Source organism: Scleropages formosus, chromosome 9 (genome assembly GCF_900964775.1).
Source record: "Scleropages formosus chromosome 9, fSclFor1.1, whole genome shotgun sequence".
Classification (NCBI taxonomy): domain Eukaryota; kingdom Metazoa; phylum Chordata; class Actinopteri; order Osteoglossiformes; family Osteoglossidae; genus Scleropages; species Scleropages formosus.
In genome coordinates, this window is record NC_041814.1 from 2,422,153 (window position 1) to 2,564,485 (window position 142,333).

The following is a 142,333-nucleotide window of genomic DNA, read 5'->3' on the forward strand; positions in this document are numbered from 1 at the left end:
CTTATACGTATGAGTTGCCTGTGAAGGGAGTGACCCATGGAAGAGGGCTTACTCTAGATGCTTGATCATTGTGAATGACTCAGCTGTACATAGGGCAGGGGGGGAAGTTCATCTGTGGTTATGTAACAGTGACTTATCTAATCAAACACATTCCATTGCAAGCCCTTCAGTTGGGCTGCACACTGCAGAGACAGTACAGTGCAGTCAACGTGAACACGTTTGAGATGTTTGGCTTCTCTATAAATTATCTACCTTCCCTTTCATATCTGACACAGCTCAATGGCGATGTCGACACCGTTCTCTGGGATAATAGTAACAGGTAGCATTAGGGAAGTCGTCGTCCTGTCCACCTCCATCTCCATCCTGGGAAAGCACAAAGGTGGCTTCTAGCCAAGTGAATGGCGGCAGCTGTGAAGGTTTCAGCTGCCATGACACCACATCGCAGGGACAGACACAAGGTGACTCTCATAAAGGGCTAGCGAACTGTACTGGTTCTCACCCATCTCCCAAGATCCTCAAACAGCTCTTCAGAGTAGAGAGAGAAAAAAAAAAAAAAAAAAATGCTCAAAAGTAATGGACCTGCTTGAGTGGACAGTACCTGCCTTTTACTCTACAGCTGAGGGAGATGCCATTATCTGTGACTTTAGGATTTTAGCTCAGTTTGTCTCACGAAAGCCACACAAAGAAAACTGAAGAGGATTCCAGCCCGAGTGCAACACCAAGAACAGGGATTGTGCTCTAGTCCCTTGCTTCCCTTCAGTGTTGAAGGTAGTCCCTAGAGGGTGCAGAGTATATAAAGTAAGTTGAATTAATAAGGCTTATATAAAGACGTCTCCCATTCCCACTCATTCAATTGCAACCCCTCGGGGCAAACAACTAGTCAAGTGGGCATGTCTCTCAGATGGACTCTGCTTCAGTAGCACTTCTTGGTGCCCTTTGTAACCTCTTCTGTCTCTCACATTGATAGGAAACTGCCCGTGACAAGTACAGCAGTCATCCGCAGAAAGCTCTGCACGATGATGCACTTCACTTCTCTTTGCCTCTATGCATTTATTCTCTAGGAAACTTCACTGAAGAGACCTGTTCGGTTTGGTCACTCCTGAAATGTTTACAATGTAAATTCCAAATATCAGCACAAATGTTTTAACTTGGCGTGCGAGAATTGTGAAATTTCTCAGCTGCAGCGGCTATAGTAAGGCAGAAGGCAGTGGTGTAACCAGAGGGGCAGCTAGAAAGCAGCACACAGGACTCTTGGAATATTGAAAATAATGTCTTCATTGTGGCCATGCAGTGCTTAGACCTCCCAAGCATTAGGAGGCACCAGAGTCCAACTCGCAACCCAGCGCTTTAGGATCACAGGGATGTTCGTACAACTGCATGTTGGACTCTACATTCTTCTGCAATGTGAAAGCCGGGAGGTATGTAGGGTAAAATAGTTACCCTGTGCCAGGTGGAGCAGTGGTAGATTGTACAGGCCAAGGGTCATCTGGTCTAGTTTCCTGGAACCCTAATGGTTTATAGGCCATTATTTCAACAGGAATTGACCGAGTCATTTGGCCCCTAAATAACTTGCTTCTTGAGAGTGAACTAAAACGAGGACTTGGTCCCTCTAGGACTAAAAATTGTCCATCTGTGTGTCTATCAATCATCGTCTAGCTGTGGCACACCAGCCTATAGCGGTCAGTCCTGCAGCAGCCATGACACAGCGTGATGACAAAGACATAATCTGTCAGTTCCCAAAATAGTCTGCAGACACCATGGGCGATTTAAATGTAGACGAACACACACCAACCGACCTGCATGCTAGAGTGTGTAAACGCACAGAAGCACAAGTCTCCGAAGGACCGACAAGCATGCATGCACACAGACACCACCACGCAGACACACACAGTGATGCCGTCCCTGTAAATAGGAAGTGCATGATGGGAAACATCTTTCTTGTGCCAGCACGTGTCTTTTTTTTTTTTTTTTTTTTTTTTTAAAATGTTACTTGCCAACTATTGTCGTTTTCATTTTTTTTTTTATTTTAGATTTGACTTAATTTTTTCTATTTTTCAAAGGCTTGTGAATATATAAATATGTATTACTGATGTGTAGTGGTACAAAGTACTCGCATGAGAGAATTTTTTTATACTGGAGATGTTTATAATTTTTTTTATTATGATTGTTCTTATGGGGGATGGAGGTGAGGGGAGTGCAGCATCGCTGTGTTTCTGCTTCCAATAAAACGTTATAAAAAAGAAAAAATTCCTATTCCTGCAAACTCATGATGCAAGTTTACTGACAGAACAGGGCTAGATGCACCACAACCTTTTCTCCAAAACATGCAGTACATACAAACATGTATTCCACACCTGTGGAAAAATAACCAAAATTGTATTATATAGCATTAAGGAAAACATTGAGACAGTGTTTTGTACTCAAATTCTTTATTTTATCCTTGCAAATATGAACATCCATACCAAGAGAAACTACCGTGCTCTAACATGCTGTCCAAAACGTGCAAGTTGTGGTGCAATTGTGGCCCTGTTCCCCCCCCGCAGACCCCACACAGGCTAAGGGCTGCTCATTGAGCAACAACTCCTTCAAAAGGCATTTTCCCCACAAAGCCCAGTTGTGCCCCCCAGCTCAGACCCTGCGGAGGAAGGAGACCTTCAGAGAGTCCGGGATGGTCAGTTGATCTGCCCGCAGCAGAGGAGGGGGCTGGTAAGAGAAGGTGACGGGGAAGAAGCGATGCACGTCCAGCAGCAGTTGGCGAGGCTGTCCATCAGCACGCTCTTTCAGAAGGCGCTGTTGGACACGGACACAACCACACCCCCAGTGAGAAAGACTGAAAGAATAGCCTTGAATTCTAATTGTTGAATAATGCTAATACACGAAGGGAGTTATGTAATGCAAACGAAGGGAAACACTGAAAACTGGAACAAACAGCAGTGAGGACATCCATCATGTTCCACAACACGCAAACAATGAAATCCAACAGCACTGTGTAGTATAAAAATATGCTTCAGCTTGTTATTCCCCCATAACACTGGGTTTGGACTGGAAAGAACTACAGTCCTTTCCCTACCTGGACCGTACGGATGAAATTTAGTGTCACCCTCTCCTCGAAGTCACTGTGAGGGGTGTAGAGGGTTAAAACCTTGACAATCTGCAACAAAACACGAAAGGTACGTTGCGGACTTTTCTCTGGCTGAGCCTAAATCCCTTTTTTTTTTTTTTTTTTAAATTTTTAAAAACTGAAGAACTGGACAATGCCAGCATGGCAGCCCCACCTGCTGGTTGGAGAGTACGGTGCAGGTTTGAACAAGGGCCTCTGCGTCCGCATCCGATTTCTTGCTCACTTGCAGCAGCTGAGCAGCCTGGATCAGCGGCTCCAAGGAGGCCAGGGTGTCCGCTGTCTGCAGCCCTCTGCTCCGGAGCCACTCCTCCAGCACGCTCACGTTGTACCTGGACACAGGAGCTAAAGGTCAACCAGACTGCCACTGGTGTCACTTGCTGACCTTTTCTCATGAATCGCCATGGGGTGACATCTTCATGGCCGAGTGTTCCTCATCTGCTCCGTATCCTACCACACCCTGCAACACATCATTCACCCGTCATCTCATTTCAATCTACTCCTCCACTCTCTTGCATTTAAATGTGTTTGCTGGGTCATTCACTCCTTTTTCTTCATTTTACTTGCTCACCTATTTAGTCTCATCTTTCAGTTACTTTACTTGTGTGTGTACAGTATATGTTGTACATTGCATGCTGCTACAAGCAAAATGAATTTGTGGCATAATTAAACCTTGATCCATTTACTCATTTCAGCTGACACTTTTGACCAAAGTGAGACTTAGTGTTCAGCTACATACCATTATTTACCCATTTATACCATTTGAGCAATTTTACTAGAAAAGTACCTTGCTCAAGAGCACTACAGCCGGAGGCAGGATTTGAACCTGTGACCTTTAGGTCTAGAAGCAGCACTCGAACTGCTGCACATGCTACCAGCTGCCCCATTTGTTATTTTTCTCAGAAGTGTCATCCCCAAACGAGATGCGTCACAATAACTAAGACGGCGCCAACCACAGCCACTATTTTAGCAGAGAAAGGTACGAATTCGGTGCTAGATTGTGGCAGAATCAAGAAAACTGAGAAGTTTGCCAAATATCAAAAGGTATCAGAACTGTGCCCCAGCAGCGGGGTTAGTGTTGCAGCTGTGCTGTGTCTGTGCAGCCAATACCAACCGGAATGGCGTTATAACAGTCCAGAGCTGTGCTACATCTGTGGAGCTGAGACTGGACACTGAGAAGGCACCGCTTCTCTCGTACCTGATCTGCAGGCCACGGCTCCAGCAGCACATATCCTTGCGCAGCAGTAGGTTGTTGAGGGCGGTAGAAGCCAGCAGGTACGTGAGCTGATGGAAAGCCTGCTCCAGCAGGGTGGGCGGTAGCGCCTGGCGGGACATTGCCGTGTGCAAGGCCCCCAGCTCCCTCAGCACGGTTGCCATGGTGACAGGCTCAGTGGCACCACCGGGCTTGGTGTCAGACCCCGCCCTTTTGCGAGAGAGCTTACCTCCGAAGCCCGTCAGGCCAGGAATGGTCTCGCTCTCCAAGAGAGCAGGCACTAAGGGAGCAGAGCGAGAGAGTCTCAGGGCAAACGGGGCCACCGCGCGGCTCGGTGTGCACAGGTCTGCTTGCTGAACTCGGGAAGAAACGACGGTCGCAAGCAAAGTTCTGCCGTTCAGCTCTAATCCGCAGCTATGGCTTCACTCAGCTGTGCATTTTGTACAGGAAGATGTGTCAAATGAGGGTTAGTGACAAGAGGATTGTAGGTGAGGCAGGTACCAGGATCACAACAAAGTGGGGGGGACATTTTCTACAGCGAACAGGAGTATCTGCAGAGGGAGATGCAGAAGGCAGCTGCAGGATATCCGAGTTTGAAAGGCCAAGTTTATCATCACTGTGGTGCCATCCAACACGAGGCCAGAGAGACAATTAAACACATAATAAATGAAACATGAGAACTGAAACTAGGAAATGAGATGAGGATGCAGGCATCATTTGCGTGATGGTGATAAAAACACAAGAGGACATGTGTATCATGTATCTATGAAGGAAGTGTAAAGATAAAGAAAAGGGGTCCCCACACTGAGCCCTGAGGCACACCTATGGAGAGGACTTTGAGTAGCATGAAGATACCGCAACAACCAACCTGGATTTCGGTCGGTGCGACACGACACACACGGTACCATGTTCTTGGAGCCAAGAGAGGAAAAGGGACACTGTAGCCAAGGTGATTAATCAGGAAACACAAGAACAAATAAGCTCAAAATCGAGACACCCTTTGCTACTGAGAGCAGATCAGCTTCAGCAGAATGAGGAGCTAGATTGTAAAGCGTCCTGACAATTACCGTCAGAGAAAAGAACGGCTGCTGACCCACCCATCGTAGCATTTTGGATAGTTGTGGGAATAAGGTGACCGTTCATGGTTGCCAGGAGCAGGTGGAACTAGGGTTTAGGTAGGTAGAAAGGAAGAGGGAGAATTGTACCGATAACAGGCTGCAGGCGTCCCTCGGTGACAGACAGGAGCTGCTGGTAGGCCTGGATGGACAGGTCACTGAGGGAACGCTGCTGGTCACTCAGATCTGAGGACAATGGCATCACATCTGCTGGCACATTGCCAGTGTCCTACAAGGGTGTCACATACAGGTGTTCTGGAACGGGTCCGACATTGGACACGTCATGTTGTTAAATCACTTATGCTTACGTTAAACCAAAGACTGGGTTTTAATTAAGCACTTTCATAAACATCTGCTTTCACAGCTTGGCAAAATCCAAACTCCTGAAATATGTTCTCACTCAATACAGTGATGGATGTTGACCTAAAAATCACACACAGCTACTCTGGTATAATCACTTTTTGAAACAAATACACTGCTCAAAAAAAATTAAAGGAACACTTTGAAAACATCAGATCTCAATGGGTGGGGGGGGGAATCATGCTGGATATCTATACGGATATGGACTGGGTAATGTGTTAGGAACGAAAGGATGCCACATCGTTTGATGGAAATGAAAATTAACCTACAGAGGGCTGAATTCAAGGACACCCCAAAAATCAAAGTGAAAAAATGAGGCAGGCTAGTCCTTTTTGCTGAAATTTCATTGCAGCAACTCAAAATGGTACTCAGTAGTTTGTATGGCCCCCACATGCTTGTATGCATGCTTGACAACGTCGGGGCATGCTCCTAATGAGACGACGGATGGTGTCCTGGGGTATTCCCTCCCAGATCTGGACCAGGGCATCACTGAGCTCCTGGACAGTATGAGGTGCAACCCGGCGGTGTCGGATGGACCGAAACATAGTGTCCCAGAGGTGTTCTATTGGATTTAGATCAGGCGAGCGTGGGGGCCATTCAATGGTATCAATTCCTTCATCCTCCAGGAACCGCCTGCACACTCTCGCCACATGAGGCCGGGCATTATCGTGCACCAGGAGGAACCCAGGACCCACTGCACCAGCGTAGGGTCCGACAATAGGTCCAAGGATTTCATCCCAATACGTAATGGCAGTCAGGGTGCCATTGTCTAGCCTGTAGAGGTCTGTGCGTCCCTCCATGGATATGCCTCCCCAGACCATCACTGACCCATCACCAAACCGGTCATGCTGAACGATGTTACAGGCAGCATAACGTTCTCCACGGCTTCTCCGGACCCTTTCACCTCTGTCACATGTGCTCAGGGTGAACCTGCTCTCACCTGTGAAAAGCACAGGGCGCCAGTGGCGGACCTGCCAATTCTGGTGTTCTATGGCAAATGCCAAATCGAGCTCCACGGTGCCGGGCAGCGAGCACAGGGCCCACTAGAGGACGTCGGGCCCTCAGGCCACCCTCATGAAGGTGGTTTCTGATTGCTTGGACAGAGACATTCACACCAGTGGCCTGCTGGAGGTCATTTTGTAGGGCTCTGGCAGTGCTCATCCTGTTCCTTGCACAAAGGAGCAGATACCAGTCCTGCTGATGGGTTAAGGACCTTCTACGGCCCTGTCCAGCTCTCCTAGAATCTCCTCCATTCTCTTGAGACCGTGCTGGGAGACACAACAAACCTTCTGGCAACGGCACGTATTGACGTGCCATCCTCAGGAGTTGGACTGCCTGTGCAACCTCTGTAGGGTCCAGGTATCGCCTCATGCTACCAGTAGTGACAATGACCCTAGCCAAATGCAAAACTAGTGAAAAACAGTCAGAAAAGATGAGGGAAAAAATGTCAGTGGCCTCCACCTGTAAAACCATTCCTGTTTTGGGGGTCGTCTCATTGTTGCCCCTCTAGTGCACCGGTTATTAATTTCATTAACACCAAAGCAGCTGAAACTGATTAACCCCCCTGCTACTTAATTGACGAGATCAATATCCCAGGAGTTTGACTTGATGCCATACTCTGATTAAAAAGTGTTCCTTTCATTTTTTTGAGCAGTGTACATTAATGTTGCACATCATGATTAAATGTTCTGCATATAAGACAGCTAAAGCAGCTAAAACTTGTAATGCACACATTTAAATCAGTTTAATGCTGGGATAATGCATCTGTGTGTGTGTGTGTGTGTGTTACCAAGTAGACAAGCTGGAACATACATTTAGAGAGGTGGACATGTATCAGGACATATACATTCATAAAAACAGGTGCACACAAATATATCCAGAAACAGTCTCTCTCACACGCGCACACACACACAGGAGACAAGCATGTCTTACCTGCAACGTGGAGTGCTGGGTCAGCAGGTCCTTCAGCACACACGTATTCTTCAGCCAGAGGGCCGTCACGTCCACATCGTTAGAGTGTTTCTGAACGGGACGCAGAGACGGGGAGTGTACAGCGCAGCGCGCCTTCCTTTATCCTGGCAGGATACGCAGCGGCCAGCGTTGTGCAAGAGAGGATCACAATGGCCATTAGGTTGCGCCACACGTACCTTGAGCGCCCCCTTAATGCCGCCGACAGCAGCAATGCAGAGGGAGCGTGCCCGATCCCGGTCCCCGACGCAGTCCGCCTGGCGCACGCACAGGAAGAGCACGCAGGCCGGCAGACCCGGGGTGAGGGACAGGGCGCAGTCGACCCGCAGCTCTGAGGAACAGGAGACAGGGGTTGGAGAGCGGTCAGTCCCTATTGAGCAGCAGGGGGCGCAGCGATTGGAGGAGTTGTCCTCTTCCACTTGAAGATGGCTTTGGGTTCAAAATCCCACTCTTGAGCTCCTGACTGCTCTTCCCCAAAAGACCAGACAACTTCACCTCATTCAAAATGCTGCCGCCAGAATCGAAAATACCAAGAGGAGAGAGCACTTGACTCCGGTTCTTAGATGCCTGCACTGGCTCCCCGTCTCCTATAGAATTGACTTCAAAGTCTTACTTATTGTTTACAAATCACTAAATGGTTTAGCCACAAACTAGATCGCCAATGTGTTTGAATATAAGCCCGGTAGATCTTTTCGTTTGGTACGGACTGGTCAGCTGGTGGCGTCCAGAGCTGAACGAAACACCATCTAGTCGTTAAGCTGCAAGATGCCGGAACCTCCTTCAGCAAAAAAGGGGGGGGGGGGGGGGCATCTTAAGTCTTTACTGAAAAGACTTTTCTACTGCTTTTAGATAATTGTTTCTCTTTTATTATGTGACTGGTACTTTTAATGTCTGTTCTTAAATGTCTTAGTATTTTATGCCTTTTAATTTTGGTATTTATTCCTAATTTATCATTTTACTTAAATTTATTCATTTAGCAGATGCTTTTGTCCAACGCAACATACATCTCAGCAAAAGTACAATTTTTGCATTACTTAAGAGCAGACAAAGCTGCAGACATGAAAGTCTCAAGCAAACCTAGTTTGTTACCTACCACTTGTTGCACCGAGGTTCATCGTTCAGGTAGGTGCATAAAAAATACAGGATAGACAAATCCCGATACCCTCGCACCAATTTTTTTTTTAATATTAGAAGATACACAAATGAACAAGTACAATGCCAGAGTAGTGGCTGAATAAAGGTTGTATCTGGGGATGCTTATGGAGTTACGATGCATGAACAGTTACACCTAAATGATCTGAAGAGCTCTTGGGCAAAGTGGGTCTGGAAAAGGTGAGTTTTCAGAACCTTCTTGAAAACAGACAGAGGTTCCAAAGTTCTGAGTGTCAGGGGAAGGTCATTCCACCACAACAGACCCAGAACCGAGAACCTCCGACCTTTGTACTTATGTACTTTTATTATGCGCTTTATTTTCCGTAAAGCCCTTTGAATGAGCACCGTTTGAAAATGTGCTATGGAAGTAAACTTGACTCTTGCCGTTTCACCCGAATGGCTCCAGTGAAAAATACCCAGCTGTATGAGTGAGTAAAATCGGTGTAAATTGCTTAATACCGAGTTACTTTGGAAAGAAGCATCAGGAGGAGAAGAACAGTGTCAAGGTCAGTACCAGTTAAGAACACATGCAGGTCAGAATAAGGAGGCAGCCAACCTGTGAAGAGGTTTTTGATGAGTTTCACCTCGTCCTTCTTCCTGCACTCCAGCAACCCAGTGGCGTCCAGGCCCTTTAGTTGCGGAGGTTGCGCGTCGTGTCCAGATGTTACAGCGGCGCTGGACACTAAAAAGGGGAAAGAGGAGGGAAGAAGGGGGAAAAAAGATTAGATAAATGCAGACCTCAAAGTTTCGGTAAAATTACCTCTTTGGCAGGGACACCTTTCTTATGCGTATGACATGGCGCAATAGCTGTACTGAGCGATTGGGCCAAATTACTTGAATTGGGGAAATTGGTTCCATAACTGCTAAAGCAGAAAAGAAGCCTGTAGGGACTAGATGTATAGATTTGGGTAACATTAAATGTTGCAACAATAATGTGTGTGTGTGTGTGTGTGTTACTGGAGCCTACCTGCGCGCATGAGTGCCCTCCTCAGCGTGACCGTCTCTCTCAGGTGTCTCAGCTCGCTTCGGAGTCGGCGACACTCCCGCTCCCCAGCTTCCACCTGCTCCATCAGGTCCTGAGCGTGGACACACACGCCGCACTATTACACATCACACACTCGCTCCTACAGCACTCCACTCACCATGCATACTGTACAGACAGTACTGTAGACAGAGCACCTCACTGATGCATGGATGAGTGACCCAGTGTAAGTAGTGTATCTAGCAGTGTAAATCACTGCAGTGAATAAGGTGTGCTGATAACACTACACAGAGTTTGTTTGAAGTCGCTTTGGAGAAAAGCGTCTGCTAAATAAATAAATGTAAATATACTGCAGTACAGAAGAGCTGGAAACAACTGTTTCTAAGAGCTGTAACTGACTGCTGTTGGCCCCAGAGTAGTGATTTCACAGTAAGGTAATGGTAAAGTAAGGTGGTTCAATGGTAAAACTGTATAACTGGAAACCCCTCAGAGAACATGAGACTTTCCCACCCCAAACTAACAGGATCCTGCATAGAATGAGTTGCAAACTTAAGACCTCTTTCCCCTCAGAGACGCAGAGCTCGTCTCTCCAGCCTCCTCACCACGTTCTCACTCAGAAGGGAGCCGAGCGACTCCTGTGGCTCTGAGCCTAAGGCGGCTGCCGGGGTAACCAGGACCTCCCTTGGTCGTCGGACCTCCGACCGCAGCGCAGACATCTCCTCCTCCCACTGGGCGCGCTGGGACGTCAGCTGGGACTCCAGAAACCTTGCCAGCGGAGACTAGCGTTACTCCCGAGACACCGAGCCCACCAGCCTGAGATCTAATTTGCGCTTCATTCATGGCACACCGTCCCAGCAGGGATCGGCGTTACTCCTGGGACGAGGAGACTCCACCTTCCCATCAATGTCAGGGTGTGCATCCTTCATAACACAGCACCCCAGGGAGACTACCGACACCCCTCAGACTGAACTCCTCTGCCCTGCGAGAGCAGCGAGTGTGTTATTCGTAGCAGGTTGTGCCCTAGGGAGACGTGTCGCCGCTGCTTCAGAGCAGGAGCACAGGGGCACCGATTCAGCCCAGACAAGGAACGGTGGGACCTGCTCTCCAGTGCTACTCCGGAAAACATGGCGCGGTGCGGATGGCACGGCTCTCACGATGAGGGCGAGGAGGCCTAAACCTGAACTCTGATGGTTTCTCCTGCGAGTCGGCATCCCATCGCTAGAGTGCCTTTATGCAAGCGAGTTTTGGCCGCCACGTGCCACGCGACTCACTTGTTGGCCACGCGAACGGCATCGTAGGCGTGCCTCAGATCCTCTCCGCTCATTTTCTCCGCCGCATCCGTAGGCACATCCACAGCTCCCATCAGGGCGTCCTAGCGGTAGCGCAGACAGATGAGGGGCAGCGCGGCCGTGAAGCACGGAGAGGCGGCGGCGGCCGGGCAGAGGCTTACCAGGGCGGAGTCGGCGAGCCGGGGACCTGCTGCCATGCCGACTTGCTTGTCCGCCTCAGATACAGCGAACGGAGAAGAGGCAAAAGCAGCGGGTGACACTGGGGAGGGCAGCTCCAAGACCATGCTTTGATTCGAGCCCGTGCGCCGGTGCTCCCGAGAGCGCTGCGGCAAAAATACAAATCACCACCACGTTTCGATCGACTCGGGGGATGCAATTCCGTACATTAATGTGGGTGGACAATTTCTGAATGGTTCAGGTCACATTCTTGTACTTTCTCAAGAGTAACACTACATTACATTTTAGTGGTATGCTACATACAATGACAATGCAACAATTTTCTTCAAAGTTCTTCATTCTGTTGATTTTTGCCATGATTAGTCTTCCGATTTCAAAACTAATTGTTCTAGAGTGTCAGCCTGGTACTTTACAGCCATTGGAAGATTCTAGTATGTTCTGGTGTCTTCTTGAAAGTACCAGATCCTAAAAGGTACTGGAATAGTCCATGCTCAGACCTGGTGCCAAAATCTGGTAAAATCAAGAATGTGGAATATTTTGAGAAACTGACATAACTAAAGCAAAAAAAAGTGTGTTTGATCCAACTGAACGGAAAATGCAAACATAATAAAATTGTTACTTTGTTATGTATCCATTTAAGAAGGGTCATTTTTTACTAAAGCAATTCAGGATAAGCACCTTGATCAAGAGAGATCCTATCAAGTAATCTGGCGGGACTCCCATTCTCCTCTGCCTCTCAACCGGTGTCCCACAGGGCTCGGTACTGGGTCCTCTGCTCTTCTTGATCTACACCTCCTCCCTCGGTCTGGTCATAGCCTCCCATGGATTCAAATACCAATGCTATGCTGATGATACCCAGCTCTTCCTCTCCTTTCCACCTGGAGCATCAGACATTTCCGCACGCATTGCTGCCTGCCTGTCAGACATCTCATGGATGTCTGATCATCACTTCCAACTCAACCTCTCCAAAACAGATTCTTCACCTCCCAGCTGGCCTGTCCTCCTGTCAGGGTCTATCGATCAAACTGGGCAACTCACTCATTTTGCCTACTTCCTCGGCTAAGAGTCCGGGAGTGACGATTGACTCAAGTCCGTCTGTCTCTCAGCACATCGAAGCCACAACCTGGACCTGCAGGTACATCCTGCATAATATCCACAGGATCGGTCCTTACCTCACAACTGACTCTACCCAAATAGTTGTCCAGGCCATGGTGACCCGACTGGAGTACTGCAACTCTCTCCTATCTGGCCTTCCTGCTACTATCATCAAACCTCTACAGCTGGTACAGAATGCTGCTGCACGAGTTGTGCTTGACTTGCTAAAGCGCTCCCATGTATCTCCTCTACTCATTTCTCTGCACTGGCTTCCTATAGCTGCTCGGATCAAATTCAAGTCCCTGGTTATAGCCTAGAAATGCATCAACAGAACTGCTCCTACTGTAGCTATTTAGAAGTCTTGATCAACCGCTACAATTCTATTTCACCATGATCTCTTAAGCTCATGTATGGTGTAAATGAGCATGCACCATAACTTAATGACCATGCCTGGATAACACTTTACACAGCCACTACTCCCATGTTGTACATAAATGTTTGTATCTCCAAAAAAAAAAAAAAAAAAAAAAAAGTCGTAGGTGATCAGGAATCGTGTATCGAGTTTATGCAGCTACTTGTGGGATGAACATTGGTGCATAAAGTGGAAGGAAACATTATCTTGAGAATCACCCCTCTGCAGCTACATCTCCCTCAGTGTAAATGCACAAGTTGAATTTTTTTCCAAACTATACATCACTTTGCAGAAAAGCAGCTGCTAAATGAATAAATGTGTCAAAACTACATCTGTGTATCCCTGTAACAGCTGGCACTCGCAAACCTCCGTCAAGGCGTTCATCTCGCATAGGTTCTCGTATCTCTGCTCCAGACGGGAGAAGTCCCTCAGAAGACCTTGGTAGCGTCTCCTCTCCTCCTCCAGGTCCCCTTGGAGACCCTCGGCAGCCTTGGCAACACACACTGCCACTTGCTCTGACACACACACACACACACACACACACACACACACACACACAAGCAGCAATCAACTCACTCAAATTAATCGAGTTGAGCCATTGGTCAACACTGGCGGAGATGGAAGCAAGGCGGTCGCTCAGGTGCCCAAAATCTCCTGACTGGAGATTCTCCCATGTCACACCGCAGTCTGTGGTTGATGTTTTGCAATAACCTTCACTTGACACATTTACATGTCTTCATTTAGTGACGTACACATCAGAACAATAGAGTGGATTACATCAGGAGAAGGAGCAATTTGGACGCAGACATGCGATTCATCAGCACGGTCCGTTTGTCACAATCCACTATAAACCAGGAAGCTACATGAGTAGCTGCAAATGTACTTTACATTAAATACAGACATTTACGGAGCACTGATGAGGGGAGAAGCGAGTCTGAAAGATGTGAGTTTTGAGAGCCTTCTTGCACGTGGACAGAAATTCAGCAGTTCTGAGCGAGGGGGACGGTCATTCCACCATGTCGGAGCCAGAACCAAAAACCTTTGTGCTTTTGGACCTTGTGTGTGGGACCACCAAGCAGGCAGAGGTGAAGGAGTGTAGTGAATGATCAGTTCCTGTAGACATCAAGGAGCAAAGTCATTGATGGTTTGGTAAACTGTAACCAGAGTGTTGAATTTGATCCAGACCACTATAGGAAGCAAGTGCAGAGAAACAAGCGGAGGAGATGCACGCGAACGCTTCGGCACGTCAAACGACTTGAGCAGCAGCGTTCTATATCAGCTGTAGAGGATTGATGGTATTAGCTGGATGGCCAGACAGGAGAGAGAGTTGTAGTATCCAGACTGGGTGTCACCATGGCCTGGAAAAGCAGTTGTCGGTCTTGTGAAGGACGGATCCTGTGGATGCATCTGCGGGACAATGTTGTGGCTTCGATGCGTTGAGATTGTACGTTATGTTTTGTGTTGGAGGATCGTCGTTGCGGTTACAGCAAGTAACTATTGCTACCGCTATATCCCGACACGCATTCTCATCGTTGTTGTTCCAACTAGATAGAAGCGATCTGTTGCGTGTTGGTGCAGCTGGTTATACTCAAGTGAATTTGTGATTTGTTAGGGTGCATGAAGGTAAAAATACCGTGCCCCGTTTAGTGGAGCGGGCATGTCTCCGACTCGATTAAAACTGCGTTTTGGTTTCCGTTGGAGTAGTTTCGATTTAGGACTCAGCTGATCAAAATTAGCCTGGTTTAAATAGCAGCCGGTGACCCGTATTGGCAGCTTCTTGGTGCAAAGACGAGGGAGCCTACCTGTGAAAGGCCACTGAGGGAGGCCGCCGCTACGTGAAGTCCGCTATCACCACCGTGTTTCACGAGGTATCGTGTGTCAAACACGTCACAGTCGTCTACGGCAACCAAACCGTGCGATAACGCCAACGCCGAAGACTCCGACGCTCCCACTGCTACAGTAACCTGGTTTATCCTCACCTGTCAAACCCTCCATCTTGCTTTGCTTTCTTCATGGGACTCGAACTGCCAGTCTGCTGTGAGAAAGCACGAAGGTTCTCGGTTCTGGCTCCGCTTTGGTGGAACGACCTCCCCCTCTCACTCAGAACTGCTGAATCTCCCCCCACATTTACAAAGGGTCTGAAAACTCACCTCTTCCAGAGAGACTTCACCCATGATCTCTTAAGTTCACGTAAGCTATAAATGAACATGATCATGTTCGGATCAATCCTTTACACTGTTACTCCTGCAATGTAACATGTTCATATGTATTAAAAAAAGAGCTACTAGAAAGGTGATCAGGAGTCATGGATATTCTGGTAGAGTTCTATGCAGCTACTCGTGTAATGAACATTGATTCATACGGTGGAAAGAAAGAAAAACTACTTAAGAATCACACATCTGCATCCAAGTGTCTCTTCCTGCTAATGTAATGAACACATTTTCTATGAGATGTTTGTCACTTTTGAACAAAAGCAGCTGATAAATGAATACATGTAGAGAAAGACACACTTGAGTCAATCACTCCCAAACTCCTAGCCCAAGAGGTAGACAAAATGTGCAAGTTGTCCAGTTTGATAGCGACTTAGAAACAGGAAGCTGGGAGGTGAAGGATCTCCGTTTGAGACGTTGTGTTGTAGGCGATCAGACAGTGCAAACTGGAGGAGCACAAACCCACAGACACACTATGAAGCGAAGACACAAAGGTGACACCTACCTTCCTGAAGGCGCTCCTGCTGTTGTAAATGGCCGAGTAGAGCGGTTCTTTCCTCCTCCAGGACTCGATTCTGTCCCTGCAGGGCCTGCACCTCCTGTTGAGGCATTGAGAGAGACTGACATCAGTGGGCAGCACAGAGGCGCCTAGACTTGGCACTGGGATGTGGGTTCGAATCTGACTCAGTTTGAGTTTGCGTGTTCTTGTCTGTTTCCTCCCACAATCCTTATCTGGTGCCTCCAAACTAGCATTTTTTTTGGGGGGGGGGGGGTAACACCACCCAAGCGGGAAACGCTGCCACTAGAACAGACTGACCTGTGCAAGTCGAGACATCTCTTGGGCTGCTCTCTCCTCCGCCCTTCGTCTCTCCTCCCGGTCCCTCTCCAGCTCTACCGGGGCCACCGGGGGCTTCTCCCGTAGCTGTGCCTCCACTTTGGAAAGCGCCCCCTGCAGGCGGGCCACCTCCAAACCGTGGGCCTCGCGCTCGGTGAGGAGAGCCTCCCTCAGAGCAGCAGTCTCCCGAGCCTGAACGCAAGCGAGCGGCACACAGCTCCTTACGCATCCTCGCGGCAAGGCCACGCCGGCCTCCGGAGACACCCCCCCTTCTCCAAGGTTAGGGCAGCCACACACACATCAATGCTCCCAGGCCACACCCACAATCACCACATTAGCATGCAACCCAAGTGCTCGCACAAGCTCATAAACTGCTACCCCCAGCGTACGAGAGATCCCCCCCCAGGACTCCACTGACCTGCTGGTCGGCCCTCAGCTGTAGCTGCATCAGCTTCACTTCCATGCCCTTATTGAGCTCTCGATATCGCTCCACCGAACGCGCCTCCACCCGCAGCCTCTGCAACTCCCTCCGTGCCGCCCGCCGCCGCACGCAGCACTGGAGCAGCAACACCGCCGCCCGCAGCCTGCGGTACGTCCGCCGCGCCAGCCAGCCGCGCACGCCGGCCTGGAGCCTCACCGCCGCCCGTTCCGCCACAAGCTGAACGCAGCAGAGCAGGCATCAGGACCTCCGTCTAGTCACTGGGTCGCTTTGACAGTGAAGGATCAGCTTCAACTGTTTAATGCACTTTAATACATGGAGAAGCGTCAGTCAGCTGTTGCCATTTTTACCGTACAACATGTAACGCATGTACACCCGGAGCGTTCCGTAGAGCAGTTGCGCGTAAGGACCTTTCTCAGAGGTATCAGAGCAGGAGATGTCAGGAACTCTAATGCAGTCGAGGGCACCCCGACTAGTTGACGTCAACCCGTTCCCTTGCTCCCGAGTCCCTCACCTTCCTGTAGCGACGCCGTGCCAGCGTCCCTCGGGTGAAGGCCTGGATGGTGACGGCGGCTTCACGGATGAGCGCGTACAACCGTCTCACAACCACCATGCGGAACGTCTTCTGCAGGAGCACGGCGGCACGGTTGCGGCGCAGCACGTGAGCCAGTCTGACACGCAGAGACGAGACGGCAAGACAGCAGGCCTCAGTGCGACAGCATCCCTGACACGCAGTCACACACACCCCCGCTTAGCGTGTCCCCAACGCAGGATGTCACAGCTCTCACGAAGCAGCACTTTGCGCACAAAGGCAATAATGCTGCAGCACGGATACGCTTTAGTACATTTCAGCTGACAGTTCTCCAAGAATCAGAGGTACAGAGCTACACATCAGCATGGTGGAGCAACAAAATGAACCTTGACAGACAAACAGCTGCTCCACACATGCAAATATTGTGCATTGAAATCTGCTTTTGCACCCTCATATCAAAGAGCAAATCAGAAGTTCTCACAACCAAAAATCAGTTGCTAATAAGCCTCTACTTGCGATTGAATTGTGACAGCTGCTGTTCACCAGAATCTCTCACACAACCATGCTTGAAATGCAAACGACCGTTACTTAGCCGTCATTAATCAAGGACAGACACGTAAACAACGCCAAAATCCACCATGCGAGAGAAAACTCGCCTGACCTCCTGGCTAGTCCTCCTCTGGCGTATCGCTGCAGGGTGAGCGCAGCCCAGCAGGTCCTCCGATACCGTACGCGAGCCAGCCAGCCGCGGACCCGGCTCTGAATGACCACCGCTGCTCCTCGCAGCCTCTCGGCCCTCAGCCTCTCCAGCAGAGCCACCTGTCCAGCGCGGAAGAACACCTTGGTCTTTCCGAAGCGATATCGATCTGGCTCTGGTATGAGGTCTGCCAGGGCTCTCTGACAGGTGCTCTGCAGATCTTCCTCCTCCAACGACCGACGCAGCAGGAGCCAGTACCTCTCAAAAAACTCAGGATAGGTCCACCTGGTAGCCATAGTGCAAAGCCCAGCAGAGAGGGAAGCAGAAATGCCATTGGGTGCATTGATAGAGTAATGGTACATATAGATCGACAGTTTTGCATGTTATAACAAACATTTGATATTTCATTTAACTCAACTATGTACATGGAACACATTGCTGATATTAGGTAACACTTACAGTAATGCAGAAGTGTCATTTTAAATATAATTGGGACATTTGGAGGTCCATCTTCATTTTAATGCCATCAGTGGGTTAGGGTGATCATACAAGACATTTGTACTTGTTAATTTCTGCTGAATTTCCAGGTAAATATTCGACAAGTGCAAGTCATTTAGTAGCTAATAGAGAACTAACCACATTGATAAGAGGGACTACATGAAGCCAAGAGCTGCGAGATCTAAAAAAAAGCTGATGCCCGATAGGATACAGAATTATTTCAAAGGATTTGCAAGCCCATCATCCCAAAGTGTGAAAGAGAAGTTACAAGTAGAAAAGATTCCATAGCTCCAAATTCGGCCCACGTGCTGACCGAAAGACAGTCCAAGATGTTAATGTCAAAGGATGAAAGGTTTAGGACAGGTTGTAGCGTAGTGGTGTGGAAAGTTGCTGCCTTTGGCCACAAAGGTCACAGGTTTGAACCCAACGTCCAGCTGTAGTACCCTTGAGCAAGGTACTTACCCTAAACTGCTCCAGTAAAAGTATAAATGGGTAAAAAAGTCCAAGTCACTTTGGAGAAAAGTATCAGTTAAATGAATAAATATAAATCTACAGGCATCAGTCAATGTGTCTAAGTGAACAATCAGACTGGACAAACTTGGTCTTCATGGGTGCTCCTTGGCTCTCCAAAAAAAGACATAAAAACACATCTGAAGTCTACAAGGGTTTACCTGGGTTTTGAATATGACATTTGGAACAATGTGCTCTGGAGAGATGAATCAAAAGGTGGACTTTGACACAAACTAAACATTGCCTTGGAACACAAGAACCTCAAGCCAACCCAAAAGTGGTGGTGGGAGCATCATGTTTTGGGGGGATTCAGTGCTGCTTCGGGACCTGTGTGACTTGCTGTTAAGTCAGTTGTGATTTCTACAGCATGATGCAGAGGACTGGAGCAGAATGTGAGGTTGGGGGGAGAAGAAAAAACTGCAATCCCATAAACCTTCAAGCAAATGGTTCCAAAAAAAAAAAAAAAAGGGGGGGGGGGGGGGGGGGGATTGAGGCAAATTTTGATCAAACCGAAATGCGTGAGGAACTAAAGCGGGCTGCGCGTGCGGGACAGCCTTCCAATACGATGCATTTGAAGCGGTTCCATGTTGAAGTGTGCACCACAATTTATTCCGGTGGACCCCAAGGACCGATGCGCATACCTGCGCGTTCTTGTAATAGCACATGATCATCTTTGCCAAAGCGGCAGTATGAGATCCAGAGGTGCATGTATCTCTGGAAATTGCATTTGTTGAATAAATAATTGCAAAGTACACATTTCCGAGGTTGTTCAAAGTTGTCACCTTAATCCACTGACAGCATTTAGATGGGGTTCAGGGATCAGTCATTTAAATCTTTCCAGGGTTCTGCTCCCTCCCCCCGGAATCACTGCTTTTTTTTTTTTTTGGGAACTTGTTTAAAATTTGACAACTTTAAGGTTTATTCTTTAGACTAACGTCTCAAGAAATGCAAGTCGGCTACTAACACACGCGGTATAAATTGAGGGAAACCGAAATCCGTTCCACGATGCGACGCTGGAAAGGAAGAAACGAAAAGATCACCTCGAAGGGTATCCGGCTGCGCTGATGCGAATCGTTTCCAGAACTCCACAGGCTCGCAGTTGTTGTACTGCCCTTTTTGGATCAAACCTGACAGAGAAAGCCAAGAAGGTAAGACACACAAGCGCGCACAAGCGCGCACGCACACACTGTGAAAATAGCAGGCATGACAACTCACACAAAAGCCTGCTTGAGGTCATTGGGCTTGATGCAGCGAACGTAGTGTGGGTTTGTGGCGTTCAGAGTGTCCATGAGGAGCTGCAGAGACTGACGGAACTAGGGGCAAGAGCGGAGACGCACAGGTCCGAGAGCGCCTCTGGGAAACCGCGGTCATTTTGTCGCACATTTTAACGCACTTGGGTCTCGTCTCTGCTATGAAGCATCACTTTAGATCTTACCCTAACAGCCCGTTGCCCCAACCCTGTCGTCATTCCCACAACAGAACGATTCATGTCATTTTTGTCATCCGATTCAGTTTTTTGGCTTCCACCTTCCTTTTCATAGTGTGTCTATTCTTACCCGCTCCACCACTTTTCAGACACGCTGCCTAGCAATGCATTTGAACTTCAATTATTATTTAGGAAATTGTACCTGCAGCACGTCGGTATGATTGATCTCACCTGAAAACCCACCGTCAGCTTATGCTCTCGGTGAGCTCTCTTTCCGGAGCGCAGGCTCCCATTGGGAATGCTGGAATTCAGCCCTGAGAGCGACAGCGCGCCTCCTGCTGGATCCTGCTGAAACAGCTCCGCTACGAGCTCAGACTGCAGTAAAATCGACAGCCGGAGAGGGGAAGATGCAGAAGTTGAAATGAGTGTTCCTCAAGCAGACTTATAATTCAAGCACACTGTCCGTCCAGTAAGCCTAGACATGGCTTTTGCACCACGAGAGAAGTCAAAATATATCTTCTCCAACTTCTATGAGAAGAAGAGAGGGTTGGAAGGAAGAGAAGTGCACCTGACTGGCTCTCAGGATGTTGATGGGCTCCTCAAATACCGTGTCCCGATTTTTGTCCAGGAATCCGACGCATTCGTATTGGACCTTGATGCAGGCGAAAGCACGTGGATGTAAGCGGGCGTGCGTTATGTTAGGAGGTAAGGATCGTCGCACGGCGAGACGACAAAAAATCGGCCCCTGGAATAATCACGCGTGTCCTTACCGTGTCTGCAAAGTGAGAAACGATGAAGGCTGTGCTGGACATGCGTGGCTTGCTGAAGTGGGGACTGGGATGGTGGTTCAGGTGTTGATCGTACAACTTCCGGGCCCAGCTTTCATCGGAGCCCTTTGGCATCTGCCAAAAGAGAGGTTATGCCAAGGGTGTCAAAGCCACCCCAACCAGTGCTCATCTGATTTATTAGCTGATGGACGATAACCATTTGCTTGGTGCAGGGACGTGCTAGTCCAAAGCCTATCCTGAAAAGAGAGACTGAAGCAGGGTACACCCTGGATGGGACACCGGTCCATGACACAGCAATCCCCACACACACGTTCACACACTATGGGCAAGTTAGAGTAACCAGTTCACACAAAATACAGGTCTTCAGACTGTGTGAGGAAACAGGAGCACTTGGAGGAAACTCAAGGGGGAACCTGCCACCTCCACACAGACTGATCAGAAGTCGAACCCACATCTGAACATCACAGCCCACAAGTGCCATCATGCAGTCCCCGCATTACAGTTTGAGCCCTAGCATTCAAATGGTCCTCTGTTCACGTGAGCAAAAAGTCTTCAGATGCTCTCAAATAAGACGCCAGAAGAAGCGGAGCACCAAATCCCATGCGGAGAAGGGAGAAACGGTACACCAGTTCCTTTCTAAGCTCCCCAGGTGTGACTACAGTTTTTCCATTCCAGTACATCTACCCACGTTCACTACGCATGTTTCAGAAATGTTCCGGAACATTTCTGATCACTAGTCCAGATTCATTCTGGGTATTAATGCCTCCAGGTAAACCCTGATTCTGGCTCCACATTGCAGTTTCACTGCTCCTGGAGATCCCCAAGAACCTGCAACATCATACAGTCCTGATAACCCCTGGCTAGCATCGCTGTGTTGCCCCAGTCCACCGACCTCTCGGTGATGATCTACACACCCATTGTCATCATGGCTTCACTATTCAGTTTCACAGTTTCTATCCTTCCTTCTCCTGCTTTCTTGCCCATTCGTCATGGATTACGAAGCTCTTTCTCCATCGATTCTCTCCTCCTGTTGCTCTGAATAAGAACTTCTAAGTAAATAAAACCAATTTAGAAGACAAGTGATCTAGTCTACAAGCGAGTCTTACAAACATTTATATTTACTGAACAAATTCATGGTGCTCCACAGTATAAAACTGCAGTGCCTAGAACAGCGGGTCACTTTTTTTTTTTATATATATATTGTTGTAATACCTCCTGTGCAGGAGTAAGTCAAAGACACACACGTCCGCATCTGTGTAAAGGCTCCTCCAGCGAGAGGCACCCGAAAAGCGTACTTCTTCCTTCTGTTCTGCAAGAGCAACTTTTTCAGCTCTTCGGACGGAACGGCCAGTGTCTGAGAGATGGTGCCAAATCGATTGAATTAGAGAAATAATTAGTTCCATAAGCGCTCAAGCAGAAAAGCAGCCTGTAGGGACTAGATGTATAGATCTGGGTAACGTAAGTGTTGCAACAGTAACCTGAGAGCGAGCGAGCGAGCGAGACCATGTGCCAACATGAGGAGAACCTGCGCTCACCCTGCACTCTTCATCCAGCAGATCCAGCAGGCCTAGCGGCCCCTCGATGAGCGCGATGCAAGGCTGGTTGTCGCTGAACTCGATGCGGCTCCAGGGGAGCCCCTCCCTCACGTACTCCTCCTGCTCCAGCTGGAAGACGTGCTGGGGGGGGGGGGGGACAGAAGCAGAGCACAGTGGGAATTATGCAAGAAAGGGGAGCGGCGGGCAGCACCCGAAGCAGGAGCGAAGAGATCTCTTACATAAGAGATATCCCACCAGCCAGTGTGTCTGAACCCTGGTAAATATATCTTCGCCAGGTTCAGCTTCCAAGAGCGTGTGCACGCACACACACACAAAAATATAGACTCACCAGGTTGAACTGCTGCTGCAGTTTCTCATTTGCATAATTTATGCAGAACTGTTCAAAGCTGTTCCTGTCAAATGTTTCAAACCTGCCAGTTTGAATATGACCAAAGGAGACAAGAGGCTGGTTAGCAGCTGCCAAAGAACAAATATTTATATATATTTTTAAAACACTGGTGGCAAGTTTTTTGAACAAAAAACATACCATAAATTATGGACTTCAAACACTGGATTAGGATAAACATTAGGCAGAATGAGAACAAATAGATTTTATTAGACCCTGCATGAAAATAATTAGGATGAATAAGCAGTAACACACACACACACACACACAGCAAATCCAATGGCTGCCCACCCATAGATGTCAAGAACCCCAATAAAGGACACGGGCGCTCCTCTCTGTGCCCGCAGGGCTGCGTTGAGCTGTCCGACAGTCCACGAGAAGAGCTGCCCGTACACATGCTTGGCAAGAGCGTCACGGGCCTCCGAGGCCTGCTGGCCCGACATGGGCTTCACCAGCGTCTCCCCGGCAACAGCCAAGCGCCGGTGGCACAGCCAGTGGGCCATCTGAGCACGCTCCACGCCCAGCAGCTTGGAGAACAGCAGCAGAGAAAGGTCCTCGCCCTGCAAGGAGACGCACAACCCCGCACGTGAAAGATGCGAGACGGCGCCCCCATGGGGCCACTGGGGGTGGTGCGAGTGCGCGGCGTGTTAAAGCAGAAGAAACCGCAATTTCACGAGTACGGCTCGCAACTCCTGCATATATTATTAGAGTTTCCCATAAATATAACCCTGAAGTTAGATTTCCATACGTCGATGTAGCTCCGATCTCCACCCCTTCCGCTAGCTTGGATATTGACGTTCCCTAGGTGCAGAATGGCGGCCAAAATTTGGAACAGCTCCATCTGTTGGTCAGAGCGCACACCTGCAGGTACAGGGCAGACATACCGAAATGGTCCAGTGCTGAAATTCAGCAACGGTGTGACTGATGGAGCGGCTTGGAGGGGGGCGGACGGAACCTTTACCCAGGACGGTGAATGCGTTGCGGACTCGTTCCAACTCCAAAGCATCTTCTGTGCCTGGAATCCAAGTTCTCCCTCCCTGGTTAGTGTAACGAAACTGCTCAGCTGCATCTGTGGAGGAGGAGAGAGATGCGAGGGTCCCTCCCAGGCTCTGGAGCACCACTCGGGAAGTGTGAGGGTGTGCGATGAGCGTCAGAGGTTTAATAAAGCTCCACTCCTTACCCAGTTTAAGGCCCTTCATTTCTGGCAGGTCACAGGAAGCACACAGCTGGTAGAAAATGTGATAATTCCTCTCCTCTTGGGCCTACCAGGGGCAACATGTTACGGTTTACCATCATTTACCCGATTCCTTCGTGACAATATTACGCCGGCAGCTTTTTGCTGTAGCACTTCGGTACATTCCATGTTCAAGAGTACCACAGTAAAATGGGGATTTGAGCTATAAAGACCTACAGATTACAAGATACCACCCATAGCCACTATGCCAACTGCTGCCCTTCCGATTTACTGTGCTGGTAATCATCATCATCGATTAACATACGTACACTTCAACTTACAAACAATTGAGTCAATAAAAGCTTAAGGAAGCAGGTGTAACTTACTATTTGAAAGTAAGGTTCAGTTTAAAAAAAACTATGGTCTTGTACAAGGTTCTTTTAGACTTCATTTTAATATTTAGTACCTTCTAATTGTATTAAAACTGACAAAACTCATCTAGGGGGGGACCAAAAAAAAAAAAATCTCTGCTCAGCACCAGTTGTTGACTGATCCAGCCCACAAATGTACACGATGTTCCTCGTTATGTCACCAACACTCAAGAACACCAGACACGAGCAGAAGGATGTCCTACACTCTTGTTCGGTTTCTGTTACTCCGAGTTTGCATGTTCTCCCTGTGTCTGCGTGGGTTTCCTCTGGTTTCCTCCCACAGTCCAAAGATATGCTGTTCAGTTTCCCCCATAGTGTGTGTTTCACTGATGTATGGATGAGTGACCCAGTGTAAGTAGTGTATCTAGCAGTGTAAGTCACCGCGGTGAATAAGGTGTGTAGGCTGATACTACATAAAGTTCGTTGGAAGTCGCTTTCCAGAAAAACATCTGCTACATGCAAGTTACATCTGTGTTTTAGTGCCAACTACTGGGTGGATGAAAATGCAGATTTTCACTCTAAAGACTGAATTTTTTTGAATACGCAATTTGAAATTTTTGCATCTGAAAATTTGTAGCTCAGATGCTTTTAACTTGTACATGCAACATACAAGTAGTACAGCTCAATATTATATTGTTTAATTGCATTACATATTCAGAGAACAGTTGAACAAACATAGCCATTACGTTAATGGATCCGATAAATTCTCAAGCGTCAAGAATATTCACAAACCTGGAAGACAACGCGTGATTTCTCCAGAAGGTAGGTCCTCATGTTCGCTCCTATGATGTTCCCTTGGTGCCCGAATCCTATTTCGATGTACTTCCCAAAACGGCTGCTATTGTCATTGCGGGTTGTCTTGGCGTTACCTATGGCCTGAATTTAAAGGGAACAACATACTGATTTTTCACCTTTGTGGAAGGCTTGTCAGTAGTTTTACTTGATACTCAAAAAATCCAGAAGGTAAACATGTGACAAAAGTTGAGTACAGGTATACCCTGGTACATGGGCAAACTTTTGGTGTAGCAGTCCTAGAAAAGTTATACCCATGTTCGCTGTATGGACCGACTCATCCCAGCGTTATACCCTTTTCTCTTGTTTTAAAGCAGATTTTTCCCCGATGTGGAAGTCACGAGTCAATGAAGCGCAGACTTTAAGAACATACGATGACCTCTTTTTAAATTTTGCATTCAGGTGTTGTACAGTTTTGAGAAATGTTTGCCTTTTATTTTCTGAATTTTCTTCTTTATTCAGGGAGCTCTCTATATTTAAGGGTCTCAAAGCACACCTGTTTCAGACTCACCTAGTCTCATTAGCTCAAACATGCATGCATTTAGTAACTTGTCTAACAAAAAAAAAAACCCAGATGCTACTAATACAATGCACATTGGTGTTTACTGTGGTATGTGACTAATTTACTCTACTCTAGAATTACATGTCGGAATCCTGATCTCTAATTCTGCTGCAATAGATTTTTTTTCCCCATTGTTCTCCGAGATGCACATCAGTTGAGAAAATGTCTGCTAAAGGAATACATATAAATGTACTGTATGTTTATGGGTACTTGTAGTACAGTACACTTACCCAACACTTTTCACCAAAGCAACTTACAATGCGAGTTACAATTATTACAAGCTTAGTTATTTAGCCATTTATACAGCTGGGTAATTTTACTAGAACAATTTAGGGTAAGTACCTTGCTCAACAGTACTACAGCCAGCGATCGGGATCAAACCTGCAACCCCTGGGTCCAAAAGGCAGTAGCACTAACTACTAGGGTACCAGCTGTCTCGTTTCATATAGATTATCAACACCAGGCATATGGTATGTTCATATACCAGTAGTTCATTGAATGAATATCCTGATTTAGTCTTTGTCAATTTAATATCTTACCATCCTAATGTTTTGAATACCATTTCAAGGTGTTTGGAGGGTGCTTGTGGAAATATCTGATCAGGTGCATTAGGTCCAGGAAAGCATAATCCCTCCCTCATTTAAAATAATTGGGAAGGACATTCTGGTTTATAGACTCTTGGTATATGGACTGTTCTCCGGAATAAGTTAGGTCCGTATTACTGGGGATATCCATTTTTAGACATTTTATCAGCCACATACAAGCAGCTTTGTTCATTCACAGATCCAGCCGACCCAATGCCTCCACCTTGCACTGTACCTCCATAATTGGGTTGGTGGCCAGAACCCTCTCCTCGACACTGGTTTGCTGGGATGCTCCACCAACCACTGCGAAGTAGCGCATGGTGAACTTGGCTGAGACCGTCTTCCCCGATCCAGACTCCCCGCTGATTATAATGGATTGGTTCTTCTTCTCCCTGGGGAAACAGACAGGGGACCCACTTTCCCGTCTCACAGTCTCGGACCACCATCCGCGTGATAACTAAGAAGATTACTTCTTAGGTCAAGAGAGTTCCAATTACATCGCCATACAATCCCACATGGCGAGGTACCTCGGCTAACGATGTCCAGCTAACGAACCGGAGACTCCCAAAGACATTACAGGGGAACCTAAGTACAGTTGTGCTTCTGCACTTCCAAGAATCATTTATTTCATCAAACCTGCACCATCTCAGAGGCAACTTTGTTAGCTATAACGAATATTGGTTTAAACGTCAACTGTCAGAGGGTAACCAAGGTTTCCACACAATCACTGCACGGTGTTTTCCAGAAAAGTTCTTGCACCATCACCCCTTCAACGCATGTCGGTTTGCCGCAGTTAAAGTTTTCAGCCCTAAGAGTCTCGTCCTCCGAGCACTGACCTGATCATAGTACGGTACGCCTCCTCGGCCACCGAAAAGATATGAGGCTCCATATCAGCCATGTCCTGCCCGCTGTACGCGTCAACCACCTCCTCACCGTAGATGGGCAGCTGCTCATACGGATTGATAGCCACCAGCACAATTCCTACAACAAATCCAAACAACCGAATGACTTGAAGGACTCTTTCTGGGATGTTGCTACTTATGGCAAAGAGGTCAATGTGCAGCTAATTTCCATTCGCAGCTTAAGCTCTTAAAGAACTCCTGCTTTGGTGCAATGGCAAAAGCAAACCTTAGATATGTGGTGGAGGAAGACATTTGCCATTCAAGCAGGAAAATGAGCAGGACTGTACAGTATGGAATCATGTCAAAGGCTAGATGACCAGTGAAAGCCCAGAAAGGCACTAGGAAGCAATGAAGGACACCACACTCTTTATGCTGAAACAAACCACCTTGATCTTAGTGCCCCACAAAGAGCTTCCAGGTGAGCGAAAAGCTAATTCCAGGCACTCCTGGCAATGTCAGCTCTACTCCTGGATTAATCAGTATCTCAACTGTCATGGAAGAGCCATATGCCAATAATGTTGGAATCCCATGCCCTTCTTGAACTTTACACCTAATTAAAATCATGATCCTACGCAGTGGTGTAAAAGCAAGGTTCGAAAGAGGGTTGAATGTGGAAGTATTCAGTGGCCATTGACGTAATGGCCAATCGAACATAACCAAGGCCTGCCCCAATTTTTAGAAAGCACTCAAGGCCTCCCAAAAGTCCCTCACCGCAATAAGTGTAGATGCTGTTGTAGTCGAGGAAACGCACACGCAGGTTGTGCAGCACAGCTGGCTCGTGCAGGAAGCTGAGAGAGGTGAGGTCGTTCTCCCCCTCGAGGATGTCAGGGTTCCCTAGCGGGGGGAGATCAGAGGGCACAGAGACAGGATGTTGCACTTCCTGCGGAGAAACAGAAGGAACCCTTGAAATGCACAGATACGAGACCATTGGAAACAGAGCCGATCGTAAGTTGTGCGTGTGTGTTATACATATATATTAAAAGTCGCCCCCCCGATGGCTTTCAGAGAAGTTTTTATAATTTGTTTGTCTCCCCTCCTCAAAACACAAAGCCCTTTTTTTTTTTCCCCTCCCTCACCCTGCCATCACCAAGCTTAAGCAGGAGGAGTCCATCTCCTGGCTTGAAGTCCTGCAGGAGCTGGGCAGACACCCACACAGCCTCAGGGTCGGGCACCCAAACACACGCACCCTTTTGTAGGAAGAGAGGAGAGGAAGAAGGAGAAAAAAAAAAAAAAAAAGAAAAAAAAATCCATCATATGCACAGGGGTAACTTTGCAAACATTCTTACATACACACATCTACAAAGGCTTCACAAGCGGCTTACACAAACTCTCCCTCTCACACACAGTAGGTCTTAGAGGTGTGAAGGAGGACGATTCAGAAAGCACACAAAGATCAAGAATGACAAAAGCATGCACACAAACGCTGAAGTTATGAACTGCGCACAGGGCCGAACAAAAATAGGCAGATGCCACAAATGCGTTAAATATATATGTTAACATGATAAACTAGTGCAGTGGGTAGAGCTACTGCCTTTGGACCCAAAGGTTGCTGGTTCAAATCCCCCCTCCAGCTGTAATACCCTTAAGTAAAGTACTTACCGTACAGCTACTCCAGTGAAATTGCCCAGCTGTATAAAGGGGTAACTAAGTATATGTGGCCAGCACTGTAAATTGCTTGGGAGAAAAGTGTTGAGTAACTGCATAATGCAAAACATTACACATTGTGCAATGAACACACTATTTTATATGAGATGTACATCGCTTTGGAGAAAGTCATCTGCTAAATTATTATTAAATCTGATGAATGTATTAAAGTGGAATCATTGGGCTGCTTATGACCATAGCAAATAAGATTCCCTAGATTTTTGATTTCCAACAGATCCAAGCTGTAATGCATTTCGATGCTGATGAAATCGTACACGTTGACACAGCAAGTAGCGACGTTCGCCGACAGCACAAGCGGACATGACTGCGCCCCACTTAGGCCTTCGGCGTTTGCGTCTTTGCCCTGTGTTCACGTGGGTTTCCTTCAGGTGCTCTGGTTTCCTCCCACAGTCCACAAATATGTTTCAGGTGAATCGGCGATGACAAATTGCCCATAGCGTGCATATGGGTGCGAGTATTTCATTGCTCTGCTGTGTAGATACTGTACCTAGCACAGTAACACCTTGGATACAAAAGGCATCATCTGAATGATGCAGACTATTCAAAAGCATGCGCTAAATGAATAAATGTTCACATTCCAAAGCCTCTGCATTAGTAACAAGTCAACAGAAAAGACCAGAATATGCATCGTAACACAACGGGACCGAGAATTGCTCTTCTTGAGCTCACCCTGCCCGCAGATTTGTCTCATCAGCAGAAAACCCCTCTACGCTTGTTAAAAATTAACATCAATCTGTCCGTTTTCGCTCCGACAGCGGAGATTACTCATTATTTCCAGTATAACACGGGCTCCCACGCTCCACGACGAGCGACTCGCTTCAGCCATTAAGTCTGACTTTCTGATCTTTGCATTAAACCGCATGAAACTACTTTGCGCCACAGGCTGTCGCTGGGAGGAGGAGGAGGATGATGGTGCGACTGATCACAAGATGGGAAAGATCCATCAAAAAGCACGGAGATCAACGGGTGCAAGCTAGTCTTTTCACCCCCACGGACACACAAAGTATGACATTTCCCCACAGTGGGGAATTTTCCGGGTTATTAAAGTAACCCCATTCATAGCCATATTTTAGATCCGTTCAGTTCGGTCACCTGCCCTAGTTCCATTTAAGCCATTAAATGATAAGGGACAGCTGGTAGCATAATTGTTAGAGGTGCTTTCACACTGGGATGATGGGATTTGCAAGCTCACCATCCCAACGTGTGAAACAATTCGCAAGCGGAAAGGACTCCATATCGCCAAATCTGGCCCATGCGCTGACCAAAAGACACTCCAAGATGTTAATATTAAAGGACCAAAGGGTTTAGACAGATGGTAGGGAAGTGATTCGGAAAGCCGCTGCCTTTGAACCCAAAAGGTCACAGGTTCGAGCCTCACCTCCAGCCGTACTAGCCTTGAGCGAGGTACTTAGCCAAAATATTGCTCCGTAAAATTACCCAGCTGTACGAATGGGTAAATAATCGTAAAGAAGCTTAGAGAAAAGCATCAGCTGAATGAACAGATGTAAATTAAATATGCATGGAAAGGAACTAGAAAACATTTATACATGTGCTCATCTCACCTATGTTTGCGCCAAAGGAAATGTCCAAAAAACTGGTAACAATGGTGTAAAACCTGAAGTGTACATTTCCCAAGTGGACGTCAAAGGAGCTGCAGGGTGTGTTACAACGTGTCCGCTGGACACCGACAGCTCCTGTTCATGAGTCGCACACTTGAACAAAGTCAAGGCAGCAAGTAATTAGACATATGAGGACAGATAAAAATCACGGTAACGAAGGCTCCAGCCACATCCTCACCTTGGCGTACAACTCCGTGCTTTCCATCGCCTTCTGAGCTCGCCCGGCTCTCTCCGGGCACCTCTGGAAGAAAGGTTGGGATGGAGAACAAGGTGCTCCAAGCTGCCGGAAACCTTTGGATAAAAATGTACTTCCCGCTCGCTTTGCCCCCATCCTCCTTCTCTGCGGCAAGAAGAGCAACCTTCCGGCGCACTTTGCTCTATACGACAGACGTGGTGCAAGTTAACTGTTAATCTGCATTGGAAAGAAGGAGTCATAGGTGTTTTTTTTTTTTTTTCCCCTTTTTCTGTAAAGAGTAAGCCCTCTCTTTATATCATATAAAGCAAACTGGTGTCAGATGCTTTCGATCTTAATTTTTCTTAGAATCTTAAGTTTAGCGCTAAACTTAAGATTCTAAGAAAAATTTAAGATCGAAAGCATCCAACGCTGGAACGCATCTAAGCGACCGCAGGGCGGGTGGAGGCTGGCAAGAAAGTAAAACACAGCCACACATGGTTCCACTTGTCGTGCTGATGAACTGATTGCTCAAAGCCAAGGGAACAGACCCACCCGTCAGATAGAGCAGTGATTCAGTTGGTGACCTAGTCTTCGTTTAGCTTGGATGCCAACGGTCTCACCCTTTGCATCGGTAACTTTAGGATTGATTGACCGAGTCTTGCTGCTCAGGTCTTTCAGCTGTTCCAGGTTTGGAGATGGTGGCCAGCTAATGAAGTTCTGAGCAGACATGATCAGGTCAGTGTTGGAAAATTCTGTCAATTTCAGAATAATTGATGACATCATCACTACCAGCATTTAAAATATCAGTCAGCACTTTCTTTCTAGTCAAATTTTTTAAGGTTATCATATAATTGTGCAAAGAGCTCAGAGGCATCTTGGATATGAGCTCACAGAACAGCTTTGTTTGTTAAAGGACAGGGGTGTCACTTTTTAGCCTTGAAGGACCCATATGTTATGTGTGCCTCATTTTTACTATTGTGGCATGTTAAGCACTGTAGAATGTACCTTCTCTTGGTGTAGTACCCTTGATGAGGGTACCTACTCTGCATTGCTCCAGTAAAAATTCCCCAGCTGTACAAATGGGTAAATAATTGTAAGTAGCCCCATATTAGAGAGTAAACCAGTGAAATACACAATGCTATTTATATTTATCACATCATATCTCTTACACTTCCTTGCATTTCTATAGAACATACATATAATGTCTAGTGACTATTTTTGTATATTGGGTACTTTTATAATTTTTTTTTTTATCCTTCATTCACATATTCTATCTTCTCATCGGTCTTGTCACTGTCATTCTGTCTGTGCTGTGGAAGTTTCTGTCACCAAGACAAATTCCTTGTATGTGTGAACATACTTGGCAATAAAGCTCGTTCTGATCCTGATATTAGTTTCTTCGGAGGAAAGACTGAGCAAAATTAGCAAATTTAAAAATGTTTTTCCATATTGGCTCCTGCGTCCGAATCATCCCATCCCTGTGCGATTCTATGAGAGCAGGTTATGGAGGTCGGTGAGATTATGGCAAGATTAATGTAATTCTTCCATAACACCCGTTCGGTGAGTATAACAAATGTTCCAGATGATACGCAATCATTAATGCACTATGCTGAATTTCTAGTGTTCAAAATTAGATATAACATGATTGTCTGAAGCTTTATTTTCACTGCTTCTATTAATTTGGTCTGAAAGATCTGTGCTCAGACAGAAACAGTAACACACCACAGTAGTGCAGGGGTGTTTAACAGCACTTGATTGAATTCCTGGACAACTTCAGTAACGCTAAATACAGAATACCCAGCTATATAAATGGGCAAATAATTGTAAGTACCTTAACACTGTATGTCGCTTTAGAGAAAAGTATCCGCTAAATGAATAAATGTCATTGTAAATAACTACTGTTTCTATACGACAACTCTGTTTAATATTGTAATGCTTTCACCCTATTTGTTCGCAGAAGTTCAACATCATCTTGCTTAACTTTACATACAGAAACACCACTGCATTATAAAGTGCAGCTTCTTATTCCATAGAAAGTCTTTCTAAAGCTGTACTTTACCTTTCCTGTTGAATTTCCTCTGAGGCATACACAAAAAAGAACAAGGCACCAGATTTATCATTTTAGAGAAATTAAATTAAATAAAAACAAACCATTTATTAAAGAACCATAAAAAATAAAACTCTTGATACAATTTGTCATAACCATCAAGTCAGTTCAAATATATATGTACTATATATGAGTACTTCCCCTAAAGGTTAAAAGGTCCATAAACTTTAAAATAAAATATATTTCAATTTTAAAATTTCTTCAATAAAGTTGTCTTGTCTGTTATAAATTGCCTACATGTACAAAGGAAATAAAATTACAGTAAGTGTCACATAATCTGGAATATTTAAGCCGTATGCAAATTAACAAAAGACAAATACATTAGATCCTGCCTAGTGGATTCAAGGCATGCAGACTGAACTTGTAAATTATTTAAAAATAAACTCTCCACATTGGTACTTGTATGCACAAAACTTCCATTCTTAATACTTAGTTTGGAAGTACTGCCATAAAAAGCAAATAAATTTGAAAAACCAAAAAAAAAAAAAAAAAAACTGTACCAAAAGCAAGAGGAGAGAGGGCAGTCTAGGGGAAAGAAAGTTGACAAGGCTTTGTGTTACACACTGCACATTGGCTCACATTCCAGTCATCGGAATCGTACCTCTGAAACCGTTTAATACACATTTTGTAAAGCTACCCCCAACTGTCACTGTAAGGGCCTTCCGACGAGACAACAGCACGTTTGCACAAATTCTGCTTGCTAACTCATCAGAATGAGACAAAAAAATGCCTCCACAAGCACATGACCAACCTCCCCGACTGCCTGGACAGAGAAGTAAGAAACAAAGAACCTTCAGATGATGGCAAGTTTGTTATGAGTCTTTTCATGCGCCTTCAAACTGCACAGCAAAGCAAAGACTAAAGAAGAGATGGCAGATCGTACGGGCAAAACGCACATCCATCCAGCAGAAACAACGGAGTATGACGAAGCAACGCCGAAGCCCATCTTCTGGATTCCATACACTGGGAGAGCACGGTCTCTGGAAGCCCTGCATATTAACTAGCTGCCATTAGTTACTTGTATTATTATCATCATCATCAAGAGAGTAAATAACAGTGGAACATTTCGGTGATGGGGCTTTGGACACCCTGTTGAGCGCTTGTTACTTATGGCTTTTCTCAAATATCCTTTGTGTAAATAGTAACTGACAACAAGGGCTGCTCCAGAGATGTGATGTTTCAAACGGAGTGAAAGTTACACAAGTGGAAGACCAAAGATATCAGGAGTGGTAAGAAATCTATTTAAAAAAAAAAAAAAAAAAAAAAAAGTCATCACAAATACCACGTACTTGTGAATCCGGCCAGCGAAACACTTACTTGTCGCAATCTGGACGTCACATTAAGCGTGTTTAATGCAATAATGAAGTGAAGCCGATTGTGACGCTCAACAGCACCTCCTACAGACAATGTCTGGAAATTTCACCAGTGCCAAATCGGGCTGTACTGTCTATTGTAAAGCGCGTCCGTTTGTATTGCACCGGCTAATCGGTATCTCCTAACAACACAAGCTTGTCAACTCAAAACGGACAGATTTTCCGCAGCATTTCTCACGTTATTAGTGTGCAAGGTCACCTTCTGCAGCCAAATCCAGTCCTGCAAACGCTTCCACAGACCACCTGCCGCGTCTGAATTTTCAAACCCCGTGCCCTAGAACCTGGAAAGCTTTGCGATTCTGGCTTAGGAAGCCATTTGTGTCATATTACCAGCTGTCCACAATTTAACACATGCAAGGACCCATCAACATACTCAGTTTTGTCCATATTTATGAAACAATACTCATGACCAAATACTACCTAAACTGTGATACTGAGCTGAAACCATACAGGGATCTCTAGCATCTCATACGTATCTAGGTCTTTTCAACTAGCCTTCGCTACTCAAGTCAGACATCTCCTTTACACAAGATATCTGTTCCCAGCAACTGTGCATAAATTAATTGTTCTTAACGTGTTCTCTTCTATCCACAGCAACACAAAGAAAACTACAGTACTATAATGATAGGTATACGTTTTGGTCTAAATTTCTTTTCACTATCCTACTGTTTTTAACCATTCTCTCATACACACACAGAAAAAAAGGATTGCCTGTAAACTGATAAAGAACACAGAAATACAGCCTTCCCAGAGAACTGGAAGACAAATAAAACTCGTAACTGACCATGGGGAGAAATTCATAAATGCTTACATTCCCAGAACAACTTAATACCTTGAAGGTAGTTCTACATCTAAAAACATAGCCTGCCCAGTGATCCAGAATATAAAAAAAGGCATAAATTTAAAAACATCCAACTACAATACCTGACCCCTCTCATCTTGTTTATTATACTCTCTCCTTGCACCATACATTTAACAAAATACAAAAGTACAAAATGCATTTGAAAAGTGCACCAGGCCCTTGCTAAATAACTTAACAGAACTCAAAAATTCTGAGAATGATGTAGTACTGATTTGAACCATAAAAAGGTATAAAGACAAAAATGACAATAGGCTGAACTCCTGAAGATCAATAAGACACTGGTTTCTTTCCCAAACTCCAGAACAATAACTTCAGAGTTCTAAATCTGACACTGAATAAACTCTTACCTTCTGAAACAATCACCTCTACTTAACATTATTCTTATAACTACTAATAATAATATTATTATTAGTTTCATTTTAATTAAAAATCACAGTTAACATCATGGCTAATACGGTTGCTATTATTCCTTCGTCGAATACAATTTGCTGAAGTCCAGAGATGCGCGGCAACAGTCGTTCAGTGGGCAGACGACTGTGCGGCTCTCTCCTTGTACCACTGCTCCTTTCCACCCATATCTGCCACTAACTAGGAGAAGACACGGATACACTGCGTGGCAGGGGTATGGCAAACGGGGCACTTGGGTTCACCCGACTGGCAGATCTGACCAGCGCAGTCCATACAAAACAGTTTATGGCCACATGGTACCAGTGCAGCGGTCACCTCGCTCTCGTAGCACACAAAACAGTCCTTGGTGGACTCTGCGGTTGCCCCTGCCTTGAAGAGGCCCAGCATTCCGGCACCGCTGGCACTCCCCTCCGGCTCAGTAGGTGAACCCCCAGCGGAACTGGAGGAAGAGTAACCTGTGCTGCTCCCACCGCTACTGCTGCTGCTGCTTGCAGAGAAGGATGTGGTGTTAGCAGCCTGCAGCCACGAGAGGGTGCTCAGAGGGTCACTCTGAGCACGCCGGGTCAGCGGCGGCTCCAGGGCAGCTGGATCTGCTGACAGGGTGGGTGACAGGCGGGGGGTGATTGCACCTCCGCTCGGGCCGCTACTGTTGCGGCGCTGCTGCTGCTGCTTCTGGGTTCCGTTCAAGAAAGGTCTCCAAATGCGGGCAGCGGTGAACTCAAAGCCAAGCTCGTCTGCAGCGGGCAGGCCAGGCGCAGGGTCGCTGCCAAAGCTGAAGCCACCGCTACCTGTGCTGAATGGGCTGGTAGGGCTGCTGCTTTCTTGGGGCCCGCGTGACCCACCATACGGATCGGATCCAAGCCCACCAGAGGTGAAGGAGGCTGATGTCATCTTACGGCCGGACTGGTGTAGTGAGAGCGGAAGAGGTGGGGGTGGTGGCGGTGTCGGGGTGGGACGGCTGGGCCTAGACCACAGGGTGCTCCCCAAGCTCATGGTGCCCAGGCCTTCCAGGCTGACATCGGTGCCGTTGCTGTGGAAGTCGTCTCCTTGCAGGTCGACGAAGGTCCCGGTGCGCAAGGTGATGTGCGTCTCTATCTCCTCTCGTGCCCTGTCTACATTCTCTGGCATCCCTGTCACCTCAAACACGGGATCTTTGTCACGGCTTGGGGTTACGATATAGGTGTGGGTCTGCTGTTGGATACGCTTGATGGTAGCCCCTTTGGGGCCCACGACCAGACCCACCACACGGTATGGGACTCTGACCTGTATGGTAGTCTGCCCCGGCAGATGTGGGGGCCCTGGTAAAGCTCCAGGTGCAGACCCACTGCCGGCCTTGCAGCGAGATGCTCGAATCATGGAGAAGTGCTCCGCAGCAGACAAGATCTCTCGCTTGGCCATCTCAACATCCTCTCGGCGCCCAGTTACAATAAACACCGGCTGCTCTCCACGTACTGGGGTCTTGATATAGGTGTTGGTCTTTGTGCGCAGTGCCTTAATCTTACAACCTGGGTAAAAAGTAAGAAGAGACATTACATTGTAATTAAATTTTAACCTGCATGTATTCATGGTGGGCTGAAATAGGAATCGGTTTCATTAAGTATAAGCTCTTAGCACAGAAGTATTCTTAAGACAGAGCCCTGTGAAAGGGTTCAGAAAATATATAACGAAGGCAAAACTTATGACAAAACTGTCAATTACCAATATAAAAAGAGACTATTTTTTGAAAACAAACAGATAACAGGGTGCTCTCCTTGAGTTGATGCGGGTTCCCCCCCCCACATTCCAAGGACATGCTTTTCATGTGAACCGGGAAAGTGAACTGCCCTCAGTCTGAGTTTAAATGAGTGGCTGTCTGTGAGAAACTGTGTGACCGCCCTCTGATGGATCAGTATCCCATTCAACAAGCACCCCACCTTGAACCCCATGTTTTCAAGGCTAGGTCCTGTACCACCGTAGTTTTTAACTGGATAAGCAGTTAGTCTACCCATTCATTTGATTTCACTATCAGAAACATCTGTATATGTTTATATACAGGCCGGAGCCTAACCCAGCAACACAGGGCGCAAGGCTGGAGTGGAAGGGGATGCACCCAGGACAGGACGCTAGTGCATCGCAAGGCACCCCAAGTAGGACTTGAACCCCAGACCCACCAGAGAGCAGGCACAGGCCAAACCCACTGCACCACCGCACTCCCTATTCAACACTATAATTCACCTATTTCTTGTCAGATTACTTTGGGCAATAAAGAAATTGACAGTAAATGTTATTTCAACACATTACGTGTTTCTCAGCAAGTACAATCTTGACTCATGACAGCTTTTAAAAATATTTCCAGTATAACTCGATATGGGATAGTATTTCAATTCAGGAATGTACCAAACGTGTGCAGTATGCGGACATTAATGTGTCGTCTGTCTCTTTAAATATGGGTGGGGATTTACAGGTAGCCAATAAGATGGCGAGGCTGTGATGTCATTCCAGGAGGCAGAAAGCATGGCATTTTCAAACAAAGAGAACAATGAGTCGTCTCTCTTCTCTAATGCAGAATTTTCCCCAAACCGAAGGCAACTGTGCAGTTTATTTAACGTAAAGGTAATGTTTTACACCACTGACGACCGGTGAACGGACGTCCCCGCGCTTACTTCGCAGTGTGCCCACATAAGCCAGCCCAGCGCACTGCTGCATGCTGAGCTCTCAATTAAAGGCAGCAAGACAAATTTAAAACTAAGCACATGCATGGTGCTGCTCCATTAACCCCAAAATGAGCGGCCGCGGCCCTGCCGATTCCACAACTTAACAGCGTGTGCATGGATGTGCAGCCTTTGTTTAGCGAGGCTGGAGTTGTGCAGACACGTCCCGAGTCCCAGTCTGAGTCGCAGCGCTTTGTCTGCGTCTGCGCCCCTCCCCCCTCCAGCAGCGCTCCTGCCCTAATAAGACTAGTCACTATTACTACTAGTATTACTACCGCTAGTCACCTAACTGGTCGGAATGAGGGGGAAAAAACGAGAACGGCCCGAGTCAATTATTAAAAACCGAAGGGGCTGCATCGTATACGAGCCCTCAGTGTGAGGCCGCTGTGGAAAACGGTTCAAACTTTTGAACACCGCCCATTCGCCGCCGCAGCAACGGGGCTGGAGACAAAGGACTGCGGCTCCGCACCAACTTCGAACAGCGTTTACCTCGGAAAACTGACAGAAAGCGCCAACGTTCGCCTCAGCTAAAGCTCACAAATAAGCGGAAAGCCCGATTTCAGAGCTCACAACTACACAGTCGGCTCCACCGCTGTGTGTTGTGTGCACTGGTAATGCCATGGCATGGGCAGGAAGACTAGTCGTGGACGGCGGTACCCGCCCAGCAACCAAAAGCAAAGTAATTATTATGCAGAATATTCCCTGTAGCTCGTGTTAGCCGCTCGTTTCAGCAGCGGAACCCGCAGGCTGCAAAGCAACTAACTCCTCGCGCGCGACAATGGGTCACACGAGCGCGCGGGCGCACGCATGCAGCGACACGCGCTGGCTGGCTGGTGGCTAGCTGGCTGGCTCGCGCTGCCCTGTCCCCGCGCTCGAGCGGCTCACGCGGCGGCCCGGCGCAGAATAAAGGCGCCCGCGCTCCCACCTTGTCTGCCCACTATCTCGGCGACGTGCTCCGAGCTGGGCACGGCCACGCACTCCGTCATGTTGACGCTCCGCTTTCGGCCGCCCGGCTCGCCCAGCGCCGAGTAGTAGTAGTCCTCGGGTGGGGAGCAGGACGTCGGGGACCTGGGGGAGCCCGCAGGGCGCTCCAGCAACTGCAAGCCGCCGAAGCCCCCTCCCAAAGCAGCGCAGCTCTCGGGGTTCGTGTCGGTGCTGTCGAGGGGGTCCACCATCCCTCCGCCGTCGCCGCGGTCCTTCTCCCCGATGAGGGACAAGTGGTCGAGGGCGAAGCGGAGAGCCTCTTCGTCCCGGGACTCGGGCTCCGTCTCGCCGGGAAGCACTACTATGCCGGAGTGCTGGTTGCTCGCTACTATCTCAGCCTCCATTATTTTTGGGTCGAAAAGGGGGCTAGGCATGGCTCCGGAGTTCGGGCATCGGGGTCTACAGGCTGCGGGTGCCTAGAGAGCCCTGCACGAGCGCCATACACCTTTGTTATTACTCACTATAAGTGTTTCATTAAAAAAAAAAAAAAAACAACAAAATAATATTGAAGACGACCAATGATAGAGCGCTAAAGCATAGTTCTCAGAAAGGAGTTTCTCCTTCGCAGCTGCCCCTGCCTGTTCCACTTCCAGGTACACAGTCACTCTTCCTTTTGTTGGACCACCTTCTTCTCCCGCTCGGATCGATTGTTTTCCACTCAGTACATTTCGTAGGGGCATGAGAGCCACAATCATTACAAAAAAAAAAAAAAAAAAAAACACTCTACACCATCATCTTATTTCCTGGGTCCGTTTTAATATGCAAACTGAAAAGATCTCATTTAACCCTCGGCACAAAGAGGCTGCGAATTTTTACATTAAAAAAAAAAAACAAAAAAAAAAAAACTTTTCCCGCTGCTGCTGCTCTTTATTCTGTGCACGTTGCCGCGCTCTTCTTTGTCTGTAAACACAATAACAGAGCAACTGACTGAGGAAACGGCGGCTCACAACATGTTAGATCTTCAAGTTCTTTGTTTTGCGGTGCGGCCAAGTCTGACACACATACTTCCAGTGTCGTGCTCCTCGCTGATGCCCCTCCGCTCCGGCTCTTCCCTCGAAATATTATTTCAAGTACACGAATAAGGGTTGCTGCTGCCCATCCTCAAACAATCTCTGAGTAGGCAGAAGAAAATGCAAAAATAAAAACGTGTAAAGGAAACCGTCGAGCGCGTCTCCTCTGTGTGTGGTTTTTCCCGGTCTGTTTTTTTTTTTTTTTTTTTTCCCTTTGTTCAGTCTACCTACTAGAGCGACATGTTTCCTCCATGCCTCACTACGTCCACCGCGCACGTTCCGTCGTCCCGCACCTTCCCGTCCCTTTCTCTTGCGCACCGCCTTTGTCTCGCCAGGCGCATGCCGCTCTGCCCGTCCGCGCGCACCGTGCCGACGTCGCCGACGTCACCGGACACACAACAATGGGTTCAAAGGCCACGCTAACGCGCGCGCGCACGCACGCTCGGAGACGCGCTCAGCGTCATCTCGCGAGGCGGTGGCGGTTTCTTTCGAGCCACCTTTACAAAAAATTTGCGTCGCGGTACGAGAAATTTAAATTAAAAACTTTGTCTACACCTTTCACCCGTCAGACCCAGTGCTTATTTGTTCGTAATGCATTTAGGTAATTAGAATAGTGAAAGGAACCCTGACTCGTACGTACTACATAGACTATGGAAACGTGCTTTTTTGTTTCATAAAATAGAAACATATTCACAACCGTACGAGATCAAAGTGACAACACGCGGGAAGTTAACGCAAAAGAAGGGACCAATAAGCATTGCTTAAAACCTCATATTTAAAGTTAATTCAGTATAAACGGTTGTGTGTTGGTTTTGGTCAGAACTGAGCTTTTAATACATGTTTAAAGATAAACGATAATCAAACACCTCATCATGAGTTACATTTTTGCAGATTTCTGAATCCGTGTCTATAGAATTGTCGTATTTAAAAGTGATTATTTTGGAATCTTTAAAATGAGATTTTAAAATAGAGCCTTAATGTTTCAATTTTGATTTTATTGAACGTTGTAAACTCATGGTTATCCGAGGTTTTATTAGAAGGTAATCTTTACCAAAATTCATTCTTAAGTAGGGAACATTCCAGTGAGTTGCACGCATTGTCAGTTAGACAATTGGCCAATAGCAGCACTATATGCTAATGAGCACCAGTTTGCCCCATTGTCCTTCATCCTGCCTTCCACTCGTTTTGCTTCATACACAGCTATGTTACACAGGTGTCAGCGTGGGACAAACCACAGAAGCTGCTGATCTGCCCTCTGCATATCTACAAGACTGTCTCCCATGTGGGAAGAATATCATTTGTGGCTGTCAGTGCTTCAAAGCCCATTTGTCCCCAGGAGGGTAAGCTCATCTGAAGACATCAAAAATCAGAGTCTATACAGAAATCATAGTCAGAAAGCAAGCTAGAATGTCTTTCTACATCACATCGTACTGCCACCATGCAGGAAAGCAGGGATCCTGAGGTCTTTGACTTTAGCCCACTTTGTCATGCATGACTACAGCTGAAGGATGAACCCCTTGCAGGGGACATTGTCCAAGCCCTCCAGGACCTGCAAGGATACGTAGTCCAGTTTTAGTTGGTATGGTTAGCAAATGCTGTTACTGCGGAGAGACCCCTGTTGTCTCTGTAGCAGTATCAGTCGACTGCAGCAGTATCCCTTTCTTCAGTCCACATTGTCCTGAACCTCTCTGCAACACTTGACACTGTCACCCACCAGATCCCACTTTTCTCACTAGAATAGCTTGGAATCGAAGCTACACTGAAAAGATTTGATTTTTTTTTACCTGTTTCAGGTAGATGGTACCTGGTGTTTTGACAGGTTCCCTGTTTCCCTCAGTCTCTCAGCTGGTGTTCCCCAGGGCTCAGTGCTGAGCCTCTTCTCCATCTAAATCTCTTTCTTTGGCTCTTCACATTGCCTCTCACAGGTTCCCCAGTCACTGCTACATTGATGATATCCAACTCTTATTCTCCCCTTCTGGAGCTACAGACATGTCCTTCTCATAGCCCAGCTTGCATGCTGGACATCTGTGCTGGCCAACTGAGCATCATACAGAGCTCAGCTTCTCCAAGACCAAGATCCTTCACCTCTCAGCAGTTCAAGCCACTTGTCGAACGCTATCAAACTGGAGCAAATGTCAATTCACTCACTTTGTCAGTCAAGAGCCTCTGAATAACAATTGACTCAAGCCTTCTGCCTCTTCCAACATATCAAAGCCATAACCCAGTCCTGCATATACATCCTGTGTAACATCCAGAAGTGCTTTTTTATCTCTCAACATACTTTACACAGCTTCTGCTCCAGCCTATTGTGATATTACCCGCAACTACTGCAAATTCCTCCTGTTTTGTCTTCTGTCCTCCATCAAGCTTCTCCAACTGATACAGAACACAGCAGCACAAGTTGTGTTTAATGACCTTCTTCATCTCTCCCATTAGCTTCCTACAACAGCCCATATCAAGTTCAAGACTGGTTATGACCTACAAGATTGTTCAACGATCTGCTTCCTGATATCCATAGAGCCCGATTGCCCGGGTTGCTCTAGGCAAACTGCTATGCTCCTCCACCTCTTAGTGGTGCCATGCACAAGATGTCAAAATCAAAACCATGAAGCTTCTCAGTTTTAGTTCTCAAGTATGAGCTCTCTCTCTCCTTCAGAACTGCTGAATCGCTCATCATTCAAGAAGGGTCTCAACACACATTTTTTTTTCCCCCCATCCACTTCTCACCCAATCTATCTGCTCTATAAACTTGGAACTATATTATCAGCTGAAAAAAGTTGTATGGCTTATCAATTCTATAAATAGCTTCTCACATAAGGTATGCTAGCAAAAACAGTGTTTCACTAATTGACAGGGATCGGTTGTCTGCATCTGTAGGTGATGTACACATTGAATTTGTACGTTGCTTTGGAGAGAAGTATCTGCTAAAATGCAAATATAAATCACAGGAATACAAAATGCAGGACTTTGGCTGGAAAGATGAAACTAAACCTTTTAGTTTGATCTTTGCAGCCTAGAAGAGGCACTTGTTTAAAGGTGTTCTAGATGTGCTGTAATTGATTCTTCACAGCCTTTGTCTAGGTTGAAATAAACATTCATCTTTTTGTGCTGAGGAGATAAAAACTGAAGCAACCATCTATATATTCTTACCATTTTCACTATGCAGTCAAAACTTAAGATTTAGGGAAAAAAGGTGCTTTGACAACATCTTGTCCCATTTCTTTCCTACTTCATTGGTATTAAATTTTTTCATCTCCCCTACTTAAATTTGCATGTAGCTGAAATTTGCTTTTAAGGCATGTACTCGTATGTTTCTAGTTAGACTATCACAAAACACACCAATGTATCACAGCAGACACTGGATAACATCCACTAATTATGTAAAGTGGAAAGAATGTAAATGAAAAATACACAACTGCAATTAGATAAACACAAACATTTTAATCAAAGTTACACATAATTTTACAAAACATAAGTTCATTGACATGGTATTATCTTGTGTTTTAGGTTTGACCCAAGAAAATTTTTAACCAGGTATGTTTTAACTATTAAACAATTTTGTCTCTAAAATATATAGTGAAATTGGTGTTCCAGTCATCTCTCTTTCTCAAGTTCATAAAGAATACAGAATCACTGAGGAAAAAAAAAAGAAAAAAAAACCTAGAACATGATACTAAGATCTCAAACATTTACTAACTAAAGATCTTGTTGTGGAAGCAGCACTTGTGACAGTATTAGCTGAAAAATTTTAAATGAATGCCTCAAGGTAGGATGTGACACCTAACAAAATTTTGAAATTAAATCAACACTCTGGAGAAATGAGGAGCTCTATCATAATACTGGATAGCGTTTTGCCAACTGGGAACAAGGGTATCCATTACCATTCTCTGTTAATCAAGTCTACAAAAGATTTCATTCAATTAGCCACAAGGAAATGACCATTAAGGGACAATAACAATTAGATGATTCAAGACAATGCTGAGTTTTTTTTTTTTTTTTTTTTTAAACCCAAACTGGGAATCACTGAGTAATACTGCAGGATAAGTACTCCCAAGTTTGTTAGGCCCTTTCTTTGGTCAATACTAGATACTGAATAAGGGAAAACATTTTGGCAATTGTTAAAAAGATACCGTTTAGTAACATTAATTTGTCCTTCTTAAAAGCAGATCTTCCTCAGTCAAATGACAGTTAAAGATTTGTGGCACTTAACATTCCAATACTTTGTTTCCACATCCAAGTTCTTTCCTTGAACTGTATTATCGCTTGGAAAGAGGTTGTCTATTACATCTCCCCCAAACTGTACCCCTTCAGCTTTCTGAGATTGGAAGTAAAGGGTTATAACAAGCATGGAGGGGAATCCATTCACCAGACAGTCATTTACTGATAGAAATTGAAGATCTAAAATATAATAGTTTTAAAACTTTCTTGCGAGAAAGTTTGTGCGCATGAGTTTGAGAGTTTTGACAAGATTGTCACCATACCATTTCTAGCTATCAAAATCACTATCCTAGTCCAAAAAAAGCAAAATGTATAAAAAAGCAAACCAATGACTTTAGATACCTACTGTAAACTTTTCTCCCATTACTTTGCACCTTTTAAAAAAAGTTTTTTTTAAACCAAATATTAATAATTTGTTACTAATCAATTTGATTCAGGATTTTAACTAGAGGATTTCCTAGTTATGAAGTCAGAAGTTCCCGTGCCATGCTGGGGAAAGGCCTGGTGGCAAGGCAAAAAAGTCTCAAAGGGATGTTATGGTATGTGTGTGTATGGTGTTTGATAAAGGGTCTTGGTCAAGGTTCCATGAAGGACTAGGGGGAATCCTGTGCTCCAGGCAGCTCTCCAGTGCCCCCATATTCCTGCAAGATAGGAGAAATAAGGTTACATAGAGCTTCTGAGAATCACTACACATTTTAAGGCACTTTAGAGAAACTGCCAACTAAATGGGACATCTGGTAGAGTAGTGGTTAGAGCTACTACCTTTGCACTCAAAGGTCACAGGCTTGAGTCCCACCTCCAGCTGTAGTACCCTCAACCAAGGTACGTACCTTTAATTGCGCTAGTAAAATTACCCAGCTGGGTAAATATTTGTAAGGACCATAAAAATTGCAAGTCACTTTGGAGAAAAGCACCAGCTAAATTAATAAATGTAAATTAATATTAATTCGGTGCAAAAACATCATCCCCAGCAAAATATACATATTTATACTAATGAATTCCTTCTCATATGGGAAGTTGTTTTTATCTATCCAGTTGCTGAACAAACAAAATACTTCAGCCTTGGACTTCAACAATATGCACCATGTAAAGATTTAAATAAAAAAAAAAAAAAAAACTATACCTTCGCTATACTGTTTCCATGTCCTCATTTCCATTTCCCTCCTCCTTAAGTGTGTCGGCATCATTAGACGACTCCTCCACATGTGCCAGCATATCAGCCATCAAGGCCTCCTCCAGCTTCTTCCTCACACTGTACACCAACTCCTCCTGCTTCCTGAATCACAAGGCAAAAGAGGCAGAAAATTTAAACCAAAACCTAGAATTTCCACATACAAGTGTTAAATGCATTTTTACAGTACTCTAGTAAATTGTTACATTTAGGTTTTCCAATCATTGCTTTGGCAATAACATTAATTTAGTTAAGTAAAGGAGTAGAGACCAAAAAAGTATAACTGGCAAATGCCTCTACTTATAATAGTTTTTGTGTGTGTAGTCAATCCTTGCCACCGTAAGATTTATATTTCAATAAAGTAAAAATTCTGCTTGCTGTTCCCAGTGAGAGTAGTGGTTGTTTTCCAAAATATTAGTTTTTTTTTTTTTTTTTTTTAAAAAAAAGTATTCTTTCATCCTTAACAAATGGATCCATAAAATACATTTTTAAAATAGAATGGCATCCCTGGCATTAGATGCTGGTCTGCTAAAGCAATGAAATCCCTGGTCCCTGATACTGGCCTCTTGATCACCAGAAAAAAAACATGCTGAAGTGGTGAACCCCTAGCACTTTCATTTCAAGTTGTTTCAAGAGTTTACCTACAACTACTAGACAGAAGCATGCATTTAAGATAAAAAAAAAAAAAAGATTGTGCAGCAGTGCAAAGACAGAAAGTGCCTGTTTATGTGAAACTAGTTTTTAGTGTGTACCTGATGTCATCATCTGTCACTATGAAGGCTTTGCAGAGCGGTTGTGAAGTATTTAGCCACACGCCTGGGTTCTTCTCAACGGCAGCAGACAATTGGCCAGTGATGGGTGCAGCGCTTGTGTGCAGGGCGCTGGCGATTGCTGACAGGAGAGTCTTATCTGTGCATCCTGGTCCAACTCCTACAGTGACAGATAAATGCCTTAAATTTTCTCAAGTTCATTTCCACATACACTGGCTTTTCCACATATACTCATCTTTTTAGTCAGGTCAGGAATTTCAAGCATGTGACTATAAAACTGGGGGGGAAGGGGGGGGGGAGAGAAAAAAAAAAAACTAAACTAATTTCTCCCCTTAAACTATGTATCATGGCAAAAAGCCTGTGTATGACCACCTTATTTTAACTGGCATCCAAAGTATTTTCATGTCATTTTTAAGTGCTGGCAATTCTAATTTTGTCTGTTATAAAAAGCATATTGTTCCCATGGAGCTCAAAGTGGCGATAAAGTGGCAATGAATGTGCCAACGATCAGCTGAATAGGTTTTAGGAGGCTATTCTGTATTACAGGCAGTCTCTGGATTACAAACGAGTTCTGTTCCTCAGTCTGTCTTTAAGTCAGACTTTGATGCAAGTCAGAACAGTTAGGTATGGTGGGTATCTAATGTCAGTTTGTCAAATGTTTTTCTTAGTATATCGTGTATCTTTCTGTGCATAAAAACATTAAAGAACCTTCCAGATACACTAATACAATGTAATGATAAATGTCACTACAATATTTATAATAGAGACAGAGAGATAATAAAATGTTACTACTGTCGTGATAAACAGACTACATGGAGGAGACTGAGTAAATGATCCTGCATTTGGGTCCAATCAAAGGATTAGATGTGTTCTCCTGGTCGAGAACAGGCAAATGTTCGGTCAATCAGCGAACTAACAGAGGCGAGGATCCGAAATCGTGGTCAAGGGACAAGGCGGGTGGTTGTCATCAAAAGAGACAGGGAACTGGACTGGGGAGCGATGAGGGACAGGACTTGGAAGAGCAAAGCGAGGTAGGTTTGAGAACGTAGAGGGTATGGTTGTCTCGAGTGAGATTCCGCAACTGGGAAGAGGTTCAGAAGTGTTTTACAGCCGAGAGAGAGAGTGAGTGTGCGCAAAACATTAAAGAAACTAACGTTCGCTTTTCCCATGTTCACTGGCATTTCACCTTTCGCTTTATTTTCTCCACTTTAGTTTCAATTGTGATCGTTTTCCTTTTCTTTGATGCATCACCATCACTTGCATCACATTCATACTTTGGTGCCAGTTAGGAGGGTAAAAACAAAAAATTAAAGCCAAATACAGTAACACACAAGACACTTAACAAGAAAAGAAGGAAGTCTTTGTCCTACCTTGGGTTCACGCACCGACAAACCGCTATAGACGCGCTATGTTTTGATGCACGTCACAATGTAGCGCCTGTTTGTTATGTCGAATCACTGTATGTAACTTCAATTTTTAATACAACAGGCTTTACAGGAGGTGGTTCATAACTATGGGTTGTAGTAAATTGAACATTTGTAACCCAGGGACTGCCTGTATTAGGCATTTGTTGATTGTGACTTAGAAGTAACAGTGACCTAAGATATGAACAACACTTAGGAATCCAGTCCCAATACTGCTTGTAAGATGAGAAGCCAGTGTATTTAAAACAAAATATACCTTCAGTGTGCATTTTTTTTTTCTTTTCAAAAGAACATGAATTTGTACAAATTGTTCATCTGAATCCAAACCATGTTCATCTAATGAGAACACCCACTCTGACACACATTAAACAAATCAAATCACCTTGCAGGCCCTTGGGGAGCTCCATAGTTTTCACCAACTCCTCTGCAATGTCAAAAGCATTCAGACCACTAAGCTTCTTCTCCCAGAAAAGCTGTAAACAAGTAAAACATGGACATTGGCTCAGACAGTCCCAGCTGTCAGTTGAAATATGTGAAATGCATGCCATTTTCATTCTTATTCCATTTCCAACCATTCATAAAATTGAAGTGTGATTTGTCAAAGTCATTGCACAGAAAGTCACAAAAATGTAAATGTAAAAAATTCATAGCACATACCATACATTATTTTAAACCTTAGTTGCATCTACATTCATTGCAGGCCACATGTTTGGAGACTCCTTCAATATAACCTACCTTATGGCAAATATTGGGATACTACTGTAGCAGAGTAAGCAATAACAAACAATTCTCACACAAGTGCTTCATTTAGGCCAGTTGTGTAGAAGACCTAAACAAATAGTGAAAGAAAGAAAAACTGGCAAAATACATTACTTCTGAAAAGGAGGTCCTCCCAGAATTCAGTACGCAAATATCACATGTCTGCAGTAACAATGAAATTTGCCCAAACTTTACTACATTTTTCTTTCAGTGGCTCAAAACTCAAGGTGCCTCCTGTTATAATTCATAATTTCAGTAGAGGACCCTTCAAAGGTACAGCTCTAGGGCCTTTTTCAAAAACCTGCACAAAGTTACTTTACCACTATATTAATGTAAATTAAGAGGGAGGGAACACAATCTGACTGGTATTTCCAACCGAACAGATTCAAGGTGGTACGAAAACTAAAAAAAAAAAAAAAAAATTGTGTATCAGACCTATAAATGTTACAACCACTATTGGAATCAGCTCTACAGAATTTATAGGACACTTTTACATATATTTTCTTTCTTCGGTTTTAGTCCCCACCGTGTGACTTTAAGAAGAAATCTAATAAAGGCAGTGAAAGAAAGCACCAGGACAGTTATTTCAACTGCTCTGAACCTGTATAGTACATCAGCTAGCTATGTCCTCTATCATGTTCCCGAAGACCTGTTTATACATTTGTGTTGTGTTCAGGGTTTTTTCTTCCATTGTTTACATTTTAAACTACTTGTTGACATATGTTGAATGGAGAGGAAAGAAATTGGGTATTTATGACAAAATATGAGGAAGACGGTTTAAAATTATAAGATGATGTCAGTAAAAGCATGGAAATACACACTCTGCATTTATACAAAACAACCTTAATCTACATGCAGCAAGAGTTTTGTTTTTACCTGTACAGAGAAGAAACCACTTTTTAGGCAATACCACACTTCGAAATAATCATCCCCAAGATACAGGAATTCAACTGAGGAGTTTGCTACTTTGTGCTTACAAGGACCAAATTTGGATTTCACATTGTTCCCAACAGCTGAGCAGCATGAGACATCTCTAAAATTGTGCAGAACAAGAGAAAACAAGACTGCATTTCACCAACGGACACAAGAGATCTGGATGCAGATATGATTCTCAGAGAACAGTAACATTCTCCAATGCTACCATTTTAGCTAGCACGCACACGCACGCGCGCGCACACGCACACACACACACACACACACACACACACGTAGCAACTAATGGAGAGTACATTGCCCGCTCCGCATTCTGCTCATGGACCATAAGTAACAAACTTAATTGGGATCTACAGTTGGTTCAAGTTCTTGTGATCCCAAAAATATCATGTCTCTAAATTTGCTTGTAGCAGCATCATCTTTTGAGCTTAAGTCCTGTCAGTGTTTCACTCTTGTCTCATCCCATTTCTCCATACCTAGTACACAGGATACATAAAGTGGAAGTAAATCATTTTATGTTTTTTGGCTTTTCAAGCAAATGTAGTGTCCAGAATAAATCTGCAATCCCACTGCTTTTACCTACATACGAAAAAATAAGTTGTTTGGTGAGCTGGGTACCCAATTTATTATGTGCTAGTTTTCCTTCTGACCTGCATCTGGACTATTAGAAATTTTTTTTTTTTTTAAAGCTGAGTGCTTTTACACATTCCAAAGTCATGAAACATATGCACTCTGAATTTCCAGCAAACTATCTTGTTCCACCTCATTTTTTTCTGTCAACTGAAAGGGCAACTTATTGCTGACATTTCAGAGCGTTTGAAGTTTCTGTTTTTTCCATGCTGACAAATTCTCGGTCCTTACCATTTACAATGTCTGTATAAACACCATGTCACAGGCAAACATCTCTGTAATGTAACATTTTCAAAACTGGGTATCCCCCCCCCCCATTTCTAAGGCCTGTATGTACAACTAAAAGCGTGCCATTTCTAATAAAAACCTACTACTTAAAACAGTTCTTAGAAGCACACTATATATGTATCAGTTAACAAAATGTAGCAAGTAATCATCCAATTAAAACAATTCTGCAAACATTGTATTTCACTGTATACTGCATTGAGCTGGCTGCCAACTTGTTGGATATTGTTTGAATTAACCCTCAAGGTAAATGGCTAACTAAATCCAAAAATATTACAGAATAAAAGGGTGTGCTGAATAAATCCTATCTCCAGTCATCACTTTTTTAAAAAAAAGTGAAACTTTGCAAGTCTGGAAAAACTACCAGGAACAGAGACAACAGTACAAGCAAAAAACTAAGGAGTTACCTGTCTCGGTTGGTCAATGGCTTTCTGAGGGTCTGTCTTCACCTTGTTGCTGGGGTGATTGGTGACCTTGGTTACCGGCTGTTTAAAGATGGAGGCTGTCTGTCGAACTGGTAACGACGTGTTGAGATCAGGTTTACCCTTTGATGGAGAAAGAGAAAAGTCAAACCACGACTTTGTGTGTCATTCTTTCCATGGTTATTTCTGTCCTTTATTGTCCTATATTAGTTTAAAAAAATCCAAATATCTGTTCACAGAAAAGAGCTATGGACAAGTTACACTTCTAACAATGGCTCAAAATTCCTAACTTCCTGTAGTTAGTATTTTTTCTTGATGGCAACTGGTTATGGGAAAAAAAAAAAAAAAAAAAAAAAAAAAATTACTACAAGTATGTGTCAGGCAGTTTAAAGCACACTACAAAGCAAACTCAGAAAATAGTCTATACAAAGACTATACCAGCTGTTTAACTTTTGTCAGTTGAGGCCAGCTTGTTGATTTTTGTTTCAGCTGCTTTCCTTAATTAGAATATCACCACACTAACCTCAGTGTTTATGAATAATTGTGTCTATCATCAAAAGTTAAATGAAAAATGTGATACTTTCCAGGAGTACGTTTCAAAAACATTCAGATGTTCAGAAAAGTAACAGCCTGGCTGGGAAACAAAGAGCAGAGCAATTGAAGGACAGGGGCTTCTAAGCTCCAGGTTACCAGTTCAAGCTCCACTCCCCACCAATGCAGTCATACCTTCAAGAAAGATACCTATATGCTGAACTGTGCCAGCAAAAAACCTAAATATGCGATGTAACATTAATATGGTATATACAATACTATAAGGCGTTATGGATAAGGTCAAAGCAACAAATTACTAACTGGATCAATTACGGGAATGCAGATGCGAATGTGCAAAAACAGCTCTCGAAAAATACAGCTGGAACTACAACAAGAAGTATGTTAGTTAACAGCAGCATGTCAGTGAGGAGCACATAAAACAATCATCCAAAGGAAGTTGTGGCTATCACTGCCACTACTATTATTTTCAAAAACAGCCAAATTTAGTCGACGGTTATGAAGCAGAAATATCACTGCATAAAACCAAGTTAATTACATACACAGAAGCAGATAATGCACTTTTTTTTTTTTTTAAAAAATCGATTCCATCAAAAATTTAAGCACTACTCCAAGGTCACAGGTTGCTGCGTGGCAGGTCTAAATGGATCAGAAAAGCCTTCTGATTTGTGTGACAACAGCATGACAAAGCTAGTTTTGGATTTTTTTTTAAAGAAATTTCTAAAACCTCCATTACATAACTATGGCTGAATACAGGACATTTTTGTCATGTTTCACTTGAGTGAAACCCATTAACCCCTATTTTGAACTTAGTGGGGGGTCCATGAAAGCAAGAAAACCTACCACAATGTAGGGTCCTGTGCTAATTCCCGACTTCTGCTCTCGTGCATTTGATCCCCAACAGACACTACAGATGTGTTATTCTTTTGCAATGGACCCCCCCCCCCCAATCACAGTATAATTTTCTATTAGCGATCCACAAAGCAGAGATCAAATCATAAACTTGATCAGCATTAGCGCACATTAAAGAACAGACAAAAGCTTAGGATTCTTACAACTCATATAACAACAACAGAATAAGCATTATAGTGAGTACATGTTACAATTAAAGGAACATTTTTAACTGATAAAAAGGAGATTGAGGGAAACTTTCAATTTTGAACAAAATCTGACAAAGGCAAAAGGTTTTCCTTTGCATATTTCAATAAATGGAAACTTTCTGTAATATCTTTTAGAATGAAGAGACAAAGGGATAATGAAGTCATTGAACTTTCTTTCAAAATCAAAACATGTGTGTGTGTGCGCAACGTGGACAACACGACTGTAATCCAATAAGCCAGTAATATGGTTTTTGTAGTCACTACTGTATGTACAAAGATGTACTTTTCCAGTTATTTTACTCTGACAATTGCCTGCTGTCACAAATGTGTTCAGGGTACAAACCCAGATAACCGTTTTTGAAACAGTCCTTTTCTCTGCACTAATAAATAGCAAAACTAGAACAAATCTGAGACCATGCAAATTTTGGATGTATTTATGCACCTGAAAAGTTATTACTAAAACATTTACAGACATTTACTTTTCTGACACCTTTTGCTAAAGTGACTTACAGTCTAAAGCTACCTACAACTATTTACCCATTTATACAGCTGAATGGTTTTTCTTGGAGAAATTTCAGGAAAAGTTCCTTGCTCAAGAGTACTGCAACAAGGGGCTGGATTTGAACTTGGGTCTTTTTGAGCTCTAGTCACTATGTTACCTGCTGTCCCAGTGACAGCTAGCAAGAATGCAATTACGCTAGACGTTTATTAAAGCCACACAAATGAAAAATGACCTCTAGCATAAACGCAGTTTGAAACAATGACATCATTGTCACCACTATGGCTAACCAAGCAGCCATAGGATTCTTACGCTCTTGTTCTGACAGACATACCTTTGTCTGGTTGTTGTTATCGTAACGGATTCTCTGCCGGTTCTTGTTCAGTTTACTCATCAACATCTTTCCAGTGCGAAAGTCGAAAGAACTCAAGTCCATGGAGTTACCAAGGTAACGGGCCAGCTGAGGCTTGCTCCGAAACTTCTTCCCAGCAGGGCTAAAGGAAGAAAGGGGCAGAAGTACACATTAAACAGCTCTAGCCTGCTGAGAGGCAGCAGCAAATGTAAGAACACAGCACTCCAAGACACAAAAACCAACTGTTTCTCAGCACTGCACACACAGGCCACAGCATATGCACATGCACAAAGGGATGCAGGTAAGCAAAGCACAATTCAGCAGCCACACAAAGGCTTCGACACACAAGTAGAAAAACTTAACATGACTGTGCACAAAAATGGGTGTAAACATGGGCATGCATGTCTTCCCATGAGAGGCTAAACCCATCTGCAAACCAAGTGAGTAATTAACAACACATTTAAAAGTTTACATTTTAAATTTATTTCTAGCCAATAATTTACCTGGATAACCCATATGGATCTATTTTAAAGTGGTTAAACTTGTAACGCTGTTTAATAGTTGTATTTGAGTTACAGTACTAATATTCTTACTAAGTCTAAGAGTGGGATTTCAATCAATACATCTGCAACACAGCTAAAAATGGCCTTGTTTAATCTGCCATTGTCCTCTGAACAGTTCTGACACAGCAGAAGGCTGCAATTCGCCAAGCATCGCTAGAGAAAATAAATGGAAAGAGGTTTGATATTTATCAATATGGATCTGGACCAGAGTGTACAGGGCTAATTACCGTCATGATTTTGGCATCCCACTGAAAACATTTGTGCTTGCCCTACTGTAAACAGTATAGTTACAAGAATCTTTCCAAAATGAAGAGAAACATTACTCAAGGAGGAGTATGAGCGGAACATTCTGTCCAAACTACCACAGTGCAGACCACCCAGGACTGCTCCACACCAGAACGCAAAGCTCAAAGGCCCCCATGCTGCCCACTCCCGCCGCTGAATCGATGAGAATGACATCTGTGCAGGTCTCCATGTGATCTGGTGCTTGTCAGCAACTGTGGGGTGATATGTTGAGGAGTGCGGGTTCAAAAAACACATTTCTCATGGTTGACAACATGATGAGACGCCGAGCTGCCATTCGAAACATGCACACTCTGCACACCCTGCAGCAGCTCATCTCTCTCCGCTGCCCTCAAAACACACACACGATTCGGCCAATCATGGGTTTGGTTGCGTGCACCACAGCGCAGCATCAGATGATGATAATAATAATAATAATAATAATAATAAAAACGAGCATACGGTACCACAGACTATACACGCGACCCGCCTCCCCCCTTCCTCGCCTCTGCTCCTCCTCCTCCTCCTCGCTTCTGCTAAGAGAAGAAGAGCGCGTGTCGTTTCCTGCGCATGGCGACTCGCTCCGCGTCCGCGTGTTTGCGCGTGCGCGCCGGCGCGCGAGAGAGAGCAGCAGGAGAGGCTCCCCGCGCGGAGTGAAACAATAGCGGCCACAGACCCTGTCCCCCCCCCCCGCTCGCGCTCAAAGACGTACACCAATTGCTCATAAACATCTGGCGCTAACCGTCACACAAAAATTCATCGCTTACATAAACCGGACAGCACAGCCACGAGGGCTACGCTAAAGCTAGTTTGAAGGCAACATAAATCGAAAATAAACTAGCCAATCGAACACAATCTCGTTGATACCAGCAACCCCCACCAACTTTGTTCGTCTGTGTGTGTGCGTGTGTGTCCCCTGCACGTCGCCCGGGTTCCCACTCAAACCCGCGGGTGAAACTGCACAGAAGACGCCGTCTCCTCCTCTCTCAGTACCTAAAATAATAGACATCGCTTTTCCCCGCAGACAAACCCGACTTTCTGGTCACTTCTTCCCTTTTCCAGCCCGGGAGAGCCGAGCACTCCCACCTTTTCCCCTCCATGCTTCTCCCAGGTTTTATTCCGCCGAAGTGGAGTCAAGTCTTTAATTTTTTCCACCAAACGAGTAAAGGGGAGCCGAGCGCGCGGCTTTCGCCCCTGTTCTTGTGCCGGGTGAGGAGAACCACGCCGCTCACGCGCTGGCTCGCTCTCTTCGCTGTTAAAAACGCATCTTTTTCTTTGTCATTTTGCAGATCCCTCCGCCGTCACTCCGAACCGCATCACGACTCCGCCGTGCCGCTGAGGCAAAAAGGGATTCATCCGCTAGGAGTCAGTGTACCTTTCTAAAATGAAGCATTTTCTGCTTCCATACTATGACGCGCAGATGCGATTATTTTGAGGGGGGGAAAAAAAAAAAAAAAAAGTTAATCGACATTCTTATCTAACAATAAACGAAGCATGTTTCGTGGTGGAAAAAAAGAGCTTTAACCTAACAGTTACAGTATCTATCAACTTCATAACTGTCTCAGTTCAGCATGTCCACTCAGTATCCTCAAATAAACGGAACAGTAATGAAATGAACTTGGTGGAAGAACCAAGGTGGTACTTTATAACCGTCAAAAGGGCGCTGGGTGTAAGACAGCGCGGAGAAGGATCCCGAAGCGGCGCTTCGACGTGCACGAGCCGGTGCGTAAAGTGGCTCGCGAGCTACCCTCCACTCACTGTCCAGCAAGATCCTGTCAGCGCGACAAAGAGAATTCAGAGCCTTTTCTGACATTCACTGAAAGACACAAGGATTCGAAGGAGGGCACGAGGAAAAACCCCGTGCGTGGACGCCATATTTGCAGCGCATGATAATATACTTACAAAAATACACACGGTAACGGAACACGCTTTTTATTTACGAGCGGCGCGCGGCAAGCGAACAATACAGCGGATGCGTCGCGCTGGTGGAAACGAAAAGGTGCCACAGCCTAGGTCTGCTCGGACGAACGCGTCCAAGCAACGCTCGGCGTCGCATCACGCTGCTGGTATTAAAACGGTTATGTGTAGAACATTATTCCGCAACATTTCCGATTTCGACGTGTCGTGAAAGCGCTGCACCTACGAAGGAGACGGACGCGAAAGGCTCCGCTCCAGCAGTGACCGTCGCGTGCCACCGACGCGTTCGGCCCCTTACATTTCCACATCTGCTCAGTTAATACTTACTCGTTCTTGTCCATTTCGCATACTACCTCGGTTTCCCTGCGAGTGTGAGAGCGCGCGCGTGCGTGCGTGCGTGTGTGTGTGTTTAATCCGTCCTCTCGCCCCCTCCCCCCTTCCACGAGAATCACGGACACGGCCAGCGCGTATAGCGGGGGAACGAGGCGGTTGCGCGCAAACCTCATTTAGCGACCGACTTAGGTGCGGATAACAAGAGGCATAATTTTAATACACTTCCAAATACATCGCTCGAACCGTTATAATACAGCGCTGCAACACATCGATTCGATTCTGGCACTTCTGCAGCCCTCTTTAAGTTTAAGACACAAATGCATATTCTTTTCGTTCGACTTTTGTTTCAACTTTCTGAAGACCCTCAATTTTTTGAGACTTATTCTGCTAGTACCCAAGCTCCAGAGCACTGCGTTTTGTAAGAACTCCGAAAATACGCGATTTTCTTAGAATTTTTTTTATTCACAACCGACCACTACACTAGGCAAAAGAACCCCACCTATCAAATCTTTGCAGATGATGTCCACTGTTCATTAAATTCATGTGCAATAAAGAGATTTTGCATAAAGTACTGTTCATAAAAATGGTTTTGTCATGTGGATTACATGGAGTAAGGTATTATAAAAGAAGTACTGACCATGAAACGTGACTCATTTGGGAGGTAAATGCACATGGTACGCTAAGGAAGGCGACTATGCCGAACATTATCTCATTACATCCTTGGTAACATTATGTACTAACACTGGGCAAATGCTGATTATGACATTTCAGACATATGATGAAAAGTTTATTCACATAAATTACAAAAACAAGAACAGGACAGCAGTAAAGTACAACAGCCCTCAGCACCCAGCGGCCACAGGTGTGCCATGGACACTCCAGGCTTGTCCATAACGATGCAGTTCTCCATCGCCGGCCCGAATATTTCTACAGAGCAGGCAAATACAGACAAAGACCCCACCAGTACATTGGTTAACATCTGCAAGAACAACACATTGCTTGTTACATTCAGCACTCTGGAGTACTGGAGTATTTTCCAGGAAACCCACTGTAATCGTTTGACTGTGTACATCATAAAGTCGGGTTCATTCTACCGGTCATTCACCAAAGGAATGGTTCACCGTGGATTCATTTATACACTTAATACAACCAGTCGGTGTAGCAATTTATTTTTCTCCATGTGACAAATGTCCCGCAACTACTATTCTGGGTATTTTTACTCGAGCAATTGCAGTTCAGTACTTTGTTCAAGGAAATACAACAAGTATGGCCCTGTGACTTAAACCATCAATGTTTTGGTTATAAATCCACATGCATCATCACTATGATACACACTGGCTTTCAGTTATATGCATTTACCATAAGAGCAGCTTAAATTCAGGAAACAGACTGTCCCACTGGAGGGAGAGAAAGTCACAGCACAAATACTTTATATCCAAATATGTGAAGTCATTTACTGTAACACTACGCACACAGCCCGAAATGCCCGATTCAGGTCCAAAAAAGTTCCGTGGAGCGGTTTGGGTCGTGTGCATTTGTAACTGGAAGGTGCCGGGATCAAGTCCCACCCCGGCTGTACACTTTATACTTGAGCAAGGTACTTACCCTGAATTGCTCCAAGAAAAATTACCCAGCTGCATACATGAGCCTCATGATGAGGAAATAACTAAGTATCTTATTGTACAAACTAACACTGCACTTTGCCTTGGATAAAAAGGCATCGCCCATAACATACCTCCAAAACTGAAATTTTACTAAGATGAGAGAAATTCTAAGACCCTTCCATTCTTCTTTATACCACAAACATGTACTCACCACACAGCTTGCCGCATGATGATCTAGTCATCCTTCTTGAATTTGCCATTGATGTAGGGCACATAATCCAGAATCACCCTCCAGTCTGTGAAGTGGATCAGTGCTACTGTCCCAGTAGAGCCCCAAGCGACCATCGTGGGAACCCTAGCCAAGAAGAGGGAAGGCAAGCAAATAAACAAGACCACGTGTTATGGATATTATTATTATTATTTGTGGATCATTCAATCAAAAGAGCGCCATTTTGACAAAATTTAATAAATATAATAACTTTGAGAGCCGCCAGCCAGGCAGCCTAACGCGCACACAGACAGGCTGAGGCTCAAGCAGCAGCAGTCACGGGAATGAGAATGTTATGTTGAAAAATACGTACAGTATACGGTTAACAGACACATGACATGCACTGAATCCGGAGGTTCCCGTTCCAAAGCTTACCACGACTTAAAAATGGAAACATATTTTGGTCCAACTGTCTTGGTTATCATTGTGAGTTATGACCTTCCTCTCCTTCCAGCGCGAGGCCTCAATGAGCGCGTCAGGACCCCTTTAGTCGTCCTGCGCGCCTGCGCGAAATTACAGCAGGACCCAGGGATACGACGTCATGCACAGGGCTTTGGGTTCACGGAACGACACGCACAGTGACACCGCGATGTGACGGGACGGTTTTCACCTTACCTATCGTCTGAGGAAAAATAATGCAAGGTTCTCTACCAACATTATTGCATTTCATACTTGGCAAAACGGATTACGTGACGTTTGTGTGGCAATTTTCGTGACGCTGTGACGTAGCATGTGACGTATAAATTTGCATACGACGCCTGAACAGCGTAAACATTTTTTATTTTTTAACAACGCAACACTCGAACGGCTGCGCCGACTGGAAATTGAACGCGATAAAAAGAGAATAATTAAATTTTTTTTTTTAAAAAAATGCAAAAGCTAGGGGAATACAGTCACAGTTTACATGAAAACATTGAGGATTCACGTGTAAGAGTTTTAATTGCTTTTGTTCGCGTATTAGAAAAAAAGCTGGTTTATCTTTATGAATTGAATGAATCATCATGGAGTAAGGCTTAGTAGTGACTTTGCACTTATGTTTTTAACGTCTGATTAATAAGAAAATTAGATGAATTAAGTAGACCTGACTATGCTGTGAGTGTGCACAGTTCTCCTTACGCCCCCGATTGCTGGATAGGCTCCGGACCACCGCGACCCGCCATGCGGCGGTTAATGAAAATAAATGGGCGGGTGTAAACGTAACTGTTGTCCTCCTTGCAGCAATCCAAGAATGCAAAGAGCACAATCGTGCCAATAGTCTGTGACAATAACAATGGATGTATTGATTCATTTAGTTAGAGTATATGAGCATTGCCAGAATAAGTGCAAACCATTTTAACACAGATTTTTAATAATTTCAGATTGTTCTTCACAAAATACACAGTTTTTGTCAATAATTTCCCTGAATTTGTGCAGGGAATGATTTGTTGGATGAATAGTACGAACCAGCTTGAACGATGCCTCTTCGATCTTATTTATAAGGAGATAGTTCTGTACTAACAACCATACCTTCTTGCAGCATATCAGCCTCTCATTCATAAAGGAATTCCAGAAGTTATGTCTTGTTGAAACAAACCACACATGGCTCTGCTGTTGTTTTGTGAAGTTACAGAAAAGCAATCTTGCCCCTCGGTTGCTCAAATTGGCGACTTAAATGATGCTCTGTCAGGGTCGTACGATTGAATCCTGAAGAAATTATCATGCCACTTCTCATAACATAATGATTTCTTGTTGTTTGGGATTTCTGTTATTCCAAATGAAATAAGCGCACAGCGAGAAGTTGTGTTTGTCAATGAATGACCAAGACAGAAGTACCTGTTTGTGGAAGGCTGATCATTTAAACGGGATTCCTTCAGTGCTATAATTGCCAAACGAAGGAAAGCTAAAATCACTGAAGTGTGAAAATGTGCAGTGGTATAATGGTCCAGATAGAGGATGACACACACACACACACACAAACACACAGACCATCTGAAACCACTTGTCCCATACAGGGTCAAGGGGAGCCAGAGCCTAACCTGGCAACACAGGGCATAAGGCTGGAGGGGGAGGGGACACACCCAGGACGGGATGCCGGTCCATCACAAGGCACCCCAAGCACGACTCGAACCCTAGACCAACTGGAGAGCAGGACCCAGTCCAACCCACTGCAACACCACACCCCCGTGATAGAGGATGAGCATTTTAGTAATACTTCATCCATTTCATCTTCAGTCTATAATCCGAGGTGCAAGTCCAAGAAATGAAGGCCACCCTTTTCTCATGTGTGTGATAAATAACAGCAGATTTTCCGATGCAACACATTATATCAGAATGAGAATGAATTTTACTGGCCAGAGTGCTGACGCACACAAGGAATTCACTGTGGTTCTGGGTGCCTCCAGTATTTACAGACAAACAGCTGGCATAGAATTACAGAATAAATAACATATTTACAGATTATACAAACACGAGTGTATAAATAGTAGTATAAATACTAAAAAAGTAAATAAGAATTAAATTACAAAAGTGGTTGGATAATGTTGCACTGACAGGAGACCTATAGGGGAGTGGTAACTATTTCTGTTATATATTCTTTCAAATGCAATCAAAAGCGTCCAGCCTATTATATTATTAGTCGGGTTTTCTAGTTGCAAAGGCAGAGCATTGTGCGTTAATGTACTGATGCCCTCTGCCTCAGTCGGTAAAACGTGCCTTTCAACGGATATGTCTCGGTGACACCAAATTTGGACAGCATCAGACCAATTAAAGACATCATTGAGTTGAGCAGACAGGGGAGTCTTACGGGTTTCCACACAGCTCGGGCAGCTCGTGGGAAGGGCAGGCAGTGTGTTAATAAGGACCATGAAGATTTACCCACAGTTAGACGCTGGTTGTTGTCGCTGTTTGGTTGAACAAATGTCCACGTTCACCCCTAATGGAGCTGCGTGCTTTGCAGCTATGTGCATATTAAAACCAAACCATGTGTCAGTAAGAATTTTTAAGCAAGTCGATGTCATGGAGATAACATTTAGAAGCAACAAATAAATTAGAAGAAATAAATTAGTCTGTTTTAAACATCATCTCCGCCTGGCAGGGTGGCTGTTCGGGTGCAGGTTTGAATTCGGCTGCAATTGGGGTTTGCGTCTTCTCACCGTGTCTCTGCGGGTTTCATCCCACAGTCCAAAGAGATCCAGTCGGGTTGGACGCTCCGAATTGTCCGCCCTGTGCGTTTCTACCTTGTGATGGACTGTTGTCCTTCCAGGGGTCTTCTTACAAATTTATCTCACCTGCGTCCGCCGCTGCGCTGACCGCACCTGGCCACACGGGGGCGATCGAGCTCATTTATTTATTTAACGGTTTTCTTCCCCCACAGAAAAATTACACTTCATATACATTTTTTTTTTTTTAATTGATGCCTTCACGGCTACGTCTTTGCTCAACAGTTTATTCGGAACTACACTATAAATACTGTGTTTCCTGCCATAGTCTAAATTCCACTACACGTGTTAATTTTTTTTTTTAATTAAACGAACAATTCAAAAATTCATAATACAAGAACACTGGCACAAAAAAATCTAACTTGGCTGGGGGGCAAGTATACAAATAAGTAAATAAAAATAAATAAACAAAATAGAAATAAGTCACTCTAATGACCATGTATGTTACACCAAAACCTTAAAAATATTACTTTCACTTACCATTTTAATGGCCTTATTTATTAATACAACACTCTTTCCTAGTCTTTATGTACTGTTTAAATTCTTTAGGAAAAACTGAAAAGATTAGCAAATTAGGCCGTTCTCAGATTCAGTGAGAATCTGAAGAGAACATATTCATAAAGCAAAGTAAATTCCTTGTACAGTTTGCAGTTTATTTAATAATGAATTTAGAGACATCTCTCCGTAGCTTTTTGGTGTAATAACAGGGCCAGAAAAGGTGAGGCCCAGTCTCTAGCTCCATGGTACAAAGAGAACCATTTACATCGATCCCATCCTTGAATCCCCCCCCCAAGAACTACGGGTGTTCATGTCACATTTTGATCGTTAAGCTGCAAAGCGGAAATAAAGGTCAAAAGCCATTACTAGTTCAACAGTAACAAAGACCAAACATCAGTTCATTGTTCTTTATGAAAGCATCCAGTTTATCCCATTATCATACCAACCTGTCTCTGGGCTTTTGTGCTTTTCTTCCAGTCTGCTTTACTCCATACATATCTTTCCTATAATATTTCTTTAAAAAAAAAAAAAATCACATATCATATCCAAGAACCTACTTCTCGGGCTCAAAAAATGTTACAAATGACTGAAAAATTTGAACGTAATGTATTTTCCGAGTGCGTTCCTCGAACGCATCCAAGTGACCGTCGTGAACCGCTTGTCCTTGTCAGGGCCGTGGTGGTGCGGAGTCTATCCCGGGACACAGCCTGCACTGAACGCCACTGTGTAGAAACAGTTGGACTGTAGATCACTGCTGGACTTGAGCGCTCTTTCCACACATCGAGACACATTATAAAACATTTACACGGCACATAATGAGTTCAACCTGTATTCGGATATTATACCATGGTACTGAAGAGTAGCGCATCGCACGGAGAAACAATACCATGGTTAATAAAGCATGGACATACACCCTTACATACAGCATGAACTGAGGGTAAGGACTTTGGTGAAGGGTAAAGGCCTCTGTGCTGCAGGAAAACATGGTTCTTACCACAGCAGTATCTGCTCATAAATGAGGATTAAAAAGGAATCATTTAATCCACAGAATGACCCTCCAAGTCTTTGGAAACTGAACAAAGACATGGACAGAAAGTGTGTATTTTTTGAAGATCAATCTGAAACGGTTTTGCACTTATTGTTGCTCTGCTCATACACTGTAACGCACAAAGTGCACAATGTCATCAATAAAATGCAATGTAAATAGAGGGGAAAAAAAAATCACCATCGCTGTTTTTGTCACTGTTGCGGGAAAACATGCTGTTTGGTTTCTTTACTGCAAGGAGGACAACAAACAGTTTTATTTACATTTATTTACTTAGCAGACACTTTTCTCCAAGCAGCTTCCAATGAACTCTAGGTAGTGTTATCAGCCCACACACCTTATTCACCATGGTGACTTACACTGCTAGATACACTGCTTACACTGGGTCACTCATTATTTAGTCAAACTAATTTTTCTTATTAACCAAACTTAATATAAATGCAAACTGTCTAAGAATCCACACTTTATAGGGCTCTGGGATGAAATCAAGCAGTAACTGTACATTCTACTGTCTCCGACCTAAAGCTCCAGTAATAAAAAAGCAATTAAAAGTATTACACTGTAATATAAATCGTCCAACATTTTCATCTGAAGTGTGATCTCTCTGTGCTCCCCTCTCTCCTTTTCTTTTTATTTATTTATTTATACAGGAAATGTGTATACTGTTCTTCTCTTTATACCATTGTGTTGGGTTAATAATAATTTAAAAAAAAAAAAAAAAAAAAAAAAAAAAGAAGGAAAAAGATTAAGGGATTAAGGGTAGGACAGCAGGAAAGGGGGTTCGAAGCCGGACCCTTTACGTACGGGTCTTGAAAGGACAAAAATAAGCAAAGGAAGGGAAAAGAACAAGAAAAAAAAGTGCGATGGATCTGTGAGACGAATGACACTCAATGACAATATTATTGCCACTTCCTCCGCACAAGAGCGGGAGTTGCCGAAACCCGGGATCGAACCAGGGACCTTTAGATCTTCAGTCTAACGCTCTCCCAACTGAGCTATTTCGGCACAGCGTCACCAGCCTCCTCTCGCGGCCCCTTCGAGATGACGTCAGACTTCGGCTCAGGGGCCTGCGCCCGAGCACGTGACATAACAGGCGCGCTTCGGAGCAGCTCCTGGCTGTTGCGCGCAGGCGAAGCTGGAGATGAGGACAGAAGCCCTTAGAATGAAGCGCATGAAGAGGAATCCAGGCGGCGCTGGTGAGCGCGTTCAGTGTCGAGTACAAGCTGCGAGAACTGCGCAGAAACCGAGGCGACGACGTGCGCCACGCGTGAGGAAACGCGGACGTGCCGAAAAACGCGCGTCACTTTGTCACCCGCCGTTGTCCCGCCCACGTGACCAGGCAGGACCCCCCCCCCCCCCCCCCAAACCAGCGCTGCACGTTCACTTCTTTATATAGTGCAGTCTCAGGGTTGTTATACTTAACAGTGCATTTCTCCGCGTTACTCACTTTGTGGGCAGTACGTAGTTTGTCAGAATGCAAGAAGGGAACATAAAGTATCAGCATGTTTTAGTCTGAAAATTAAACACTTTTTCATTGCGGTGATGCCTAAAAAGGATTTTATGTCTATTTAGCAGATGCTTTTCTCCAAAGCAACTTCCAATAACCTCTATCTATGTAGTGTTATCAGCCAACACACCTTATTTACTATGGTGACTTACACTGCTAGATACACAACTTACACTGGGTCACTCATCCACACATCAGTGGAACACACACACACTCTTTGTTACACTATGGGTGAACCTGAACAGCATGTCTTTGGAGTGTGGGAGGAAACCAGAGCACCAGAACACTTACTGCTAGATACACTGCTTACACTGGGTCACTCATCCACACATTAGTGGAACACACACACACTCTCTCTGTCACTCACACACTGTGGGGGAACCTGAACAGCATGTCTTTGGAGTGCAGGAGGAAACCAGAACTCTCAGAGGAAACCCACACAGAAAGAGGGAGAACATTCAAACTCCACACAGACTGAGTGGGGATCAAACCCACGTTCTCTCGCACCACCCAGGGGCTGTGAAAGAGCAGCGCTACTCGCTGTGCCACCCCATTTTACCACTGTGAGTAGCACGCAACTCAATACTGTACACAAAGATGACACTGCATACAGAGAAGCTTTTTTCATCTGCCATCTTCTCGAAAGGTGTTTACTGTAAACTTCCAATACCTTACAGCTTTATTAATTAGAAAATTGAGTTCTGCTGTTGCATCAAGGTTTGCAGGGCATAAAAAAGGACCAAATTATGGTCAAACCCTTAACATTTTTTTATTTTTCCTTTAAGTATACAAGATTCAAGACAGACTGAAAAAGTATAATTTGTTATTAAAAATGGCACATTTATTGCTACATTACTGTTATATACAGAACAGTTCTCAATAGCTACTTTTTATATATATTTATATATAAAAACAGACAATGACAGGATGCATTGAGAACACAACACTGTTTCGTTCCTCAAAATGCAAATATGAGACGCCAGGTTCTGTAGCAGCGTGTATCTGTACTTGGGATAATAGGCATATCTGGCACTATACAGCTGCCAAGCATGTTGTATTTCATTTCCACAAGATACTGACTGAGAACGTTCTTCATTTCTCCGACTAAGATCCTGCGTTCCATCAGGGTTCCACAGCAGACATTTATAGCACGCTAGCATTTCTCAGTAAAGACAAAAACTTGACAGTTTGTAAAAAGTTTAAAATATCACTCACTGAGGTTTCTTTGACAATTTAACACAAAGTCTAAACTGAAGCTATACGTATAAAACAATTATTATAGAAAGGGTTAGAAAAGAAATTTATCAAAACCAGGTGAAGACCACTTTTCATCAGGCCAATTAAAACTGGTGTGCATGACGCACAGCCTTGGCAGTGCGTGTCTCGTTCCAGTTCATCCTAAAAATCCCAACGATATAGGCGGATGAAGAGCTCCTCGTTCCTCAAAGCACCAGCATCCTTCCCAAGACTGAAGCCAGACCAAGAAATGATGCGGCACTGGACAGAACACACAGCTGTGGGCAGAAACGGGCGTCTCGAACCCCTGTCCTGTTGCAAGCGGCCCTGACCAGCTTAACAGCAGTCGAGTGGCAGTTACACACAGTGGGTAGTTGGGGGGGCAGGGGGGACCCAAACAAGTACTTGACAAAATGTACTCCACAGCAACATCTAAACAGTAGCTCGGAGAAAAGATCAAATCCAGTTCAACTTTAAAAACAATCAGACCTACAAAACAAGTTTTGCACTTGTCTTAATTTTCAATTTCCTTTTACATTTTAAACTTCCTTTCATAAGTCAACATTAAAAATAGGATGTACCAAACATTGCAAAAAATACAGGACATTATGCTTTTAAAAAAGAAATAAAGATTGATCTGAAAGTATTCAGGCACTGATAAAGTATCTCTCCCATCATCACATCTGAAGTCCTTAGAATAAAAAAGGCCACACTTGACTTTTTAAAATGTGAATTTGAAAGATTTTAAGATTAAAACCACATCAATAAAAAAAAAAATAAATAAAAAAGGTAACGCACACAAATTTCCCCTTTTGAGATTTTGGCAGAACTACCTCTGCCAAAGCCTGAGAATTGAGCAGAGATCAGAATCCAAAAGGGCGTGAAGATGCATGGAAACAAAATGACAAGCAATCACTGACATTGCTTTCTCAACAAATGTAAGGCTGATGCAGTTATACTTAAGACATCCAAACAAATCTACATTTTCAAAGGGTGCAGAACTAAAAATGAATACAGACCCCCAAGCGGAAAACCCAATTAAACTTTGGAAAACAAAAGCATTACACATATGAACTGCACATTCAAATATCAACCAATTGCATAATTTTAAAGGTGGATTAACCAGCCTCAAAGCCTTATGACACACATTGCTTTAAGTTGCTCTACAATACCACGTCTATAGGAACATTTAACCTGAAAATAGGTACAAGGTCATTAAGTGTTGTGAATTCTTCCCAAAAGGGAAATCTAAAATCTGGGAGAGCAAAATGAACATCTTCCATTTTCAAATCCTCACACAGCAAACATCCCTAGGATCCTCATGTGTACGACAATGAGGCAAACAGTCAGACCCAATTTGTTCATCAAAAGTATCATGTTAATTCGTACATTTAATTCCAGTTTAACAAAGGTTAGTCAACCTTATCTTGTTTGTTCTCCCCATAACCCCTTACATTTTCAAAAATATTTCAGCAATACAATGTACTTTACGGTGCTTACATCAGTGTACATTTAAGTTTCAGATCAAACAAAATAGTTCTGTAACAGCATGTCAGAGGGACTCAAACGTGCTCTCTATAGTTGTCTAATATCTCAACAGCTTCATTTTCAATAGGAATTCTGCTTAAAATAATTTGTAATGAATAATTCTGTAATTTTTGTACATGGGGCAGCCAGTAGTGTAGTGGTTGAGCTATTGCCTTTGTATTCAAAAACTGCAGGTTCGATCCCCACCTCTGGCTGTAGTACCCTTGAGCAAGGTACTTACCCTGAATTACTCCAGTAAAAATTACCCAGCTGTATAAATGGGTAAATAATTGTAACCATAGCACTAAGTCGCTTTGGAGAAAAGCATCAGCTAAATGAATCTAAATACAGCTGAAATTAAACTCCCCAAAAGCATTAAGAGACAACTCACTGGTGAGACAACTAGAAAGAGCAAGTAAACTGGTGAAGACCATCTTTAGTTCAATATAAGTTTAAAACAAAATGAAAGATATGACATTCTTTTTTAACAATGTCTGAGAGAATGGCAAATGAAAGATTTTAAAAAAGGAGCAATTTTAACTCCTTTCCATTTCCTAATATAATATACTCCCAACTTGTTAATCTTTAACCAACTGAAATGTACAATCTGATAAAAATATAGAATATATTTTACGCATCTTACATAAAATAATTTTAAGGACTTCGATACAGATAAAACTGGTAAGTCTCAACATGAAGGTGTTTTGAAGCAGTACACTTCCCTGGAAAACAAAGCAGGCCTGAATAGATGTACAGTATGCGCAGGCCAGTGCGAGGTGCTTCAGAGATGTCTGAGTGAAAGATCCCCCTACACGCAGATCCATCATTCTCTCAAAGTCATCTATTCTGATGTGGCAAGGGAGGGTGTCTTCATCTTCAAAAAAGAGAAAGTGACATATACTTTGTTCAAATTGGATACTGCTTGTGTGCTTTGAGAGTCTGCAAGTAACCTACGTTGAGCTAATGCTGAAAGTGGTGCTGAAAGTAAAAACTTGGTTGAGTTGTGCGGCCCTGCCTTCACTATCAATACACTGCAAAAATAAGAAGCTAAAGGAAACAAAATACTAGATATGACATATGCATCTCACTGGACAGCAATTTTAACAGACCAACTGAGCCTGAACTGCCCTGTCAGTCTTGACATTACAAACAAAGCCAAGCTACTCATATAAACATACCTAAACAGAGCAATTTCTTGTTGCAGACAAACCAACATGTCCCTCTACAGACACTCTATGGGGGGACAATACTGCAGGGTCTCTGCATGTTTGAATTTGGGTAAGGAACAGATGAACTGTCTTCCTCAATGACTCTGAAATTGGTAAATCCAAGATGGTAAGAAAGCACTCACCAATTCTTGTGACTGCCAATTATTGTTTTTACAGAGATCAAGCTAGAAAAAAATTTTAGAAATCTTCTAGAACTCAGGCATTATATTCAGATCCATTCTGCAGGGGCTGTATGACATATTTTCGAATATGAATTATAAACTACATTTAAAAACCAAACAAATGAAAACCACAACTGCTTAAATAAGCAAGTCCAAAACATTTTGTTCCAAAAAGTTGTCATTTTGTTTAAACGTCTCTTACAAAATGTGACTAGGCACAAAGCTTCATAATTTCATCTGTTTGAAAGATCTCTTCCTCCGAGCAACTTCCTGGGCAGTGTCAAAGTGTCCATTTGCGCAAAAAAAAAAGAAAAAAAAGAAAAAAGACTATTTCAATGTTCCATACAATTATGGAAGCAAATACCCACGTAAAGGGGGGGAATTCACATTTGCGCTGGTAGCACTGGTCAAGAGTGCGGTCAGTTGGCTGTGTCAGTTTTGGCAGTATGAATGTGAGTACGTAAAAATTTAGTATGTGCATTGATTACTTGTTTATACACAGACATCAACATATGCACACACTTAGAAGAATGATGGAAGAATATTGTAAGGCCACATCTTCCTAAAACCTAGGAAATTCCACAGGATCTGTAGAGAGAGAGAACAAAATGAGCAACTACCGCTAATCACCATATTTCAGTTCAGGTATGGTAATGCACATTTGCGTAAAGTCTACACTAGAAACACAGCACAAAGTCAGGCACACCGTGTACATGGCACCAGTCCAGCACAGCTCAGTTACATACACTCATTCACTCATACATTCACTAAGGCCGATTCAGTCACCGATTCACGTTGCCTGACTAACAGAAACCGTAGCACCTGGAGAAAACCCACACAAACAGGGAGAGCGTGGAAACTCCAGAGACCTGAAGCTGCGAGGTACCCACTGTACCTCTGTTCTATGCCCAAGAACAGAGGTACAACAAAATGAGAAAACTAACAAATCAGCAGGAAAGAGAGAAAGGGAATAACAAAACAGGAGAAGAAAAGTGTATAAGCAATTTTGAACACATTGATAATAACCCAGGATTTAAAGGTATCTAGAGCAGTTATGGTATTCTGCACATGATTTTGAAGGAGATTTTCTGTTCTTTGAAGATAGGAATTGTGCATGTTTGGTGAAACCTTCTGGGGTTCAGGAACGCATTACTCTGGTTCCTTGTGCTAAAAACATTCAAATTATGGTTTCCCGAATATAAACATTTAATTGCATTTTACTCACTATTCCATTTTATAAAATTTGCCTGATGCAGAACAAAAAGTCTCCACATGTAGATGGCAGCAAAACACAACTGGCCATTCCAAGTTCACAACACTAGTCTAATATTCCTCAGAATCAGACATGAATAAATAGGTTGAGCATGTTTATGCAATTAATTAGCAATCACCTGGAGTAAGAATCTTCTTTAAGAAGAAATTTTTTATGTGAGGGAAGCCTTTAGTCAGTGAAATAACAGCAGGAAATCAGTCTCAAGTACCTTTTGTATCACTCCAAATCTCTTACCACTATACTGCTACCCTAATTCAGCTTTACAGATGTATGTGCCTACCTGAGCGTTACATATGGCTGACAGGGTTGTGCCCATCTCCACCGAGTCCAGGATGTCCCCCTGATAGCTGCATCTGAGAGTCTCCCACCACCCCTGACACTTTCTCCTCCTCTCTGCGCTTCAGACAGGCAGCCTTGGGGTTCAGGTTTCGCTCTTTAAATAGGAATGCAAATCAAGTAAATGCACAGCAGCTTAGCAGAGAGATATGCGCAACACATTAGGTGGTACAATCAGTCCATGTGAAAATTCTGCTGCAAAGCCTACATATACAAAGGCACATTAATCATTTGTTACTAAAGTTACTACAAAAGCAAGAAAACTGGCAAATACAAAAAAAGTCACAAAAACATGTAAAGGAAAAAAATTAAACTATTAAATGTATCAAACACATGGAAACGTAAATTGAATGTGTCCATAAACTTACCTCGCACTTGCTGCTCCAAGTTGAGAATGACGTTGACGGCCTGGTGCAGGATGAGTAGTTTGGTCTGAGGTTTATCGTTGCTCAGGTGCAGCTGGCACATACGGCCCAGCTCCTTGAAGGCTTCGTTGATGTCTCGTACTCGCAGCCTCTCACGGGCATTGTTGGCCACCCGTCGCTCTCGTTCCCGCTCAATCTTCACTTCGGCAGGTAGATCCTCTTCATCTTCATCTTGACTAATGTAGTTGCAACAGACATAGTTAAAAAATGAGCTATCAGCATCACACAGATATTCAAACATATCTGTTCACTAATGGACAGATTTATAATGAAACATGGTGCCAGCGCATGGAGACGTGTTGATTGCTTCTCCTCACAGACTTTAGCGCATATTGTTTTGTTTGTGTCACTATCCTTCCAGCCAGTTTACTCTCTTATTACTTATGACCGCCAAACACTTCTGCAATTATGTGAAACAAGGGATTAGATGCAATTCTTAGTGTTAGAGAGCTGAACTCGCTACCTTCGCTCTGCCGCAAACAACATCATGACCGCAACCCACCTGGGACCACCCAGAAGATGCAAGCTCAGAAATGGGGCCGCAGGGCCGGTGTACAGGTGAGAGCAACACACCGCGGGATACGACCTCCGATGCCCAGCATTTTCCTGTCCAACGTTCAGTCTCTGGACAACAAACTGGACGATCTCAGAGGACGACTTAAATTCCGAAGAGACCTACACAGCTGCTGCGTTCTCTGCTTTACGGAGACATGGCTCACCGCCAGCACACCGGACCACACGGTGCAGCCCGAGGGTTTCTCAATCTACCGCACTGATCAGACTGGTTCACCGGGGGAAGGGAAAAGGAAAAAAAAAAAAAAAAAAAGGAGGGGATGTATGCTTTCTTATTAACGATGCATGGTGTACGAATGTGGAAGTGATTGCACAGAACTGCACACCAGACCTTGAATACCTTCTGATCAAATGCCGACCGTTCTACCTGCCCAGGGAGTTCTTGGAGGTTCATGGCTGCAGTTTACATCCCACCCCAAGGGAACACACACACAGTGCTCTGAACAAATTGTACTACGTTGTCACTAAGTATGAGAACAAGCACCCAGATGGCCTGTTCATCATTTCTGCGGACTTTAACCAAGCTGATTTCAGGAATGTGTACCTGAAGTACCATCAGCACATCTCCTGCCCTACCAGAGGCTCAAACACCCTCGACCACTGCTACACGTCACATAAAGGTGTGTATGTGTACCGCTCCCTGCTGCATCCACACCTCGAGCGGTCAGATCACACCTTGATCCTGCTGCTCCCGGTCTACAAGCAGAAATCTAAGTGGGAGGAGCCTGTGACGCGCACTGTGCAGCGCTGGACACCAGAAGCAGAGGATAGGCTCAGGACTGCTTCAACTCTGTAGACTGGGACATGTTCAGAAACTCATCCTCCAATCTGGACAAGTATGCCACAGTGGTCACGGACTTCATCCAGTACTGCGTAAGTGTCTGCAAACCACATAAAACAGTCCGCTCATTCCCTAAGCAAAAAACGTGGATTACCGCCGAAATCCGGAATAAGATCCGCGCGCGAACCTACGCGTTTCAGTCCAGAGACATGGACGCGCACAAGAAGAGTAAGTACGAGCTCCGCAAAGCCATCGTGAAACGGGAATACCGCAGGAAGGTAGAATCAGAGTTTAACTGCACTCAAGATGCACACAGGTTGTGGCAGGGAATCCAAACTTTAATAGATTATAAACCACAGAGGCAGACATTGACAGGTGCCACTGCGTCTCTCCCTGACGAACTGAATGCGTTTTATGGCCGTTTCGAGTTCACAAACAAACCCCTCGGTGCGAATCCCCATAGCGCTGCATGACTCCAGTTTCACCGTCTCTGTGGCACAAGTAAGGAAAAACTAACATCCGCAAAGCTGCTGGTCCGGATGGAATTTCAGGGCGAGCTTTAAACATGCTGTGAGCAACTGGCTACTGTCTTCACGGACATATTCAACACCTCCTTAAAAAGTTCAACTGTACCCACCTGTAATGGCTGTAAACACCACCATTATCCCTGTTCCTAAGAAAAACAAAGTGAGCTGCCTTAATGACTATCGCCCAGTGGCACTGACCCCCATTGCAATGAAATGCTTTGAGAGGCTGGTGCTGGGACACATTAAGGACACCATCCCAGATGCTTTGGACCCACTGCAGTTTGCCTACTGCCACAACAGATCCACTGAAGATGCAATATCACACACACTTCACACCACTCTGGCTAACCTGGACAATAAAAACCGCTATGCAAGGCTATTATTTGTGGACTATAGCTCGGCATTCAACACTGTTATCCCAACCAAGCTGATCCACAAAGTACTAGTTCTGGGGCTGAGTGCCACATTGTGCAACTGGATCCTGGATTTCCTCACCAACAGACCCCAGCGTGTGCGGATTGGCAGTAATACCTCCTCCCCACTGACCCTCAACACTGGCACTCCACAAGAAAGCGTCCTGAGCCCGGTGCTGTATTCCTTGTTCACACATGACTGTGTAGCTAGTCACACCATCATAAAGTTTGCTGACAATATCACCATCGTGGGTCTGATCACCAACAACGATGAGACAGCCTTACAGAGAGGAGGTGAGGCTCCTGGCAGAGTGGTGCCAGGACAACAACCTGTCTCTCAATGTCAGTAAAACTAAGGAGCTGGTGATTGACTTCAGGAAACAGGATACGGTTCATGCACCCATATACATGGGAGGCGACATTGTAGAGAGGGTCAACAGCTTCAGATTCCTAGGGGTCACCCTCACTGCCAAACTCACATGGACTGAGCACACAGCATCAACCATCAAAAAGGCCCGTCAACGTCTTCACTTCCTCAGGCGTCTGAAGAAAGCCCGGGTGTCCACTACAGTCCTCACCACTTTCTACAGGTGTGCTGTGGAGTCACCTCACAGGTTGTATTACATCCTGGTGTGGCAGCTGCTCCACACAGGACAAGGAAGCACTACAGAGGGTGGTCAAAACAGTTCAGGAAATCATCGGCACACAGGTACCAGCAGTCCAGGACACCTACACCACACACTGCCTCAAAAAGGCAATGCGCATCATGAAAGATCATAGTCACCCCGCACGGGCACTTTTATCTTCTCTGCCGTCTGCAAAGCAGCTTAGGTCTATTCAAACCTGCACCGCTAGGTACAGGAACAGCTTTTACCCCACTGCTGTAAGAGTATACAACACTCAATGTGCCACCTTTAGTAACTAGAACTGGACTGCTCCACCCAAGCACACTGGTAAATTACACTGTCACTTTTAAGCATTCTCATTCTCTGGCTGTCTACTAGTATTATTGTTATTACTGTTACTGTTATTTATTGTTATTGCTATTGCATTACTCACTGTCATTGACATTGTTTTGCACAGTATTTCTATTGTCTCTGCCTTGTCCATAGTCTGTGGAGAAGCATTCAAGAAGAATTTCATGATACTTATACCTATGACAATAAACCTGAAACTTGATTTTGTTGGCTGCACCTTGAAGCACATTCACCTCAGCATTAAAGTAGATATAGCTTTCAGGACTTTGTGTAAAATGTGCAGACTTTGAAGATCACTTCTGTTTTGACCCGTAAGCAGAGACAAGAGCTAACACACCTTGTGCGTGTACGAGCACCTTTCCCGTCTTTCTTCTCATCTTCCGACTTGTCCGCAACAGAGTTCTCATCTTCTTCCTTGTCCTCCCTCTTGACATCGGAGTTGCTGGAGGAGTTAGCAGAGCGGACGATGCCCCCAGGCAGGCCTGTAGAGAGAGCTAGTGTTGACCTGTCTGCTGGAGTTTTTCCATAAGTGAAGTCCACAAGAGGTACTCAAAACTCACTGGAAAATCCCTCAGGCTGTCCTCCAGGCTGAGTAGGGACAGAGGCATGATGACCATGTAGGAGAGCATTGTTTGGGGGCAGGCTAGCAGGGTCCTCATGGTGACTGCCCACCTAGAAGATGAGTAATAGTACATTTTGCCTTATGCCTTTTTTCAGCATTCTGTGTCACTGTGAGAGAAAACGGCTCTATAAAAATAAACTGAATTGAATTTTATGTTCATCTATGCCCATGTATCAACTTGAGGGTAAAAGCAAGCTAAGAGATACTAAACTTTTCCACTGACAGTAAGGTGGCTGAGAATAGGGAAGGATATAGGATCACACATTGAGAGCTCCAGCTTTTATCATTTTTACAAAGGTACTGGATTAACTCCAAGAAAGAAATGTGTAAAATTCAGTGTTGATTCTAAGACCACAGCATATAAATATAGTTGGGCAATAGTTGTATTGTGTGGACTGGACAGAAAAGGCAAAAAGTACTACAAACAAACCTTTAAGGCTTAAAACACTAGTACTATTAAATTTGCAATTTCTTATTTAAAAAAATCCTCTCTGGCAGATTCAAGCACTGGTGTGTATATATATATATATATATATATGTATATATATATATACTTAAATGAAAACCTGTCTGAAGGGTGGGATCCTTTTTGGAACCTTTTGTCTCTTCCCTGCTCTGTCCCATAATCTTCTTCATGCATTAGATAACTTTTATATAATCCCTTGAGGTTAGTATTAGTTGTATACCATCAAGTGTACATAGAACAACAAGACCAAGAACCTGACTTACCATGGCAGGATGCCGGCTGCCCAGAGCCAGTCCACCACTGGAAAAAGAGGGCGCCAGCGCCCCCAGCCCCCCATTGGGCACAGAAGACACAGGGTTCAGCAGATTGTGCATGTCAGAGTGGGACCCTGCCACTGCATGGCTGCGTAACACATGGATAGCCTCATCTAGGCGGTCTTCTACCTTGTTCTGCTGCAGCAAGAACACAGGCCATAATATTTGTGAGTGGCGAAACTAACCGTGCAATGGCAGACTCTCAAACTCCAAGGTGAAGTTAACCTTGCTTACCAATGCATGCAGCCCACCCTCATAGCTTGGTGACAGCGTAGCTTGACCTGGAGGCCGGGACCACTGAGATGCAGCTGCAGAAAAATTGCATAAATGTGTTTAAGACACAGGCCTCATTCCTCATGTCAATACTGCCCAAGGAAATGGCATTTCTACAGCTACATATTAACAAACAAGTCCAAATGTTAACCTGTGACAAAATAAAGCTTATCGAAAGCTGTACTCAAAGATAATGTCAGTACTACATTTCATTGGATTTTTTTTTTTTTTTTTTTTTAAACTTATTAAACAATGGTCATGATATCAAATTGCCTCAAGCAATTTCACAAATTATCTAATTCAGTACTGTAAAAGAAAAAGGATTTTGGCACAGTGGAAGAGGTTTTGTGAAAAGATGGAGTATGTTTTGTGTTTTCATACACAGCAGATGGCACTGCAGAGCAATGTCCAGGCCTCCACTGCAAATGCCTGAATAGCTCAGAAGTATCAATGGATAGGCAGTGTAGTGGCAACTGCACTACTACAGTTACATTTTGCTTGCCGTACCAGCAACACCCTGAGGAGAGCCCACCGGCGTAGATGGGGTGGAAGGGAAGTTGCTGCTGTTGTGGTCAGGGGGATAGATCTGCAACCAGATACAAGAAGCTGCTGGTAAACTGCCAGGTACCATAATGAGGAGCAAGAAACTGCAGAACACATTCTGAATGAATGGAGTGTGGTAGTGAAAAGCTACACCCACCGAAGCCAAAGCCTTTCCAATCTCATCTCCCGAGCTTCCTGTCGCGGTGCCTCTGTTGGCTGAAGCAAATTTCTAGTCAAGATTCTGAGATTCTTACATTTCTCTCTTTTTTATGCAGTTCATTTCACATCTTTTCCCTTCAGTAATTTTATACACACACACACACACACACACACACACACACACACACACAGTATATATACACACGCACACACGAGAACAGATAATGTATGTACACAGAGGAGAACACACCAGGTCTCCATTAAAGACAGCCTTGCAGAAACAGGTGCACATAATGGTGGCAATTAGATCACAGAACAGTAACTGCATTAAAACGGTAACAAGTTTGAGTGCCTTGTCAAGCATCATACCCATTAGACTGTCTGCACCGTTGATAGGGGGTGTGTGGTTGGACACTCCATACCCCCCTGAATTAGAATGGAAGCCAGAGGGCAGGCTGCTGTTCACATCACTGCCATGGAGAGGGTAATTCTAGAGGAAACCAAGGCAGAGGTCAGTGCTTCCAAGGAAGGGTGTTAATAGCCGGATCAAAAACCAAGGTTTCAGATAGTCAAAGGACACAGCAATGAACATGAACAGTTAAGTTTAACGTAACTACAGAAATGCATTTCAGTGAACCTGCCACCTCACCATCCTGTCTTGGTGGGTTATGGCAGCAAAGGGTCCAGGCTGGCCAATGTGAGTGGAGCTGCCCAGCATTGGGGTGTAGCCCAGCTGGCCAGGTGGTCCAGATGAGCCCCAGGGGTCCGGGTGCAGGCCCTCTGTACAGACAGTTAGCAAAAACAGATTAATAAGCCAGAATATCAGATACTGAATTCTGTAATTGTAGTGATAACATGGAATTCCAAATTCAGCAATATAATTTAGAAATGAAATATATATTCAAAGCAGTGTAAGTTATTGTATTGGAAACATCTTGGTCCCAATGGCTAAATTTGTACATTTCCCAGTGTTACAACCCGAAAAATGTAAGGTGACAAAGAAAGTAATTGAGACCCTCCAAAAATTACTCAAGTGAGGTACAAGTGTACTTCAGTTTATCAAAAAATATCACCCACAAAAAGTACATAGGGACATGAGGGAAAATAAAATCATGCCTCAAACTAAGATATTGCTATGGTAATTTATGTCAGCTGTCAAAGCAAAATTATGGGGTACTCAATGGGGTCTCTCTAAAATGTCAGAGGTACAAACTAACACCAAAATAATTTGTCCTTTGTGAAAAATAAATAGTGGAAAACATTAAGAACTGTTTATAACTAAAATCTGAGTGTTAGTATAAGAAGGGATACACATGCAGGCATACTTATAAACTTCACAAATACTACGGCTTAATTACACGTACATTCTTCAGCGTAATGGAGAGAAGAAAAAAACTGATTTATTCCTTTACTTGGCTACATTTCAGTCTCTTTCCTCGCAGGCCCAAATCACTGACCTTGCACGTAGAAGGAGCCAGGGTACACTGCCCCGGGTTTGGAGGAAGGATACCCCGTGTTGTCGCGGTGATATTCTTCCCCAGATGTTGAGGCATGGACCTGGCAGACAAACAAAAATGCATTAATAGTGTTTTAAAACAAGAACACTATTGCTGAGACTACTGTAAACACATCTTAGACAAGCTGTCCTGACCAAGCAAAAGAAATGTTACAAGTACAGTCACACAAGCATTGGCATCCTGGCCCAAGGCGGCCCAAGAAAATAGCCTGAAACAGTCTAGCAGCACATTAATGACAATGTTCACTTCACACACATTTCCATTAAAAGGACTGTGCTCCAAGGCGCAGCTGGCGGTCCGCAGCAGTGTGCCAGAGCGACGGGACCGAAGTGAGCAGCAGCCGCACCACGCTGGAAGCGGCACTGTGAGGAATCTCAAGCTGCAGACACTTCCTCCATCCCAGGGGCCAACCAAAATAGCAACGGCCTGCCACCACAGCGCCCCTCTTGGGCCCTTTCAACCCGGGCCACACAAACATATATCGCTCCAAAGAACCACAGCGCGAGGGCTGAATGCGGCCCAACTAGTATTGCTATTGATCATACCACTGAACCGCATTCAGCCATAAATCACTGCTGAGGCCACATTAATTCAGGGTCCAGCAAGGCTCCTCAGACAGTAGCACCACACAAATTCTTTTATTAATCAATGTATCGCAGGTTAGTTTAACACAAAATGTACAAATTTGTCCCTGCAGATGTTTTTATCCACCCAAACCAAAAAAAAAAAAAAAAAAAAAATGATGCACAAGGAAGAGCGGACTTCTGGAGACTGGTGGTGCACGTTTGTTAATGTGTCCTTGGAACGTCTCATCATGGACTGGCGACATAGAGATGCCATCTTAAAACACATACATATGTAAATATTCCTGTTCCCCTGTGCATCGCACATCACTCTTTCTCTGTGTAAAAGAAATAAAAGCAAAGGCAGTAGAGAATGCAAATCCAACTAGCTGACTTTTTCTGTAATTTGATTTAACAGAGAGAAGTGGAAAGGGAATGGAGAGATGCACTTCTAATTACAGAGCCATCTGCCCATTCCTGGAGCCTGTCCAACTCCACAGGCAGCTGGGCTGAGGAGAGGGGGCGGGGAGGCCTTTGGTGCAGGGGAGGCGGGCTACGCCTGGGAGGGGGTTGTGACAGAGTCAAGAGGGGGAAAAATGCAAAGGAAAAAAATGGGGCTGACCAAATATGTACGAGGTGGGGGAGGGGTGGCTGAGAATTGGTGGGGGGGGGGGTGGCTGGACAGAGAAAGTTAAGATAGAAAAATTTAAAATCCCCACAGCACTCCTGACATCAGGAGTGGGTCCATTTAAAAAAACCAACTGCTGAAAGATGCTTCATTTCAATGGCTGCAGGCTTTTCAAGCACAGGTTTTTAGTCCTCCTTCAGAATGTGAAGAATGAAGCCATAATCTAAAACAGGGAGTCTGAATGGCAAATCTTAGTATGAAGGAATAAACAGTAATTTACACCAAGAAGGGATTCATTAAATTGTGACTAATAATCAGAAGATATGGCAGCGTGAGGAACAGACGGAGCGTTAAAAATAATACATTTATTGCGTCAGTGGTTTGATGTGTTCTAAACCAAATGAGAGATAGAGCCCATGTACTTAACAGCCAAGCTTACAGCCCCGCAATCATTGGGAAGACCATGGAAGGCTGAGATATAATCATGATCAAGCAAAGGCTTTCTGACATGTAGTAGGCCTCGCTGATCATCAGTGGAAGAACCAATACAGTGTGAACAAGAGACTTATGAGGGATTTGTGAGAATAGGTGGGAGCTCAGATCTCAGGGCACAGTGGAAAGGGGGAGGAGTACAGGGCTATGACTGTGACTTAATGCCAGTTCACAGACCAGCTTTGTAGCTCTGACAACTGGGTCACACCAACACTGATGGTGGGGGGTTGTTCATCTGCACTGAATCCAGACAAAGTCACTGTTTCCATCACTGTTTCGCATTAACAGAACTTGTTAAAAAGACTCATTTCTCACCTTTTCTGCAGAATACTCAATTACTCAACATATACAGTACATCTAAATTTGATGTTGCCTGAAAATAACCCAGGAGCTAGGATTACACCAACTTGCCAACCTTAAAACCTACGTAAGGCTTATACGGCACAACGGAAGTTAAGTTTTAAAACACGCTTGCACTAGTGTATAGAAATAGGCTGTATTTATTATAGACACTGATATTCCTTTATTCGCTGCTGCCCCCTCAGAGGTGAAGGCAGTGGAGAGCTTCAAACAGCAATGAGCAAGCCTGGCCGTTGAGACTTGTGCTTTGTGGGGGAGGGAGAGGAGTGGAAAGTGTCCATAGACAGTGGGACGAAGCAGCAAACAGCACTCACTGACGACGGAAGGCCAGGAACTTTCCTCTTCTTTGGCTGAGTGTCTGCAGGAGAACCAGAGGACAAGCACAGAAATTTAAGCCCTTTGAGGGGATTGATTCAACGCCTCCTTCACGGCAAAAAAACTGTTTAGAGCCTTTTATGATCATACTGGTGCAAGATGTTCCACTTTAAAAGCATTAAGAGGGAATCTGCTTCTTTAGTTTTGTTTAGGTTATTTTAGAGCTTAGCTTCTCATTTTTATTCTTCTGTAAATGGCCTTACCAAAGAAGACTTAACCAGCTTAAAACGTTACACTTTAGACTTTCAAAGAGATCCGTCTTAATACCCATACCTTGGTTAAGGGCAGAACCGCAATGCCATATGCTTCTTCTGGGGGGAAGCATATATTCCACTTGTTGCACAAAAGCGGAAATGAATACTCAAAGTATTTGTATATCGAATGAAACTGTCAAAACTTATTCAGTACTTTTACAAAAACAAAATCAAAACTATAGCTTAATCAAACACCATACGGACTACATCAATGTACCAGAGAAAATGCCCCTCTCACCAATGCTGACTTCAGCAGGACGCCTTCGGGGGTTGCTTGGATATGGGGGGTAGAACTGGGAGGCGGATTTTAGATCGGAGGGTGACATGGCATCTGGACTGGGCAAGGCCATGTCACTGTTCAGAAACCCAGGCTGTGGATAGAAGAGGAAGGCTGAGTTAAGAGACAGAACACACTTGAATGGTTGCCACTAAACACCCAAGCACGGTGCTGGAGCTGAGAGACTTGCAAAACTGGATATGGATCTTTAGGTACTCCGTGCAGACACTAAAAGATGATAAAGATTTAAAAATCCACTCTGTACAATTAAAATCCAGGTACCACTGACATTTCACCTGCTCTAATTTTCTTCTTCTGTAAAGTAAATGTGTACCAACCCTTGTGAAGCAGACAGCATAAGGAAACTAGGCCCTTTGCATGGTATCAAGGAGCCTTGAGCAGGTACAAAAAATTACTGAGCAACACAGGAACAAGAAAAGAGTAATGCAATGCATTGCATTACCTGAGCTCCAAAAGAGTAAGGTCCCCTTTCGTTTTTACCTTAAAAACAAGAGAAATTGGTACATTGATAATGAAGTGGTAATGGGCCCAGAACACTACCAGGATGATCGTCTCTTTGATACTTAGATTAAGCACTACATTTCTGTCATCACATGGAACTCATCAGGCCGAAAATTTGTTCTTGTTAACTGGAATCATTTAAGTTTCAGTTTGTATAATTTATTCACTTATAGATGTGGGAAAATGGCATATTAAAGTAAATGGAATCACTTCTGTCCACCTCAATTAGAAATAAGCTGTAGGGCAGCTGTAGCTAGAACCCCAAGGACTGACTGTGCTTTGCTGCCCTTAACCACCCCCTATCTCCTGCACAAACAATGCAGACAAGACTGGGAGGCACTAGGATCTCACTTCAGTCCCCAACCCTGTCTCAGCCAGATGTACTCTCACTGTACTAGGTGAGAAAGGAAGGACTCATTTTGCAAAAAGGGTGTGAGCTTGCAGAACTTACCAATGATCCCTGAGCTGAGGAAGGGGGAGGAGAGCCCCTCATGCTCATTGTAGTGGGAGCTTTCTCCATAGGCCTAGAGCAAATAGGCACAGAGCATGTTTGGGCCTGCACAAAAATAAACTTCAACACCTCTTACTTTTACACATCTCAACCAAACCCAGCTGGCTTACTGTAATGTAGCCTGTGACATGTGCATCACCCCCCTTTAAGTGCCATTGTACAGTAGTTAGAACTTTCACGGACCATTTCCACTGATAAAAGCATGACTGGTGGCATCTCATTAGCAACAGAAATGTTTCCATATTAAGAGAAATGGATAAGCAATCTCCAAAAAATGTTTTATAACATGCAGTTACCTAAGGATCTTACATCTCAGTAAGAGGAAACCCTAAACCATTGGCATACAAAACACAAAGTGCTAAAGTTGTACAGTTTAACTGTACCTAAATCAGTTAAATCCTAAGAATCTTTTCAATAAATAACCTGGTATCGCTAACCCTTTGGAGTTTAAAACAGAACCATTTGTCCATTTCTTAGAAACAGAGGAAGCCAGAATGAACAGGCATTCAGTAAACAAATTATGTACTCATTTTCACATTTTAAACTAATTTACAAAGCAAAGTGCTTTCCACCACTAATAATGTCTCCATAACCATAGCATATCAAGCCGCAAAAGTAAAATGTTAAAAAGGACACATGGGGAAGAATTTATGCAGCTCCATCAGGCTGGTGCATTACAAATGATTGCAGACCTTGGATAAATCAAATTTTGTTCCAGTGTAACTAAAATGCATGTATTCACCCATTGACTGACACTTGCGCACACCATCCCCATGGCTAGAGAATGGTATGTTTACCAACTAACAACCCAATTATGTAGTAGTGAGGCTGCGGACAGCCAAGGGAGCCGCAATGCACTGTTTGTTTCTTTGAGGTCACTCTTACCCGTCCCTGACTGAAGGAAGGGCTGTTCTGTTCCGTAGCAGCCCATGTTGCAGAACCACTGCGCTCATCCATACCTGGAACAGAAACAAATTTACTTATGAATTTCAAAATGGCTCTAATTTTGTAAAGAGAATGGGGGGGAAGGAAAGAAGCTGTTCAAGAACGGAAAAAGTCCTTCAATAATGAACAAATCTTGGCTCTGAGTTCCTGACACATCTAGTACAAATCTGTCTGCCTTTAAAGTGTGGGCATGTAGTTGGAAGCCACTTGCAGAGGTGGCACATTTCACATCTCCTATATAAACAATATTCTAGTCAAAAATCCTATTTACTAGCTGAGGAATCTTGTGTTATGCATAACTGTCGCATGTGTCCTGATGAAATCCTGTCCAGCACTGTTTTCACATGAACGAGTAGAAAGTAAACATGTAAAAGTATTCCTTTAAAAACAAGAGCAACTGCTAAGGAAAGGAAAAGGCATTTTAAAGACTGCTGAAGCAGAAATGTCTAATAATCCCCCCTCCTCTCTGAGTCGTGTGCTAAAGCTGCTGAGGCTCTCTGGAGAAATGAGGCTTAATTGCATCCCGATTTGCATAATTGTGCATATTAATGCAACCACCTTATGAATATTCATATTTTCTTTTGATTTTTGTTGTCTAATTAAAACAAAGTGGGTGGGGGTGAGTTTGTGGGGGAGACTGAGAATGAATGATGAGGTTGAGGAAGAGGTGCATGCTCCTACACAACCCAAGACAGCCATTAGGTATGGAGGCCTGCAAACTATGCCCTGAATATGGGACTTGGACACCTTGAAGGCAGAAAATTTACACGCATAAATTGGTCACCCATTCTTCATTCCAACACCCTAACTGGTGAGAGCAAAACCATTACAGGGCCATCTTAAGACAGTCCCCACGTTACACTTTCGAGATGTACCCAAGGGATGGAGAACTTGTGGCATGGAAGTTGCCCATCAACAATATGCACTGTGGATTGGTGCTTCGTCATTCGGAGGTGTACCTCCACCCTGCCACTGAGAAATTCTGCATCACGAGTCACATATCTTTATGCCATGTTTAAACATGGTATGCACATCTAATGCAGCACACCGATTCCTGGCTGTGACACACACAATGCCACCACGTCTGCCAATCCACTGAGGTCATAAGCCATTGAAATGGAGGGCTACGTGAAAATGCCTGAGCACATTTAACGAAGGATATGTTTTGTAACACTGCAGCAATATTTGTAACTATCACAAAATGCATTAAAATGTACTGTAAGAATAATCCATGTTGTAACTGCTGAAGTTTCAGTTAATCGCTGAGGGAAATATCTGTCATACGATAAATGGCTAACAGAGTACCGTTAGACCTACACCTTTTACTGAATCACTCTTATAACAGGTGAACACACAAGCAAGAAAGACATTAAACTATGTTTAAAAAAAAAAATCAAGGTAAGACCCTAAGGGCAGTGACGTCAAAACAACTTTAGGGCACTGCAACAGACATCTTTAAAAACCATCATCAAGCTCCTAAGTGTTTGGCATTTGGTGTCCAAAAATGACATTTTAAGCAGAACTCAAGGTATGCATTAGTTACACAACTACATTTTGGCAAGGGAAATTAGCGTTCCAACTTCATTGTTTACCACATTTAGCAGAGTAATTAACTCAAAAGCAATTAGAGTCGGGTGCAGAGATGCTCTGAAGCGACAGACAGTGCACAGCTCTGCCAGGACCAAGTGTAAGAGAAATCAGCAGGAAGCCACTGCACAGGACTTAACACACCCCTGCCACTGCACCACAGAGGGACATCATCTTATTTTCAAGACAGGAGCCTAGGGGGTGCAGCAGCAAGTTCTACATGCAGACAGGGGTTATTACAAAAAACAAAAAAGATAGCGGCCTGAGAAAGTTCTAATTGTGCATACTAATGCAAACATATACATATTCATTAAGGTTCATGATTTTCATTCCTAATTAAAACAGATCTAACATGACAACGACCAGATAAAGTCACAGCATTCTAAGTAAGAATACTTATTTTACAAGGCAGATATTTGACACTAAACGTAAAATTTGTCCTTCGGTGCGAAATCTAAGGTTTAATAGTGAAATATTTTGATTAAATGCTGTTGGACTTAAGATCTTAGCGGTAGTTGATTAACACTGAACGCTGGCTCCCAACATCTGTCAGTAAATGCGGTGCACAACTGCCAGCTGGCAGCAGAACATTCATGGTGGGACTACAATCAGACTGTCAGCAGTCGCACGCTAAAACGTAAGGAAGATCTGAGCGAGTAGCACACAGCAGTTTTAAAGCACTTGCAGCAAGCTGAGGGCATGAGCCTAGATCTAACCTGGGAGGCAATACAATGACAACTACACTACTACTACAAATGCACAAACTAGCATTTAAAACAGTTTGTAACTTGCAGGTTGCGTCACAAGCAGTAGTCCGTGTACTTGAGCTAAAATAGATGGGGAATGAATGACAATACATTACATTTAGCAGATGCTTTTCTCCAAAGTGACTTCCAATGAACTCTATGTAGTGTTATCAGCCCACACACCTTATTCACCATGATGACTTACACTGCTAGATACACTACTTACACTGGGTCACTCATCCACACATCAGTGGAACACACTGTCACTCATACACACTGGGTGAACCTGAACAGCATGTCTTTGGACTGTGGGAGGAAACCCACGCAGACACGGGGAGGACGCGCGAACTCCACACAGACTGAGCAGGGCTCAAACCCACGTCCCCTCGCACCACCCAGGAGCCGAGAGACCGTGCCGCCCATGCTAACAGCTATTAAGATGACCATTACTAGGTACTGTAAAGTGTACAGATTTGTTTACAATTCAGACAGGTTGCAGTTAATGTTTCCTTCCATGCTTTACAGACCTGGTGGTTAGCCTTGCCTGAATATCACACAAAATTAGAACACAAGGAGGACCTCATTTCATTGCCATTGCAAAATGAAATGTTTGACCACAGCAACCGACAGCAGGGTTTTAAAGGATAATGGAAGAAACACTAATGCATTAAATTCTGGATGTATTTAAGAGAAATTGCCTTAAAATAAATGCAGACAGTTATGACCTTAAGATTTGGGTGCTGGATTTAGTTTAACACAATTTCAATAGTGCTTTTCATATTTTCCATAAGGAACTTGAGCATCTTGCAAAAAAGTGGTATACAAAGGCATTATGAAAAATCTGATATACTGGAATATAGCTTGTAACATGCCTAATTGCCACAATTCAAGTAAACTCCTTTATACAGCTTTATACTTTTTGCTCCTTTATCACACAAGCACTAACTTGTATAGGAAATCTTGCAAATATTTACAGCTTACATTTAAGTTAGTGGACGCTTTTCTCCAAAACAACTGACACTGTTAAGCTACTTACAATTACCTTTCTATACAGCTGTGTAATTTTACTGTAGCACTTAGGGTACGTACCTTGCTAAAGGTTACTACAGCTGAAGGTGAGAATAAAACCTGTAACCTTTCGGTCTGAAGGCAGCAGCTCTAACCACTAAGCTACCAGCTGTCAACTTCTAACAAACAACATTCCTAAATGATCAAACCAAATCTGAAATGAACTCAAGCAAATCACCTTATGTTTAAAGGTGCCTTAAGTTACAGGCATGGACCACACTGCCCCTCCAGTTCAAACAATTCAAACACTTTAGTTGGTGGTATAAGGGTATTGATCTTTTACACAAATAATGCCTTTTCTTCAGGAAAACTGAAGAGATACTGAACTGAAGTATGTACTTTGAACGTGCCCACGCCACCTTTTAAAGCCAAAAGAAACTTGATAATTTACTTTTGTATTTGCTAGAGAGAACTGCAACATTTTCTGAAACTCACAGGCAAGGAAGGCAATTTTTCAGAAGGGTTTGTTCTGAAAGAAAAAGTCCCCATATAGCCGGAAAAAGCACAGTCACTTGAGGGCGACGATGTTGTGCAATGGCAAGCTTGTACACAGAAGCCATGGGGGGAGGATATGTGATGCAGAGGTCCAGCTGTGAAAACTCCACCTGCACTTAGGTTGGTAAACCCCAGGCTAAGGCGAGAAGGTGGCAGGTGATGAGGCTGTAGACCTGTTACAGCTGCAAACAGAAGCAAGGAAACCCCCCCCCCCCCCCCACCGCAACCACAGGCTCTGCGCCAGGCCAGCATAAAGCATTAGGGAGGTGGTCTGAGGACAAGAGGGGGCTTCTTCACACCTTTAAAGTCACATCCTGTAATTCGGGGGGGGGCACATGCAAACAGGAGAAGGGGACATCCTTTAAGGTGCATTAGCCATGTTTTGCTTACTTTGGTAGAATTTTCACCCAGGAAGGTAAATTATGACAATATCTCACTTTCACAAGGAAGTAAAATGGGGAGAGGAAGGCTTACCTACCCTGTTTGCATTAGTACAGCCAGAGCAAAAAAGACTTAAGTAGAAACATTTCAGACTACAAGGTAATGCTTTTCAGTACTAGCTAGAAAACCTAGCAGATCACAAAAACTCATCCATGCAGAGACTAGAAGGGCTGCAATGGTCCAAAGACTAAAATATGGCTTCAGTTTCCGTACTGCAACGTTCATCTTATACACACAGACCAAGACAGCGAAGAAGTGAAAAGGAATCCTATGATGAATTTGGGAGGGACACCCTTTTCAGAAATTCTTTCTCAGGAAGCACATGCATGAGAATTCAGGCTGACAGGGACAATTATCGTTCGAGTCTTAAACTTGTTAAACCCCTCAAAATGATTTTATATTCCTTTGAAAGAAGTGAGCGCCCTGGAATGGAGAAAAAAACCCAGCTGAAAGGAAGGTACATTTTGGTGGTACATAAGGGTCATTTGAGTATGCAAATTATGTGCATTAAGCCTAAGCATACGTTTAACTACACAAAGTCTACATTAGGCATAAACTAGGGAGACACAGGCCTACTGACAAAACATTTGTCCATTCTTGCACAAAAAAAAAAAAAAAAAAAAAAAAAAAAACTGGTGGTCCACAATTTTTACTTTTAGCCCTTTCTTGAAAACGAACAGAAATCAAATCACATCTGGGAGCTCACCACAATTTTACTATTCATATGCACAATGAGAATTTCTGAAACCTGTACAAAGGGAAAACTCCCAGCTGCACTTCTCTCATAACAAAGCAACTGGGAATACAGTGGTTAGAGCTTCTACCTCCAGATCTACAGAAAGCAGGTTCAAATCCCACCTCAAGGTGCAGTACTCCTGAACTAAGTACTTGCCCTAAATTACTCCAGTAAAAATCACCCTGCTGCATAAATGGGTAAATAATTACAGGTAGTTTAACAAGTTGCTTTGGAGGAAAGCATCAGCTGAATAAATCAGGGTAAATGATAATCGTGACAGAACTAAGTTGCACCCCCCTTAACTCAGCATGATGCATACCGACTGATGTGAACCTAGCACAGACCAATTCAATAATTTTTGAATTAAAAGGATTTTCAGTGTTACTTTTCCACCTAGCACAAAGATGTAGTGACAGCACCACGTTCTCAAGAGGACATGTAGTGTGGGGTACCCCATCCTTGTCCTAGGTTTAGAAACTACTTTTAAAAAAAAGACAGACAAGATGGGACAAAATATTTATTTACTGAAAATAAAATCAGTAAAAGGAGTTGATTACATTTACAGATACAGCAGACACTTTTCTCCAAACCAACATAAAACTCAAGAGTATACAAAAGTGTATTACATAAGACAGTTCACCTAATACTAGCTGTATAAGAAATAAGTTCTAGACCTGCTTGAGTCTGGTCACTGTGTGCCATTTCAATATTGCATATTATGTTCACAACTGGGTTTAAACAAGAACACAATATTAAGCACTTGGTGATTGTGACAAAGGAAAGCAAGGTCCTAAAAATTTTAGATGAACATGAATAAATTTTAGATGTTAGCCAACAGCTGCAAAAACATTTATGGAAACAAAATGTAGTGCAATGCATATTAGAATGTTTAATGAGAAAATGAATTAGTGACTTGTCCCAGAAAAATTAAGCCATTTTGCCTTCTGTTACAAATACATCATTTCACAATGAAAAAACAAATAGTCACTAGAACATTAGCAGTAGTTTTTGCCAAACCATTCAAAATACAAACTACTGACCGATTTTGCATGGCATTAACTGCCTGGAAGAGAAAGCATAAGCAAACAGCCTAAATGGGGTGGCACAGTGGGACAGCGAGTAGCACTGCTGCCTCACAGCGCCTGGGCGGTCCAAGAGAATGTGGGTTTGTTCCCCGCTCAGTCTGTGTGGGTTTCCTCCGGGTGTTCCGGTTTCCTCCCAGTCCAAAGACTGGCTGTTCAGGTTTCCCCATAGTGAGTGAGTGACACACAGAGAGAGAGTTTCACCGATGTATGGATGAGTGAATCAGTGTAAGTACTGTACCTAGCAGTGTAAGTCTTCGGATGCTCTGGTTTCCTCCCACAGTCCAAAGACATGCTGTTCTGTTGCCCCCATAGTGTGTGAGTGACAGAGAGAGAGCGTGTGTGTGTTCCACTGATGTATGGATGAGTGACCCAGTGTAAGTAGTGCATCTAGTAGTGTAAATCACCTTGGTGAATAAGGTGTGTGGGCTAGTAACACTACATAGAATCCACTGTAAGTCACTTTGGAGAAAAGCATCAAAGTGAATAAATGTAACAAAAATAAATTACAGCAAGGCAAAGTTTTTGCTAGGATTTAGTAGGTCAAGTTACCGTGGGGGAAAGGCATAAGGATCACATTTATACATAATTTTAAAAAAAAGGGGGGGGGAAGAAAAAAAAAAAAAAAGCATTGCTATGGGGAAGAAGTCAGTTCTATCACCATGTGAAGTCTGAAAAGAGCTAGCATAACTACACAGAAGCTGCAGAACAAGTTTATTCACAGATTCAAATCCTAGCACATATTTCCTATCCTTTATTACTTTCTAAATACCAACAGGAAAGATTTAAGTGGTTTAAAAAGACTTTAATGTTTAATATTTTCATTGTCAACATGTCAAAATATAAGCAAACACTCCAAATAGCATATCTACATGAACACAAAGCCAGAACAAAATGTTTTCTGATCTAACATTATGAAAAGGTTTTTATCCCTTAAGACATCTGTTAGCAAAGAACTGGTTCATCCTTAAAAATTTAAGTTCTGAAAGAACTTTCCAAGAGAGGCAGAATTCCCCCTGCACCTGCATACTGCCTCTCCAACAGTTTCCTTTCCCCCCTATTGACACCCAGTCAGCAACAAAATTCTGGAGTGTCACTCAACGACATACAAGACATCTACAAAACACAAACTTCATACGCAGCCTTAAGGTTTTACCCTCTTCAACCAATTTTGGCTTTGAGTTATAAAAATGAAAAGGTGGATGGCGGACACAACAAAAGCAGCCATGCATGTGTTCTCCTGCCTGAGCCTCCTGTGGGCTGCAGGAGCACAGAGATGATCAAAAGCAGCAGGGTTGGGCTGAGGTGGCATGAACTGAGGGTAATGACAGGGGAGAGCCAGGGAGTGGGAACATGTCCATAGCTTATGTACCTCCCCCACAATAAGGTTACACCACAGATCAGCATACACACAGGAATATGACTCAAGCTAGGCCATGCACACCATCATTCAGACACGTTAAGTAGTAATTCCGTACGAAAGACCATTTTTATTCATTAGTCTGGTAAGGAAGTATACAACGGATTTTTACTAGTGACATTCTTTTAAAAATAAAGTGCTATTGACCATATCTGTCTCAGAAAAGGATTCCAACCCCAAGAATTCACAATAAAGCTCTGAGAAATGAGAAAAAAGGCGCTTACTTGATCCGCCAAACTGGCTGCTGGCAAGCGTGGTTGGTCTGTTCTTCCCATTAGGCACTGGTGGAGCAAACATCTACAAGGAGAGAGTGAGATTAGCATTTCTTCACAAGCTATCTGGTAAACACACAGAAAAAGTGTACCATGTATCTTGCTTTTAAAAAGACCTCTGCCTCATATTGAAAACACTTCTAATATTTCTTATTCTAGTACCCTTGTGTACATTAACCATTAAATGTACATATTTGAAAGTAGTTGGAAACAGAACAATACGTTATCAGAGCGGCAGCATTGTACGATGAAGTTACTCAGCGCTACGTAACTTGGACACAGTTTACAATCAAGTGAAGGATCAAGGATGGAGTGAAAAATGTATACCCAATGGCTTCCGTGCAATAAAACTATCAGTAATTTCCATTGCCCAAGTTCAAGGACTGATTCACAACTGAAATTCTAATTAGCAGTAAAATTCAAAAATACTTCAGCTGGGCAGGTAACATGACAAATTTCAATAACAATCTGCTACCGCGTATCTACAAAAACCACCAAAGTTTGAAAGTTTCCATTTCAACCAACTCAGCGAACCTTAGCTGTTCAATTAGTCTCCCTACAGCTCTGCCCCCTCCCATGTCCTTGAAGCAGTGTACACCCTGACACCACACATTTCAAATGTCCTACCTACAAACTTTCAAAGGCACAAGCATTTTCAGGTTATTTGTAATGGTGTTTCTAAAGTTTGGGTTGCAGACAAATATCCAGACAGCTGTTATGTTCCAGCTGTATTTAGCAACCAGTAAGTTAAAAAGCAGCAAGGTTTGTTTTTGGATTTACCATAGTACAATACCACAAACATCCAAAAACCAAAAAGAATTTACTTCCAGACAATCTAATACCATATATTACTACCAGTCAAAGCAGCAAATGATTTGTACTTCAAAGGTTAAAATGGGACAACACTTGTGCCCAGCAGTTATCTGTAACTTCCAAGCTATTGCCAGTGATGACTCTACACTTGTGTGTATGAGTCATGCATCAAGAGATGGCACATCCCCTTGATGTCTCATTCAGCCATTCTGCAGTGTTGTAAAAATGTAGTGTTTGCCATATATAGCAGCTCAGAAAACACCTGAGAAAACAAAGCCCTAGTTCTAGGGTTCACTAATTTTAAGACATGAGCAGAAATGTTAACTACATCAAGAATTTTAGCTTTGCTGCATATGCTTGGACATAAGTATAAACTGATGAAAACTACTTAAATATGTTTTGATAATCACTGAAGTAGTCAGCCAAGACTGTCTGCACCAGCTACAGTAGATAAACTGCCTCTCAACCAGTTTCCTGATGCCAACCAACTCTTACCGCACTGAAATCCAGGAGGTCACTGAGTTCCTTGTCTGTTCCCACTACAGCCATTCTGTGCTGCTGCTCGTTCATGCCACTCAGTCTCAACCAGAAACAAGCCTATGAGGAAATAAGTGGAAAGGACAGCGTAAGCACTACAGGACTTGAGGGAAGGAAAAAAAAAAAATGCAGCCATGAAATGAAATAAAAAAAAAAACTTGAATCAAAACATTAGTGCGTTAATTTCAATGAAGACAGCAGCAATTTATTCAAAGTTTCAAAAAAGCTTGTTCTTTCTCAGCACCTGTATTACATATCAAAGTCCACCAGTTTGACCAGCATCAAGAGGTGATATGCAAGAGGAATGCACAGAACCAGCATGCAAACAGTATACATTATTCATAGGAAATCTATCCATGAGGAAAAGTCCCTCCTGCATCAAGGCAGGCCAGGAATGACTATGATCCAAATATGCAGCCCTGCATCACCATCACAGGAATTAGGTTTATACTTCAGTGTTCTTGAAGGAACTTGCACTGAACCCAAATCACAAAAAAAAAAAAACCTTGGAGTACCATACTAAACTGAAATCTCAGTATTTTGTTAGTTTTAAACCACTTTAGAAGTTACAAGATAACTCTGAAAAGGCCTATAGCTAAGGAACAGAACTGAAAGAAATGCATCAAAATTAAACAGTACTTAGATGTTGCTTACTGAGACTGGAAAATGCATGTAGCATTGCTTAGTTTGCGAAAAGTATTTTATAAAGAACTACATATTAATGGGAAACACAAAATTGAAACATTTAGATGGAAGCAAATTTTGTGCAAACACCAATATGCAGAAAACCTTTATACAGTGGCTGCAAAAAGAGGGTAAAATTCTCCACAGATAAGTAAAAAAAAAATTCTCAGTTGATATAGGTCTGCTTAACCAAATAGCATGAGCACTGGGAATCATGAAGGATTATTTCCTCACTTGCATCCTTCACACACAGGTACCAGGCCTTCTCTTTCAAATTAGCAGGCCAACCATTTGTGCTCCATCCTTGATAGTGACTCAAAGATGAGAACAAGTTCTCATACAGCCCAGGGCCTTTCCTTTTTTTTTTTTAAAATATATATATATATATATATATATATATATATATATATATAAAAACACTTAGATGAGAAAGCCAGGTATTCTCTCTTGATCAGAAGTGATGTAGAGCCACAAGTTGTCCAGCAAAGGTGACAGTTGTCATCATGACAATGAACATATCCTGTTCTCATGCAAAACTTCAAATCTGACCTCCTGGACAACATATCACATTTTCACAAAATCCACTGAATCATGTGCTTGTTACAATAGTGCTTAACACACTATTACTGCATTTCAGGATGGCCAGAATGAACAGAAATGCTTGTCTTGTAACAGATAGCAATCCAGTAATTTAATTTTCCAACATTATTAAAAACATGTACAGGTAGTCTGACTTACAACACAGATGACTTTTGATAACCCAGATACACAACAGCTGTACCATCAACTGTTATTTCAGCGCCAACGTTTGGTTGCAACGTTTCACGACTGCTCCATCGCATCTTAAGCAGAGTTCAACAACAACTGACCGCACTCACTGACCACTGATTTGGTCCATTAACGATTTAATAATAAAAAAAAAAAAAGTTTGCGGAACATTTCATTTGATTCCATTCGTTTAACACTGGTTAAGTGGGAAAAGTATTCTTGCAGTGCAGCAAAGAAAAAGCAAAAAGATTTAAAAATGAGTGCGAAAATTGAGCAACATAAAAATACTATACTCCATTTCTATTAGTATTTTAACATGACTAATTAGTGAAATTTATGAGGGAAAATATATAAAAGCCCTATTATACAACATAGCATTTATGCATTTTTATATATAAATCCATATTCATTAACAGCTTGCCCTGATCAGGGTCACATAGTGGCCTAGAGCCATCCTAGAATCATCAGGCGCGAGGGGATTACACCCTGGATGGGACACCAGTCCATTGCAAGGTAGCCACAGCACCCATACATTCTCACAGTCTCTCTCACACACACACACACACACACACACACACACCATAGACAATTTACCATCACCAATCCACCTCAACTGCATGTCTTTAGACTGTTGTAAGTCAAGGACTACCTGTACTTATTTACAATATGACACAAAGGCTTTCAGGAAACATGATAAATGTGGGAAGAACTTCAAGTTTGGTATGCTGTATTGTTTCTGAACTTTCAATTCCCCAAGATGGTCACAAATGGAAAGGTTTAACTATCTAAAAAATTACATCTAAAGTTCACTAAACAGGAATTACTACAATGCTTATTGAACACTAAACTATCATTCAAACAGTCCAATGTAAAAATGAGATGCAACACATACAAGTCTGTCAGGCTAAAACAAAAGTATATACCACTTACATTTAGCTGATGCACTTCTCCAAAGCAACTCAATGTTAAGCTGCTTACACTGGTCTGCCCTTTCATATAGCCAGCCAACTTTTTACTGGATGAATTCAGCATAGGTGCCTTACTCAAGGGTACTGCAGCAGGAAGTGGGATCCAAACTGGTGAGTGCCAAGTCTAAGGGCCAACACTCATGCTCTTAGTCCACCCACCATGAAAGGTTTTCATACCTGACAAGTTAACTACACATTCAGTTAAGCATATTGTGGCAAAAGGCACATCTACACCAACTTGAACTCACTAAAGGATCAGAAATAAAGCCTGAACTGAATTCACGCAGGCTGCCTGAGTAGTTCCACTGCATAAGTAATTTCCTGTTGACTAAAGTGCAAGGAACATTTCTCCATCTGACCTGATGCATTTCAGCAGTGCAAGTGTTTGAGTTTGCCAGAGCTTTATTTTTTACACAGCCAGTCTTCACTTTGACATTAATTTTCTGTCCATCAAACAATGGTATCTTACAAAGAGTAAGAAGTGTGAGACAGACACCAGGTCAAGAGAATTACAATGAAATTGCAGTCTAAGGTTTTACTGGATGAAGGAATGTGCATAAGTATGAAATTCAGCACTGAACAACAAAATTCTTCCTCATAGAATGTGTGACAATCACATTTTAAGAGATATTTCTAAACTAAAAACCCGACAGCCTTAGATAAAGACCAACCGATTTACTGAATGATATGGAAGGGGAATAGCTACAGAGGAGGAAAAAAAAAACTGAAATTAGCACTGAATAATCTCTGGGAAAGAAAAACTACATCAAGCATAAACAAAACTACACAAACTAAATGCAGAGAGCAAAAAAGTTTTAAGAAACACCTTACACTAGCATCAAGCAACAACCATGGGGAGAGAGTTCAACCACTTACACAGCTCTGTTGCCATTATTCATAATTAGACATCTTCCACAAAGAGTCATATTTTGGCAAGAAGCTTCATTGTATTCCCTAAAAACCTGATAGGCTATGGATGTTGCTACTGCAGCCAAATATATGACAAAATGACTTTTTAAAGAAAACCTTTTGTGCTTCTTAGGCTAGGCCACAGACTCATGGTACACACAGATAAACACTGACATTACACATGAATAACTGTATGGCACCTAGACAAGACTTGGGCACCGACAGGTGGAGTTGTTTCACAACCACGAAAACACTACTTATCCTGCTACAGCCCCAACACAGCACAGAGCATTACATCCATTCTCGTAATACTGAGCAATCCAACTTCATTTCTTGTTCAGTTGACATCGGTCCAAGGCAAGTCACGCTACACAAGCAGCTTTACAATGACTTATCCAGTTACACGACAATGTATTTTAACCCTATCAATTTAGGGTATTACAGCAGGAGCAGGATTTGAACCCAGTCAGTGCCCTCCCATTATAAGGCAAGAAACTTAACCCTCTGTACTACCTTCTTCACCATTAACAGCAAACAACATCTTGATCCCCTTATGGCTACAACTGGATTTAAGTCATTTAACATGCATGGTAGAGGGTCATAAAGAAAAGCTACTGGAATCATATTACATTATATTTATACTTTACATCTTTCTTAGAAATATGTTGTACATGATAATCTAAACAGATAAAAAGGAAGTGCATTAGAAAAAAAAATTATGGGCCATCATTTAAAATATTTAACTGAAAGTTGAAAACGAACCAGTTCCTAGGTTGGACATCTTATTCCATCACCACATACAGAAAACACTGACCTCATGATGCAGCTTGTAACTCGGATGCTCATCTGAGCTGAAGTCCAAAAAACAGTGAAGTACATTTCAAAGCCAACAAAGTTTCTGGAGCTCACCGTACTACAAAGACCCAGGTTGACCACTCCAACCACTGCTGTATTACCCTTGAGCAAAAGTACTTAACCAAAATTACTTAAGTGTTAAAAAAAAAAAGTATAAATGGGTAAATCACTAAGAAGCTTAACACCAAGTCGCTTAAGAGGAAAGAGTCACATAAATGTGACTGCAACAGGTCACCAAAACAGTGGTGAACACAAGGAAGGAGCAAATAGTCTATAGACGTGCTGCTCTCTTTCCATCCGTTCACACAAATCAAACATCGCAACATTCCATTGTGTGCAGCCAGGGCAAGGTGGGCATCTAGACACGACACCGCAAGCGCTGCTCTTCACCACCGGTGTTCCTTGATGTTCCATCAAACTGCCCATGGACAGGGAAACAAACCAATAAACTCTCTAACATGTTAAAACCATATCACCCTGATTTACCTCAACCACAACACAGGGGCAGCAAGCAGCACAGCGGTTAAACCTGCTGCCTTTGGACTCTTGAGGTTGCAGGTTTGAATCCACCTCCTGCCGCACCACAGAGCGAGGTACCTACCCTGCAATGCTTCAGTAAAAGTAGTTACCTGGCTGTAGAAATAGGCAAGTAACCGTAAGCAGGGTCAACCAAGTCGCTTTGGAGAAAAGCCAAGTGAACGGAAAACACTTTGGTTTGGTTAGAGCTGCCACACTGCACCCGAGGAGCCAGGTTCGAATCCCACCTTCAGCTGTAGCGCTCTGGTACTCACGTTCAAGTGACGCGATACAAATGACCATGCTGAGGGAACGCACTGCGAGTAGACTACCACCTCACTACTAGTCTAGTATGTCGCTTCAGTTCAGAGAAAAGCGTCAGGTAAACAAACCGTAAAGACGCCGCGTTTGAAGTTAGTGCCCGAAAAGAGGCGAAATTTAAACTTGTGGAAAATTACATTTTAGAAAAAAGCCCCGTTTTACTTCTCCCTTTTTCCTCGACAAAATTAATGGCTGCTGAGGCCACCAGTTGATTCCGACAGGAGCGGAGTGGAGAGTCGGAGTAAGTCGGTCCTCCTCCGCGCTGCTGCGCAAAACCGCGCAGTGGTCCGTCCACCACACACCGAACGGCAAACCGCCACGACACACACACACGGGTGTTTCTTTAAAATTCTGTCTAGTGCGAGCTGGCGGGACGCTCGGTACGTGTGTCGCACTCTCTACACAAAGAGCGGCGCGAGGCCACGCGCTGACCGCCAGTCAGTGTCCGCCGCGCGCGCCGCCTCGGATTCTCATAGCGGGTCGCCGGTCGGTCGCAGCGTCGAGCTCGGACTCACACGGGTGTGTGTGTGTGCCGTAGGACTTTCTTTCTAAACGTGCAACACACAATTAATATTCGAGTCCGGCACCACCACCACCACCAGCAGCAGCTCCTGCCTGGACTGTTACCCGTAACCCGAGCGAGCGCCAAACAAAACACACAGCTGAGCTGAAGTTTTCGTACGTCGGAAAAACACGGCAGCACAAGGACAAGGAGAACTAACTCAAAAGTAGCGGTGTGTGTGCGAATGATCCCTGTGTGTGTGGGGTGAGGAGGAAAGGGGGGGGGGGGACAGCAACGCTCGGTCCGCTCGCCAACTTGTCATCTTGTTATGAGAAAGTGAACAAAGGGGCGAGAGAGAGCGCGTAGGGTCCCACACACACACACTCACGAACTACACGCACACAGCCACAACACACTCCCCCAAACTTCTCCATCTCTCCCAAGTTCAGCATTTAACGATTAATAACGCCCCTGAAATTAGCCACTCCGCGCTCACTTTGCAACTCGTCCCAAAATGCCTGTTTGAGGCTGTTTTACCTTTTCTTTGTTTGTTCGCTTTTTGGTTTTTCAAACGTCTGGCATCCAACAGTACAAAAAGACTCAGACTGCACCTCGCAGGAGGGAAGAAGAACATAAAACTTCAAGAGAATTCAGTCACACGGCTTCAAGCGGAAAATATCAGCAGGTCAGCTCGGGTTCTCCACCTCCGCAATGCTCGCCCCTTCAGCCGGAGTCCTTCGCGTAGAAAAAAACGGCCTTTTCGCATCCGAACTACGGCTCTGCGGTATTCCTTTTCGTCGCGACAATCGAGTTCATTTCATCCTCCGAGAAGACATCTTAACAACCTCCATCCACATTGTCAGACCCAACACCGTATCCTTCCGCACGAAAAGGGGAGCTCAACGCGAGCGGTGTCCAATTTCACACACCCGAACTAAAAGCTTGTCATTTTTCGCTCGGGCCGCGAAAGGCGTGAAACGGTGATTCCAGTTAAGGCATCGCCGATTCGTGTTAATTTGGTGCCATTAAAAACGAGCGTATGTAGCTGAATACAACTGCGCTTCGGAACTATGCTCGTTAGCGGATGAAAACCTACGAAAAGTTAGCTGCGATAGAGCAGGAGCAGCACGAGATAGAACGATAAACCTGCAGTGATCTGGCCAATAGGATGGCGGCAGTCATAGACGAGCAGCTGCACCTACCAATCGTCTGTCGGCTCTCAAGGCAAGGGCCAGTCCCGTTCTCCATGCTCGGCCTCCCTGTGCGCTCGGTGAGGCAGACTGTCCAAAGGGGGCCTGGACTCGAGAGATCGTGCAATCGTTCAATTTCCTGCTCGATGTTCCCTCCTCTTCTTATCAGTTCGTTTACCATTCGTTGTACTTTTCGTTACACAAGTATGTTGTTTTGTGCTAAAAGCTCTACTAGTAGCTCTTTCCAAGTCTTTGGTGTGACTTGTGGTTAATAAAAAAAAAAAAAAAAAAAAAAACATGGGGAAAAAACCGTTAACAGTAATGACCACCATTCCTGCTGTGGTGACTACTGAGAAAATATTAATGTGGGGATGATTTTTAGGATGCGTGTATTTTTTTTCTTCTGCGTTATAATGCCCAAAATGGCTCTTTCCCTCAAAAAGTGTCCGGTATCAGCCTCTGAAGTACACATAATACACACCACACTTGAATGACACTTTAGGCATCCAGCTCCCAAAGTCACAAATTAGTTATGAATTTGCACTGACGGTGCGACATATATCCTAAATATCCTAAAATAGTATATTGAAGCGTCACCTGCTTTTGTTTTATACTTGCTGCCGTTTCCACTTGTATGCTCCTATAGGCGTATACATTTCCCTGTAAATACTTGTACAATTTGTACACCAGTAACTTTGAAGTTATTCCATTACTTTAATTTTAAATGTTCCAAACCACCCGCCACATCGTATTCCTTGCACGTGCAAATCTCCTTGCCCGTTTGCAACTTCTCTGCTCGTGCCATATGTAGTTTACCATATTTACCATACTTTGTTTACCTGTGTGTTGCCGCCTAGCAACCTTTCACCTCTTTCCGGTGAAATAATAAGGGACAAAAGAGCGCTTCCGCAGAGAATGCGCTTTCTGGCTTCTACTCTGCTAACAGCATGTGTCATGAAATGGAGAACAAATGGCCCTCGTGTGGCCCAGACCGAGTCGTTGTACCTCGGGTGGAGAGGAGGGAGAGGGTGCGGGACCTCGAGAGTTCGGGGATCATAACAGAGCAGTTTGTTGGGGGAGGGGAGCGTGGCGCAGCACCGCGGCGAGCGGGGGAGGGAGGGAGGGAGGGAAGAAGGAGGGAATGGGGGTATGCAGCGTAACGTTTCCGTGTTCCCTTCCAGTAGATCGCAGTTAGGAAGAGGGCATTTTGGCCCATCAGGTTTGTGATAGTGCTACTGCCAGCGGGACTGGAGCTTGACACGAATTCAGGACGTGGTGAGGAGCAGGTTTAAAGGCAGGGTAAAGAGGTTGCTCCTAAACTTGGCAGCAAAAGCTACCGGTATCCGCGTTTATAGCCCGAGAGGTGCGACATCGAGAGGAGCCGACAAGGCGAACGGGGTGCAAAGTGAAAAGACAGGCAAGGCCAAGAAAGCGAGGAGAGATCCTTGGGACGTTCGGACGGCTCCGCGGACATCCGTTGGAGGTGGCGGCCCTACGAGCGCCGCCGGTGACCGCCTTTCCCGCACGCCCGAGACCCCAAGTCCTAATTACGCAGATTACAGAATACGAGAGGCAGGACAGGATGATGGTGTCCAGTGGGACATGTTTGGGAAATAATCAAATGGGTTCCCCAGGAGGCAAGAGAAAGCTACTGTGAGGTGTGATAATTACCCCCTTGGGCCAATGTGCAATGTGTTGGCGGCTTGGGGACGGGAAGAATGTACTCATACCTACTGGGACCCACATGTAGAAATTCATTAGAAAAACTGGAAAGGCAGCATGCATGTCATTTTGTTCGCGTTTGATCTTACCCTTGTTTATACATATCCTTTGCAAGTACTTACCGGAACGCAAAAGGATATTTGAGTGACGTCAGCGCGTGTTCCGAACTTGTACTTCATCTCCCCAGCTTTGGGAACATTTGATCTCATGAACCGTTTTTGTGTTGTTTTGACTTTGCAATGCAAGTCGAAAATAATTGCCCAAAGTAAGTGCGATCTTAATTTGTAAAGTGAAACAAACTTTTTCGATATGTTTAACGCGTTCGCGATGTTTAGCATAATAAACTTTTAGAAGAGCAGATGGATAGGATAGCATGATCCCTGTAAGTTCGCTAATGTTCATTGTTTCCAATGGGTTGACCGTACCCTTGGAAAATAGCAAATACTTTTATTTTGCGTGATTCAAAACTTTTGCAAGGCTTTCAAATAATCTGTTTCCAAGTTGGTTTTTGAAAAGACTTGTTGCAAAACACATGGCTGTAATAGTAACCTATTTCATAGTAATTACCTGCTCCTTAGCATCCAGATTGTATTAAGATTTGTGAAGAATTGTGCCTACATACAGTAGATCATCCAGGTCTGAAAACTGAGGCTGGGCAGAATAAGTTTGTATTCAATAATCCATTTACAGTAAATAATTAACTTGTTTAATTATGCTGTATAATTTTAATGTAAGAAAACATGTTGATGGCCCTGTACCTTAAATCACAACATATGAAAGGCTTGCTGTTGCAAAATGCAGTCAGTCTTGTCATGTTACATTAAGCTTAAGTTTTCGTTTGGGAGAAGGAGATGGTTATTTTGAAAAACACACTCGGTGAGTGTAAAAAAAAAAAAAAGAAAAATTAGAAAAGTTAGAGGACTTTTCAACATAGGTGGGCGCTTGAGTACATGAGAACAGTGAGACTTGTCAGTTAATCAAGGAAGTCTGAAGTAAGCTCGGCAGCACAGCGGCGCAGTGAGTAGCACTGTTGTCTCACAATGCCTGAGTGGTGTGAGAGGACATGGGTTCGATCCCTGCACAGTCTGTGTAGAATTTGCATGTTCTCCCTGTGTTTGCGTGGGTTTCTGCCAGGTGCTCTGGTTTCCTCCCACAGTCCAAGGACATGCTGTTCAGGTTCCCCCATAGTGTGTGAGTGACAGAGAGTGTGTTCTGCTGATGTATGGATGAATGACCCATTGGAAGTAGTAGTATCTAGCAGTGTAAGTCACCATGGTGAATAAGGTGTGTGAGCTGATAACACTACAGAGTTCATTGGAAGCTGCTTTGGAGAAAAGCAGCTGCTAAATAAATAAATGTATGTAAATGTAACAACTATGCAAAACAAGAAGAGCCATGGGCAGATGATGAGTTAAATGGAAGACTATTGTAAGGACCATGATGTCTTACAAAAACAAGCTGTAACTATACAACTGGTGTCATAACAATGTGCCTGAATGAAACAAAAACTAAGAATAATGCCTGAAAAAATTCTCTCTGTTGTATTACAAAATTTGGAATTGCCTATATGACCATGAAAGTTACACTTCTTGACTTTCTTATCTTGTATTACATTTGAGCATACAAGCTTATTTCTAAGATGTGAAGACCACCGTTCGAAAGATTTCTGTTTTCGTTGCCTTGACCTTAACTCTAAAGCTCCTGCCAAATCCCCGAGGTAGCAGTGCTCTGTGTGGCTTCTGCGCTTGAGGAAGCTGTGAATTTAGTTCCTATTTAGGAGGAAATCACACCGTACAAGTCACGCAATTTCCCTAATAGGCCAATTGTCATTGCAGTTATTAGGTCGATCTTTAATGCAACGGATATTGCACAAAAAAATCACAGGCCTCTGTGTTCACAGTCTAGGATGTTTCTTTGTGAAGCTAAACTATAACAAAAAAAATTGAAGCTTATAAAAACAGATCTGTCATTTTTTTGCTCTATTATTTTCTCAGTGTCAATACACTGCAACTATGTTAAGAGATGATATATAATAATCCTTGAAATGCTCACTGATCATCAAGGTGGTTGTTTGCAATCTAGCTTCTTTCTCTGTGAATATGTGAACTATAACTAAAGACTGAAGCTCCCCAACACTATCGTTTTGCACGTTTCAGTATTATTGCGCTACTGCTTTCAGTAAAACGTCATATATGAACAACAATTCAAGCGTGACCGCTAAGTAAGGTTTGTATTTGCACATAAATATATGTGAAAAATGTAACAGGACTTGTAAAACCTCTGACTGCAAGTTACACTTACCTGTTTAGCTAATGCTTTTTTCCAAATGGACTTATAACGTTAAGCTACTTGTAATTAATTACCCATTTATACAGCTGGGTAGTATTTACTGGAGCAATTTAGGGTAAGTACCTTTCTCAAGGGGGGTACAGTGGCACAGTGGGTTTGGCTGGGGCCTGCTCTCCAGTGGGTCTGGGGTTTGAGTCCTGCTTAGGGTGCCTTGCAATGGACTGGCATCCCATCCTGGGTGTGTCTCCTCCCCCTCCAGCCTTGCGCCCTGTGTTAGGCTCCGATTCGCCACCACCCCGCTTGGGATAAGCGGCTTCAGCCAGCGTGTGTGTACCTTCCTTGAGAGTACTACAGCCAGAAGCGGGGATCAAACCTACAACCTTCAGGCCCAAAGGCAGAAGCTCTGACCGCTTTACCACCACCTGTCTCCGCACTTGCTTCTTAATATATGAGACATGGAGTAATTTTGAAATGCAGAACGCTCAAAACCCACCTGATGTGGAACTCAGAAAAGAAACGCATCGCTCGCCATCAGAATAAATCAAACATGGCACGGAGCATTGGCACATGGTGCCGCCAGGTTAAAGCTGCGGAGCTCAAGGCCAAGTCCAAACCCGGCTCGTCCTGTTCGGGCGCTGCCTTTTCCCCTGCCGCCTGGGGATGTTCTTCTGGGTCGGCTACTCGCGCCGTTCAGAAGGGGAGCGCCTCGAACCGGGCCTCATTTGAAATGCGTGTAAATCCCATCGAATGGAGCATCTTCCGTATCCTGAGCTTCCACGGACAAACTTTGGGGTCTTGACAACCCTACCTGGGTAAGTCAGAAACCAACGGAGCGCCAAGCAGAGGCTCCGATCCCATCGCTTGCACACAGGCGTAAACACGTCAGATTGCGTATACTGTGTTTAGCCATCATTTTAAGGCGGAACAAAAGATGGTGTGCGGCTCACGACCGAGTCCTGCGCGCAGTGCCATCGCTCGCTGTGAAGAACAAACACCGCAGTAGCACTGAGCTCTGCAGCAGTGATGTGGGACACAGCAAGCTCTGGGTGCAAGTCTCTTTCTTCTTCAGTGCAGCACAGGATACCGTGCTTCTGTGGGGCTTTGCGGTTTTCGCAGTACCTTACCTGCCTTTCACGGCTGCCCCCGATCTTCAGAAAACCACCATGTACTGCAAGGCTGTTCAGGTTTGGCGCGATGCGACGAAGGCACCTTCGGCTGGCGTGGGGGGTTGAGCGGATGGGTTTAGGATTCCAGCCCGAGAGGAGAGAACAACGAGACCTCCTTCAGGCTCTTATCCCTCCCATCTACTCAACTTGTTCCACGATCGCCGTCTCCTTTTGTGACCTTTCAGCAAATTTCCCCTCTGTTGCGTCCCCGTGTTGGAAACGGCTTTGACTTTCACGTTTTTTTTGGGACGTGCGTTTCCGCGGCTTGTAGAGGAGCTGCTACACAGAGGCGCCGCTGGAGGGAGAGGAGATGGATGGCTTTGGCTTGCTGCCCATGTTCGCTCCTGCCTCTCTCCCAGCAAGGGGGAGGAGAAGGGAGTCTATCTGTTTTGCGTCCGCTGCTCTTGGTAAACCGACCCCCGCTGAGCCAGCGCTATGGGAAGACAGACAGGGAATGTCCTAATCGAGCCTCCTGCCGCCCCCTTTGCCTCGGCCTCTGGCACTTAGAAAAGAACAAGCGAGTAACTCACGTGACGGTTCACGCCGCCGGCACTCCAATGGCACTTTACAACAAGAATCACGCTGAGCCCCCTCCCGCACTCACAGGGGTTGTTATGACCATTAATTTATTGAACTGGCAAAAAAAAATTACGAAAAGATATTAAACAACATAAATGAGATTCTCATGCGTCTGAAACATGGCACAAGGTGCCGCGGGAAGTGAATGGCTCTGATTTACAGGTGACGCCTCCCCGGAACGATTAACGGAAGGCAGGAAAATAAGGACACGTGACTGAGTGTGACCATAAGAGCTACGGAACACGCTGGAAAGACGCCGCGGAGCCCGTTCCAGAGTCGAACTGGTTAGAGATGAGGTGTGACTGACTGCGGCCGATTCGCACGTCGACGTGTGAAGCGCGGGTCCATTGTTTCCCAGCATCTTTGGGGAGTGTGAAGCTGTGAAGGGGGACATGCGGTGTATGTTGCGCTGTTCTATCAAAGACCAAGTGGGACGCCTCTGGGCTAACCCCCTGCACCTCCCCTCTGAAGTGCATCTGACGCCCCCGCCTTCCTGGAATCCCACTACTGTGATGCCTTTTTTCTTCTCCTTTATCTTTTTTTTTTTTCTTTTTCATTTGGGTTACCCCGGTACAGCTGCCCACGCTCAGTGTACAGTTGCACAAAGAACACGCATCCTGTTGACAAACCAGGTACCTCACAACTGCGCTACTGTGCAGCTCTGTGGTTGCGGGAGTAAGAAAGATAGCGAAGAGGAAGAAGTGAGCGTTGGGGGAGGAGGTGCAGAGCAACAAACACACACTTATAATCAGTTATATAACTGCATTTGAAGATGTGTTTTATTATCCTACACCACTTTCTAGTTCCTTCAAGAAAGGACTTGGGCAAAGCAGAGTTGCATCAGGCTGTATCAATATCTGGGAAAAATAGATATATTTAGAGCACCCTGGTTAAGTTGCTCTTAAGAGCATACAGTCATGCGCTGCTTAATGACGTTTCGCTCAGCGACTGACCGCATGTACGACGGCGGTCCCAAAACATTATAATGGCGCTGAAAAGTTATCGACCAGCGACGTCGTAGTGCAACATGTTACTCACGTGTTCGTGGTGCTGCTGTAAACAAACCTACTGCGCTGCCAGTTGTATAAAAGTACAACACAGTTATGTACAGTGCATAATACTTGATAATGATAAATACCTGATACTGCTGTATGTATTTACTACACTGTACTTGTTATTTTATAGTCTACTCTTTCTACTTGTACGAAAGTTTAATGTAAAACTGTATGCTGTGTTATGCCGGCAGCAGCATCATAAATCTTGTGTTTACCGCGTCTCTTGACTGCATCGAGGATATACCATTTAGGTTTGTATAAGTACACTCTATGATCGAGGCTATACCATCTAGGTGTGTATAAGTACACTGATCAAGGCTATACCATCGAGGTGTGCATAAAGACACTGTGATCGAGGCTATACCATCTAGGTGGTTATAAGTACACTCTATGATCGAGGCTATACCGTCTAGGTGTGCATAAAGACACTTATCGAGACTATACCATCTAGATGTGTATAAGTTCACTCTGTGATTGAGGCTATACCATGTAGGTGGTTATAAGTACACTCTATGATTGAGGCTATACTATCCAGGTGTGCATAAAGACACTGATCAAGACTATACCATCTAGATGTGTACAAGTACACTCTATGATCGAAGCTATACCATCTAGTTATGTATAAGTCCACTCTACGATGTTCACACAATGACGAAATCACCCAACGACGCATTTCTCAGAACGTATCCCCATCGTTAAATGATGCGTGTCTGTATGTGGCCTGAGCCAGGTGGCAAAGCGACGAGGAATGGCCTAGACGTAAGGGCTGTGGATCGCTGTTCAAGCTTGTTCTTCTAGAATGCTCTAAAGAAGAACCAGAGGGAGGAGAGCTAGAAGAGGAAGCGATGTCATGAAACGGGGATGGACGTGAGGATGGGGGCTGGGGGAGGTGTGGTTGTTAGCGGAGCACTGGGTCACCAATAAGAGCGGTAACAACAGCGTTCGCGTGGAGGACGGGGAGGTGGCGCAAACGTGCCGAGAACATGACGTCACCTCTTCTCCACAACACAGCTGCTGCTGCCATCACGCACTTCCTGCCAAGATACCTGAGCCTTCTTTTCGGCGGCGAGTGCGTGGAGGCGGGGTGGGGCGGGGCAGGCCGGGGGGCTACAGTGAGCCATAGGGTGCTTTCGACTGGCGCGCTGCAACACCGCCTCACTTTTTCCAGCGCCCCCACGTCAGTGCACATGTTTCCTCATATTGTGTGCTGTTGTTTGCCTGCGCGTGTGTGTCCCCCCCTTCCCCGGCCGCGGTTAGTGACCGCGCACATCCTGCTGCGGGCTCTTAATTTAATCTGCCACATCTTCCTCCACTGCAGCCTCCTCGCTGGCCTGCCCTCTGTTTCGGCTGGCTTTTGGCTGCGCTTTTCCATTTTCCGCCATACTTTCTGCCCTCGGTGCGAGGAAACCGCTCCACGTCGGAAGAATAACCGTTTGGAAATGAGTCGGTGGGTGTGTCACCGATTCCCCGGGGGATTTCACACCGAACGGCTATTCTCTCCCTAACAACCAAGGACTGCGCGTGTGTGCGTGTCGTCGTATAACAATATCGACGATGCAAATGAGGTCAAAGCAGAGATCACGTGACCGCAAAAGTCATCAGGGTACAGTGCTACACAATACTGTACAGTGTGTGTCTGTTCCCGGGGTTTTCATGGTCATAAACGCAGAAGTAAAGGGACCACCGACTGAGCTCTGCTGTACGGATCGGTTTGCTGCACAATAGATGCGTTGAACAACCGGACTGTTGGAATCTGTGGTGTGAATGCACACATGCGCGCGCATGCACACACACGCGCATGCATGCATGCATAAGGTGTGTGTGTGACTGCCGCGTGGCTGCTCTCGCTCCGGACTCCATGATACCGGCCTTCAACTCTGGCTCCTCAAGTTGGAGACCGAGTCTCCGTGGCCTTTCTTTCTCTTTTATTTCTTCCTTCCTCTTCTTCCTTTCCTCCCCCTTTTACACAGATTAGAATTAATTAGCAATCAAAGGGACTCAGGAGACTTCAGGCTCTTAATTACCTACTCATTTGCATTTGTGCATATTAATGACTGCAGAGTTTCATGGGGGGTTTTTTGCCGCAGTCATTTAAAGGCACCTCGCCCTCGTTCTCTCGGGAGGAGGATGGCCAGGGGCTGGGCTGCAGGCCTTCAAGAGACCCCCAGTAGCGGCCCGTGGGGGATGGGGGACGGGGGAAAGTAGGGTAGAGGGCTAAAGGGCCAACGTCCCTGATCAACATGAGAAAGGAGAGCATCTCACATAAAGCTGAAGCATCAGCACATTAAATTAATTAGCCACGCAATCTGGAAAAAACCAAAGTCACAAAGAAAACGAAGCCCTTCTTCAGCATGTGTTACCCAGAAGCACAAGTACGCGCTGACTGGAACACAGGAGATTTCAAATGTAAAACTTATCTTTAAATAAATAGTCCAAAATATAGTCTATAAACATACAGTCCAAAGACATGCTGTTCAGGTTTCCCCATAGTGTGTGTGAGTGATGCAGAAAGTGTGTTCCACTGATGTATGGATGAGTGACCCAGTGTAAGCAGTGTATCTAGCAGTGCAAGTCTTTGGGTGCTCTGGTTTCCTCCCACAGTCCAAAGACATGCTGTTCAGGTCCCCCATAGTGTGTGAGTGACAGAGAGAGTGTGTGTTTTCCACTGATGTATGGATGAGTGACCCAGTGTAAGTAGTGTATCTAGCAGTGTAAGTCACCACGGTGAATAAGGTGTGTGGGCTGGTAACGCTACATGGAGTTCATTGGAAGTCGCTTTGGGGAAAAGCGTCTGCTAAATAAAGTAAACGTAAATATCTTAAAAGAAAAATTTGACTAGCCTTAAAAGTACAGTGCACATATTCTGATGAAAGGATACCTTTGGCTATGCGGCAGGAAGGCTCGATAGAGAAGGGTAGATTCCCCTGTTGGACATGAGAGTCTGTTCAAAAGTCTGAAGGGTTTAAACGTACTTTGAACCCTCTGATTTACTCCCGAGTATTAAATACGTTCCGTTAAGCACAGGTGAAGTAAAATGTTCAAGGTTAGGAATCTGAGGGAAGACGATATGTTTTTTTCAGACACATAGGAACGCTAGAGGGTCCAGACCCCTTAGCGATGAACCGGTGGACTTGTCCTCTGGTGTTGACATGAAACACACAGATTGATGTGGAGGACAGAGCGGAGACACCAGACACCCATCAGCGATGGCTCCAGTGAAACCTGGATGTAATTGAAATATATCTTGTAAGAGGGAAAAAAGCATTAGGTTTTAGGCCTTATCATTTAAAGTTCTCTCTAAATACAGCAGGTGTCATAGTAGTTAAGAACACAGGTCTGCAACTGCAGGTTGCTGGTTCAAGTCCGTTCCACAGTTTCAGTACCCTTGAAGGCACTGAACCGATACAGTAAGAATACCCTGCTGTAGAAATGGGTGAAACACCGCAAGTTGTTCCAGGTGAAACAAGCAACGAAATAATAATAAACACCAATATGAGATGCAGCGAATGATGGACGTTCACATAAGCGCTGCATACGAACATGATCCTGCACCTCTGTATGATACGAGGGGGCGTCGGATCTTTCTGCGATGTCGAAGGTGTCTAACCAGGAACCCGCTACAACGGCGCGGAGCTCACTAGCTGCTTCAGGAAAGCAGTCGCTATGCTGGCGCTCAACAACCGTCACGTTCCTGCGCAAGCGAAGGAACTGAACCGAAATCACAGGGAGGGTCATGATGGTTCGGAGCCTATCCTAGAAGCGCAGGGTGGAAGGCAGAGCACAGCCCTAGATGTAAACTTAGTCCGTCACAGGGCAGCCACACACACACAAGCAATTTAGAGTCACCCATCCATCTGAAACACATGTCTTTGGACTGTGGGAGGAAACCAGAGCACCCAGAGACGGGGTGAACATGCAAACGCCACACAGACCGAGCAGAGATCGAAACTACGGCCAAACCCAAAGTCCAGGAGCCGCGAGGCAACGCCGCGTTGGCCCAAAACGGATGCGATTCCTCGAGAGGGGCTTTAAAAGTCAGAAAAATGTCAGGTAACAAACGCTAAACCCCAAGCTTTGGGCCAAAGGCCTGCAGGTAAAGAGTGCGCACGTTCGCGGCGAGAAACCGTCCGGCCCTGGTCGAGAACCCGACGCACTCTGACAATCGGCATCGGTGCGGTGTCACGGACATGTGGTCACACGGCTCGGCGGGGCGCGTATTGTTCTTCGCCCGAGTCTACGAGACTGGATATGGGGGTTCGACACGCAGCAGCGGCGCACCGAGGCTGCGTCTCTGACCCGGCACGCGCCGCAGCCCCTCTCGCACCTTCAGGAGGGAACCCTGGGGGCGACCCGGGGTGGCCCCGCGGGGCACATGACGTCGCCCCGCGCGGCGTGGAGACGCAGGCTGCCGCTGTGGGGATAATGAGCTGTCTGTCGAGCTGGATCCCCGTCCCACGCGCCATAAGGTGGGCTGCGGGGACTTCCGAGCGGCGAGGCAGACCGCGGCGGCGCGAGAACCGCGACGGAAACGACCCGCGACGGCAGCGCTCGTGGGCCTCGGCTCAGGGCGAGACGCTACGGCTCGTGCTCCAGTCGCCATGGCTGCGAGGAAACGGTTCAGCTTCCGCGTGCGGCCTTGCGTGAGGTGTGCTGCCACCTGTTGTTCCGCGAGAGCACTGCAAAGCGTGCATCGACGCATCCGGCGACGGATCTGCGTTCCCTTCGTCACAGTTAACATTCGATTCTTCAGTCTCACGGTCAAACCGCTCCGTTCGCGTCCAATTATTATAACGCAAAAGATCAATATTCCGCCAGGCCTCCATTCATGCTCACATTTGGTCGTCATACCCATGGGGTCTCTAGGTATTGTAGAAGAGCCACTTAAGCCTTTGCTGGGGGCCTCATACTTCTTGCATTTGCGGCAGAACCAGCTTAGATTCGTTTCTAAGAAAAATGTCAAATATGTCACATTCTAACTTCATTACTGTTGGAGGAAATCCTCGTAGCGAAGGGGATTTGTTAAAGTTGTTCCAGTCACTCCAGCTGCACTTCTCAATCTGTGTACTTCACCGTGGAACAGTCATGCGTGTTTTTGCCAGGTCTGGAAAGAAAAGAAAGTGCAAGAACTGTTTATTAGTATTATTAGTATTAGTTTATTAGTATTTATTACTATGGGGGGGGGGGGGGGGGGGGGGGTGCGGTGATGCAGTGGGTTTGACCGGGTCCTGCTCTCCGGTGGGTCTGGGGTTCGAATACCGCTTGGGGTGCCTTGCGACGGACTGGCGTCCCCTCCTGGGTGGGTCCCCTCCCCCTCCAGCCTTATGCCCTGTGTTGCCGGGATAGGCTCCGGCCCCCCGCGACCCCATATGGGATAAGCGGTTTCAGAAAATGTGTGTATTTATTACTATTAATGTACACTAGAGGCCTTCTTAGTGGAATTGGTGTGGATTGGAAGGCTTCGGTAGGTTAATCCCAACACTTTTTCATAGATTATGTATGATTCCAACAACTCCTTTATAGGCTGAAAGGTGGAATTATGTTCTCTCTTATGGGCTTTTTTCTGCTTAGTATCAACATCTTGACACTTCTATCATTACTGTACGTGTAACTAGGTGGCCTGGTGGCTGTCATAGCGCCTGGGTAGTGCGAGAGAAGATGGGTTCGATCCCCACTTATTCTGTGTGGAGTTTGCATGTTACATCTGGGTGCTCTGGTTTCTTCCCACAGTCCAAAGACATGCTGTTCAGGTTCCCTCATAGTGTGAGAGTGACAGAGAGAGTGTGTTCCGTTGATGTATGGATGAGTGACCCAGTGTAAGTAGTGTATCTAGCAGTGTAAGTTACCGCGGTGAATAAGGTGTGTGGGCTGATAACACTGCACAGTGTTCATTGGAAGTTGCTTGGAGAAAAGTGCTAAATAAATAAGGGTAATTTAATGTAACGTAACCGCTCAGCTCATTATTTTACCCAAAACCTCACAGAAACCCTGCTCGGGACAAGCAGTTATTGAAACGGGATGGATGGATGACAAAAACTTTTTTCCTATATATATGTATACACCTACATGTATATGTATCTATGTATATAATATATATATATATATACACACACACACACACACACACACACACACACACACACACACACACACACACACACACACACACACACATATATATATATTATATACACACACACACTGTACATATTTCTGCTGGGCCAATTCAAGTTGCGTACCTTTCCGAAAGGTTTTGTGGCAGGACCGATCCCGGGACTTGAACCAACAACAATCAGGTCATAAGACTTCTTAAGAGTCATGTGTCTGCATACAAATCTCTCCTTCTGTTGATGCACTTTTTAGAATCGCTCTTTGCTAAATTAATCAATGTAAAGTAAATCTGTACCCTGAATTATGATGTTACATACTGAAAATTGGTTACATAAGCATATAACAGACGTAAAAAAATAGATATATAAATCCCAGGCAGGCTTTGCGGTTTTCCTTACCAGAAGTCTGTGCTCTTTGAGCAGGGTTCACACGGGGTTAGGGCTGGATGGGCCGCTTCACACACGTGCCTTCAAGAGGTCATAGCAACACAGTCCTGGTGTCCTGCAGGTCTCCGAGAAGCGTGATCTTCGTCACGTTATCCACAAACGCAGGGCCTCGTGTACACACATATGCATGCGCATAATGTTGCAAAGATTTTTTTTTTTTTTAATAGAAATATCTTCTCTTTAATCTAGAATGTCAGAGATATTTAGATGTATTCTTTAAAAAAAGCTAAACAAAATCTTAAACTTTAAAAAAAAAAAAAAAAAAGAACAGAACTGTATATTTGGGACAACATCAACTCACCGGCCATGTTTACAATACAAACAGTTTTTTTTTTGCAGCCAAAAGTGCATTTTTCCACCACACTCCAGCCTTCCCTTAACCATTCTAACTATAATGATTGACAATGTTTCTATTGTTCCTTTACGGGAAAGCACAGGTCAGCTGTCCAAGTCCAGGACACTGGGCATTTTAGTGTCCCCGAGAAGCCAAGCTTCCATTTAGAGGTTGTGTGTTGCCTAAAAGTGTTTTCAGATCTCCGTCTGACGGCGGATCCTCCGAACTCTACGTAAAAATTTAATTCCACGTGTTGATTTCTATTCTTTGCATAGTTAATTTTCTCTATCCTTCAGTTACAAGTACAAATGTGAAGATGCGCACGTGTAAAGCCCCTCTGCAAGAAGTCTCCCGCGCCATATCCCGGGAAAGTATGCGATTCCAGATATTATAAAACCATCTCAGAACGTTTATTTACTTGTCCGGCACAATCCGTTTCAAAATTCGGGAACCTTTCCGTACGGGGAGAAGCATCCCGACACATCGCCTCGCGAAAGCCTCGCGAGATTCTGCAGGCATCTTCCAAGCCGTGATGGAGACGCTTTTACTTCCCTGCCTGTAGTTGTGAAGGAGACTGTCCTCTAGGACTTAGTGTGAGAGGCCGACTTAGTGAGGACACGGAGAGGGGCTGGCTGGGGTTCGGGGACTCGGAACGTCACCGGTGGAAAGCATATTCATTTTTTCTTTTTTTTTAAAATTTAAAATAATCAAAGGTCCCTCTACGGTTACAGTATATCTGCCCACTCTGCCGCCGATGGGGTTCTGCTGTGTTACTGCAATAAAGTATAACAATCTGTTTGCTGCTCAGCTGTCGTGTGGTTTCGTGGGCCTGCAGTAAAAATCTAAAATGTATTTAAATCTCAATACATCTCAGGCATATTGAGATAATAAATGTCAAATATATCCAACATTCATGTTCCCCCCCCCCCCCCCCCATCTAGTTACTGCAGTTAAATAATACAAATATCAATAACATACCGACAAGACTAGAAACAATGACGGTAAAAACCAAATTGACGTTTTTTTTTGTTTTTGGATGGCCTTTCACAAAGTGCTTCATCCCATACAACACACAGCAGGGCAACTCTTAGAGGCCGTGATCACGGCCTGTTGGACTGGGAACAGGAGGAGGCAGGAGGAAGGGAGAAGCAAAGGAGTTTTCTTGGACCTGTGTGTATCCCATCAACCTCCCCCCCCCCCAGGGTTCCCAATGGCTCTCCTGGTTAGGAATGAATTTCTGGAATGTATCCTTTACGTTGGGACGACGAGTTGGACGAACTCCCTCGCACGTGTTCCACGTGTAAAGATGCTCCTCCGCTTTCCCCGACTCCTGGTCCTCCCGACCATGTCGGCAGGCACAGCGAGATCACGCAGACACAGTAAGAACAGCAGCCAGGCCATAGGCTACACACACGCGCACACACACAGGGTCCGTTCTGTCCCACCAGGGCAAAACTGCACCCGGATCTTTACCCCGGCGAGTAAAACGTGTTCGGCGCCACAGCCGTAAGCGACGGCGACGGACAGCACGAGCTCATCTGAGAAGTTTAGAGTTAAATTACAAGATTTTAGTGTGGAATAAAAAGTTGCTGCAACCCGAAAGGCAGAGCGGACCACCCCAACATCGGCCGAAGCCGCACCGCGGCTCCGGAGAGACGGCGATCTGCCGGAATTGGACGCAACAGGTCTGCATCCACCTCCCAGTTTCGCTCCTGCCAAGCGTACGTAAAAAAATAAGAAGAAAATCTGTTATAATTGCCACACTCATACCCGTTTGCGATAATGACGGTTGTTGTCATTAAAAAGTGAACGCTTTCCGTAAATCTACTACTGGACTCTGCACGGTTCGGAGGGGGACGCGGGAAACCTCGGCGCGGCGGGACAGCGACCGCAACTCGGGGCCGAGGATGCAGGCAAACGAGGAAGAGGGGGAGCAGCAAGACGCGCGACGAGCCGACTCTACCGTCTCCGCTCGCTCTAAACCCATGTCCACACTCGTCCATTAACCGTTTAACCACAGCAGGTTACCTGCTCGTACCACATTTACCTGCTGCACAAGGTTTCGCGTGACGCGGCCTGCCGCTCCTTCTCATTCGTCGCTGGCCGCATCGGTACCACGGACCAGCACACGAAGGCTGTCCTGCAGCTCTCTTCCGATTCTACACGTATTCTTGACTGATCTGCTCGGGATGTCTCCACCTGCTCCCTTCACGTTCCAAACCGCACTAGGTAGGTATCAATCCCTACTTCTGACCGGCGTTTCTACCGGGATGCGTTTTTGAAGGATTTGGCGAGAGCGCTTTCCATTTCGCCAAATGGACCGGCGCCTTGGTCTTGGGCTCACGCCGCACGGCCTGGGATGCGACCCAGAACCCCCGGTACGCGCTCGGGCCCGGCTCCGTCCCTCCAGCTGCGCGCAGATGCATCTCGCCGGAATTCTAGAAAGACTAAGAAAGGGTGAACCGCTCTATTTCTGCCAGAAAACGAAGCGAGGCCTCAGTCGGACCTGCAGGATGCTCCCCAGCCGCAATTTCTCGCATAGGGTCAGATATGAGGGAGAAGAGGACAAAGTCTACATGGTTTCAGTCTCCGCACATTTGGCTTCTAGAACAGGAGTCTTTGTGCGTGCAAGACTGCAGCACGCATACGTACACACTTTAACGTGGCGTGTAACACATTCATCCCTGTGAGTTTTCGGAGCCGCCTGCGATGTGATGGAAGCTGTTCCGTTGTCGGAGGGCCGCCCCCTACCGGGCCGGCGCGGGGCGCTCTTCCCCTCCCCGGCGGGACAAGGACATTTTAGTGCAAACTCTCGCTGCCTTGGCTAAAGCACCAGTTCCAGTGCTGTCAGGCTTCGCACCCCCCCCCCCACACACACATTTCCCACCCACATAACCTACGAATTCATTTTTTTTAGATTTAAAAAAACACCCACTTAAGAAGCTGTACAGCCACCGTTCAGAAGTGAAATAATTACAAAAAACAGAAGCGTTTTAAAACCTACAAATTTCTCGGTCCTACAGTTTAAGGAAAAAAAAAAAAACCGAACGAAGAGAAACAAAAGAACTCAAGTAACGCGATGTACGATTCCACACAAAATGTTGCACACGTACAAGGGGGTTGGCTCGGGGACGAGGCCTGGTCCTCTCGGCAGGCATGTCTCCCCCCCGCTACTCGCACCTTACACGCAGTCGAACTCCACGGAAACGCATAAGTGCAAGTGATCGGAAAGGCCTTCGAGTCTGGGCGCTTCAGCAGAACGTTAGCGGAGGGATGAAGAAACGAAGCGTGGCGGCGAAGAGATTTCGGGCTGGATGTACGCATGTCCTGCAATGGCGCCCAGAGTCTCGTGGTTTATAAATACCCCTCCGCCCATGGCACGGAGGCTGCTGGTCGCTGGTCCGTAGGGGCTGATAATGTCACGCAAGTAAGAGGATTTGGGTGCTGCATTAGGCGGCTCCCCTCGCAGCGGGGGGGAGGTGTGCGTGAGTGTGCGAGTGTGTGTGCAGGGGGCAGGAGGAGGGCTCCAAGGAACATGTCTCCACCTCTTAACTCGTCTCCCGCGAGACCCATCGGGAGCGTGGGATCGGTCGGATGTCCCCGTGGAATTCTAATCGATACGGTCGGGGCTGTAGCCAAACCCAGCTGGAGTCACCAGTTTCAGGGAGGCGTGATAAATCTGTTCAGCTGCGCATTTCATTTACATTCACCTCAAGACACACCTCCGCGTCTCTCCCCGGCGACGAGCACAGGGCGTAAACGTGCTTCAAGTAGGAGAGGAAATTTAAAATAATAGTAGTAATAAATAAAGGCGTTTGCCTGAAATGAGCAGGTGGAAAGCGAGCCTAGAAGGACAAAAGAGTACACTAAACCAGCAGGGAAAAATGTGTCTGCTGCTAAAAAAGTTTGTCTGGGGACGATCCCTCTATTTTTTTTTTTTTTTTTTTTTTTTACTGGGCTGCTGAGCAGAAGAAGGCAAATCAAAGACCACGCTCGCTGTGCCCGGGAATAAGACTAAAGGAGCCGACGCACACATACACCCCATCGTCCCTCGTGAGCTCAACCCCCTTTAAGACATGAATTTTTAAAAATAAAAACAAAACTTGCTCTATGTTTAATATCTAACTTCAAGTGCAATCAGTTACATGGGGTTTTTTTTTTTTTTTTTTTTTCTTCTCCATTTCTTTAAGTCACAAAACCTGACTCGTCCGTTTCCTAAACCACTTGTGTTCCCTGCAATATCTCTCAGCCGAGATTCTGTGTACATTTCTTTTTGGCAGCCTGTCATGAAAAACTGACCGAAAAAAAAAAAAAGAGGGGAACAAAAAAAAGCCGAACGTCCGCCGCCGGAGCAACTTTTTCCTCGTTCTTTCCTTTCCTTTTTTGCTTCAAAGTACCCGTTTCTTTGAGAAAAGTGCCCTTCTCAGTAACAAAGTGCATTCAAAAGCCTGCTTCCATCTCAGTAAGGTGCAAAGGACTGATAGTCGGGGCACAGCAGTACGGCAGTGGTGGGGGATACAATCTAAGAACGGACCCTCCCGTCGCCCGGAAACCCTCCAGGTACACGGACGGTAAACGAGAGACAGACAGAGACAGAGGGACAGGCGGCGGCAGGGCCTCGATATGCGTTATACGCACACCACGGGAGGGGGCGTTGTTGAAGCGAATACGAGCGGGGAGACGAGCACCAGGCGGCCACGTTACCGGTTGCTGTGCAAAAAGAGAGAAGTGCAGTCGACCCCCACTAGCCCCCCCACCCCCGCGCCCAGGTACGCCGAGTCCTGGTTCAAAGTGCTTCTCTGGATTTGGCAGATGTGCCTGTTCACGCCCGCTGGTCGCCGTGCCAGCGCTCCAGGCCAGGGGGTGAGTCATCTCTGCGATGGTGCTCCTCGGAGACCCCACCCCAGAGCAGACTCTGCCCCCACCCCCCAGCAGCCTAGCGTGCCACGCTCTGGCACCCGGCGCCACGCCAGCAAGGAAGTGCGCTTTGAAAGCAGGGAATGCTGCACAGCCACTCACTGCTACTTTCACTGGACTGTGCAATACAACAGGTTCTCTTGAAGAACACGGGATTAGATTTCGGAGTGCAAAAAAGTGACAGGCCAGGCCGACCCCACCGCATCCGACCCGACCCGGCCCCCACCACGCAACTCTGCCGTGCTCCTTTTTGGCCTCCCAGCTCAGACAGGTACTTATTGCTCTCTTCATTGCACAGGTTGCTTCATGGTTTCATGGTCCCGGGGTTAAAGACTGGAATAAACGCTCTCCTCCCGCCTCTTTCAAAGTACGACACGTTTTGGTCAGATTTCTCCGGCAAGCATGTGCAAATTTGGGCAAAATGTGCATGTTTCTCCCTCTTCCCTCTTTTCTCTCAATCAAATCAGTGACATTTACTTCCCTTTTATGTCACAAGCTGGTCGAGAACAGGACCCCCTTTGTCGCAAGCAAAGGCAAAATCAGCCAAATGCGCTTCCGAATAGCCGGCCGCAGCCATCTCGTTCTTCCGAATAGTGACTTCCAGCTCAGCTGTCTGAGAAATGGCTTAATTGAGTTAAAAGTGAGATTCGGGTCCTGTAAAACCATTTCCTAGATTTCCACAGTTTTCACCCCTGGTCTCATGCTCTCTGAGAAATGTGACATCAAGTTCAAGGAATAAGCCAATTGGAAATAGGCCTCTTACAAAAAAAGAAAAAAAAAAAAAAAAAAAAAAAAAAAAAAGAACAATTGCGATCACCACCTAATGTACATACATGTATACAAACTTAAAGTGTCAAGTACCCAAGCGTTCAACTCAATAAGGAACAAACAAAAAATAAAATAAAATCAACATCAACAGCGAAAAAAAAAAAAATGCAATAAAATTAAGACAAATCAGAAAAGGGATGAGAAAGCTGATGTGGTGGGGTGGGGCCAAAAAGGGGAGGGACTTGGAGTGGCCAGCCCTCCCGGTGGAAGGTCTGTTGTAGTGCAGGAGAAAGTCGGGGCTCCCCGATTCCCTCCCCAGGCCTCGCGAAGGAGCTCGGCGGAAGTCGCTCCCATTCATCGCTTCCCGTTGGAAAAGGATGGAACTTTTCGCACAAAGCGAGAAGCACTAAAATCAAACTCCCGTCCGGTTCTTTCTGGTACGCCGAGAATCGCAGCGGTGCGACGGCATGGCTGTTGCATCCTTGCATATAATCAGGTGCGGATGTCGGATGGCATTCGTCTTGTTGCGTGTGCGCTAGAAACGCAAAATATGCGCGGGTCGCTTCCCCGTTTCGACGCAAACGTTCTTTCTCATTGAACCAGTCCGACGGGAACGCGTTACCGCTTTTCGGACTTTCAGAAGGCTGCTCTGGGGTATTCAGTGTTTCCTCAAATGTAAACAAAAGCCATAAAATGTCTTTCAGCTGCATAGTTACTCCTAGACTTCTGGTTTTGCCGCACAGCTCGTGCCAATACACAGAAGTCAGACCACACAGAACGAAGCCCAGAAAGAAGCAGCAGGAGTGTGTGATTTTAGTGCTCTACGCCGGCCCACCGATCACGTGTGGTTATTCCGAAGTCCAAAGCAAATGGAGAAACAAACGTAAGATTAGACCATGACACCCTGATTTGGTATATAGAGGAGTAGTTAGTTGTTCTTTTGTTTCATTTTTCACCCAGGCCATTGCAACTTTGGGAGTCCAGCCCCCCTCGACACCACTCCCCTTCATCCCCGTATCATTGCCCTGCCTCCCCCAGTTCCTCCAGCTGTCTCGGGCTGTCCGTGGGGCTTCGAGGGTCTGCCGTCGCGATGGCGACGGCGGCGGGAGCCTCCAGGCGCCGCCTTCCTCTTCCGCCCCGTGGACCGGGCCCCGGGAGTCCGGCCTCGGCCTGGAGGAGGAGAGCGGGGTCCCGTATGCGTGGCTTGCGGCCCCGTCGGGAGGGGATGCCGTTGCAACCGTCCTTCTTGAGGTGCCGGTGCAGGTGGTCGGAGCGCACGAAGGTCTTGAAGCAGCTGGAACACTGGTAGGGCCGCAAGCCCGTGTGCACGCGCATGTGGTTCTTCAGGTCGTAGTTGTGGGCGAAGGAGGCTCCGCACTGCGTGCACAGGTACGGCTTCTCCCCCGTGTGTTTGCGCATGTGCACCTTCAGCTTGTCCTGCCTGTGGGAGAGAGAGACACACACACACACCCCCCGCCGTATCTCAGTACGTGGTCCGCGGAGCGCTCAAACTCAGCGTCGCCGGGCAAATGAGAGGAAAGGTTTCTTCTTTCCACGCAAACATCCGCACTTCGCCCCTGGTATCTACAGCATTATATTGTCATTTAACGCGCCCCTGGCAAACAGAGCCTTCGAGTCAAGTGACAGCCTGATAGGGGTGAATTATTAAAAGGCACAGGAGTGATTCATCAAACCCACACACCAATCAAACCTGACCTAAATTACAGTAACCGCTTCTATTGAATTTGCACACCAGATTAAGATCGGCCGTGGGATTCTCTCAGTCCTTGCGAGCAATTTGTAGGCAGCTCACCGGAGGGCAGGTGTACAATACCTAGAATAAAAACTCGGTATGCAACACACACCCTGCTCATCTCAGCAGCGCATTCCTGACTAACGTAGATAACGCATGCGCTGTGGGTACCAGCGTGTGCCTCGCAAGTAACTGCTGCCTGCACCGACGTAGATACGGAAACCGTACAATGGACCCGAGCACGCTCTTTGTGGCAGGCTCGGGTGCGATATGGTAGAGAGAGGCACAATGCAACCCTGCAGGCACCTGCGCCGCAGTCCCACGACTTTGTCGAGCATCCGATCTACATCCAGCTGGCACGGCTACTCGACCCGTTAGGACAGGGTTCGATACAAAGACAGCTTGTATTTCACGCGAATGCTCGGGCAGAGCTGAAATGAGTGCGAGGTTAGTTGGAAACGCACGGGAAAGCAAAGCTCGAGAAAACCCGAGCCGCGTGTTCCGTCAGGCTCGCGTATCGCCCTACCGGGCACGCATCTTCCGCACCAGGCCAGGTGGCTTCAAAACGAAGAGCCACGTGCCAAATAAATGACGAGGCCCACTCTTCTCCCTGCCGGGGTTCCTTCAACGCTCCGGCTCAAGTGATGTACATTAACGCGTTCTGCCCTCGGTACACACAGCTCCCTCCGCAGCTCACCTGGTGAAGCGCACTTTGCAGATGGCGCACTCATAGGGCTTCTCGCCGGTGTGCGTGCGGATGTGCCGGGGCAGCTTGCCCGCACCCTGGATCACCTTGGAGCAGATGGGGCACTTTTGGAAGGCCTTGGATCGCATCTTTTTCTCCCCGCTGGCCGCGCCGCCGGTGGCCGAGATGCCGCTGCCGCGCGCTGTCCACAGGGGAAGGAGGCTCTGGGATCCGGCAGTCATGCCCTCTCGCTGCACGCTGCTGAAGTACTTCAAGTAAAACTCGACATCGGGGTCCTCGCCGTCGGGCAGCTCCTCCGACTGCCCCATGGAGTCCAACATGTGGCGCAAGAGGACGCTGGTCGCTCCCACATCAGGGCTCTGGTCCATCTCCGTCTCCTGCTCTTGCTCCTGCTCTCGCTCCAGTTTGCTGTCTGGCTGGAGGTAGTAATGTCCGTTCTGGGAAGGGGGGTAAAAAGGAGGCGCCGCACTTCCTCCGTTGCCCCTGGCCCAAGCCAAGAGGTCCCTGGCGTCTGCCGGCGGACCTTCCCCGTCTTCGTCGTCGTCCTCCTCGGGGTCTGCCGGGGCCGACTGGGCCAGAGCCAGCGCCAGGGGGGAACCCCTGCCATCCGCCCCGTTGCGTTGGTTAAAGTGCAGTTGTGCTGGTGGGTCCCTGAGCTCCGGCGTGCTGCAGCTGCTGCCCCAGAGCGCCCCCCTCTGGAAGAACTCCAGGTACTCCTGGGCCTGCAGACGGCAGCCCCGCTCCCCTCCGCCTCCTTCCACCAGGTCCTCGCCATCCTCCTCCTTTCCTCTCTCGCTTCCCGCCTACGAGCACAAGCAGGACAAAGACGATTTTGCGGGTTCGTAACGACCATCGGCACCTCGGTCAAAAGAGGAGAGCTGCATCGCACAACGAAAGCGCCGTTACTGATACAAAGCACATCAGTATACGATGGCTTATGGTTAAAAATTAGACATCCCCCTGTGGCCGTTAGAGGCTGATTCACAACGAGAGAAGAGGGAGAGGAAAGTAAAGCGTGAGAGCAGCGCTGTGCAGGAAGGGTGTGAGCGGCAGTTTGACAGCGAGCAGTGCAGCATCAGCCCGAGCGTACGAGCGGTGTGTGCACAGTCTGGCGGGGACGTACCGGAGGGGACAGGACTTTGGTCTTAAGGAGGTGTGTGCAGACCTCCCGGACGGGCGGCACTTCGAGCAGCCGGGCGGCACTCAGCACCTCCCCCACGCTGGCGTGGCTGACGGTGAGGGTGGCCGTGTAGGCGAACTCCAGGAGGGCCGACAGGGCCTCGGCCCGCACGAAGTCAAGGGCGTAGACGCTCTGGCGGTCGGCGGCGGCCCCGGAGGTGAAGAGCTTGTGGAAGTAGGCGCTGCAGGAAGCCAGGACGGAGCGGTGGGCCGGGAACTCCCTGCCCTGCGCCACCAGGAGGACGTCGCACAGCTGACCGCTCAGACGCTGCTCGTTGAGGCCGCACAAGATATCCGCGCTGTGCTCCGGGAACGGGACCCCGACGGGCCCCTCCTCGGCGGCTCCGGCCCCCGCTCGGCCGTGCCGCCCCCCCCTTCCTCCGGCACCCAGCGACATCTTCCACCAGCCTGCCGCCGAGCCGCCGATTCCAGCCGCCACCCGCGCGTCCGTCCTGCCGCTTGTGCGTCTGCCTCTCTGCAAAGAAGCAGAAGGGCAGGCTTCCGTAAGAACGAGCGACACTGGCGCCGCCGCCGGGAGGGTTTGTTCCGATGGGCACAGCAGCAGCACCGCCTTGGTGTGGCTTTTTGATGGACAGTCACAGAACAGTGGTTAAACAAAGCAATGGAATAACCGCCTGTGGCCTTAATGCCGGTCCTACCCATAATTATTAAGCACTCCTAGTAAACAGGAGGCTAAAAGTGGAAGCGTTTATGTTTAGTAATTTTTAATAATTTGTTGAATCATGGAAAAGCCTATATGCAGCTACTCGTACTCTGGAATCACGTGTCTGCACCCACATATCTCCTTCTGCTGATGCAAGGCGCCCTCCGTACTTGTTCTCCGAGATGTACGTACGTCGCTTTGGAGAAAAGCTTCTGCTAAACGAATACGTCAGCGTACACCATTATTCCAGAGAAACATCAGCCTTACAGAAACTGCCGCAGCGTGCGCAAAAGGTGGTTCTCGTCGACTTATCGCACACACCGAAGTTTTGGGAAGCCACACTTTCACTCGATCGTGAGCTTAACCGCTAAAACAGTCTGCAGAACCAGGTGCAGAAGAGGTGCCAAACCGTCAGTCTTGATTACATTTATTTGGATATTTTCACATATATTTAAATGTGCCGAAGCTCCTCGGGAACATGTAAAGACCACAAGCACTTTTGCTGCGTATCTGAGAAATTATTTATTCCAGTAATCGAGCGGTAAACGTGCAAAGAACACGCTGGCCTGAGAATGGCTAATGCGAGAAAGTGCGCCGAGGGTGGGAGCGAGCGTTGGCCCCACAGGCCACCGGGAACGGAGTTTGACACCCCTGCTGAGGGGAACTGAATTCTCAGTGACGCGCAGCCCAATAGGCAGAGTATCCCGTAAAAGCAGCGGCACGGTCCTCCCAGCCAGGCATCCGCAAGCACCCCAAAATGAAAGCCCGACCTCGGCCGAACGCCGCGGTCACGGCTTCGCCGGAACCGGTGACACATAAATTAAAAGGCCTGAAGGGATCAAAGAGAAGCCACTCCACCGCTGACTCTAGATCAGTCGGCGCCCAGCTCTCTCACGGCAGCACGGCAGCTCCCGTCCCGCTCGTGACGGCACGTGACGGACGCCTCCTCGGCCGCAAGCACAGCGTCCGCGCACCCACCCCGCTCTTAGGTAACGCTGAGCTCCAGGCCCACCTGGCTGGCGGCGCAGCGGGAGGGAGCGAACGCGCGGGGAGGGGCGTGGAGCTGAGCTCGCGGCGGATGTGGGCCACGGTGGCGTGTGCGCTGGGCTCAGTGGCAGTTAAGGGTTTGGTGGGGAGGGGCACGAGGGGGCAGGGCAAGGGGTGGGGGTGCTGCCGGCAGCTTATACAGTGGAAAAAACCCACCGGAGGAGGACAACATGCTCTGCAAGCTGTGAGAGAATGGTATTAAAAAGGGAGGTTGTCAATCCGGTCTGAGCCGGTTACCCCACCCTGTGTCATGTGCCAAGTTTTGGGAAAGGCTGTCCACCCGCTCACGTGTTGGAGGGGGGATTAAAATAATCGACTAGCTGGCAGAAGGGGTGGGGAGGTGGGGGGGGGGATTCGGAAGAGTCGCCCTCCTCAGTTTGTAAACGGCACATACGCGCACTCACACGCATGCTCACATGCGCACACGCTCAATCTGCACCCCACCCGCCCGTCCATCTGCCAGTAAGAGTGGGAGTGGGGGGATTATTCCCTATAAGAGCAATGTATGCAAACCACATTCCTGCACACGAAGACCCCACACACAATCCGCAGCCTCCCACACACAGTCGCCACGGTGTGCCCGAGCTCCAGCCAAAAGTTAGGGACCACCTGGAGGCGCATCATCGTGCAAAGCACATTTTCAGGAGCTACCTGTGTGTCACAGTGACCCGGGGCAGCGAGAACCAGGCGGCGGCAGCAGCGGTGGTTCACCCGCGGTTCCACATTTGCTCACTACCCAAGTTGTCCCTCACACGCAACACAAAACATAGGATGTCTCCGGTAGCTTGAGCACCCAATTCCGGTACAAACACTGCTTTGTGGAGGCATGATGAGTTCCTGTTGTCCTTCGCCTTTAACCCCGTCCCCATGTCCAAGAGCACTGGAACACACACACACACACACACACACACAGGTGTGTTTCCCCTGCTCTTACAAGGTGCACTTGATAAGAGAATTTGCCCACTGGCCGTTTTATCAGGAGCGCATTTGCATATCATGAGGGACTCTGCAGCAGCTGGCTTTAGAAGACATAGTTGCCTCTATTAGCTACAGGTAAACTGAGTCTTCAGAAGAAGGATTCCCTTCCTGGCCTTCCCAGCCAACACAGGGCACAGTGCCTACGGCAGGTTCCCGTCGGCCCGCGGAACCCCTCAAAAGCCCAGAGCAGCAGCAGACCGGCACCTCTGGACCAGCTCTCCGGAACCCAAGCGCGCACCGAAGCCTGGCAGGACACTGTCCCAGAATAACCCGAGGGCTACGAGCGGGAGGAAGGAGCGTGTGCATGAACCCGATCCTGACACCTCTCTGCACCGTGAACATTCCCCATCACTTATTCATTGGATCCAGGCGACAGGGGCCGTGACATACCCCACAGTGGCTCCTCACTGCGGCTCGCCTCCCAGAGCTGCAAGGGGCCACAGGCGCCGACGAGCACTTTGCAAGTCAAACCACTACTTAGAGGAGTCTTTCTGAGCGTTAAGTCACATGCCGAACGCCTAACGACACACTGTTCTTGCTGGTGCAACCACAGTAACTGGTCCCAGTAACCAGCAAGTACCCTACAGTAACCAGTCCCCCCTCCCAGAGTCGAATTCAGGATCAATTTCCTTGTATGGACTAAAAATGCTTTCCTCTCTAGTTTACTCTCAGCACTCTATATGGCAATACATGCCTTGGGAATTGTATCCATTGTGTTAAAATAATCTGGATTTCATAAACCTCTGAAGAGAAACAAAAACAGGACAAAACTCGAAAAATGTGAGAAAAACAACAAACTCCGGCAAAGAAATCCGACATGGATGGCAACTATTAATTTTCAAATAAGATTTACAAGATGGGAAGTAAACAGGGTACAATGTGCATTCCTGAACTTTACAGAATGAACTAACATACGCCTTGACACATTCACGAGGCTCCTTCAGGCGGACAACGCAAGTTGCGGGACAGCAATGGAAAGAAGCGTCCGCTTTATTGCTGCGGCTCTCGTCTCGTGCTCGTGACACCCGTCGCGGTGTTGATCGGCGGCGGTGGGCAACAATCTCGCAGCAGCGCGGAGCCTCGCACACCTGTGCAACGGGTCACAGGACGCAACGGCGGTGGCGCGCGGACGTTGCGCAGCAAGGGCAGAATTAGGGCACGGCGCGTTATCATTCCTGACACTTCATCCCTTCCATACCCCTCTGATTAGCGAGTGCTGAAGACCGTTGAGGGGAACGGCTGGGCTAGGGGTAAGGAAGGTTCAAGGTCAGAGCCCGCGGGATATTAGGGGATAATCGGAAATGCAACGAGGGGTGTGGCGACTTCCAAGAAGCACGGGGCCCTGAGCAAGGCCCTGGCATGAGTCATTACTGGAAAGCCTCGTAGGAAGCCCCGTCGACCGGGCAGCAAGCAAGCAGGAAGAGGCAGGACGACTGATAAAACCAGTTATGGGGCTGGTTTTTTTTTGCTGGGGTCATGCCAGGATGCAGCCAGAAAGAAGACTTCCGCCCTCGTAGGCCCCGAAAGGTATTGAGTAACCCAATCGAGAACCTGCTGTTACACAACAACCGCCAAGCTAAGGTCTAATGGAGCGCTCCTTAGACCTCCGAACACAGCTGACAGCATCAAGGAATCGGAACGATACTGGTGGTAACGCTTAGGAATATAAGGCTCTATGAAGATCTGCCTGTTCTCTGTCTCGCCCAACAGAGGCGTCGCTTAAAGCCCGAAAGATCGTGCTGCATAGACTTGCGTTTGTCCATAAAATTTTACAATGGCTTGGAAGACGTTCGCGTTTTACGATCCGCATCGAAAGGTCCTAGATTGTTTAAGGTGCCATGAGGACAGTCATCGGAACGAAGGTCATGGTAACGGAACTGCGGCGCCGGTTCCCTAACGCGAAAAGGCCACGTTCGCTCACGTGCCGCTTTTCAAAGAGCCGGAGCGTCTTCGTCTCGGGGCGCCACATCTGTCTCTCACAGAACGCCCTTTCAGGAAGTGAGAAAGCGCAAACAAAACCACATGTGCGGGGAGGGGAGAGAAGAAGAAAAAAAAACCCAAAAGAAGGGCCCGACAGCCCCTCCAAAGCACTCCTCCCACGTCAGCGGCTATCTGGGCAGCCACCCCGCCCCCCCCACCGCTTTGCCCGGCTGCGACCCAGAGGAACACGCGTTGCTGCGCGTCTCCAACAGGCATGTAACAGAACCCCCTCTGTTATCAGATGACCAGATCCCAGACGCTACGCTGCACGGCACTGTGATCTCCTGCCGTCAGCCCACCACCTCCAACTTCCCCTTCTCCGTCTCCTGCTGCTAAACGCAGCGAGACAAAACCGACACACCACCCGCCACACCAGGACATTCCCATATTACCACAGACATTTCGCGCAATATCTTTGAACACCCGAGCGTCCCTTAAAAAAGAAACGTAATGCGGACGGTTAACGATGTTTCACACGCGCAATTTAAGTGACCAAAGCTTTAAAAGGCTCTGGTTCGGCGCCACATTGCATCTACGCTGCGCGAAATCAAAAGCAAATAGACAATCGAATAAGAATAGAGGGTGGCTGCAACAAAATCCCTGGGTTTAAAAAAAAAAAAACAATTAGGGGATGGAGAGATATCAGCTTACTAGTTATTGGTAGTTAAACCACAGAGTGACAACAGGGGCCCCCAAAAATGCATCCGGGCCTGTAATTAGATCAGGTTCTGCGAGTTGCGGGAAATTGTTTAGCGTGGCCCAACTCGATGCCCCTAAAGGAAGGAGATGCAGGAACCAGACACGGGAGCGTGAGTCCAGACAAGAGGCAGAAGAGCGGGCTTGCACAGCCAGACCTTTGCTGGGACGGCAGGCGGCACAGTGATTGGAGCTGCCACCTTGCACTCGAAGAACCCAGGTTTCAATCCCACATCCTGCTGTAGCGCCTTTGACCACGGTACTTACCCCGAATGGCTCCTGCAACAATTCCCCAACTATATAAATGGGTAAATCATCGTAAGCTCCTTTGTTCAGAGGCATCAGCTAAACAAATGAATAATGCTGGGAACGGGAGGGTCGTCCGCACCTGTGACCCAGCGATACTGCCGAAGCCGTCGCTACTATTACGCCACTACAGCTGCGCTACCGGTGCTGCACCTACTAGCACCAGTGCTGCTTCTCTCAGTTCCACTTTGAACAGCATCTCACATCCTGCTATGCTGGCTGCTCCTCACCAACATACAAGTGACTAACTAAAGGCTTGCGGCTGATTGCAAAACCGGTTGATTCTCAGCAGAACGTCAGCTGGGCACTTAGTGACTTGCAGCCCGTAGACCGAACTCCAGTTGATGTCGCATGCAGTACATGTGACTCCGGGCGGGACGAAGCACCCCTTGCCCAGGAAGAGCGGAGAATCCCACATGGCGTGTAGAGCGGGTGCGGAGGGCTGGTGGAGCCCCCACCCTCAGCTCTGACAACTCACGCAAAACACAGCAAGCAGGCCTTTGAAGACTTTGCCAGCAATGGAATGATCATTCCTGTTGGCCCCCACCTTACCGTACAGAACAAGTCCAACAAGTACAGGTTGGAAAAGTATGCACGCGCATGTGAACTAGAAGCCCCACCATGAACGCCTTTGCAAAGGGCGCATGACACAAAGGACTAAGCATTCCCCGTCAAGCTGCGGAACGCTGGCGAAACGCTTCCCTGAGGTCGGAAAAGAGGAAACAAAGTAACACGTGGAAGGAGCATCGACGTGGATCAATAGATATTTTCCTTTCATTCTAACTGGTGCTCCATTGGTTACAACTTTGAAATATTAATACAACGAATAGTACTCATAACAGAAATATTTCTGACGACTGAACCGATAATGCTGGACAAACACAAGGCAACATTAACTGCTGTTGACAAGAGCAACACTCTTCATAGACGCCATCAACACCTCGTTGACCTCAAACAGTTGTCAAGCCGTTGTAGTTATTGCTCGTGAGGCCACTATATTTAATGTGAAAACGAACATGGAGTTACTAATACATATCGTAAACTTTATCTTTCCAAATGCCCCGTGGACATCTGTGGCAACATCTAATGCAACTTCCACGGTAGTTTGCGTTTCTTCCTTATCTGTAAGTGGGTCAAGTACAGTATTAGGCCCCGTCCCTTTCGGAAAGATCCAATTATTTATATCCTGCGCTTTCCTTTTGCTGCTGTTACTCGGCCCCTGTCGCAGAAGGAAGCGATACGAGTGAGTGGACAGTCAGTCGGCAGTGTCTGCTCTTACCAGTTGGGCTGAAGTGTGCCTGTGCTCCGCAGGCCCCGTGCGGTCAGCCTCCCCCGCCTGTCCTCCCGCCCTCCGTGTCTGGACAGGGCCCTGCCTCGGTGGTGCAGCCTTCGGAGACAGGAAACTTCCGAGTGGCCCTAGTCATAGAGACAAGCCCTAGCCTGATCCCACACAGGCAGACACCTACCACCCCCCCCCCACCCCCACCCCTCCACTCCCTCCCTCCCCCCCTCTTATTTTCAGCCCACTGCTCTGGCTCCTATCCCTGCCCCGTGATTGGTTGCACTGCTAATCGCTCACCACACCTCCCTGACCAGATAGGCTGCTGACCGTTCCTTTTCCTGTGTTGCTGAGGCCGCTGCACTCTGGGATACGCAGTCCACAGAAGCTACTACACCTGCTCCCGAGGCCTTCTCCCGAACTACGAGTCCCAGAATCCCACCTCACCCACTCTTTCTCACCAAGCCCGTTTCAACGTAAGCATTCAGGGCTGAATTATACACTACAGTATGTTACTAACAGGATGCCAGGTACCGAACGTAAAGTCCGTCCCGCGAGGATACTCCTCCACCAAACCAACGGTGTTTGGTGCATTGTAAACCGCGGCGGGCTCTGGCGGTCCACTCCAGCGCTGCACTCCAGCACCACTGTGCTTCTGCCTCTGGGTTTCCTGGGACTTCCAAATTCCAGCCCTAAACTAAGTAATGTCCCTGTCTGGACAAATTTAAAATGTTGCCCAAAAAAAATAAAGACCTCAGAGGGAAGTAAGTTTTTGCTTCCCCCCCCCCCCCCCACTAAAAGCCAACATTACAAAAAAGTAGTTCCTGTAACTCCTGTCCAGACCTTGTTCCATCCCTTTTTTTGCGCGATATTTCCTCTCCCTCGCTAAATTTTCTTGAAACTCAGGACTTTCCCAGACCTGTCAGGACTTTCACCTGCACCAAGACAGCGACAGCTTGAAGTGGACAAAGTTAGAAAGAGGAACGCGACGAGGCCGAAAGGGGGAAAACTTCGACAACTCCTGGGTGCTCCTCAGCTCCCTCCCATTTTCTCTGCCCCATCCCTCCGTGTTGCCCTTCTCTCATCGCCGTAGGCGCCCGACTCCAACAGGCGGCAGGGGGCAACACAGGGCCAAGCGAGGCTCACCTGGAACTGCCGTGGTGGTGGTGCTGGTGGTTGTGGGTTAGCGGTGCCCTCCTCTCCTCCTCTCCGGAGCGCTCTCTCTCACTCACTCGCTCGCTCTCGGTCCCCAACCGTGTGCCGCTCAAAGCCCCGTATGAGCTAACCAAGCACCAGCGGATCAACTCAACTCCCTTCCTGGTTTCTGGAGGGCAAAGAGGTCCCTCCCTCTCTCTCTTTCGCTCACCCTCTCTCTTAAAGAGACAGCATTCCCTTCTTCCTTTTTTTTCAGCTTCTGTGGAGTAAAAAGAGCAAAAGAAAAAAAAAAAAAAAATCCACTCCAGCACCAATAAAATTTTATGATTTAAAAACAATTACAGAAAGTACTGAGCATTACCATTTCTCCCATTTAACCATTTTGCAAATCTCTGCACACTTCAGGTGAAGTGAGGGAAGGTATCCTGAACATCTGCCCCAGCCACGGTGGTCTCATTATGGCAGGACTACTTGTTCGGGTTCCTCCTTCGCTCGCCTGGCAAGCAGCAAGTCGCACCTACCCATCCCACACCTGAGGTAATGCGGTCCCACCCCTAGTGCAAGCCTGAGCACATACTAGGACACTTAGGGACTGCCAGCCTCGCACCCCCAGCAACTGCACCCCTTCCCCTGCCGCAAAACACTTTCTTAATTTCGTCCTGCCTTTGCAGATCCATGGTCTCATTGAGGCCCATCAGGTAGAGCCTCCGCTCCAGTTGGGATCCAGCAGCTCCTTGGCCTTCTCACTGCCTTCTGTCACCAGCCACAGCGCTGTCATTCAATTTCTTTTGCGTTGGCGCAACGGTCGTCCCAGACAAGACGCACAGGTGAACATGTTACATATGAGACATACATGCTAACAAAACAATTAGTGTTTATCCAAGATAATATCTTCTCACTTCAGTTAAGAATGTCAACTTTCTTTGGCTTTCACACTTCCATTTTCACATTGGCACCCAGCTCTGTGTGTATATGTATGTGTACCTACGCACTACACCTAATGCATTGAAATCTCTGAACCTTTGCTGCCTATAAACATCTCTGCGCTCATTAAATGGCTTGATGCAATTCCTCTTTCTTACACGAGTGCATGGAGGTGTACGAATCATTAAACAACTCAAAATGGTTTAAAATGATTAAAAATATTAAACTTCCCACTCAGTGCTGTCGGACAATTCATCACATGTGCAGTCCTCTTCGACTTCTTTCAACTTTGTTATCTGCAGCCAATGAAAGATTAACACGGTTGCCACTTGATTTATGGCTATGCAGAAATTTATAGCTATAACAATTTATTAAATACAAATTTAAAATAATACCTTCCCTTCATATACACTTAATGCTGACAGCTGACTGATTCATCTCATAAACATCAACGTTCTACCCCCTACATGAATGCCGCTCACCTTTTTCTTGATGACCAGCACTCAAGAACATGAGACAGGAGCTGCAAATGCTGGAAGAGCGTTAAGCAACAGCAGTCCTGCAGTCCTATTGTTTGCATTCTGTCGGAAGGCGTTTTATTGTCAGCTAAGGGCTGGATGCAGAGACTTGTTTTTGAGAGAAGTTTCAGAAAACTGAAAGGTGGAGGAGAATGCAATTTAAAAGGAAAATATTTTCATTTTCAAAAATTTGTAAAACTCAAATACATGTCAGAGAAGGAGCCAGTGTAGTTCTGTAAGTAACTATATTATGAACAATATAGACATATGTGCAACAGTCAAGCTTAGTAACACTAGAGTAAAATACACAAATCTCACATCAAATACCAACACACTGCATAAATCCATGTTATCACCAATGCAATTTATCTTTTATTGTTAACATTTAAATACATTCAAACTGAGTGGTTTCAGCCAAATAAGAGAAAAAGGTAAAGATGTGAACCATTTGTACAGATGAATACATGCATACATTTTGGTATATGGAGAACAAGAGTTCAAAAATCAATAAGTTATACCAATGCACCACATTCCAAAAATAACTTAAAATAACCATAGCCCATTTAAAATAAAAAAAAAAGAGACCAATATGTCACTTGAAGTACATGAGCGCTGAATTGCATTCTTCCACAGAGAAGAGTTTCGATCTGGGGAACTGAACACATTTTTGGGAGGGGGCAAACTTTGGGCAAAAGAGCAAAATAAAAACCCAGCAAAAATTCAGCATGTAAAGAAACTGGATTAGCATATACTGAAACGGAAAACCATTTGCTCTGCTAGCCATTCCTGTTTCCGAATGCAGGATTACAGATGTATTATTCTGTTCAGGTGGTACTTGCATCAGCAAAAGGTGAAAGGCAGTGCGTATCAGAACACCAAAGGAAAGAGAACATTAAAACGGATTAAGGTTTCAGAGGCCAAACAGTAATGTTACTTTGGGACTCAGATATAGGCAACATGCTATAAACAGGAGGTCCCTAAAATCATTATCTGCATTGCCATAGAGAAGTCATCACTATTGTTGTTTTCCAATTGCCATGTATTGGAAAACTCAAATCTAGATGTCCAAATTACATCTACAGCTGAATCAGACTTCAAATATATTCAGGAGTTACCATAAATTAAGGGAATGGAGGTGACTCAATGTGCCTCTGAAAGTTAATCCACTCCCATAAGGCCCTTAACCATGTCTTGAACCTGGGCCACACAAACATTTATGAGAAGGTTTCATTGTATTATCAGCCTCAACAGCAAGTTGAAAAGTAGGGGAAATGCAGAAAACGGTAAACATTGTACACGACAGAATTTAACAAGAGCCTCACCCACTGGTAAAAGCACAAATTAACTCAATTTGCTTTTGCTAAAAGAACAAAAATCAGGAGCCGTTGCTCCTCTCTGTTTCTGACAAAAACTACAAAAGCCAACAAATCCCTTTCTAGAGAACTATGGTTTTGATGTACCATGGCCTAGAGCTTCAAAAGGTACTCCAACAAAAAGGTTGGATGATTTGTCCACAACACAGAAGACACTCTTACACCATCAGAAAATGCCCGAAATCACGCTTCACAAAACCATTGCATTGACCAACAAGCTCAATATCCAACTGAGCTAAGCTAACACTTGAGCGAGAACTTCAGAACAAACAGAGACCATAAAAGTGGACATACTGGATATGCAGTGAAATGGAAAGAACCCAGAGAAACAGGCTTTAATCTCAAACGTGAACTTGTTTTCACGCGTTCACCTCAATCACGCATTGAGAAAATGGCTTTTGCAAGAAAAACTGAAGATGGCGCAATACTGTACCCTCCACACACTAACGTGAGCTCTCTCACACACACACTTTCATATATACATATAGTAACACAGTAATATAATGTCTGTGATAAATACATTTACTTTAACAGAAAATAAAAGCACTTAAAATATAAACACTGGCATTTGTGAGAAGATTTGAGAAGAAAAAAGGGGGGGAGGGAGGGGGGGAAAAAAAAAAAAAAAAAAATTCAGTGGTGACATGCTGTGCTCTATGATCATGATGAGCTGTTCTGAACAGCAAATTGTTTGGTTACCTTTTGAGGTATGGGGAAAGAGCACCAGTAAAGGGACCTGCTTTTGTTTGTAGCTTTGGAGAAAGCGGCGTTCCTTCACAAACAGCTCATATTCCCAGAGACACGTATGTATGCATGTTGGTTTGAATGTAACCGTTATAAGTGTGTGTGTGCGCGCGCACATGAGTGCACGCATGAGACAGCGCAGACATCTTGGCAGCGCAAGCGGACAGACAGGCAGACGCGTCTTTAGATGACACTGCGTGTGGGTGTACTGGGCTGGTTGAGACCCATGGTTTTGCACAGCCAGCCTGCAAAGTCCACCTCCTCCACTTCAGAGCGCTTGATAAACGTGTGGTTCTGAACACAAAAATACAACAACAAGCGTTAGATCAACAAATGGCCTAACTAAACTGTCTTGACAAAATGCTGCGTAAAGATTCCAGCTTTTGTTTTTTTTCCAGCAAAAGAAGCCGAAAGGCGAAGGAAACGTCCACCTGCCATTCAAAGCTTTCCATGTTTGCCATTCAGAAAGCAAGATTCCACAGCATCACAGCTGGCACATTTGTACCATTTCCTGAAATATCCCTTTTCTCTATAAGCTGCTCTTGATGAAAAGGAGTCGATGCAGCAAGATTTCTAATATTGCTAAGTAATATTAACAAGGAAAATCATCAACAAGATATGTTAATTCAAATATGAGAATTCAGCTGTTTGCTTCCCTAGACATGCCAGCAAGAAATTTAATCATTCAATTCTTTTCGGTGAACTTTTTCCCTGAAGAAAGCCACAAATCACAGTTCATGAGTGCATAGCATGAAGGCCTCAAATCTCACCATTAACATCTTCAGATCAGCTCTCTCTGCGGGGTTCTTGATGAGGCTAAGTAAAAGATTTGGAAAAGATACCTTTGAGTTGTCTGCAAACCACACGTAAGTGATCTTTACAGGAAACTTACTGAATAAGTTATGTATCACGCCTGAAATAGAAGTATTGAGCAAAATATTCACCACCGTAGCTTTTCAGCACTTTCTCGAAACACTCAAAAGTATAACGGTTCAGTGTCTCCCATTTTCATCTGAATGCTTACCATTTTGACACAAAGTCCTGGAAGTCAGAAGTGAAGATCCCATGTGGCAGTTTCGGAGGAGGCTAAAAAGAGTAAAGAGAAGCAGGAGGTGAGCGAAGATTGCCAAAAACCAGTCAGAGCCAACGAGGAGTGTTGAACATCCCCTGACCTCATTAACAATGTAGTCCAGCAGCTCAAATATAGCCATGGCTGGACGACTGTCCATCCCGTGTCCTAAGGGAAAAACGACCAGTAAGCCTTCTTAATGGACTCAATGAAGTTCCATTGACAGTGAAAAGAAAAAAAAAACCCACGTAGGACATTTTGAGGCTCACCACTGACGGGCCGTCCCGGAGGCCTGGGCCGTGGAGAGGTGCTGTGATGGTCCCTCTCTGCTCCATCCAGTATAGGCCGTCCAAAGATGGCCTCCAGCTCCTTGGCATCGGGAGGTGGGATGGGGAAGCGACCAACAGCCAGCTCCACCAGGGACAGACCCATGCTCCACACGTCCGACTGGACCGAGTAGTGCGTGCCCTGCAGTCTCTCCGGCTGTCAGAGCAAAAGGCGTGCGTCGGTCACTGCCAAGTGCGCGGGGCGGGGAGCACAGCCGCCGGTTGGGCCACAACGGGGGAGCGCCGGACTTACCGACATGTAGGAGCGGGTCCCCACAAAGGAGTTGGCCATAGAGTCGATGAGCTGGCCGCTCACACCAAAGTCGCACAGCTTGATCTCCCCACGCGAGTTCACCAGGATGTTGGATGGCTTGACATCTGCGTGGCAAGGCAGAGAGGCCACGTAAGGCGCTGCCCAGCACCACCTGCGCCTCCCCGTGGTGTGTAAACACTTTCCGTCCCCCTTCAGACCTCACAATTCGCGTTGAGAGTCAGAGCGGCAAAAAGGGTAAAACAAGCACCGTGGCACCAGCTCACACACTGTACATGATCATCACACCAGAGGGCCAGTCTCTACGGGGGCAAACAGTGGGCATCTGTACAACTCAACCATGCAGAAGGCTCACGGTTTCACCCCGCAGTGCCCCCCACGTTCCTGCCCACTTCTGTGTAGGGGGACGGGTAGGAAAAAGGCGCTGTGGCAGAGTGAGGCGGAGGAAAACGGAGGGGTTTCGAGGGCGCGGCAGCCATATAATCACATTCGAGAGCCTGTAATTACAGCCTGGGCTCCCAGACGGCTCTGCAGTCACTCGCTCCGCCAGTTGCCACAGCCCTCGGACTAACCCCTTCGGCACCGTGAGAGACCTGGGGTCCCGCACTACACCTCACCAGGCCCGCAGTACTCGGCAGTTAGCAGCCACACAGCCTTATCTGCCATCATTCCCTCTCTGCCAACACTGCTGACAACCAGGGTTCTTGAAACTGCCACTGAAAATATCAGACAGCACCAGGGTATTTTTATAAGCTATTAGTACTTTAACAAAAATGCTACCATCCACACAAATACGTTCTGCAAACCTCAAGAACTAGAATAGAAAAAATAAACACAGAACCATGTGCAAAAACTCCCAATGCCTTCGCCTTCTGTCTTTGTGCCTACGTAACATTTACCATCAACTTAAGGACAAAGTACTGCCGGCTGTACAGAAAGCGTGGTATCCCCAGGAGGAGAACAAAGTGAGCGAGACCCAGACACACACACACAGGAAATTTATAGCAAGAGTGTTGTCACATTTACCTCTGTGCATGATCTGGTGTTTCTCCCGCAGATAGGCGAGCCCCCTCAGTACCTATTGGGGAGCAAATAATAGCTGAGAGAAGGAACCCGAGTAAAAGGGATGAAGCGCTACCAAATGTTAGGGGAAAAAAAATCCAGTAAGCCAGTGTGGGGGAAATTGCTACACAGTCATTCTCCTTGCTGTTCCCTGGTGTGCAGAGAAGTCAAAGAGGAGGTACATGGAGGTGCCCTGGGAAGCCCCTGATCCTCTAGGCAAAGAGACACCTGCTGGCCAAAACCCAGCACTGCCAGATTAAGGCCCCAAAGGCTTTTCATTGCAGGTTGGAAATAGCCATTTGTTTCCCCTACAGTTTTTACTGTACTAAAATTGGTCATTATTTAAGAGCTGGGGACCTCTGGGGTAGCGTAACAGCTAGAGCAGTCACCCCTCACTCAAAGGGCCTGGGTCTGAATCCAGCCATTGCCGTAATAGCATTGAGCAAGGTACTAATGTTCAAAGTCCACAAGTATAAATGACCCAGCTGTATAACTGGGTACATCATTGTAAGCAGCTTACTGTGCAAACCAAGCAATGCAAGTCACTTGAATAAAATATGTTATTTCAGATGTCAAAAAAATAATCTTAAAACATACAAATAATCTTGTCTTGGCTTATATACTTAGTTTGCTCCCAAAGTTCCAAAGAATGGCAATGCTTTCATAATTTTTGGAAAAAGCTTTGGAAGAATGAGAAGCCATGGTATTGTACACTATTTAGAAACCAGTAATAGCAGCACACGTTACGGAAAACTTGCCGATATCAAATTAGCTATTTATCCTTTAAGTCTGCATGCAAGTTTTAAAGACTGTCTGGATTCTATGATCAACTGTTTTTTTCTGCAATTTTTTCTTTTAAAAAATTAAAAACTCTCCAACTTGCAAACCCAACTGGGAGCCTACCTGTTTGCAGCAACTCAACATTTCTTTTGTATCTCTAATGTCAATTTTACCAATAAAAGCTGAATAATACATACATGGTTTCACTTAATGGGTTAGGTTGTAAAAACAAGAAAGAGAAATTTTTGAAATTAGACCTACAAAGAGAACGGAGGTTAAAATAAACTGACAAAGTGGGAAATGTTAGAATCTTCAAAAGTTTACAATTCAAATGTTTATAACATGAGATGCCAGGGCGTATTTAGAGGACTGAACCAACAGGCAAGTCTAAAAAGCTTATTTTGGTAAACTGCAAAAAATCTACTGTAATCTTACTAACAAAAAGAGTACAATTATATTTTCAATTCACATTTCTTTGGAGAACAGGTAGTTCTTGAGGTCACAGACAAATCTCATAGGAGTATAGAAAACCTTAAAGACTTTCATTGCTCTGCAAACTGCTTGTTTGTTGTTAATGCAACATCTGTAATTTTTTTCAAAGACGCTGACAAACTGATTACGATGATTCAATTTATGATTTTTCCGACCTTAGTATGATGAGCCGGCAAGACATTCAGTAGAAACCGTACTTCAAATTTTTATTTTTTTTTTCCCAGGCAACCGATATGTGAAGCGATACTCTCTCGCGATGCTGGTCAGTGGCAGCGATCCGCATCTCCTATTCTGTCACGCAAAGGTGTGTATGAGGTGCATTAAATGCATTTTCGACTTACAATATTGGCTTATGATGGGTTTCGTGGATCGTAAATCGGGGATCACCTGTAAACACCTAACTAATTGGCACATAGCTGACTACTGAGGTGTCAAAAACAAAGCAAAGGTTACACAAGATGTGTGTTTTCCTGGAATTTACTGCAACCGACTGACTTAACATGAAATATTAATACATAACCATAACACTTTTTCGAGAAGCAAGTCTCCAGTGTGCAGCACCAGTTCAGAACGCGTATGTCTTCGCCTCCAAGCCACAACGGATGTTCTTTTTAGAGAGGAATGTGGAAGGATCTTACAACAATAGAAATACTAAGATCATGATGTACATACATTTTACCAGCACAAAAAATGCACAGAAGGGGGGGAATCTTCTCTCATGGGCTGAATTTTGGCCAGACACTCACAGCTATGCTGACTTTGCCTAGAATCTCTTCTGGGATCCTCTTAGCTTCTTTCAGCACTTGGTCCAGAGAGCCGCCATCCTGCAGAACACAGACACTGTAGTATGGACACCCACCGCAAAAACCATCATGCAGACACAGCTTCCCATGTAAAACAGCATTACCTATACGTGTGCATGAACCACATCGGTCACATCGCGTGACAAGGCTTGTGTTAAAATTAACCATCGAGATAAGACTAATTCTGAGGGGAAAAAAAAAAAGGCTTTTAGCCAAGATCAAAACACTCAGGTACTGTAGATCAAAAATATGTTCAAGGAAACAGATGAACAAGAAGTAAAACTAAACTGCTGCCACAGTAAAACAGAAGAAAACGCATAATAGAAACAGCAGTTTTTTTAACATCCAAAGTGTCAACACCACACAAAATCTTTGAAATCATCTGTGATAGGTCACACAAACTCCTAAAGCAACGTCTTCCACTTCCTCACCATGTGCTCCATGCAGATACTGATCTCGCCATCGCTGTAGAAGGCCCCGTAGAAGCCCACAATGTAGGGGGAGTTGCACTCATGCAGAACTTGCAGCTCACGGATGATCTGGTTCCGGATGGCCAGCTTGATCTCCAGGTGGATCAGCTATCAGTGTTTTAAGGACAAAAAAAAAAAAAAAAAAAAAAAAAAAAACACACACACACACACATAAACAATGTTGTAGGTAGGACACGCTGCACAAAGTACAACTATGGAAAAACGGGTGTTGTAGGGTTTTAAGGGTTGTCTCCGGGTAATCTGAAGTTTTCTGGTTTGATACTTACCCTGAATTGACACAGTAAGAATACCTAGCTATATAAATTGCTACATGAATGTAAAGTTGATTATCCAGCACTATATGTCACCTTAGACAAATTCTCTGACAACATTCAAGCCTAAACAGTGCAGGCTCAAAATAAAAGCCTTGGGATTAAGGACACTGTCAACCTTAAATATGAATTTTTTTATAAAAAAAAAAAAACTGATTTCTTTGATAATGCTTAACTTGCTTCCCTGATCAGAGTGACCAAGATGAAACACCAGCTGAAGGGAATCTGCTAAGCGCCCACACTTGTTCTTGGCATTTGTGAGCAGGAAACCCTCGCAGCATATAAAAACTGAAGATTCAGTGGTACACATAGGAAGACAAAAGCTGTTTTATAAAAAAGAACATAAAAATGGTTTGGCTGTTGCTACCACAGCCTTGCATGCATCAAAACTACATTTATACTGGTCTCCGTTAGAACTGCACCAGTTGAGTCATACATTACAACACTGGCAAAAAAAGGAAGAGACCGAGTTTGGAAAAAAAAATGCAAAACCACCGAGCAAGGATGACATAGGAGAAACGACAAACAGCAACAGCAGGTACCGTTCATCAGCCAAACATGGTAAAGCCGCAGCAATTATATACTGTATCTTATTACCAATGAATATAATTTAGCTTTGCTGCTTAAAAATGGAAATCACTGGGGCTAAAACTGCGAGAAAGAGCCAAATGTTCAAAGGCTGTGTGTTGGGGAACATTTCAAAAGCAAAATAAATTTATTTAAAAAAAAAAAAAAAAAAAAAAAAAACCCTTCACACCCACATGACAGGAAGATGTGAAAAAGTGTTCAGCTTTTAGAAACAGACACTTTACCTCTCAGTTCTGTCAATTTGCCAACTTCACATTTGCCACAGTTCGTTCAGCACGCAACGAGCGAAACCTGCAACTCAGGGTGGGCTTTGTGCGAATGTGGACATCTCCTTGTTGATGGGGTCCACTCACCTTCCTGGCCATGACCAGTCCGGTGGGTCTGTGACGGACCTTGTTCACCACGCCACCGTTGCCGGCGCCCAGCTCGCAGATGCGGTGGAAGTCGTCGTCCTTCAGCTCCCCCACCTTGGCCTTTTGAGTGAGGAAGGCCTCCAAACGCTTCCTCTGCTGCTCGTCCAGGTCCATCTCACCGAGCTTCTTCTGAAGCGCCTCCAGGTTGGCCCTGAATGGCAGCAACCAGCAAAAACAATGTATGCTACTTAGAAACAGTAACAGTTACCTTCCAGTAACACCATTCTGACAGCGGGTATGAATGTCATCATCGCCCTCAAAGCAGCGTAGTGGTTAGAGCTGCTGCCTTAGTTTGAACCCAAAGGTTGCAGGTTCAAGCCATACCTTTACCTGTAGTAGTCTTGAGCAAGGTACCTACCCTAAATTACTCCAGTAAAATTACCCAGCTGTATAAACGGGTAAATAATTGTAACTTTTAACATCGTACATCGCTTTGGAGAAAAGCGTCAGCTAAATAAATAAATATAAATCCAACTCTGTGTCCTGGAGAGGTTGAACTTCAGGAAAAATTCACGTGTAAAATAACAACACAGAGAACACCGCATTATTATTCACCAGGCAGACAGCCCTTCCCCCCAAACAAGAGAATGCCCACTGATGACGTCATGGGTTAAGGACCCTGCATTACTACTACTAGTAGTATTACTTTTATTCATACACCTTTGTCCAGCACGTCTTACACTGTTCGATAACCAGCTTCACCGCGATTTACCCCATGATGATCATGTGTACGGGATGGTATTAGCAAACTTTTCCGGCTGAAAACGTCACGTAAAGAGAAAGAAGAAAACTGAGCATGTCATGCCATGGTAGTGGTGCAGAGGCAGGAAATGTGAACTGACTATAACAGACAGTGATAGGAACCTTAGGCTTAAGTTGCTGGTTCGAGGCCCACTGACTTCCTGCTTCGTAGTCACTAGTAGTATATAATGCCCCTGAGGGCAGTAGAGAAGTGGAACTGAACTACGTACCCAGCCAGGGGTCTGGACCGCACACCCGTGACCCGGCACTGCTGGGTGGGCAGCGGCAGCCAAGTCACTACTGACGTGCAGTCTGTACTAGTAGTAGCTAGTAACCACTGCACACAACTCATTCCACTTCTGCACTATATACTGTATATTTATACACACAGAGGCAGACACACACAGTTCACTCCGCGCACTCAGTCAGTGCTATTTATAAATTTATGAGCGTTTATTATCATGTGTCTTGCTGTGCCGCACACAGAGAGAGGCGACGGTGGTATTCAGTACTCAGTACTCACTCGGACGCCGTGTCCGCGGGGGCGCCCACCGCCTGTCCTTCCGCGGTGGCGGCTGTGTTCATGGGCTGCAGCGGCGGCGGTCTCCTTTTCGGGGCCATGTCCGTTCGCCGGGAGTGGGACTGGCTCGCTGTCGTCTAGTAGTATTTTTTAGGAAACCGGCGGGAAAACGCGTCGAGTGTCGGCTGAAGAGAGTCCCGCGCGCGCGCCCGTTGTCGTTCTGTCACTGCGAGCGCGAGCGGACGCTGCGCCACATGCCGGGACTCCACGAAGCTGCGCGCGCAATCCCGCACGCGGGGCTCCTTCACAGGCGATGCGCACGGCTGCGCGAGGGAAGCCGCTGAGCGCTGGCGCGTGCCGCGCGCATCGCTTCACTTCAGCCGCCGCGTCCGGTGCGTTTCTCCAGCGGCCCCCCCCTCTCTGCCGCCCGCCCGCCCGCCCGCCCGCGCTGGCACCTTCGGCGAAGGAGAAGGCGCAGCCTCACTTTCAGACGGCCGCTCCCGCAGAAAAGAGTCTGCGGGCTGCACCTGGCACCGTGTCCGGGACGAGGCCGCAGCGCTGCAAATCGCGCACGTACGGACCGTGTAGGTCCAGTACTAATTCAGCTCGGCATCCGGTTCAGGAAGCCGCGACTGTGCAGCGAGCACTTCGAAAACTCGCGAGATCACGCCGTGTGATCTTTCGGAGGCCGGAAACGGGGGGATAGATTTAGAAAAGGCTTCGTGGGAGAGTTGTTCCTCAAGGAAGAGCATAGGCGAAAGCTTGAGGAGATCGGTCTTCTTCTTTTTTTTTTTTTTTAAAAAAACTTGTTCTGCTTATATTTCGGGGACAAGGTGATAACGAATGTGGTCTATCATGCCTTTTCCAGTTGTTAGCGTCAGTGAAGTGGCGTTTGGACTTTGGTTAAATGCCGGGTGTTCAAATTTACGAACACAGCATGGCCAGGCTGACAGTGACTGTGCGTACTTCGGAGTGTTCGTAACAACATCATTTCACAATCAATTCAGTTCTACTAATACAACAGGCGTCTTTCGACTTTTCCACGGTTTTATAAAAAACGTGACGCTATAATGAATAAAAGCTGTACTATAGGACGTCTTATTTATTCCATTTTTACACCAGCTTCTGTTTTCCAGAACAGCCTCGAACTTGGCATAGGGGTAAACAGAT

The 142,333-nt window shown here is 45.5% G+C and overlaps 7 protein-coding genes, 1 long non-coding RNA gene and 1 other non-coding gene across 18 annotated transcripts; 1 reads left to right on the plus strand and 8 right to left on the minus strand.

Annotated features, from left to right (window-relative positions):
- Positions 1-2,420: 2,420 nt before the first annotated feature.
- LOC108919800 (unconventional myosin-Vb) lies at positions 2,421-30,857 on the minus strand. Its single transcript, XM_029254497.1, has 35 exons — positions 30,665-30,857; positions 28,279-28,389; positions 27,914-28,082; positions 27,137-27,281; positions 26,536-26,692; positions 25,095-25,238; positions 23,938-24,019; positions 23,719-23,826; positions 23,506-23,618; positions 23,049-23,317; positions 22,701-22,782; positions 22,352-22,492; positions 20,799-20,930; positions 20,597-20,680; positions 20,260-20,403; positions 19,818-19,915; positions 19,643-19,729; positions 17,559-17,879; positions 16,880-17,036; positions 16,345-16,584; positions 15,909-16,118; positions 15,597-15,690; positions 13,248-13,396; positions 11,359-11,520; positions 11,180-11,280; positions 10,511-10,673; positions 9,894-10,002; positions 9,483-9,608; positions 7,954-8,105; positions 7,739-7,828; positions 5,537-5,675; positions 4,317-4,611; positions 3,276-3,450; positions 3,071-3,151; positions 2,421-2,790 (listed from the first exon to the last, which is right to left on the minus strand). Exons 1-35 carry the CDS (start codon positions 30,815-30,817, stop codon positions 2,629-2,631), a joined length of 5,145 nt encoding a protein of 1,714 aa, XP_029110330.1. The 5' UTR covers positions 30,818-30,857; the 3' UTR covers positions 2,421-2,628.
- A 2,115-nt stretch (positions 30,858-32,972) lies between these two features.
- LOC108919781 (RNA-binding protein MEX3B) lies at positions 32,973-39,918 on the minus strand. The gene is made up of 2 exons (XM_018728051.2): positions 39,027-39,918; positions 32,973-36,916 (listed from the first exon to the last, which is right to left on the minus strand). The coding sequence occupies exons 1-2, from the start codon at positions 39,457-39,459 to the stop codon at positions 35,592-35,594; spliced, it is 1,758 nt and encodes a 585-aa protein (XP_018583567.1). The 5' UTR covers positions 39,460-39,918; the 3' UTR covers positions 32,973-35,591.
- A 618-nt stretch (positions 39,919-40,536) lies between these two features.
- LOC108919832 (uncharacterized) lies at positions 40,537-43,500 on the plus strand. 2 transcript variants are annotated; one of them, XR_001964959.2, is made up of 3 exons: positions 40,537-40,615; positions 41,296-41,435; positions 42,021-43,500. It is a non-coding gene; the product is annotated as an uncharacterized LOC108919832 (long non-coding RNA). The 2 variants fall into 2 exon arrangements; XR_001964960.1 differs by having other exon boundaries at positions 40,557-40,615; positions 41,309-41,435.
- Positions 43,501-43,606: 106 nt separating this feature from the next.
- On the minus strand, positions 43,607-56,394 carry mbd3b (methyl-CpG binding domain protein 3b). Of its 6 annotated transcripts, none has more exons than XM_018728174.2 (8): positions 56,297-56,393; positions 54,520-54,588; positions 53,190-53,349; positions 50,693-50,830; positions 48,061-48,151; positions 46,237-46,414; positions 45,437-45,589; positions 43,607-44,954 (listed from the first exon to the last, which is right to left on the minus strand). In XM_018728174.2, exons 1-7 carry the CDS (start codon positions 56,308-56,310, stop codon positions 45,442-45,444), a joined length of 798 nt encoding a protein of 265 aa, XP_018583690.1. In that variant the 5' UTR covers positions 56,311-56,393; the 3' UTR covers positions 43,607-44,954; positions 45,437-45,441. The 6 variants fall into 6 exon arrangements, with proteins under 6 accessions (XP_018583690.1, XP_018583691.1, XP_018583695.1 ...); XM_018728175.1 differs by having other exon boundaries at positions 54,520-54,585; positions 56,297-56,392; XM_018728179.1 differs by lacking the exon at positions 56,297-56,393 and adding an exon at positions 55,139-55,488 and having other exon boundaries at positions 54,520-54,585.
- Positions 56,395-57,067: 673 nt separating this feature from the next.
- Positions 57,068-58,677, minus strand: uqcr11 (ubiquinol-cytochrome c reductase, complex III subunit XI). Its single transcript, XM_018728182.2, has 3 exons — positions 58,550-58,677; positions 58,118-58,261; positions 57,068-57,229 (listed from the first exon to the last, which is right to left on the minus strand). Exons 1-2 carry the CDS (start codon positions 58,597-58,599, stop codon positions 58,141-58,143), a joined length of 171 nt encoding a protein of 56 aa, XP_018583698.1. The 5' UTR covers positions 58,600-58,677; the 3' UTR covers positions 57,068-57,229; positions 58,118-58,140.
- Positions 58,678-63,846: 5,169 nt separating this feature from the next.
- Positions 63,847-63,919, minus strand: trnaf-gaa (transfer RNA phenylalanine (anticodon GAA)). The gene has a single exon. It is a non-coding gene; the product is annotated as a tRNA-Phe (tRNA).
- Positions 63,920-67,482: 3,563 nt separating this feature from the next.
- On the minus strand, positions 67,483-98,553 carry tcf3b (transcription factor 3b). 4 transcript variants are annotated; one of them, XM_018728170.2, is made up of 21 exons: positions 98,125-98,553; positions 97,958-98,025; positions 91,856-91,957; positions 90,500-90,572; positions 82,641-82,714; positions 81,696-81,768; positions 81,186-81,223; positions 80,684-80,816; positions 80,131-80,174; positions 77,714-77,813; positions 76,906-77,036; positions 76,626-76,746; positions 76,255-76,313; positions 76,062-76,140; positions 75,516-75,589; positions 75,231-75,419; positions 74,440-74,551; positions 74,217-74,361; positions 70,552-70,784; positions 70,128-70,280; positions 67,483-69,162 (listed from the first exon to the last, which is right to left on the minus strand). In XM_018728170.2, exons 3-20 carry the CDS (start codon positions 91,928-91,930, stop codon positions 70,135-70,137), a joined length of 1,899 nt encoding a protein of 632 aa, XP_018583686.1. In that variant the 5' UTR covers positions 91,931-91,957; positions 97,958-98,025; positions 98,125-98,553; the 3' UTR covers positions 67,483-69,162; positions 70,128-70,134. The 4 variants fall into 4 exon arrangements, with proteins under 4 accessions (XP_018583686.1, XP_018583687.1, XP_018583688.1 ...); XM_018728171.2 differs by lacking the exon at positions 97,958-98,025; XM_018728172.2 differs by having other exon boundaries at positions 75,231-75,416; positions 97,958-98,553.
- A 14,674-nt stretch (positions 98,554-113,227) lies between these two features.
- zbtb7a (zinc finger and BTB domain containing 7a) lies at positions 113,228-128,727 on the minus strand. Its single transcript, XM_018728080.2, is given in 5 exon segments — positions 113,228-119,435; positions 120,445-121,256; positions 121,577-122,107; positions 128,583-128,673; positions 128,675-128,727. Coding segments are annotated over 5 exon segments (1,911 nt in total). The 3' UTR covers positions 113,228-119,011.
- Positions 128,728-133,171: 4,444 nt separating this feature from the next.
- map2k2a (mitogen-activated protein kinase kinase 2a) lies at positions 133,172-141,596 on the minus strand. Its single transcript, XM_018728096.2, has 11 exons — positions 141,167-141,596; positions 139,843-140,053; positions 138,531-138,677; positions 138,043-138,120; positions 135,989-136,040; positions 134,945-135,069; positions 134,635-134,848; positions 134,469-134,533; positions 134,321-134,382; positions 134,067-134,112; positions 133,172-133,590 (listed from the first exon to the last, which is right to left on the minus strand). The coding sequence occupies exons 1-11, from the start codon at positions 141,262-141,264 to the stop codon at positions 133,480-133,482; spliced, it is 1,209 nt and encodes a 402-aa protein (XP_018583612.1). The 5' UTR covers positions 141,265-141,596; the 3' UTR covers positions 133,172-133,479.
- Between the last annotated feature and the right edge of the window lie 737 nt (positions 141,597-142,333).

Bases quoted from the DNA above. Each gene is read 5' to 3' on its own strand.
- tcf3b (XM_018728171.2), bottom strand. From the start codon at position 91,930: ATGAACGAGCAGCAGCACAGAATGGCTGTAGTGGGAACAGACAAGGAA. The intron at 80,175-80,683 runs GTGAGAGGGGCA...GTTCTCCTGCAG, and splicing joins TCCTGCTGAAGTCAGCATTG to ACACTCAGCCAAAGAAGAGG. The intron at 70,281-70,551 runs GTAAGTTTATGG...TCCTATTTAAAG, and splicing joins CTTGGAGCAGCAAGTGCGAG to AGCGAAACCTGAACCCCAAG.
- map2k2a (XM_018728096.2), bottom strand. From the start codon at position 141,264: ATGGCCCCGAAAAGGAGACCGCCGCCGCTGCAGCCCATGAACACAGCC. The intron at 134,383-134,468 runs GTCAGGGGATGT...TACTCTTTTTAG, and splicing joins TGGACTACATTGTTAATGAG to CCTCCTCCGAAACTGCCACA. The intron at 134,113-134,320 runs GTAAGCATTCAG...TCTTTTACTTAG, and splicing joins CAGGACTTTGTGTCAAAATG to CCTCATCAAGAACCCCGCAG.
- LOC108919781 (XM_018728051.2), bottom strand. From the start codon at position 39,459: ATGCCTAGCCCCCTTTTCGACCCAAAAATAATGGAGGCTGAGATAGTA. The intron at 36,917-39,026 runs GTGGGAGCGCGG...CTTTTTACCCAG, and splicing joins CGAGATAGTGGGCAGACAAG to GTTGTAAGATTAAGGCACTG.
- mbd3b (XM_018728178.2), bottom strand. From the start codon at position 55,152: ATGGAGGGGAAAAGGTGGGAGTGCTCGGCTCTCCCGGGCTGGAAAAGG. The intron at 53,350-55,045 runs GTACTGAGAGAG...TTCTTCCTTTAG, and splicing joins AGCGATGTCTATTATTTTAG to CCCTGCTGGGAAGAAGTTTC. The intron at 48,152-50,692 runs GTAACTCCTTAG...ACTTGTTTACAG, and splicing joins CCATTGACCAACCGAGACAG to CTTTTCTGGGAGAAGAAGCT.
- LOC108919800 (XM_029254497.1), bottom strand. From the start codon at position 30,817: ATGGGGGCAAAGCGAGCGGGAAGTACATTTTTATCCAAAGGTTTCCGG. The intron at 28,083-28,278 runs GTGAGGGAGGGG...GTTTCTCCGCAG, and splicing joins TTAAGCTTGGTGATGGCAGG to GAAGTGCAACATCCTGTCTC. The intron at 23,827-23,937 runs GTAAGGAGTGGA...CCTCCTCCACAG, and splicing joins AATGAAGGGCCTTAAACTGG to ATGCAGCTGAGCAGTTTCGT.
- uqcr11 (XM_018728182.2), bottom strand. From the start codon at position 58,599: ATGATAACCAAGACAGTTGGACCAAAATATGTTTCCATTTTTAAGTCG. The intron at 58,262-58,549 runs GTAAGCTTTGGA...CTTCTTGGCTAG, and splicing joins GTTTCCATTTTTAAGTCGTG to GGTTCCCACGATGGTCGCTT.